The sequence below is a fragment of the Pogona vitticeps genome, chromosome 2 (genome assembly GCF_051106095.1).
Source record: "Pogona vitticeps strain Pit_001003342236 chromosome 2, PviZW2.1, whole genome shotgun sequence".
NCBI classification, from domain to species: Eukaryota; Metazoa; Chordata; class Lepidosauria; order Squamata; family Agamidae; genus Pogona; species Pogona vitticeps.
Window position 1 is genome coordinate 164156232 of NC_135784.1, and position 142786 is coordinate 164299017.

The following is a 142786-nucleotide window of genomic DNA, read 5'->3' on the forward strand; positions in this document are numbered from 1 at the left end:
GCAGACTCCTTCGAGTCAGATACTGTACAGGGAATCCCCATCCATCCTCTCCCTCTGAGGATTTCTCCTCTTATTCACAGATGGTGACCGGAATGGCTAATGTTTTGAAAATGCAAACACAACTTCCACCTCCTCCAACAGATGATCCCATTTTTGGGGACATCGATCGAGAGCCTTCTCAGCCACTTAGCCTACATTTCCCAGCTGTTTACTCTGATTATGGATGCTTGTTCTCAACCGGCCACCCCTCTTTCTGTCTCTAGGAGGACTGAGAATATGTATAGGATTCATGGAGATGAAGTCAATTTCTTGTCTAAGCATCCTGCTCCCAACTCTGTCATTGTCCATGCGAATGCGTCTAAGGCTTCAGGGAGCCACATGTTACTCCCACCAATAAGGAAGGCAGGAAGATGGATGTTTTGGGTAGGAAAATTTACAACTTCCAGTCCTTCCTACTAAAGATATGCAATTACAAGGCAGCAATGTGAGCATACCAGAAGCATCTCTGGAATAAAGTGCTCCAGTGCTTCAAGCTGCTCCTGAGGATATCATGCAAGAGTGTTTAAATGCTCATGCTGAAGCTATGACATTATCCAAGCACCAACGTTTAGCTGCTAGACATGCCACAGATGTTTCTGCTAAAACATTGAATTCTGCCATAACCCTTCGACGCCACGCCTGGCTCAGGGCATCTGGTATTATTGAGGACGTGAAAAAGCAAATCGAAGAACAGGCTTTTGATACAAAAGGTTTATTTAACGAAAAGACTGATGAGTCACTCAAGTCCATACCTGAAAACTGCTAAATCTTACACCATTTACCAACAGCCTCATTTCCAAAAACAACAATGGCAAAGGCAATTTCCCCAGCAGCAGTATCATCAGCAAGATTCTCAAGGTTACAAGGGGTTCTCAAGGTAGATCTTCTCAGCAGTCTTCTACCGCTCCACCCTACAAACAGCAAACATCACATAAGCGTCAATCTTATCGTCCACCCAACAAAAAATCCAAGCAGTACCTTTGACTGCATCAACCCTCTGCTTCAGGATCATCACACACGACTTGCCCCATTTTACCACAATTGGCAAAGGATATCAAAGGAGAATTGGGTTCTGAACATCAAATTCGGCTACCGGCTAGAGTTGGTAGAACTCCCTCCTCTAGGGTATTTGCGAATGACAGCATCCAATCCCACCCTGGAGGAGGAGGTTCTCACTCTACTCCAAAAGAATGCAATACAGTGGGTCCCTCATCAAGACATTCTCAGGGGGTTTTACTCCTGGTATTTCACCGTTCCAAAAAAGGATGGGGGTCTCAGACCCATACTAGACCTCAGGGACCTCAACACTTACCTTCAGCCACGCCGGTTCTGGATGGTCACCCTGGAGTCCATCGTCCACCTGTTGAGAAAGGGAGATTGGTTTGTGGTTATAGACCTGAAGGACACATACTTCCACGTCACAATACACATCATTACAGGAAGTATCTGTGGTTCATAATCAACAACAAGGTCTACCAGTATGCGGCCTTACCATTCGGCTTAGCAACAGCTCCACGCACGTTTACAAAGTGCAGGGCTCCAGTGGCTGCATTTCTATGTCTACAAGGTGTAAATGTATTCCCGTACATCGACGATTGGCTCATAATGTCGCCGTCCAGACGGAAAGCCATTCAGGACATCAAATTCACCCTCCACACTCTGCAGAGTCTAGGCCTCACCATAAATTTTGAGAAATCTACCCTAAAGCCTTCGCGAGTTATGAGTTATATAGGAGCAACACTGGACTCCAGAAGGGCAAGACTCTTTCTTCCTCCAGAGCGCATCTACAAACTATAGACCACTCTTCAAAAGTTTCAACCACATGCCCTGGTGTCAGCACATCATGCACAACATCTGTTGGGTCTCATGGCCTCAACTACAACATCTTTACCACACACCAGGCTAAAAATGTGCTCGCTACAGGCTTGGTTTCTCCATCATTTCGACCCAATGTTAGAGGATCCGAGGAAGAAGATCCTAGTCACCCCAGAGCTGGCAAAACAACTACAGTGGTGGGGTTTCCGACCTCATCTGCTCATGGGCCACCCATTTCGACCTCTGCAACTCTCTGCACAAGTAACAACAAATGTGAGCCCCACAGGCTGGGGAGCTCACTGCAATGGTCATACCATACATGCACTCTGGTCACATCATCAAAGAGGACTCCACACCAACCATCTGGAGACGCTAGCAGTGATCAAATCGTTCAGAGCCTTCCTGCCACTGATACAGGGTCGTGGTGTACAAGTTGTAATAGACAACACCACAACCTTGTACTACATCAACAAACAGGGCGGGACGAGGTCCTTGTCCCTTCTCTACCTTACAGTGCACCTGTGGGAGTGGTGTTGCCACCATCACATTTATACAGTGGCAATCCACATATCCACATCAGAAAACCAACTGGCAGATGAGCTGAGTCACCAGAAGGGACAATCCCATGAGTGGGAACTGCACAACGATGTACTGTATTCCAGATGCTGTGCAGAAGATGGGGCCGACCAACCATTGACATGTTCGCTTCGCACATGAACAGGAAGTGTGAGAGGTACGCATCTCGAGCAGGCAGGGGCCCCATTTCCCAGGGAGATGCCTTCATGATACCATGGCAGGACCACCTTCTGTACCTGTTTCCACCGATCCCTCTGATCCAAAGATCTCTAGTCAGGATCAGACAGCAGAGGTTGTCAGCAGTTCTCATAGCACCATACTGGCCACGTCAACTATGGTTCTCTACTCTGGAGGAGTTGGCCACCGAGGTGTTCAGACTTCCACTTGTGCCACATGTACTAACACAGGATTTGGGGAATGTTCTACACCCGGAGTTGGACTCCCTCCGCCTAGCTGCATGGAGGATCTGCCTGAAATCAAAGAGGTGTTAGACAAATCCAAAAAAACATCTACTATCCTCTTATACAAATACAAGTGGAATAATTTTCTTCGTTTTGCCACTGCCAGAAATCTCCAGACTTCTCCAGTCTCCCTACAGACTTTGCTCCTTTATCTCAAACATCTTTTTGATCTCGGCCTTACTTTGTCAACCCTCAAGGTGTACATTTCTGCAATAGTCTCTTTCCAACCTAGGGACTCAGAATCTTCACGTTTCTTTTCTCATCCTACATTGAAGGCATTCTTGAAAGGACTAATCAACATTCACCCTCCTACAAGGCCTCCAGTACCTCAATGGTCCCTTACATTGGTTCTACAATCACTCATGAAACATCCCTTTGAGCCTATGGCTTCCTGTGATGTTAAGTTTCTTTCCCTAAAGACTCTGTTTCTAGTTGCAGTTACGTCTGCTAGAAGAGCAAGTGAGTTGGCAGCCCTAAGGTCTGATCCTCCTTACCTGCAATTCGATAAGGACAAAGTTATGTCGTTTCCAGATGTTTTGTTCCTGCCTAAAGTTGTTACAGATTTTCACCTCAATCAGCCTATTTCATTACCTACCTTGTTTTCTGATCCTTCGTCTGACGTTGAAAAGATGCTCCATTCCCTGGATGTTAGAAGGCGTTAGCATGCTGTTTCCAGGACAAAGGACTTTCAGAAATCTCCAAGACTCTTCCTTTGCTTTTTTGGACCACACAAGGGTTGTCCAGCGTCATCTTCTACCTTGTCACGGTGGTTTGTCTCCACTATTACGCTTGCCTACCAACTTGCAAGTAAAGATATGCCTGAAGGTCTTAAGGGACATTCCACAAGGTCCATGGCGACGTCTACTGCCTTACTACGTGGTGTGGACATTCCAGACATCTGCAAGGCAGCTACATGGTCCAGAGTGTCCACATTTGTCACCCACTACAGGTTGGACCTTCGGGCAAAGAAGGAGACGAGTTTTGGAAGGGCTGTCTTGACATCTGTCCTGCAGTGACGGCCCTCCTTCCGGTAAGTTAGCTTGTCAGTCACACAAATGTGTGATTCACAGAGACCACGCTGAAGAAAGAAAGGTTACTTACCTGTAACCATGGTTCTTCAATTGGTTCTCTGTGAATTCACACATTCCTACCTGGCCTCCCCACTATCCATCACTGCTTCCTTTATGATGAGCTCTTGCTCTAGCAATGACGGATAAATGGAACTGGAGGCAGGGAGGGAATGGAGCATGCGTGCTAGGGGCAACCTAAACTTTGTATCTTTTTCAGAAAAGCTCTAGAAGGTTCCAAAGTTCCAGCGCAGGCGCTGATTTAACCCAAATGTGTGAATTCACAGAGAACCACTTGAAGAACCATGGTTACAGGTAAGTAAACTTTCTTTTTAAATTCCTCCATTCTAGCAGTGGGTGGGGTCCAAAGCCAACGTGGGTTGAGTGACAAATGTGACTCTTTTATTCAGTACTTGAGAAGTGGGGGAGTAGAAATGTTTGCATTTAAGCATTCTCTTTCCCCCCAGCTCATAAAAAGACCCCACTTTGGAATTGGTGGATATGGCAGGGAGGAGCAAAACATGGAAACATTTATTTTCCAAGTAGTGGCTATATCGGGTAGGGAATGCTGGGTGTTGTGGTCCCCCAAAGTAACTTTTCCAAACTCAGGGCTAAATAAACAATGTCAGAACTGTAGAGAGGCATGAGTGAGGGGCCACGGCCTGGAGAAAATCCAGAGGTCTGGGCTCAGAGGCCTGAGAGGTCCACTGTTAGTCACAGAGTGGCAGTTCACCACAACTGGACAGGTGGCTTTAGAGCTGAAAGAACATCCCGACCCAGTGATAAGAAGAAGAGCAAATCCTTCCCACTGTATCAAAACACCCAAGCACATCTCTGGTTGCTGACTAATCCCTCTGAAGGGCGAAGCCTTTCTCCCTCTTCCCTTTGCTGCTTACCTCCGAGCAAAACACTCTACTGTGGTTAGCTTAACATCCCCTCCTTGGCTCCATTTAGTTGAATTATGGATGTGCATCAGGAGCACTTAAGAAAAATCAATAGGAAAATGGGTGTGGCCGTGGATATGGGGGCAGAGGGAGAGTCTCTGTAGCTCTCCACATGTCCAGGCTGTCAAGAGAAACAAATAGATATTTTCCTCACACTTAAGCCAAACCACTGGGCTAGGTCAGCACTGATTGGCCCAGGCAGCTGATCAGTAAGGAAGATGCAAATGCAAGCAAATTTTCCTTGCGTTGGTCTGGATCCCCCAGACAGAGATGTGCTGCTGAGCTGGAGGAGCCTTTTCTGCTCTGCCTGACTCGCTTGGGCTCCTCAACCTCGGGCTGGAAGGCAAGGAGACCCTGGCAAACCCAGGTGAGTGCCACTTGATTTATTGGTGCCCAAAGCAACGCACAGGAGAGGGGGTGGAGGGGAGGGGGAGAAAGAGAGGGCTGTCCGGGCAAGGCTGGAAGTAAAGGGTGGTGATCTGAATGGGCAGATGGGTCTACTTTTCCAAGAAGTGCCTCAGGGGAGAAACCCATCTGTCACACAGAATGGAAGATGAGAACAGAATCCTCTGACAACGCAAGCCTTGACTTTCCATGTAATCGGCTCCTGCCTATGCCAGTTCCTATGTGAGACTCGTTGAACATATTAGTGCCAGATAATAGGATTGTGGCTCTAAATTTTAACTTTTCCTAGAGCTGAGTATCTTGAGCAATCGACTGAGATTCAGGTGATCTCATTTATCTCTTTCATTCAAGGGCTTGGTGCGCTTTACAGCGTTCTCATTTGCACTTCACAGCAACCCTGTGAGGCAGCCTAGCCTCCAAGGATGGCTTCCTTCAGACTTACCCATAGAGTTTTTCTACCAGACAAACTTTTTTTTTACACCATTTGCTCATACAGACCACATATTTTCTGTGCTCAGCCAAGAGGCCAACAAAAGGCACTTGGTCTGCCCCCAGACAATCTTTCCGGTTTTCCCCCTAGTCTGGCAACATTATCAGGTTCATGGGAGAGTGGCTGATTTCATAACGAGGCTTCAGTCAAGCAGTTTGGTGTTCATGGGTGAGTAACTGACATGAGTCAGTGCCCTGGGCATCCGTTAGGTGACATCATTAGAAGAATCACACCAATTAATGGCTCTTTTGAAGGTCTCTTAGTGACTGCCAAGTTGAGCCCTGATTCCTTAAATAAATGAAGTTGAAGGCTATGTACTAAGGTCAGGGCTGGGTGCGCTCCAGCCCAAATGAAAACAGAAGTGTTCTTTCCAAGGAAACACGCATCCTGCACCCAGATCCTGCAGGCTTTATAATTTGCAGGATGCACTCTATTTTCATAATAATACTGCAGGTGACAAGGGAGGGAGGGAGGCAAGCATGGAATAGGAAGGGATTAATTTAGGAACACACATAAAACTGGCATATCGCACCCTCTGGTCTTTAGATGCCACACCCATTTGGAAATGGTTCTCCCGTACACCCTTTGGAACCTTTTATCCTCAATGATGACAGTAAACATACTTTTGAAAGAGAGAAGTGAGATGCAAAAGAAATTCAGATGAGTACTGTTTTGAAAAAAAAAATGTTCTCATTGTCCCTAAAATAAAATTTTTCAGTACTTAACCTTTTAGATTCTGAAGGAGCAATGATGTTAGCTATTTGTCCTTTCATTACAATTGACTATATTATTTCCAGGACCTTAGAAAAGCCGAAGTGAAATGCATACAAAGAGAGAGGAAGAGAGGGAGGGAGAGGGAGAACCCTGTCAGCCATTATTAGTTGTCATATTTCACACCAAGAAATCTGGGGTATCGTGGCTTGGTATAGGTGGCCATAATCTTCTGGTGTATCTTTTTAGCTCCCTCCTCCCAAACTACAGTTCCTAGAAATCCCTGACCCAAAGGAATGCCTAGTCACCCTGCAATGTACCTGCACCTGTGGATTCTATGCTATATACTGTACTTCCACATCCTTTTTACTTCTATTTTTCAAATCCAGAAATGCTTGTTGAAGACTAGGTAGCATCACACACAAATTTAGGATGTGTATTTCTTCAATTTCATTCGGTTTCATTGTTTACAACCGAGGGCCATCATACTAGAAAAGGAATTTTTTAAAAAAATACTAAAACACTATCAAACTTGCCCTTTCTCCTTCTGGAGCCATGTTGAAAGGACAACATTAAAGCTGCTCCCACAAACTCGAAGGCAGAGTCAAAACAGTGAAACTAAGTAATAAAACAGCAGTGAAGCAGCAAAGACAGGGCCAATTTTTTACACACTTTAACCTGTCATAAAATTGATCATAGTGTTGGCAGCAGTTGTAGCGCTACCATCAAGGTGAGGTCGGTCTCAGGTGGGGGCTGAATGAGGTGGAGGGGGCCTGGTATGATCTGGCTGAGGTACCAGGTGAAACATTTCCATCTCTTGCTTTCGGCAGGATTTCTTTCTCCTTTTCTTACATGGGGAAGGAGGTAGAAGGATAAAGACCTCTTGGCTAGCGCTCACAAACCTGCGGGGGGAGAAAGAGGAAGAAGGAAACACCCTCAGGTAGTGTATGACTCAGCTAATGGAGGGCAGGAAAGGGGATCCGGAGATGGATTCCCCTTCCTCTTTCCTATTAGCCTGAAGTGAGGGTGCTTCAGACCAACTGGGGGGGGGGGAAGGAACCCTTGGCTGATTGTGTCCAGTCTGTGCGCAACAGGTTCACCCTACAGGTTGGTAGCTCCCCTCTTGCCTGCTGTCCTCAAGGGAAGGAACTCCACAATTAGTCTGCTGTCTCCTTTAGATGTGTAAGTAGATCATGACACATTGCAGCAGATTAACACAAACCTACTGTATTCATCATCACTTTTTAAAGAAATAGGTAACAATAATACTGTATCTTATAAATAAAAGTTTTCAGAATTTTTTAGCCAGAAAACCTTTTCAAATTCTGTTAGTACATAGAGCGTACTGTGTTACTATGAGACCAAAGGTTGTATGTGGACAAGCACTGACTGATGGGAGAACAATACGTGCTGTCCATAGGCTCAGATGCCTATTGATTTCCGTGGTGGATATCCATAGGCACTTATGCACAGAACATGGTGCACATTTAAATGCTAGACATGTTCAATTTGCATTACCTGAAGGAAGTGAGAGTGTACTTTCTTTCCCACCTGCCTTACAGAGTGGCATCCCAAGCCACACATGGTATGTGACCTGTATTGCATCCACACTCTCTGTATGTGGTCACTCTGTTCTTCGGCTCCCTTAGGGGTGGAGCCCGTCACCTACATTGCTGCACCAGCAAATAATGAAGGTCTGAGAGGAGATCCAAAGACTCCTATCGCTGCGGCATTATATCCTGTCTGGAGCCTCAGTGGAATCTCCAGCTGAACATAACAGTCACTTTGGCACTATGTGATAGGATGTCACCAATGGGTAGCCTCACAAGGGCTATTAAGTGGCTCAGAACTGGACAGATCTGGCTTGGAAACGGGGCTGAAGACTCATCTGAATCAGCACTGACTACACCCAGTTTGTAGTCTAGCACCAGCTGTTGGGTTGTGATTGGAACTACCGGCTACATGGATGTAGGGCACACATACACCTCCACCCATACTAACAGGCAGACACCCATAAAGTTTGACAGAACCTAAAATGAGTTGTTGTGTTTTTTTTAATAGCTGTGGCTGTGGAGTATACCAATTGCTCTTGATGGCTTGGGATGCTGATGCATATTAGTTCTGATCTGCTATTATTTGTTTGTTTGATTAATATCCTGTCTCTCCTCCAATGAGATCACGGGAGGTATCCCTCCTTCCATTTTATCCTCACAACAACCCTGAGAGGTAGGTCAGGCTTGGAAAGGTCACCTGGTGGATTTCATGGCCCAGTGGGAACTAGAAGGACTTCCCATATCCCAATCCAGCACTCTTAAGCACAAACCCGACTTTGTCTTCATTAAGTGGAGCATTTTTTTAAAAAAGCTAAATGTGATCTCATGAAACCCACAATGATTTCACAGGAACAATCCACAAACAGGAAGCAAAAAGAGTGTAGGAGCCTTACTTACTTGAGTAACGTTTCCCCCCAAATCCGTAACCTTTTCTGTGGACGTTCCTTTGTAGCAGGACCAGTTCCAGAACTCCCTTGCTAAGGAAAAGCTTTTGTTGGTCCCTTTTAGCTTCTATACAAACAAAGGCCAACACACACACACACACACACACACACACACACACACACACACACACACACACACACACACACACACACACACACACACACACACACACACACACACACACACAGAGCCGCCACCTCCCATTTCTGGAAGTGTCAGAAGGCTATAGCCCACGAGTCCGATGATGTAAGCGGCCCATTTTGTTGACAACAGAGGAAAATGCTGGAAAATTATTTCCAGAACGGAATCCAAGAAGTGGCCTTTCCCTTTGGACTGCCATCAGGCTCCCCTCTGCATGTGGCTGGCTAATCAATCCCAGCCTCCAGGAAGCCTATGGACTGGACGGCTGCTCCCCTTGTTAAATCTCACCATCTGGCTTCAGTCATGGAACTTTGGGGGTAGGAATGGGGGGGGAGGGAGGAGAGGCTGCTCTGAGCCTGGGTCTCCCAGAATGCTTTGTTCCACTTGGAGGGTGCCTCTCTCTTTTTCCGACGCCTGAAGAAGAAAGTAGCGAGGAACCCCCTTCGGCTACCTAGGGATCGGTGAGTACCTGCATGACACCCTTTCGACAGACTGTTTTCTGTGTCTGGAGGAAGAGCTCCAGTTCTCAAAAGAAGGAAGGAAGCTCCAGCTATCTCTTGTGCTGTGTGGCATCTGCAGAGTTCTGCAACAAATCACTCAGCACCCAAAACGCTTTGCTCAAGCAAGTTGCGATCTGGTGTGTGCCTGTCGGGACAGTGCCTCCTCCGTCCGTCCCCAGATGCTCTTTTCCTGACCTCCAGTGGAGCTGTCCTGGTTGTGGTTGGTTAGTCCATAGTGAAGGCCCCCTCTCCTATTGTTCCACAATGCCTGGGGCAGTACAGTGTCTTCCAGATGTGTTGAACAGCAATCTCTCTCTCTTCCCCCCCCCCCCCGCTTCCCTCCATTGCCAGCAAGTGTGGTCAGCTGCACACAGGGATGGCAAGGGCTTTGGGAGGGCTGTTCTAGGACAAAGCCTAGATTGTCAAAAAGCCATCCCTATAGATGATCCACGAAATGGCGTTTGTAATCCACACGCCCAACAGTCAGGTGTTAACACTATCCTTACAGTGTGGAACCTAAAGACATCACTACTCACGACCCTCTGTGCTTTGATCACTCCTGACAGATAATGTGTTCCCCCCTGCTCCCCAGGAAAGGAGGCATGACCAGGAAACCACAACCAGAAAGGGAGGCAGCACATCAGCCCTTAGAAACATTACTTTTGAGCATGCAATGCCCAGAATCCTCCAGAAACATGCCCACTGGGAATTATATTATACCTCAGAGTGGTATAGATTTATCAGATGGGCGGGATATAAATCAAATAAATAAATAAATAAATAAATAATATAGTCTCCTCCCCCCACAAAAATATCAAAACTTTATCCGGTACCACTCCATATTTCCCCCCACTACTATGGCAGGACAAAATGACAGACAAAATGAGAGACATTGAAAACGGAGGCAGGTTCTGGCAGAAAGACGGCAAAGTTCCCTTCTGGCAGGGAGTTCCAGTAGCACTGCCATCAGCAAAACTATTTGCATGGCCATATATATGGGATGCTTCGGGAATGAATGTTGGCATTTACAGTGGGTTGGACTAGATCAATGGTTCTCAACCTGGAGTGTGTGTACCCCAGGGGGTACGAACCACAGTGTTTAGGGGTAGGTGGGGGGGGAAAGCCTAATGATGTAATAAGACCTAGGGAAGCAGAGGGAGGTGGAACAGGCCTATACATTGTGGATCAGTGTTCAGGCAAAGCACGTGTGAGAGCTTCCTGACAAGCATCCACAACCTTCCACAGCCCACAGTGGGTGGGTCCATTCCATCTCCTCTCAACTTCATTTCCTTCAGAGATTGGTTTCTCTTTGATAGGCGAGAGGCCGGTTTGGTCAACACTGCGGGACAAAATTGGCTGGACTGCCTTTCCATCTTATGGCTGTGTGTCAGAAGTGCCCCTGCCCCTTTGGCCTTTAGCTTAGGGTAGTGGCTCCCAACCTTGGGCAACCCGGATTTTCTTGGAGTGCATCCTTTACCACTAGCTCTGCTGGCGGGGATTTCTGAGAGTTGCAGTCCAAGAACACTTGGGTCACCCAAGGTTGGGAACCACTGGCTTAAAGGGGAAGTTGGTAAGTCTTGTGTTGGAATTATGGAAGGGACTGCAGAAAGCAGAGCACCAGGTGGGTTTGGAGATGCTTTGGGATCGTGAGGGGGAGGGAGGCAGGGGAATGTAGTGCCAGTGCACTGAGGCGGCTGTTGAAGCATCAGGAACTACTTTGGTCCCCAGTCCCTCTATTTTCTTCAGTGCCAAAGCTGTGGAGCGGGGGAGGGGGGAGAGGGAAACCAGCCACACCACAAAATCAGTCCATACCTTCAGTTCCTGTAGTCTGACTTAAGAGGATGGGGTTGGATGGGATTGAGACCTCCTGCATTTTGGATGTTCTGATTGCTGAGACTGGAGCTCCCAACACAGATCGGGGTGAGTTAGGCGTGGAAAAGAAGAGGGGCTGGCGGGGCAAAGTTGCAGCTTCTGTGGGTTGTGCTGTGCCGGTTACTTCAAGAAAAGACAGAAGGTGGGCGAAAGTTGGGGAAGGAGCCAGGTTGGCAGATGTCCAAGGCTTAATGGAAGCCTAGAGGTGGGGAGTGGAGCGGGCCGTTATAAGTAATGGATACATGTCTGCTGCTTTGTTATTTCGCTGAATGGTGGGGGCTACAATTTATGGAAATCGGATACTAAGTGACTAGGAACCACTGGACTAGATCATCCTTTCCAGTGATGAAATTGTATGATTCTATCTGGATTTGCTTCCACCTCCATGTACTTTTCAGGTGCAAAACTTTACTTTCCTCTGCTTGGATAAAAGGTATTAATGCACTTACTATGAGGTGATGATGGTGGGGGTCTAAACTCCCCCTAGGCAAGCACATAGGTGTTTGTGACAAGACTCAGTTTTGATCCTTTTCTTCTGTGTTCTGTATTGCTATCCTGTATTTTATTCCCCATTTGGGGTGGGGGATCTGTGGCTTTTCAGATGCTCCTAGCAGCTTCAACCAGCACAGCTGGTTGTAGACCAACAACATCCAGAGGACTATCTAAACCAGGGGTGGGCAATTAATTTCTATAGGGGGGCCACATGAAAAATCTGAACTGTGTTCGGGGGCCGAACCAACTTTACTTAAAAACAAAATGAAACAGTGATGTTATGATTGTTTTTATTTTAAACTTGTTAATCTTCACAAATACTAAAGAGTTTTTTTTTGTGATATGTTAAAGATAAGCAACTGATCAACTTTAGACAAAAAGCTATAAATGGTTTTGATGTTCAAAACTGTTCATGGGCCGGACAAGAGCGGCTCATGGGCCGTATGTGGCCCCCGGGCCACACTTTGCCCAGGTCTCGTCTAAACCTACTAAGCACCCATTTGCTCCACAATTAATTATAGGGTATGGTTAATTGTCACCTCCTTCTTCCCAGCCAAAATTAATTATAGGGCATTGTTAAGTATCCTCCTTCCCAACAACCCCCCCCCATTTTCCTTAGGGAATATTGACCCCCTCACTCCACCCTGTGGAGCAAATGGTTGCTTAGTAGGTTTAGGCTATTTAAGTTTAAAGAAATGGCACAGTACTGTACACTGGGTAGGATATTTAGTAGTCTTGATCACATTCCCTCATGTGATAGCCCAGTACAAATATCACTTACTTCGACTGTAGCTGGTAAAAGTTCTCGTCAAAGTTCTTTCACTGACTTACTTAGTTATCACTGCATGAGGGTGCTGTTATGTTATTGTGCAGCAAAACAAACCAACATTCTGCAAGGCAATTCTAAAAATGGGAGTAGCCCCAACAAAAAATGATAGCTTTGATGCTAAACTACTAATCAGCACATAATTTGGTATGTACTTAGTATACAGCCTGCTCTTGATTTGTCCAAATTTCAGAAAGTTTGGGTGAAGGATTTTTGAGTTATTTTTTAAAAGCAAAACTGTTTCACTTCTCCCCATTCAGAAACAAGCAAGTGTAAACATTCCTGGATTTAAAACAGATCAAATAAATTGAAAAGACCAATCTTGCTTCTCTTGAAAGAGAATGATTGATATCACCCGTGTTGTTGTTTTTTACTTGGAAAGATTAAAGGATTGCAGGGGCTGAAGTATTGTTCCTCAAAAAGGGCCTTTCAAAAGACTAAAACAGTGACTTTGTTAGACGGGCTTACCAGCAAGAACATTCCAAAGTAGATACATTGTTGAGTTTTGCCAGGGGAAGGCTCTAGAGCAGTGATGGCAAACCTTTTTGGAACCGTGGACCGGTTGGGGTGGCAGGCTCCATGCGCAGGTGTGGGGGGGACACCCACGCGCATATGGGTCAGCGGGTCATGCTCACGGGCGGGCATGTCACACTCACGGGGGGCATGTTGTGGTCACGGGTGGGCATGTCCACAAGTGCAACACCCCCACCATGTGTGCATGTGGGAGGGGGATGGAGAGCCATTTCCACTGCCCAGCCCTGGGAAGCCCACGGACCGGGACTGGGACCGGCACTGGGCCTGGGGGTTGGGGACCCCTGCTGTACAGCAATGAAAAGAGACAGAGTAAAAAAAAAAACCACCAAGAAATTGATGCTTACTTTAAAAAATGGAGTGACAGTCCTCCAGGAAGGAACATTTCGCCATTTATCTCCATGGAATTAGCATACAAACTGCAAGGGACTTTCAAAGTATTTCTGCATTACAAAAGCACACGGCACAGTTGTATTTATCTCAGCCCCAAGTTCGTCCAGTAAATGATTCTGAAACCAGGTTCCTGACAAAAGTCTTCAAAGGGGAAATCAGTTCCAGGTCTGGGGCAATCTGGGTCATGACCGAATTAGCTGACTCTCAGGAGGAGAACTTTTAAATTCCTTTCTGGACAAACAGGCACTACAAAGAGCTTCAGTGTGTAGTTGTAAAAATATTGTAAAAGATATTTTTAAAAGAATAGAGAACAAATATTTGAAAGTTCACTCATTTAAGATGTGAAATTACTGTATTTTTCTTGATGGCTGGGGATGGTCTTAATGTTAGTACAGCTTTGGTGTCTATATCTTATCACAGTTTCCATTCCACCCATCTTCTCACTATAAAATTGCTTGGTAATTAAAAAAACACCTTCAAATATGTTCTGTGCCATCAAGTCACTTCAGATGTGTGGTGATTATATGAGTTAATGACCTCCAAATTGTCTTATCACTAACTGCTCTGCCCAGATTATGTATTTTTGATTACAGACTCTGTCCATGTTCTGGTCAATGATCTGAGGTTTAGTTAGCTTCCCCACTCCCACTCTCCATATCTCTTCTCCTTGCTCTTCTTCCTCCTAATATAAGACCATGAAGCAAACATTTCAATTCTCTACAAAGTTTTTTAGGGGAGGATCCATGCAAATCAACCTTATTTGTTTTGTGCAAAGGCTACTGGGTTTTCATTTTGCTTCAGAACATATATAATTAGTAAGCATGATCCATTGGAGACTGATGCCAGTGTCTTTCCCCCCTCTTTAGTCACTGTATTCAGCAGATTTGGAGGCAAGAGGAATTGGACACCATGATCCATGTAGCTACAGGGTGTTCTCTAAGACAGGGGTCCCCAACCCCCAGTGACGGACCATGGCCATGGCAGGACCAGGCCGCAGAGACAGATCTCACACCCACCCACCCTGCATGCACTCCCTCACACACCCCACATGCATGCACAGCCTGTCCACCTGTAAGCACACCCCACCCATTTGCACATGCGCACGAGCACACCCTGCGCATCTAAGACTGCACCCCACCCACACATGTGCACAAACGTGCCCTGACTACCCGCGAACACGGGTTGCCCCACCATGCATGGACCCCACCTGACATCACATAATTACTCCTAATCTGCTTTGATCATTCTTACATGCTTCCTTCTCAGCTTTGAAATTTGCATAACCTTCAGGCAAGGAAGCAAGTTGATTCCTATCTCACAGTGGATATCTCCACTGGAAAATATTGAATCCTATAAGAATTGTATGAAAGGGTGATATATTTTGAAGCTCACTGAAAGAGAAATAGGAAATAAATAAATAAATATTTGTCAAACTGTTGCTCTGTCTAAATTGCATCTTGAATTCTCCTCTTGTTAAGAGACTATGCTCTTTGTTCTGGTTTTGGCAGGTCACTGTGTATTATAAAAACAGGAAGCCCCCATGGCTCTGACCAATGCCTTCAAGGCCGTCACCAATACACCTGGACTCCTCATCTGGAGAATTGAGGTGAGATGAATGTAATGTAATCTTTTCAGTGGTGAACTGAAAGTTTATTTTCTTTCCCAAGCTATATAGGGGCTTGTTGTCACTGTCGTTTTAAACACTAATTTTGAGTACAGCCTGCCGCCTGGATTATGATTACTATCTGAAGAGAGTTGCCCTCAAAATAAGTCAGTCAATTGCTGATTGATATGCCAGAATTCGAAAAAGTGAGATTTGTTTCCATCATTATACTTTTTTGTTGGTGCTGATTTCATTTTCCTATATTTCTCCTTGTATAAAACCAATTTGCACACTTTCATTACTACTTAACTGCTGTAAGACACTTACGTGATGCTGCCCTTGAAGACCATTCAGAAACATTAAGTCCTACAGACTACTCATTGGGGTTTTGTCCATCTCTTCATGGTATCCTAGGCACAATGACTGGCATCACTGATACATGCCGCTGGGTGCCATGGGTTAGAGAGGGGATGATTGGAGGAATGTGAGTGAAGCCAGAGGTTTTGAGCGGTGTGTTTCTTTTTCCCAGAAAATGGATCTAATATTGGTGCCTCCGAAAGCTCATGGCAGCTTCTTTGAAGGTGATTGCTACGTTCTCCTCTCAGTAAGTGCTCCCAAAGCTGGCCACATTATGATGTTCGAGATCTTCTGTTTCTTGTTTATCTAACAATGTTGTAAAAGTGAAAAAAATTGTTATTGTTTTTAAGTCCTTAAAACATGTCAATCCTCAGCCTTAATGTTTGGCTAGAATATTCTGCTAACTTTAAGCAATATGTTATATAATGGTGGTGGTGTCAATCTTTGGTCTTCTTTTATTCATTATTATTAATTTTACATAACTAACATCTACGATACATAAAGAACAAAACTAAAGAAAATATACATACACTTAATGTGCCCCCTTCCCCGCTGGGACCAATGGAGATATTCTATTTCATTCCTTTCATGGAACCTCATTCCCCTTCCGCATATACTGTACATTGACTCTTGAGAAGGTACATGACTCTTCCCCTTTGTTAATATAAAATCAGCAAATACTCCCCATATGGCTCTAAACATATTCTTATTTGACGTTCCTTTTCTTACTTCAATATTACATGTTAATTTATAATTAACAGCTGCATATATTCCACATTTCTTTATATTATTCATTTAACTGGAGAGTGCATTTCACTTTCCAATTATTAATTTTGGCACTGTTACTAGATTTGTGATCAGTTCTTTCATTGTCCAGTTCTATGATTCAGTCTCAAATATTTATGAACTTTTGGTCTTCTGAAGGTTTCCTCCTACAGCCAACTTTGCTCAGCATGGCCCATAATAAGATGGGATGGTGACCAAATCGCCAATCCCGCCTCCAAAATTATCCTGCCACCATCCCATATTCAGAACTGCTATTTGCCTAGAGATTGGGAATAAAGAGTTACAAGCAACATCGCTGTCAGAGTGATTTAAAAAAATTGGCAGTGAAGGAATAATCGGGTCATATTTCAGAATTAATGGGGGGGGAGGAATTACATTAGTGTAACAGGTAAAATTTCTCTGGTTACTTTTTAGAGTTATTTTTCAAGGGCACTTGGAAGGTATTTTCACATTCTATGCCATTTTGTTCTTGTGCCCAAAATATTCCACCCCCAAGTACAAAAAGCAATGAAGAAAGTATTGCATAATTTCTGAGCATTTACTTTTTAAAGCTTATGCACTACTAAACAGTGCAAGCATAATATCATGTGGCTTGAGAGTTGGCTTGTACTTGGTTATGAGTGATGACAGGGTAGGTGGGAGGAGATTTTTTATTTTTTTATTTTTTTATTTTTTATTTTTGCTAGAGACCAGTAGCTTGGAGCAGTCAGAATTTTGGAAACTTTCATATTTTAAAAACAGAGACTAAAAGTCTCAATTTTGCTTTTTCTAGGCACAGCAAAATAAAAGTGACTTTTAAAAATGGAACCTATACCGGTAGCTACTATAGGTATCTAGGTAGGTAACTATTTAGGTTGATGACAGTATAATGGTAGTTTATCAGTTTTACCTTTACCATATCTACTCATCTCTATCCACCAATACAGTGGTTCCCAGCCTTGGGTAACCCAGGTATTTTTGGACTCAAACCACCAGAAGCCTTCACCACTAGTTGTGCTGGCCAGGATTTCTGGGAGATGTAGTTCAAGAACATCTGGAGATCCAAGGTTGGGAACCACTGCATCAGTAGATAGGCTGGGTCCAAAGCTTCTTTTACAGACAGCAGTGGCCTAGCTGGAAGCTATAGGGAGGAACTGCAAAGTCTACAGAGCAGCTCTATGTGTTTGAGAATGATGCTCCAAGACGTTAATCAGGCTGAGATGGGTGACTCACAAACTTTCCTGTCCAGGTTTTTGAAAGGAACGCAAGACTTCTTTCACCTTCAGAGGGACTTGACTTACTACATATATTTTCCCCATAACCTTTTGTTCCTCTTGCAGACCCGTAAATCAGGCACCACCACCACATCCTATGACATCCACTACTGGATCGGAAAATACTCTTCACAAGATGAGCAGGGCTGTGCCGCCATCTATACCACCCAACTGGATGACTATCTGGGTGGGACGCCTGTGCAGCACCGAGAAATACAGGGCTATGAGTCTGAACTCTTCAGGGGCTACTTCAAGCAGGGGGTCATGTGAGTAGGAGACGGTGGGCTTGGGGAGTCTCAGAGTCCATCTTTTCCTGGAGGGAACAGGCAGGGGCTTCAGTTCAGATTTTTTGGGGGTGGGAGAGGAGAATTCCATTTCTCAGAGTCGCATTTAGGTGCCCCCCCGTTTTTAAATATTTGTGCACATATTGTTCTTAAATACTGCCTTTTAATGATGTAAGCTGCCTCTTTATACTCATTGTTTCCAGCTTTAAATATTGTCTTTCAGTTTTGTAAGCCACCTTGGGTTCTTTTCAAGGAGAAATGTGGGGTAAAAATATTTTAGGCAGGCAGGCAGGCAGGCAAGCAGGCAGGCAGACAGACAGATACATGCATCCATGCATCCATGCATGCATGCATGCATACATACATACATACAGTGGTGCCTCGCAAGATGATGTTAATTCGTTCCACGAAAAACATCATCTTGTGAAAACATCATCTTGCAAAACGCAGTTCCCCATTGGAATGCATTGAAATCTAATTAATGTGTTCCAATGGGAAAAAATCATCTTGCAAGAATCATCCATAGAAAACATTGTCTTGTGAAACGCGGTTCCCCATTGGAATGCACTGCAATCTATTTAATGCGTTCCAATGGGGAAAATCGTCGTCTTGCAAAAATCATCCATAGAAAACATAGTCTTGCGAAGCGCCACAGCGATCGCAAAAAACAATCGTGTTGCGGATTAATCATCCCGCGAGGCAATCGTCTTGCGAGGCACCACTGTAGATAGATAGATAGATAGATAGATAGATAGATAGATAGATAGATAGATAGATAGATAGATGGATGGACGGACGGACGGACGGACGGACGGACGGACGGACGGACGGACGGACGGACGGACGGACGGACGGAAGGAAGGAAGGAAGGAAGGAAGGAAGGAAGGAAGGAAGGAAGGAAGGAAGGAAGGAAGGAAGGAAGGAAGGAAGGAATTAATTCAGAGAATCATAGAGCTGAAGAGAGGCTGGTTGCACAAGTCTTGCTAAACACAGGAAATGGGATAGCTAGGGGATCCTCAACAGATGGCTGTTCTAGCATTTGCCTGAAGACCCCCATCGAGAAACAGACACCCCCACTCCTGGCACCCAGTCCCATGGTGAAACTGCTCTTACTGCTGAGAACTTTCTCCTAGTGTTCATTCAAAACCTCTCTCGTGCAACTTAAATCCATGATCTATTTTTTTTTTAAAAAAGCTATTGTCTCACGTTTATATCATGCTGAGAAAAGAATAATAGGAAACATGAAATTTGCAATATAAAAGGGAAATGAGTTAGATCTAACCTTGCCTTCTCAGATAACAGGTTTCTGCCATCTTCTGTTGGACAGGCTATGCAAAATGATTTTGGAGGACTGCTATTGGATGTAACAAAAATAAATTGCAAGAAGATTTTAAGGATGTGCTGGTGTGTGCATGTGGGACATGTCAGAATAAAAAAAGGCTTATCCGTATAAACCCGTCTTTCATCTTGGAAAGTGATTTGTATCTTATACCTTCTCTAGGCTTGTTTCATTGCTTAAAACTGCGGGGTTCCCCCTGCCTCCACAAAATGTGTTATCTGGGGTTCCACAGCAAGAAGGCAACTGAAGGCCGAGCATTTTCCCTAAAAGAGAGCTGGTCTGTCTTTGCCATTGCCATTTCTCCCAGTTCATCTCAGTTTAACAGTTCACAGGCAGGCAAGCATTCTCAGGGTCAAATTAAATGATGCACTTAGCATGTCACTGAAAATGGAGCTTGCTTAAGTGGTGAAATATGTATATTTATCAACACCTCAGAGAAAAGGTCATCCTGCATATTAGCTCGCTTTCTTCTGTTTGGCCATCATGGAAGTGAACACAGGCTTCATTTGCAGGTGTGATAGCTTAGGGGTGCATTTACCATATTTTATTTGGCATAGTTTTTGGGACTGCAACCTATTTCTCTAGATGTGATGGGAACTGTGGTCCATGGATGAATGCCACTGAGAAATACATACCAAAAAGGAAGGAAGGGAGGAAGGAAGGAAGGAAGGAAAGAAGGAAAGAAGGAAAGAAGAAAAAAGAATTCCACTGTAGATATGCACACAAAAATATGAATGAATTTCAGTGCAGGAATTTTTAAAAAGTCCCGCTATCCAAGGAAGCTGTGAAAATGCAAAGACCTTCATGCCCGAAGAATGAGAAACTCAGCGAAAGTTGGTTTGAGGAATCCCCACGCCTAACAGCAACATCCCTGTTTTTCTCCTCTTGACCAATTATTCTGTCCATGTGAAGCTTTTGAAAACAAAGCTACTTTATATTTAATAACTATCCATGCATTTGCATTTCTGAATGAAGTGGTGCTTTCAGGCGGTTCAAGGAAATGAATTTCCCATCATGTAACAAGCGGAAGTGTTGCTGTGTTGTCTGATTAGGCAAACTCCCTCCAACCAGCTTAGTCTTCTGTCTTCTGACTTTGGCCAACCCAGATGTGGCAGAGATGTTCACAAAGCAAGACCACATGGTGCAACCCACCCCCTGATATGAATTGTTTCCAGGATCATTTGGAAAAACAGAGGTATCCAAAGGGTTATAAAGTGCACTTCTGGTGTCTTTTCCATTTGGGAGGTATTGTTCGCAAGTACTCACTGGCTGAAATTCAATTACGTAAAGTTATGTCATGTAAGTCTGAGGATGTCATCAACCGTAGCTGTATTTTGGTAATTAAGCCCCTTCCCCAAAGTTCTTGTGTTCCCTTAGCATCCCTTTGGTCCTGGGGAAGCTTTTAATGACAGCGAGATAGGGAGAAGAAATCTTAAATATATATACAAAAAATATGCCACCACAGGTCCGACTAGGGCCACCAGGTCTGAGGGTGGCAATTTTCTGACATTTAAGGTATCCTGCCTCTGTCCTGCTGTCCACAAAGACTTCCCCAGCCCCAAAGGGATTCTATGGGACCTTAAGAACCTGGAGATGGGGGAGGGAGGAACAGGAAACTTTTAATTACCAAAATACCACAGGGACGGGTGGCATCATCAGACTTATGCAGCATAACTTTGTGTTATTGAATTACAGCCATTATGAAGCCGTTATGAAGCCAATAAATGGCCAAACTAGCCGGGGAAGGCGACTGTTTTGAACTACAGTTCCCAGAATCCCGCATCCAGCATGGGGGGAAGGGGGAAGGAGGCTGCTCTGTTTGGAGCACCACCTTGGTCATATGCCTGATGACATATTGTGGGTTGTGTGGTACCTTCTGGCCAGGGCCAGCCGCAGATAGGGTTGCCAGATGTCAGGCAAAAGGAGGACATGTCTTCCTTTTTATCCTAATGTCCTCTGTCAGGCATGCAAAGATAAAATGTCAGGCTTTTGTATATTTTATGTTATAATTTTGGATGGGAGGGGGAGAGGTGGAAGGACCCCCTTCCCCCTGGCTTTCCCCGCCCCCACCTGCCCGCCCACCCCCAGTATTTTGAAAAAAAGCCTCAATTGAATTTATTTTTATTTTTTAACATGACTGTTTCTTAGTCAGTTCACTAAGAGACATTTATTGGCAGCTATTGTAATAAAATTGCATTGATTGTGGGTTTAATCTGGAACTATTCAAATGAAACATTCAATATGTCCTCCTTTGTCCTCCTTTTTGTCTTTCTATGTCCTCCTTTTAGTACCCGTGTATCTGGCAACCCTAGCCGCAGATGATTTCCTGCCCCAGGTGCAGCAGCCCATGACTTATCTTCCTTCCCAAAGTTAATAATACTTCAGTAAATGAAATGGCTATATTTACTGGCCTTTTAGGATACTTGCTTTGCTGAGATAGGGCCCCCAACTTTGCCTAATGGTAAGACAGACCATGATTCCAGATATAGGAAGTGCCACATGGGATACTGGTTGTTGGAAGGCTGACACATAGCCATTATATATCCAGTGTTAAGACTGTTTCAGTGAACCCAGTTCCGCGTTGATGGTGTGACTGCCCGCTGGTACCTTTGCAAAGGCCTATTGTTTGTAGATGTTCCCATTGTCCCTTTTTACCAGGAACAGACAATATTTCCTGGTACCTGTTGCTACTTTGCCATTTCAGGAGGGCGTTAACATTTATTTGCATATTATGGCACACTAAAATTGCAATTCTCCTAGGATTATCCTTCCCCTGAGTTTGCCATTTTAGCAGATCTGGGGGTTAAGTTCCTGCCCTGCAGTACTTCAGGAGCACCACAGAACATCACTATGGCTTATTTAAAAGATTGTTTACTGCTTTTAGAGCCATCTGGGAATGGCTTTTGCCTTTTGGGGGGGTGGGGGTGGGCAAAACCATATTTTTGCAGGGAAGGGAAAATCTAGGATGTGTGTGGACTAGGTATCATAGAATCATAAAATAATGACGTTGGAAGAGGCCTATAAAGCCATGGAGTCAAAATGGCTGCAATATGTAGGAAGATCACACTGATGCTTCATTTCTTAGTGCTACCTCTAGATGGGGCTAGAGATCAAGTCTTTGCAGGATTTAGTGCAAAAGTTCCGCCCCACTGAAAAATTAGAAATCTAATTCTCTGTCGGAGTTTTTCCTCTAGAGGGGGTTTAAGGGGAAGGGTAGGTATGCGAATTGGTAGGAAACTGAAAGCTTCTGACATCAAGGAGAGGCTCTGGTTACAGAAAGGAACCTAAAATGGAAAGCCCAATGGCAACATAGCCCATACCCAGAACAAAGAAAGGCAAAATTAAACCCTGACTTGCTGAAGGGATGAAAAATAAAAGCATGGAAAGGCACTGTAGTCCTGTTCTGTAACTAACACTGTTATCATCAGCTATAGCAATTTTTTGGAATTAAAAATTGTCCCATCCCTGTCCCATAGTTTTCCCACAATGCGAAGGATCCTATGGGAGGCTTGGGACCTTCAAGGGGAGGGAATCAGAAATTTTGCATTTCCAAAGGACTATCCACAAAGCGGGTTTAAGCCAGAACATGTCACTGTACCAACTGGGACAAGAGAACGTTGCAAGGAAAATGACTACTAGTGTCAGTACAAAATCAAGGACATTGAGAGGGAGAAACGCTTCACCTGGAAGAGCCCTGAAAAGTTAGGGTAAAATATGTTATACTCATTAGATATTGGAGTAGGAGTTGCCTAATGTTTCCTGTTTTAACAAAATTACATGTGCTGATGTTGCATGGAACAGAACTCAAGTATCCTGATTGTTGATCGCTCAGCATAAATCTTTTGTTGCCTGAGGAAAGAGGTGGGGGTGGGGAGGGTGGTGGAATCCTTTGCCTCAGATACCAGATTCTCTGAGATGGGTATCCCAGAGGCTCACCTGTCCCGAATCTATTTGGCTGTTAAGATCTGCAAAAGAGCCTCCTTTAAAGAAGGGTGGCTTGAAGAGGCCTCTTGATTGGGTGCAGAGAGGAGGGCTTTGTCCTGGCTCACCTCTCTGGCTCCCAGATCGTGGAAGGCACTTCCTTTGGAGTTGGGACACCTTTTCAACGTGGGCTGCAGCGACATGGCCAAGCACAATGGGATTTGCTCCGCTTATAAAATGGGTGAATCCAAAGTCATTTTTAATTCATTTTCAAGCCGGAACGATTTGAACAGGCTATGTATTTCCCATGTGGTTAGTTCTGATACAATTTTGTAAAGACAGAGGGCGTGTCTGAAGGTGGTTTTCAGTGACATCATAGACAGTTGGGACATGATGTTCAGCACCAGGAGAACACAATCCCCATATTCTTTACTCTCCCATGAATTCTATTTTTTAAACTTTTTAAACCTATATAAGATTAGTGCCAGATCTCCCTATCACCGGATCATTGTCATTAGCATTTATAGTATTGATGCCCCCCTCACTTCCTCGTCAGATTAGCAGAGGTGGGACCACAGGAAGGAAGGAAGGAAGGAAGGAAGGAAGGAAGGAAGGAAGGAAGGAAGGAAGGAAGGAAGGAAGGAAGGAAGGAAAGGGGACTGTGGGCTAGAAGGTGAATCAGTTAACACTAAGTAGTTTTAGAAGAGATAGCCATGTTAGTCTGTGCTCACATATGAGGCAAAAACAAAGGGAAAATATAAAACAGAGAAAACAAAAGCATTGTGTCAACTGAAAGACTAAAGTAAAATCCCATCGTGTTTTACCCTATCCCACTGAGTGTGAACCTTGAACTCCCAAATCAATCCACAGCCCCTGTGTGAGCACTGGCTGAGATCTAAAACATAATACAGGCTGCAAATCAAATTTAGTCAAACTTTTGTTTTTTACATTGCTATATTGATTTTAATGCAGCTCTAAGTCTTTTACTGTTTTTGTCTGATTACTCTTCTATTTTTAAATCTCTGTAATGTTTTACTCACTTTCAGAAAGGTTTAATAGAAATTCCTCAAACAAAACAACCAAATAGAAACCATCAAGGAGTCTTAAGCTAAATGTAGTATTTCCATCAGACCATCTTAAAGAACAAATTTAGACAAGTTTAATCCATATGAATATTAATTGGTTCAGTAATACAATCATATGTATGCTTACTCAGAAGTAAGCCTCACTGATGTTCAATAATACTTTGTTTCAGAAAAGTATGAGTAGGTTCACAGCCTAAATTTGCTGGAATTCGCATTAAAACACAAAATAATTTTGAAGAGGAAAAAAAGTGTATTTTCTTCGATTTTTGAATTTTACATACCTGTACTGTATTAAAATTCTCACCATTTTACAAGTGGAATACCCCCCCTGGGAAGAGTAACATTTCACCTGAGATGGTACCTGCAATCTGAGGTATTTATTTTAAAAACAAATTACATTTTCAAATGTTTTTTTCTTTAACATTGCTCATATTATCTCACCTTTCCTCCTAAGAAATCGAAACACAGGATCTAGTTTTTCCTACTCTACTTTTTATCTTGAGAACAACCTAGTGAGGTACAGATCAGACTGAGAGAACACAACTGGCCCAAGGTCACCCAGTCAAAGAACTAGAATCTGGATCTCCAATTTTTTTAAACAAATGGTCAGCTTGACCACTGATGGATGTTTTCAGCCCCAGTTGAATGGATCAGTGTTGGCTGTATATGTTTCAATTAGTTATTTTCTGGTTCTACTGAGCAGGAAGTAATGATTAATTCTGACAGTCCATTGCTAGGATTTAGTTGTTGAGTTTCTGCACCTCTCCTCATATCCTTTTCCTTCACAGCTACAAGAAGGGGGGTGTTGCATCTGGGCTGAACCATGTGGAAACCAATTTCTACGATGTCAACCGGCTCTTGCATGTCAAAGGCAAAAGGAATGTCATGGCTACAGAGGTAAGCCAGTGGGAAAACCCTACACAGAGCCTGAAGAGACCTTGGATCGGGTCCTGTTCCCAGGGCCAGGCTTAGGGTTACTTGGTGTGAGGGAGGTGCCCTCAGGCAACAGATGCTATGAGAGTCCTGGCAGCTCCCCGGCTTTTTCTTTGGAAAGCCCACACCCTCCGTCCCTTGTTCCCCTAAAGTAGCTTCATATGACACAGGGCGCAATTTCTCCACCAGTGATGGATTAAAATTCAGTTGTAGGTCAGTCTGATTTGTTCCATTCTGTGGAACCTTCCATCTTTCCCTGCGCTTGTGTCATGTCTAAGAAGTACACTCCTACAGTAAGTGGTCAATGAGGTCTGTTTATCACTGCACATGTCTCCTCAATGACGTCTCTTGCATTTAGCTTGCTTTGTTTTGTGATTGACCATTAAGGTAAATGTAGCCTTAATTTCCAAGCCTAATTGCCAAAGCACAGTTCTCTAAAGGAACTTCATTGCAAGAGAGAATTTATGAATTACGGAGAATAAATGTTGCACATAATTTGGCCTTAGCCGCAGAATGCTTTGGGCTGACTCTGATACAGTCCCAACCCACTCATTGCTTCTCTTTTTCTGCCCACATTTGTTCCTACACCCCCAATGTCTGCAGGTGGAGAGGAGCTGGGACAGCTTTAACGTTGGTGACGTGTTCTTGCTGGATCTGGGCAAAATCATTGTGCAATGGAATGGGCCAGAGAGCAACAAAGAGGAGCGCATGAAGGTGTGAGCTCTCTGGGTGGGGGTGGGGACTGGCAAAAGGTGGCGGTGGGGAGTTTTAGTCCATCATTTTTCCAAACACAAGATGCTCCAGAGTCACATCAGCTTGTCCGAATGAAATCATAAATAATATTTATTTATTTGTTTGTTTTAAAACAACTTATTTTTCAAATAAAATCATTCCCCCCATAAATTAAGGTGTGTTGGGGTAGGGCCACACTTTGTTTTAGAGAACTGCATCCCCTTATTTTGTTTGGATGGGGGAATTAATGGGGAGGGGGTTTGGAAACCCTTTTGTGATTCTTCACTCTGAGTGGATTCTGGGGACTTCAAAAGGGCCCAGGAGGTCACCTGATTCCCATTTAGGGGGTTTACAAAGCTCTAAAATATAATGCACGTGTTTCTATTGCCCCATGAGTGATGCAGAGGGGTTGTAGCTCAGTGGTAGCACACATACTATCTCTGCTTTAGCAAGGGGTTAGACTCAGTGGCCCACAGAGTCCCTTCTTAGCTGTATGGTGCTGAATTCTACTGTGTGTGCAGAAGACTGCAGGCTTGATCCATGGCATTATGTAGAATCGAGAAAGACCCCTGCCTCCCTTTTATTATGAGCTGTCACCAATAAGTCCACCTAGTACTAAACTCGGTTAATCTCAGCGGCCTGACTCCGTACAAGGCAGTCTAATGCACCTGATGTCTTCTTCCTTAGGGGATGCTTCTTGCCAAAGACATCCGTGACAGAGAGCGGGGAGGCAGGGCTGAGATCGGGGTGGTGGAGGGGGACGAGGAAGAAGCCAATCCAGATTTGATGAAGGTGCTGGAGAAAGAGCTTGGAGAGAGGCTGCAGGCGATCAGGCCGGCCATTCCTGATGAGGTGGTGGATCAGAAGCAGAAGACCCACATCTCGCTCTACCGGTGCGTAGACTCCATCACGTTTCATGTAGCAGCTGTGATCCAGCCACAGCATGGATGTGATTGAACATGGCAGTGGTGTAGGATGACAGATTCAGCTTAGATTATCAGCCAGATTCTTATTCCATCTTGATGCCAAGGTAAATCCATTGGCATTAATTTCAGTGCCAAATTACCATAGGTTAAGAAGTCAGCATAGGCATTTGCTATCACACACCGAGGCACAAGATCAGTGCGTGGTAGCAAATGCCAGTGTTGAGCTCTTGTGACAACTTGCTGCTGAAATTGCTACTGGCACACCTGACAGGATTCTGGCCAGTGGCTTTCTTTGCTTGAAAGGAATAACATAAAACAAAGTGAAATGAGACAAAATGAAATGAAGTGAAATAAGGTTGCCAACGACTGCTTTAAAAAACCCCACAAACACTGTCCCCTAGCAAAGCTAGGGGAGAAGAAGTTTTTTTTAAAACTAGTGGATTGGATCATTCGTTCAGGAACTGGGTAAATGAAAATGTTTTAGTACAAATCCCAAGAATGCTCCAGTCATCCTGGCCACTGGCTGTGCTGAATGGAGTATTCCAGAAGCTGTAATCCAAAAAAACAAAAACAACCTTAATTTTTCTCTGAGCCTGTTGGAATTTGGTAGTTTAAGGGCATTGCTCTTTATGTTGGTCTGAGAGAGGATTTGGTTTTTCAGGGCTGTTCCCAGAGCCTGGATATGTTCCCTTTTTTTGGACTGTAAACTTCCAGAATTTTTAAGATGGCAGAGAGTAATATTTTAATATTACCAACATGAATTTGACCCAGCTGCGGGAGGCAGTGGAAGACAGGAGGGACTGGCGTGCTCTGGTCCATGGGGTCACGAAGAGTCGGACACGACTTAACGACTAAACAACAACAATAACAACATTTTAATGCTTGGGCTGCTTCATAATAGATGTTACAACTTTTTCTTATGGGTGCTGAAGATTGGGGACTTCAGAAAGAATTAATACAATTTGAGCGGAATTCCAGAGGAATTGTAGATTCCAGTATAATTCCCCATCAAAACACCAATCAACCAATTAACCAACCACTCTCTCTCACTCTGTCCTTCTTCTAGAGTGTCAGATTCTGGAGGGAAAATGCAGATCACAGAAGAAGCCCAGCGGCCCTTGGTACAAGAGATGTTAAGCCATGATGTAAGTCCAAGATGGAGATGATACGGCATCTTCAGAGGACTCTGTGATACTGGAAGTTAAATTGTCCCTTTAGCTCAGGCATGGAGAATGTAAACCTCCAGATATTGTCAGACCGTGACTCCCATTAGCCTAATCAAGCATAGCCAATGGAGAGGGATGATGGGAGTTGTGGTTCAACTTATGGAAAGGCAACATAGTCTCCACCCCTTCCTAAACTGCAGTCTGCAACTCATTTATATTGAGACACACCCTACAAAATAATAGCAATTTAGATTACAGTCTCAGATTCTTATTTTGAGCATATTCTTCTAGAAATATTGACTAAAATCCATGGAAGAGGCTTGCAGGGTATGTGCCTTGTCACAGTGGTTTGGAAATGTGTTGGAGGCTGAAATCCTGTTGCATAGTTATGCAAGTGATGTAATTTTGGAAGTGAATTGATGTAAGATAAGAAATCTCCACAGACATTTTCTGTTGCGAACTGAGTCGTGCTAGTCCTCATGCAATAGGTAAGGCCTACAGAGATTTCTTAACCTAGGGCAGCTTGCCTCTAAAAGGCATGTTGTTTGTGTAGCTGTGCAACACAATTTCAGCCAATGGGATTGAGGCAGATTCAGCATAGATTCAACTTAATATATTGTTTAGAGTTTGAAAATAATTAGTGCCAGAAAAGTTGTTTGAAGTTAATTACTTCCCACCAAACCCCCAATAACTCAAGCCTAACAAAGCTACACTATGATTGTCAGCGAACAAGGGATCATATATTTTGTGAGGAAACTGTCATCGTTCTTTTTTTACAGTTGTGAGGTTATGTGGCTTCACTGTTCTGATCAACCCATAGCATTCTGATCTTTGTAAAGAACATGTCTATGGCCAGAATCCTATTGGCGATATACACCTGTGTAAATGAAATGAAATGCTCACTGGAAGGACAGATCCTGAAGCTGAGGCTCTGATACTTTGGCCATCTCATGAGAAGAGAAGACTCCTTGGAAAAGACCCTGATGTTGGGAAAGTGGGAAGGCAAGAGGAGAAGGGGACGACAGAGGACAGGATGGATGGACAGTGTCATCGAAGCAACCAACATGAATTTGACCCAACTCGGGGAGGCAGTGGAAGACAGGAGGGCCTGGTGTGCTCTGGTCCATGGGGTCACAAAGAGTCAGACACGACTTGATGACTAAACAACAACAATGTAATTGCTCTTGCTGGCAAATTGCCACTCAGGAACAAGGTGCTGGTGTTGTTTGTGGATGCAGGCCACATTGGGCAGTCAGGTCCACACCCAGGGATGCAAGCAGTGGAGCAAATTGCAGCTCATCAACAAGGCACTGCTTGCCAATATGGCCTGCTTCCACAAACAACACCAGCACCTTGTTCCTGAGTGCCAATTTACTTCTAAGACCGATTTCATTTACACAAGTGTACAGAGTCAATAGGATTATCACAGACCAAATATATCCCTTCATGGTAATGGTGTTCCTTGATGGCAGTGGCCTTTTCCAGCAGGATAATGTACCATGCCACACTGCAAAAATTGTTCAGGAATGGCCTGAGGAACATGAAAAACAGTTTAAGGTGTTGCCTTGGCCTCCAAATTCCCCAGATCTCAGTCCAATGGAGCATCTATGGGATGAGCTGAAACACCAAACCCGATCCATGGAGGCCCCACCTCACAGCTTGCAGGTCTTAAAGCAGTGGTCCCCAACCTTGGGCCTCCAGATGTTCTTGGACTTCAACTCCCAGAAATCCTGGCATGCAGAGGTGGTGGTGAAGGCTTCTGGGAGTTGTAGTCCAAGAACATCTGGAGGCCCAAGGTTGGGTACCACTGTCTTAAAGGATCTACTGCTAATGTCTTGGTGCCAGATACCCCAGGAGACATTCAGAGGTCTTGTGGAGTCCATGCTACAGAGCTGTTTTGGCAGTACAAGGATCACCTACGTGATATTACTCGGGTGGTTTTAATCTTATGGCTGATCAGTGCATGCAGTTCCCTTACACAAGCATAACATGGCACAATGACTCCTGCCTACATCTATTTTATTTACTTTTGAATACTGAGAAAGTAAACAGTTATTCTTTAAAAATGTAAATATAATAGTAACCTATTGCTGTGGCAGGTGGGGTTGCAGAGATAAAGATAACTAATTAGTTTTTCAAGCTCTGCTATTTCTATCGTCTCATAAGGCCTTTCTCCACAGACTGGATCTTCCTGTATTGTGCTAGTTTCTACTATAGTTATACAAGGCATATTTCTTTCCATTTCCTCACATGCTGGCCATGACGTTGTGGCAATGACAGGCCATCTGAAACCATACTTGATGGGTGGGTCAAATATGGGTTATGTGTCATTGGCCAGAGTCAGCCTACCGTCAGTCAGCTGCTGACTATTGTCAGGATTGCCTCTCAAACCAGTAACTGTGGGTCATTTCAAAGATCTTTTTCTGGCATCAGCCCTAGCTTTTGTTTCCAATTCCACGTGAAGATGGAATTGAAAATTCTGAGTTTTCAGCCATTTCTCACTGAAGCCCACACAGTGAAGCCAACCAGAAGTCTCTGAAGGCTTCTTTCCTTAACTATCTTCATTCTTTGTGCCTCAGGACTGCTATATATTGGATCATGGTGGGATGAAAATCTACGTATGGAAGGGGAAAGGAGCCACAAAAGTGGAGAAACAGACAGCCATGTCTAAGGCCTTGGTATGATTCAGTTGCATCTTTCCAGTTTCTTCTCTTGAAATTGGCTTTTAAAATATGGATTTACATGTGGTGTAGTAGCAGTTATTTACCATCCCAGCTGTCCCCCTATCAAAATAACTCAGGGACAATAAGCCAAGAGCCCAGAGACTCAGGGCTGGCAAAGCGAGACAGTGGCTTTTGGCAGCAGATTTTGGGGGTCATGATGAATAAGGAGGAAACTGTTGGCTGTTTGATTTACTATGGTAGGATTTTTGTTTCTGATATGGAGACGGCAGACACTTGTGAGATTTTTCTGCCTCAGGACCAAAATAATTTAATTGGTCTAGGCTACTACATATCTTTATTAGAGCTTGGAAAAGTTAGTTTTCTTTCTACAGCTCCCAGACCCTCCAGCCAGTAGTTGTAGGAGTATTTTTAAAAGTAACTTTATTCTGCTCTTGACTTTTCGTGAGGGAGAGGGCACGTCTGTAGATCTGTTTCAGGCAACAACATGCCTGAGCACAGAACCTCGCTTCTCAATGCCTCTCTGGGACCCTGCACTTCCAGATGGATTGCCTCTCTTTCGACTGGTGTATAGATCCAGCATCTGGTCTCAGGCTGTGCAGAGAGCCCTGTAGAAAAAGCAGGAGAAAGACAGCAACCCAGCCTCCATTAAATGCCATTGTGGCACCTACTGTTTGTGCCTAACAGGAATTTATGAAGATGAAAGGCTACCCTCCCACCACCCACCTGGAGACTGTGCACGACGGAGCTGAGTCGGCCATGTTCAAGCAGCTGTTCCACAAATGGACAGTCCAGGACCAGGCAGTTGGGCTTGGAAAAGCCCACAGTGTGGGCAAAATTGGTAAGGATGATCTTGTTTCTAGATGGGATGATGACTGCTTCTTGCTGTTGCCCAATGTTCTGAGGGGCCAGAACATAAACAAGGCTTTGTGTTTCCTTTCCAGCTAAAGTCAACCAGGAGAAATTTGATGTCACCATCTTGCACACTCAACCAGCATTGGCAGCTCAAGAGAGGATGGTGGATAATGGGGAAGGGAAGGCAGAGGTAAGAGCTACAAGCGCCAGCCTGAGCACAGAACCTCGCTTCCTGATGCCTCTCTGGGGCCCTGCACTTCCAGATGGATTGCCTCTCCAGTTTTACCTTTTCCATAAGACCGTCACAGTAGCAATTTTTTTTTATAATATATACAAAGCCTTGAGTGTCATCTTACTTGTTGGTGACTACAGGGCCCTCCTAGCTGCCATTAGCCTAACTGCTCTGATGTCACAAAGTGTTGAACAGTTTAGAATGCCAAGACATAGAAGAAATGTCTCAAACTTTAGAAATCATTAACACTAGCAGATAGCTGATCTGGAGTGGTGCTGGCTTATTATGCCGGGGGAATTCAACATTCACACTGAGACTATTTTGTCAGGAGTGGTTCAGGACTTCATGTTCTCCGTAAGAACTATGAGTCTGTCCCAGGTGATATCTGGCCCCACTCGTGTTGCAGGGCACATTCTGGGTCCAGTTTTCTGTGCCAGTTAGGATGATGGTGATCTGCAAGTGGAGGATCTCTCTGAAGTTCCACTGTTATGGACATATTGCTGGTTGGTGAGATTTAGACCCACTGGTACTCAGAAGTGCTTGAGGGGTGGAGGAGCTACTAAGATCGTCCACTCCAGAAGGTTTATGGATCTTGACAGTTTCCTGTGGGCTCCTGGGTAGTTTCTGTTGCAGAATTTTGAATTTTTCCTCAAAATTCCTTTAGCTATGCAGCAGAAGTGCAGGGATTCACAGAGCAGAATCACTTCAAGTTCCCCAATTTAGTTCATCCCCTTTTTTTATTCACTGGCACTTACTGTCTCAATAACTCACTCTGATACATTAGTAGAAGAATAAAAGGTTTCATTGGTTGTTGTGGGTTTTTCGGGCTCTTTGGCCGTGTTCTGAAGTTTGTTCTTCCTAAGGTTTCGCCAGTCTCTGTGGCCGGCATCTTCAGAGGACAGCAACCTGTGCTCTGGTGTAGTTGGCTTGAGAGTGCAGTATTTATGGCTGTGAAAGGTTTCATTACTCGCAACTGAACAGAGCCAACAGCAAAACTAACAAACATAACTGCTTGCAGCAGCAGGCCTCAGTAGACTCCTTGCTTCCAACAAACTGACTGATTTCAAAAGAAAAGAGAGGATAGAAAACCCAAAAGGAAAGAATTAATTTTGAATTCATTGAATTCAAAAGCAGGGAAGCAATGATTGGTTAGTGCTGAACAGTCTGACAATCACTCAAGCCCAGGAAGGCCCTTTCCAGCCATACCTATTAGAGATAGCATGTGAGGTTGCAATAACTCCAACAGTTTGTTGCCACCTGAGCAGGTGTTTCTGTTGAAACTTTGGTTGATCTCTGGAATCAAGAAATGGCCAGCAGAGAAGACATGATTGCTCCTAAACATCCACTCCCACATAGTGGAGCCAAGCTAGTACCTTGGTTTTCCAGGAAGCTGTTGCTGATTAAATGAATGGGATAGTAACTTGAGCACTTCTGGGGGTAAACTTGGGAAGAAATCCAGCTGAACAGAGGCTAGAATCTAATGGCAGTGGTGGCAGTAAAGAATTCATTCTTCTTTGCTACCACTGCATCTGCACAGTTTTCCAACAGAATTGCCTAGGGTAGTCAGGGACTTTTATGCTCTGGCCCACAAGATAAGACCAACAACCATTTGGAGGCCTGTTGTGAACAGCCTTCGTTGGCCAGATAATTGGGCACACTCAAAACACCTCAGAAGGACTGCACCCCTCCTATGACATTTATCACTTTCTAATTTTGAAGCTGGCCTTTCATATCGTTTGGCCTGACAAAGATGCTATGATTGGCAGATGGTGTCATCAGCCCTGCCTCAACAGATGAGAAATGTTGACATCTGAGCATTCAGCCTGGAGGCAGGGTGTGTAGCACAGCCTCTTCAATTTGAAGAGACACTGGTTCAGCAGGCCGAGGCAAAGAGGCAGTCCCGAAACTAGCAAAACCAGGGAGCTGGACAGGGGACAGATTGTATTTGTCTTCAGTGTGGAAGGGATGGTCACTCTCGAATTGACCTTCTCAGCCACACTAGATGCTATTCCAAGTCCTCCATACAGAGCACGATACCATAGTCTCTCGAGACTGAAGGATGCCTACAGTCATCAGCCCTCTTCATTGAAAATGTCAAGTGCTCTCCCCTGCCCTGCCCTCCTCCATGAGCCCTGGCCCTCTTCACTGCTCCTTTCGAAGACGAGTTTAACTGCCGAGAGAAGACCCAGTTCAGTTGCCTGTTTTGTTCCTCGTAGGTCTGGCGGGTAGAGAACCTGGAGCTGGTGCCTGTGGAGTCGCGATGGCATGGATTCTTCTATGGTGGGGACTGTTATCTCATCCTATACACCTATGAGGTCTACAGGAAACCCCATTACATCTTGTACATTTGGCAGGTAGGTGACGGGGTCCCTGGCTGCATTTTCCAAAAGATTCCTCTTTCATGCCCATTATGCAGCCTCCTTCCTATCCTAGTCTGGTGCCCTCCAGATGAGTGAGCCTACAGCCCATCAACATCCCAAAATATCCAGAACTGCCAGGTGTAAAAAAAAGGAGGATGCAGTGCAGTGGTTCCCTGTACCCTAGTGATCTGTGAGGGTACAGAGACCCTAATTTGCCTACAGGAGGAAAATGGATACACTGATCCCTGGGAAGGGAGGCACTATATTGAAGCCCTTGATTTAGGTTCCTGAACTAAGCACTGAACATCAAGGCAATCTATGTTGTGAAAATTCTTAATGATGCCTGTTAGCCCAGCAAACAGCGAGTCCCTTCAACGTATAGATTCTGTCCCTGGTTATCAGAAGAGCTAGCAGAGCGCCTTTCTCCCTTTGGAAAGAAATCACATTCACAAGTCTTATTCTAAATAAGAATAGTATCTTGTTGCTGGAAGTGGTGACTGGAATGAACCATTGTGCAATTGTTTGAACCTCAAAGGAGACTCAGATCCACCCAAAGGTCTTGCGCATGGTGTTGCCTGAAAGGTGTCTCCCATATTGTTACATAATTGCACTGCACAGTGTTGGACTCTCCCATAACTTTCTCTCCCACTTGGCTTGCATATTGTCATCCTGTGCTGTTGCCAACAGGATATTATCATTAACGTTTATTAGAAAAATACATCAATTAGAAAAGATTATAGGAATCCTAACTCTGGAGGGGAAAGCTGGAAATGGAAGGAGCCATGGCTGCCCTCTCACCTTTCAAGAACAAAGGCAAGGCATGTCTTCTGTCCTCTCTCCCACAAGAGAAGGTCAAGAAAGAAGTGTGAGAAGGAAGGGATAGCAGTGACCCTAAGACTATCAGTCTAGGCTGAAGGAAGGTCAGCAAAGGTCAGGATAGGTAATGGGCTGTCTAGGAATCCTGAGGAGGTCTTACTCTCTCCACTTATTCCTCCCCATGCAAAGAGACACATTAAAGAAAAAGCTGAATTGCACCCAGACACCTCCAGCATAAATAACAAGCATTAGGTAGGACAGTGATACTGTCAAAAATCCTGGAAGCCCAATCATTGGGCTGTGCTTCCCAACCTTGGGTAACCCAAACGTTCTTGGACTACAACTCCCAGAAATCCTGGCCAGTACAACCAATGATAAGAACTTCTGGGAGTTTCAGTCCAAGAACATCTGGGGGCCCAAGGTTGGAAACCATTGACACACAGTGTCCCCCTCCCCCTTCCGAGTTTGTGAGGATGAGTACTATAATAAATTGCTAAAAATAGCTGCATTTTAATACACTTGAAATAAAAAAAAAAATGTTTAAAGCCGCTTTTGCTTCTACGGCATTTTATAAAAGCTTTTGATTACAGTGTACTAGTCCGCTGGATGGAAAAGGCTGGGTACCTCTTCAGTCCGTTCTAGTGTTCCGTAGTGCCAAGGGGAAAATATCTGTTTCACAATGTATCTGTTCCAGAGCATTTTTTTTTTACTTATTCCTCCCCCTGCCAGAACGGCTGTTAGTAATGAAGAGGAACATACATGCAAATACATCAACGGTTAATAAGCAAATATGCCAAACAGATATTCAAGCGCATTGAAGAGACGTATCTTTGTATGTTTTCCTCTCCATGATTAAAAGTCATTTAGGGGGGAATTTCAGTTAGGCAGTTGGTATGGGAGCGCGGGGGGGGGGGGGGCAAAGTCCCAATGCAAATCTCTCCTGCCCCAGAGCTGCTTTTGAAGAAAATTATTTGATGATCTAATGATGTACAACTTGCAATATAATGTTTCATTTTTCAGAGAGGAATGAGGAAGAGGCAGAGAAAAAGAAGTAACTGGTAATTTGGTTCAAGAACATATAGTCCTCCAGGTATCATTGGACTGTAACTCTCTTCAGCCCCAGCCAGCACAGCCTGTGATGGGAGTTGTGGTCCCACAGTATCTGGCAAGCGACACGTTCCCCCTGTGCCTGTGCAAAATCTACCCATGCAGTTTATCCAGAGTAATAGTTGCTGACTTTATAGCTTCTATATCTCTGGAGGCAAAAATGTTGAAACTGAGGCACATCATGAGAAGGCAGGATTCTCTGGCAAAGACAATAAGGTCGGGAAAAGGTGGAAGGCAGCAGGAGAAGAGGAAGACCAAATGTGAGATGGATTGACTCCCTAAGAGAAGCCACAGGCTTGAGTTTACAAGAACTGAGCGGGACTATGGGAGAGAGGACAGGACATTCTGAAGATCATTCATTCAAAGGGTCACCATAAGTCGGAAACAACTTGGCAGTACATAATACCAAACAAACTTTTTCCCTAGGAGCTTAGAATCACTTGGGTTTTATACCTGTCTTTTCACAGACTGGGAAAATATTTTTTTTTTTTAAAAAAAAACAACCTACAATTCCCAGTGGATATAATTGTCTGGCAGAATCTTCACTTTATAATCTTAAAACGAAATTTATCACTGACTTCTTATGATCGTAGTTTAGATAGAGAGATATTGACGTGATCAAACCCACCAGGGGCCTTCATAGTTAAGTGACAAACACTGCTAACAATGATGTACTGGCATCCCCTTGCCCTGTGCAAGGGTGTTGTAATGCACCCATAAATACAACACACAGATTCACATGCTAGACCTTTGGGTGCACTTCCTGTGTTTCAGGGACGCCATGCTACCGTTGATGAGCTTGCAGCCTCAGCATACCATGCGGTGGAAGTGGACCAGCGGCTCAATGGGGAGCCTGTTCAGGTTCGAGTGATGATGGGCAAGGAGCCACGCCATTTCCTGGCTGTGTTCAAAGGCAAGCTTGTCATCTTTGAGGTACGGAGCAAAATTTCGCAGTGCAGCGGGGAAAAAATCATGACTTTCTCGCCCACTAGGCATACTGGTTAAGGCTGAGAGGATGTTGCATCTTAGTGTGTTGTTGCTTGGAATCCTGGCGATATACCGGAAAGACAACTAGCACGTGGCTGTTGTGGGTGGGTAACTCAGTGAGTTATGTTGGGAGTTCAATTCCTCACTGAGTTTCCTGGGAGAAGAGTCAGCATGTGTAGCCTTGGATAAGCTACACAGTGCCAGGGCACCCCCAGAAGAAGGGAATGGTACTATGATTGTCATTATTGTGGACATACGTTCAGCACAAATTCAAGATTTTTTTTCCTGCATCAGTACAATTGTTATAATTCCTCCACTCCAAAGAATTTTAGGAAACAGAGATTGGGTGAGTGTTGTGAGAATATGGTGGCCTCTGTCCTACTTTTCGAAGGATTGTTGAAGGCATCATCTGATGGGTGGTCAAACGACAGTCTTCTATTTCAAGGATTTTAGGAAAGCCAGTTTTAATCAACTCAGGTCCCATGGCAGGAAAAGGAGTCCAAGAAGGGTGGGAGTTTCTTAAAATGGAAATTCTAAAGGCACAACTACAAACAATTCTAATAAGGAAAAAAAAGTGAAAGACGGGGGGAAGAAAGACCAATGTGACTTCATAAAAAGCTCTGAGAGGACCTGAAAATATTAAAAGGACATGTATGAAGTGGAAGGAAGGCCAGGCCACAAGGGAAGACTACAGACAGGTAGAAAAGAATTGCAGGGATTGTGTTAGAAAGGCAAAAGCTGAGAATGAGCTGAGGTTAACAAGACAGTCTAAAACCAAAAAAAAAAGTGTCCTTCAGGTGTATGCCTAGCAAAAAACCTAGAAAAGAAAGTGTCTCAGCTACTCAATGTGGATGGGAAAATGATAACAGATGACAAAGAAAAGGCAGAAGCGCTCAGGTAGAACAAGTAGGGTCCCATGTGTGTCACAGTTAAGAACTGCAAAAATGATTGTAAGATTTTCACCTTAACGATAGATTTATCAGTCTTCAGCTGCACCTAGAAAAGCCTAGAAAGGTAGGCTGAACCAGGAGCATTTCTAGACCAGTTTCATGATATGGGAAAGAAGATGTCGTACTTCATTTGAGGCCTCTCACAGGTATTAATAACAGAAGCTATAATTCTTTTTTGTCCTAAAGGTTGTAACTTGATTAGAAATGGTTGGTCATCCTATAAATAAAACATAAGAGATTGCGAACATTTCCCCTCTCCTGCTACTCTACCACAGAGCTTAGAAAAGTAATTTCTGGGACTACCGTTCCCATAATCTTTCAGCTGGCTCAGGGCTTTTGGGAGGTGTAGTCCAAAAAAATGTTTCCCAGGTTTGCTTACCTGATATACAGTAGATGCTTTTTGCACTACCTCAGTTACATAGTACCACCTCAACTTTGGTCAGACTAGATGATACATTTAGGGTGTATTTAGAAGTTATGCTCCTTTCAAGGGATGGAAAAGATTTGTTTGTCCTAGCACAAGCTTTCCTCATCTCTGTATCCTGGAGATTATTTTGCCTTTTTATTATTATTGGTCCTCATGAGATAAGTACAGGGTTAATATGCAAGAGCAGGGCGACGTATTTGTTAAGAGTGTCAGTCTAGGACTTGTGAGCATCCAGTTCAGTTCTTGACTTGGCCATGGAACTCAATGGGTGTCCCACTTTTTCAGCCTGATCTACCTCGCAGGGTTGCTCCTATATAAAGTGAGGATGCAAGACATATATATTGCCCTGTGTGCACTGAAGAAAAGGTAGGATAGGCATAATAATAAATAAATGTCATTGACACGTCTCTCTGAGCAAATTGCACAGTGTGGGAGAAAGTGAGAGCTAATTGTTAGTAATCAAAATACTTTTTAACCTCTAGCTTGATCTATAGTCATTGTCATTCCATTCTCAGCAACGTTGAACAAACAGTGTTGGATTTGTGCTGCCTTTCTCTGTAGGGCGGGACATCCAGGAAAGGTGGCCAAGAAGAGGAATCCCCAGTGAGGCTCTTCCAGATCCGTGGAATGGATGGCACCAACACTAAGGCCATGGAGGTGCCGGCTTCTGCATCCTCTCTCAACTCCAACGACGTCTTCCTGCTCAAGACCCAGGGAGATCATTACCTGTGGTATGGAAAGGTGAGGCCAGGAAAACTGACTCAAAGGAGGGATGAGGGCAAGCTGAGGTGGGAGGACCGAGAAGCCCCTTCTTCCACTGAATTTTAGGTAGACCTGTATGGTAGCAATTATTCCTTTAACAGAAGAGATAGATATTAATTAAAATGAATAAAATAAAGTAGCTGATAGCTATAGGATATCGTATCTGAAGCTGAACATGGACTTCCTGAACAGGGGAGGAAACACTCAAGAGTCATTTAAGAATTGAAACCCATAGTCTCCAGCTTTTGAAGAAAAGAGTATGTGGTATTTTGTCAACTAAAATCAGTATCTGAGACCTGAAATCTATTAGGACCGCACCATTACATAGAAATGGCGGCACTCTGTAGTCACCTATTTGTGGGCTGTGCCCATAATCTAGTCTGGTAATCTAGTCTGCTGCCTTCAGGGGGGCTGGAGAGGAGGCAGTCCTGTCATCAGTGACCAGGCAAGAGTGACTGACCTGCTTCTGCATCGGGAAAGGAGTGGAAGGGGAAGAACCGTGTCATGTCCTTTACCTCAAATGGCAGAAAATCTTGAGCTGACCGTCATGCATGTCTCATTGCTATGTTTTTTACACCAGGGTTCCAGTGGTGATGAAAGGGAAATGGCTAAGCAGCTGGCCACAACTCTCTGTGATGGGCTTCAAGAGACGGTGGTGGAAGGCCAAGAACCGACAGAGTTTTGGGAGCTGCTTGGAGGCAAAGCCCCGTATGCAAGTGAGAAAAGGTGGCTATATACCCAGGCCTCAACATTACTACCCCACTGTATCTAAGTCCAGCAAGTAGGCAGACGTGTCTCCTCAGGGATGCTTAGCTAAAGCCACAGCTAGTAAAAGGTACCCTTTGGGACTACAGCTTCCAGAAGCCCATTAGCTTGCATAGCCAGTGGAGATGCTGACTGGGGAATTCTGGGAATTGTAGTCTATAAGGTAAGCTATCTTAAGATTTGCCTATTGTCAACTTTGATGCTTTTTCCTTGCTAAGCATTCAAATTTTCCTGAATTTTAAAATTTTGAGATTTTTTTCCCCGCTGACTTTCATCTGTCTGTTTTTTACATGCTGCTTTAAATGTTTTACTCAGGGCGCGTCCAGATGACACATTTCTGGTGCTACAGCTCAATGAGCACAACACAACTATTCCATGTTTTTCTATTTAATGTGTTGTTTCCCCTCACAACAAAACAAAATAGTAAAATAAAATACTTTAAAAAGGCAACCAAAAAAGTAACAAAGGAAAGGGGATGATTCCAATTGACAGGTCACATCTTCTGCACCCTCCGTCCCCTATAAAGTTCTGTGAATGAATGAGACAGGGGATTACATGATGAAAATTACCAGTACCCTTAATGGGCCTGTGTCTGAATGTTCAGGCTTTGTTTTGCATGGTGGTGAGCATACGAGTGCAACAGGTTTACATTTAGAGTTTTGCTGTGGCCAGGTTCCTGGTCCATCTGCTGCATTTTGTTTAGGGGGCTTCCTGTCTACACGTCCTGGCAGCAAGGCCAGAGGGAACTTTCTCTAATAGCCCACATCTCTCTTCCAGGCTACAACAGGAGGTCCCTGATCACCCTCCTCGGCTCTTCGAATGCTCCAACAAAACCGGACGCTTTGTGGTCCTCGAGATAACAGATTTCACCCAAGACGACCTATGTGAAAATGATGTTATGCTTTTGGACACCTGGGACCAGGTGTGGCTGGGCAGGGAAGTCCTGAATTTCAAAAACTCTCACATTTCCTAGTGATAGCAGAATAGGTCCTCCTGTTGTCATTTCACTCTGAGTGTTAAGCAGTTTGGAGGTAGCCTTTTGAAAATTCAGTTGCTTTGTAAAGAGAAAAGAACTGGAGGTGTGTACAGCTTTTAAAGACAGGACTGGGCAATGTTGAGCAGTAGCTATAAGACTGTTGTTACCTGATTTAACTTCCCTACAACCCTATGAGGTAGGTCACTGCTCTACTTCCAGATGCAAGACCCATCAGCCAAAGCCAGCAGCATTACTAGTCAGTGTTACCTGGAAAGCCAGAAGGCCATAGGTTGCTATTGGATGCTTTAAATGATACTTTTCAAGACGGATTGCAAGTTGGAAAGGAAAGGCAGGATATAAATTAAACCCAACAACAAGGGTACATTAATTCGAAAGCAGAAGGTGGCCGAGATCTCAACTCAAAGAAACTGCAGAGGAAGCACAAAACTTTGCTATGCTTTTAGGACTAGCTTGAACGGCTGAGGTAACCACACTGCATGGCTTCACAGAGGACGTCCTATGATGCTTTCAAGTTGGACTTCCCCAGATGTGTTGATTACAACTCCCATCATCCCTACCTAACACGAGCCACCAGGAGAGACAGTCTGGTGTAGCGGTTAGTGTTTGACTGGGGCTTGGAAGATCCCGATTCTTGGTTGCCATGGATGTGACCTTGTTCCAGACTTTCTTTATCAGCCTGACCTACCTCATGGGGCTGATGTGAGAATAAAACAGGGAAGAGCAGAGCCGTAATATATGAGCTTTAAGATCATTGTAGCAAAGGCCACATAGAAGCATTAAAATTAATAGTTACCATTCGACCTAATCGTGGGGCACCAGTCTGGGAAGAGACTGTCATGAGCCAAAAGAGCCAGAAATCAGACCTCCCCCTTCCAAATCAATGAGCCACTGGCCATCTGGAGGCAAACAACAGGCCACAATCCTCATGGTTTTGCTCTGCCTCTGAGTATCCCTGGAGCATCTGGTGGCCCAATGATGGGGAGAGTACTGACATGAAAAAAAAACACTCAATGGGAGCAGGAATTGCTGTCATGGCCTCTGCCTTGGGCAGCCAAATATCTGGGTCTAAACATTTCTTTCCACAGCAGAATTCTGTCACACTGCTCAAACGAATTACTTAAGTGATTGATTGATCGATCCTTTCACCCTTCCTTCCTTCCCAGATTTTCTTATGGATTGGCAAAGAAGCCAATGCAGAAGAGAGGAAAGAGGCCCTGACGACAGCTCAAGAATACCTGCAGACCCACCCCAGTGGGAGAGAGACCGACACTCCCATCCTGATCATCAAGCAAGGTTTTGAGCCTCCCAACTTCACAGGCTGGTTCCTGGCATGGGATCCGAATCGCTGGAGTGTAAGTGAGAGATGTGCCTAAAACACAGCCCTCTAATTTTCCTGAGGATACCTGCCTATTGACAGGGTGTCTGGCACAGTCTAGAACACTGGTTCTTAACCTTGGGTTACTCAGGAGTTTTGGACTGCAACTCCCAGAAGCCTTCACCACCAACTGTACTGACTGGGGTTCCTGGGAGTTGCAGTTCAAAAGCATCCGAGTAACAAAGGTTAAGAACCACTGGTCTAGAATAAGTAAAACATATATGATGTAGATTTGGGTATAAATATATTGTAAGTTCTAACTAAAGTCACCCTACTGAATCACTGGGCCTTCTGTGAATGATGACGAATTATAAGCCCTGCGGATTTCAGTAGGCTTATTTTAGGTTGAACTCACGTTGGATTTCACCCTCAATCATTGCTGAAAAAGATATTCACAAGTCGTTGACTGGTAATGTGTCCATTATTGCTCAGCATTGGAATTAGAATGTGGAGTTTCTTATTGGATTATATGAAGTTTTATCTTAAAATTAGGGATTCGATTCCCTTAGATTTTAAGGAATCATTTCATGTTTTACTATTGGCAGGCAACTATGATAGTTCCAGCTTAACAAGATGATACTCAGTGTGGTGTATTGTATAGTGTTTCCCAATCCAGGGGTTGTAACCCACAAGGGTGTCTACAAAGCGTTTTTTAGGGTGTCACGGTTCACTTTATATATATTGTAGCCTATGTTAAATAATTTCTTCCTTGACCTTTTCGAGCAGGATATTAAAGTTAGTGTGTATGTGCTTGTATGAGAAACAGACTCTTAGGGGGTAGGGGAGAAAAAAAGCCTCTTCTTTCTGAGAAGTATTTTCCACAAGCACTTCTTTGTTGTTGTTGTTTAAAGAGAAATAGCAGCATAAAACTATAATTGATGCCAATTCCACAAAAGTGGGTTTTTAGCTATGATGTGTCACTTCAGGACAGCCTAAAGAAGGGTAAGAAAAGGAAAAAGACGACGTCCCTAGGATTGGAACAGAAAAATAAATGACCTGCCTCTTCTGCAATGGGTGCAAGGAAAACGTCATGCCCGTTTCTGAGGGGGATCCTCTTTACGTGAAGGTCTTGCCCCCTCCCTGGGTACCACAATTTCTTGCCACCCTCCTGGCCCATCTTTGAAGTCCTTTGCCTTCTCTTCTCCCCACCTTTAACCTGCCCCCTTAGCCTGTTCCCTCCCCAGTTTTGAAGTAGTGGTAGTGGAGTTGGAGACAGGAGAAGTAGGAGGGGGATTAGCATCTGCATTAACGGTGCCGCCATGTCCAGGAACTACAAAGACAACCTATTTATGCAAACATGACAGGGGGAGGAGTCACAGGATAGTTGGCTATTATAAAAGGGGTCAATAAGGAACCATTAAGACAGAGGGATGGAGTAGGACTCAGAAGGCCCAGGTTCACATCCTTCCTCAGCCATGGAAACACACTGGGGTGTGGAATTAGTAAATCCACTCCTTCAATGTCTCACTTGCCTATTAGGGTTTCTGTAAGTCAGTTCTGTCTTGATAGTACATAACAATAATGACAGCTGCCAGCAAGAGACTTCCCTGTGAGTGCACACAACTGGCTGCTTCAGGTTCCTCCGAGGCCTGGCAGATGCCCAACCAGGACTGGCTATGTTCTGGAAGGCTGAATCACTTAGCATTTGCTACTCCTATCCTGGGACTCCTTTCCAGAGTCACATCAGCCCTACAAAGGAGACCAAAACTCAGCTGCAAGTAGTGCCGAGGTCATGGGAAGGTACCGCACTCAAGTCATTGAGCACTAGATTTAGGGCCAGGGTGTTCCCGACTACATGCTAGAAAGCATAGCTGATGGCTAATTTTTATTTTTATTAAAAATAGGGGAGGGCCAAATTACAAAAGAGAAAAACTTCTTTTAAACTGGTAAACCAATTCCAAGAAATAAGAAAAATCTACATTGCAATGTTCACAAGTAAAGAACACCCAAACATAAAAAGCTGACTAGTCTTTCCTGCTTGAGAATAAATCGAACCAAATTTCTAAGCTAGTGTGGAATATGATTCTCACCAGTAATATGACATGTTGAAATCTCACTGTATGTGGTCCCCCTTTGCTTTGATCTAGCTGCCCTGTTTCCCTGAAAATAAGGCCTAACCTGAAAATAAGCCCTAGCATAATTTTTCAGGATGCTCCTAATATAAGCCCTACCCCCAAAATAAGCCCCAGTTCAGTGAAACATGGTATTTAACACCTCGCCACCCCTTTCTCAAATGACAACCCTTAGCCAATCCCTGGGATTTTCCACCTGAATGGCCCTGAAGATCATCCGTGCGATTTTTATTGCTCACTGAGCACTCAAGGCTCGGCTACCTTGGGTCTTTTTTAAGGAGGAAGGCAGGATAAAAATATTTTAAACAAATAATTAATAAACAATACATCATTTACTGCCCATTTCTCAAAGGACCAATGGAACCTGGGCTCATTTCCTGTATCTCTAGATAACCAGATGGCTCTGTCATGGGAACCACCATACCATGAGACACCACCTCCAGGATGGATCTGCTCTGGGTTTTTTTTTTAAGCCATTACACAATTTAAACTATTGAAATAAAAGAGAGCTGAGTGGTCCATACAAAATACAAATGCAAGAGGAAGTGATACCTTTATAGACCACTAAGATCATGATACAATACATGAGCTTTCATGGATGAACACTACTTTCTCAGGCTTGTAGACATATTAAAGTCCAAAAGTTTATGGCATGACAGATTTCACCAGGCATGTATTTCATAGGTGCAAATCAGGAGAGTTGCAGGAAACAGTATGGTGGCTGTTTTTAAATTATAGCTGAGGGGCTAGTGGGTTGGATATAACCCCAGTTCTTGAAGCAAAAAAATACAAGTTGTGCGTGCCGATTAAACTAGCTCGTTAGCTTTTCCTGTCCTGGAGAGGTCTCACTTTGTCACGGTGACACATACTTTAGTTACAACACAGCTGGATTACTGTAATGTGCTGTATGTGGGGTTACCTTTGGAAAGTGTTTGGAAACTTCAACAAGTCCAAGTGTAGCTGGCAGTTTGCTGCAGGCTGAGGCGGGTCACAGAGATCACATAACCCCCTTATTACAACAACTCCATTGGATGACAATCCTTTTTCGGGCACAGTTCAAAGTGCTGGTTCTGACCTATAAAGTCCTAAACACCTTTGGCTCAAGCTGTCTCAAGGACGACTTCTCCCTTTATGAGCCTGCTCAGGTGCTAAGCTCCTCAGGAGAGGCCTTTCTCTTTGTTCCACCATCTTTATGGCTACATTTGATAGGGAAACAGGAAAAGGCCTCCTCTGTGGCTGCTCCTGGACTCTGGAACTCCCTCCCACAGGAATCCGGGCTGGCCCCATCTTTGTTGTCCTTCCGCAAGAAGGTGAAGACTTTTCTCTTCCAGCAAGCTTTCCCTTAATGGCTGCCTGCCTGAGTGAGGTTTTTTAATGGATTCTATGATTCACAAGAAAATGAGAGTGGACAAATGAGGAGAGACGGAAGGAATCAGTGGCTGTGTCAGCTGGAAAACTTACTGCTTTGTATGTGTTTTTGGTATTGCTTTACTATGGTGTTTATTTGATCTTTTTTTAGTATTTGTATACTAACAGTTTTTTTGCTTCAAAAACAAATTTTAATAATGTAAGTCACCTTAGGTCTTTCTTAAGAAGAAATGCAGGGTAAGAATACTCTATACACACACATAGATACTACTCACACCTCTGTGTTGTTATCTTTGTCAGAATTTGTTCACAGGATCAAATATTAAAACCCATGAACTGTTGGCTACCAAGTACTGTTCAATGTTAAGTACCACACGGAAGATGGAGCAGTTTGTTTTTTTTCAACTCCAGAGAGAAGGACTTGAGATTATGGACCCCGATTACAAGAGAGATGTTTTAATAGTAGATTTCCTAAACTGCACCTCTATGATTCACAAGAAAATGTGAGGGGAAAAATGAGGAAACACAGAAGGAATCAGTGGCTGTGCCAGCTGGAAAACTCTGGGAAGTGTTGGGCGAAAAAAGTACATTTTCCAAGCTGTGTCGGCCACCGCAGGAGTCAGGATGTGACACGAGATGGAACTTTGGGTCTGACACCATTCCCCCCTGTGTCCCTGGGATGGTTCAAAGGAGGCTCCAGGGTGAAACAACTGGAGGAACAAAACTGCTTCCCGCACCCAAACATTAGAGTCTTGTCACTTCCAGGATAATGTGGCTTTTCCTCTCTTTCTAGGAAAGGAAGACCTACGAGGAGCTGAAGAAGGAACTGAGAGATGCCAACAGCGTTGTCAGAACCACAGCTGTGAGTTGAAGGCTTGCTTCCCACAGGGAGAAAAACCACCCTTGGGTAACAAGCAGGGCTCCAGTCAGGCAGAGGTCTTGGGCAGCCGCTTTTCTGCACTCTGAAAGGGCAGCCAGTTGTAAGCTTTTGTTTCTTTCTGACAGGATGGGGAGAGCTGATTATGGGAACTTCTGATCCATGTGTCAAAATAATTTGCTCAGCGCTGGCTGTTCTCCTTGAGCTGGGCAAGTCAGGCAGGGCGGCCAGTGGTCGCTTCACCAAAAGTACTGTAGATATTTCACAGGCCCTACAAAGCTGGCAGGAGAAGTCCATGTCTAGAGGAAAGAGCCTCCCTCCAAGCCAGTCTTTGCCCATCTAAGACTGCATTTTCTCCACCGACTAGAAGCTCTCCAGGGTCTCAAGCAGAAAGCTTTCCACATCATTTGCTCCCTAAGCTCCTTTTTCAACCAAGCAGTGAGTATGGGATCCTCACTGCCTGGTTGAAATACACACAAAGCATATTTCTTCTGTCCCTGAGCTGTGGTCCCTCTCCTTTTGTGTCTCTGTTCCAGTATCTCTCAACCGTGAACCTTCTAGATATTTTGGACTTCAGCTCCCAGAAACCTTAGCCAGCATGGCCTGCACTCAGGAATTCTGGAATCAAACCTGGAGAGCAAAGAGTTTGTTTGTTTTATATGCTGCCTTTCTCCTGATAGTGGTTGAAAACCATTGCCCCACTGGTTACTTCCCACATGACCTTAGAAATCAATGCAGTGGTATCACTGACCAGTGCTGGTTCACTTCCGCTATCATGTGGGGCAAGGTAAGCAAAGTCTTTACCCTATATGACTGCCCATCGGCCCCAATCCCATAACTATCTGTGCTTCTTTTGGCTTTGTTGCACAGAACAGCCGCTTCCAAACTCGGTTGCTTAAAGACTAACAAGGTTTATTTGACTTAAGCTTCCAAGGCCTGCAGCCTGCTTCTTGGATGCAGAACAATTTATTTGTGCCAAATAAAACTCTTGTTTTCCTTAGGGTGTCCTGATATTCCTTTCTCTCTTTTTGGCAATAGCCTCAGAGCAACGTTAGCAGATGTTACTGCCTCCCACCCACTGAGTCCTGCAGCATAGGTGTGAGCCTCCTTTAAATAGCAGGAGGAGAAGCTGCTGCCCTTCCCTCACTCAAAAACTGGAGAGTGAATAGAGCCAGGAGGCACTGACATTTATTTTCCTAGCACTTACTAGGAGATCCACCTTTAGATTTCTGTGCCTTCTAGGTTTTGGTACCGTGGGGTAATGCCCAGTTGTTCCACCTGTGTTACAGCTCTCAACAGTCTAACATGGTCATCGATACTCCAGAAATGATTTAATACATTAAACCGTTAAAGGCAAAAACAATAACAAAAGAAAAATAAAAAACCAAGAGGACAAACATGTTGTGGCACCTTAAGATTAACTGCTATATTTTAATGTGAGCCTTCACGGACTAATCATGGCTTTCACAAACCATTGATGTCTTCTATGGGCCCAACGTATCTACCCAAACAGAGGAAGCTGCCTATTGTGACTCTGTGAAGGTAGGAGTAAACAATGGCTTCAGAATGATTTCCTCTGTCGCTTTGCCTCATCTCTGCATCTGGAATTACTACCTTATATGGTCAAACCCAGTGCAAAGAAACAGCAAGATTAACATGCCCCACACGTATAAAACAGTGGTTTGGAGCCAATACAGGGACAAGAATCCTGTGAGGATGGATAGATCTCACTCATAAAAGTAACACTTTTGGGATCCAACAGAAAGGCAAGTTGCATATTGCTATTTGCCTCACTGTTGCATATCACTTGCATAGTGTTTCCCTTCACTTCTGGATAAAGGTGAGCATCAAATATTCCAGTTACAAGAAAGAGTGGATTAGAATCTGCTATCGTGACGGCATTTAAAAAGTTGCTTTTTCTGCTTAGGATCTGGACAATGTATCCCTTGCCCCCAAACTGGGGACTGTGGATGGCAGTAGCAATCATCAAACCTACCCTCTAGAAGTCCTTCTGTCCAACCAAGAAGAACTACCTGAAGATGTGGATCCTGCTAAGAAAGAGGTCAGGTCTGCTAAGCCAATCATTTACTGCAGGGCTGAGAAAGGCATAAGTCGTTGTAGTAGTAAAAGTCGTGATGATGTGCCATCAATTCTGACTTATGGTGACCCTTTTCAGGATTTTCTAGGTAGAGAATACATAGAAGTGGTTTATCCTTGTCTGCTTCACTCATGTCTTCAATTCCCTGTCCTTCCTCTGTTACCTCATGTCAGATTTCAGACCGTGTAGTAGACCCTTCGGACAGGGACCAGTTCTCTGTAAAGTGTTATAATGAACACTGAGGGCACTCTGTAAGAAAGACATTACCCATACACAGTCACTTAGTAACTATTTTGATATGGCTCAGCATTCAAGCTGGTAAACCATCATTTATTAATGTATTTAAAATATTTTACCCCACTTTCTCCTAAGAAAGGACCCAAGGCACTAATCTGTAATCTCAAGTAGTATAATCAGAAACAGGTTTACTATCTTATCTATAAAATGTGAAAACCAGGCTACAGCCGGGAATAAACCACTCTGGAAGCAATTTTATAATAATTTCCTCACTTGAATTCCACAGAACTCTTAGCTAGCTTGGGTGGGAAGACACACACACACACACCCATTGTCTAAACTTTCTTCTTCCCTTACTCATCTGAACACCGCATTCCTCTCCAAACAGAATTTCCTGTCAGATGAAGACTTTCTGAGAGTATTTGGAATCCCCAGAGAAGAATTTGCGGCTTTCCCAACTTGGAAACAGCTTCTGATAAAGAAAGAAAAGGGACTTTTCTGAAGAAAAATAATGTCGGCTTTCTAGATGTGGCAGAGGCACCTATGGTTGTTCCCAAGCTATTTGGGGGCCTGCCCAAAATCCAGAAGCAGCTTGGCTTACAGCGGGAGTCTGTGTATTCTGCCTTCCAATGCTACATCCTCTCTGTGGCTACTTGTGCTTTGAATGTTGATTTCATGTATTTTACTCAAAGCTGCTGCTGCTCCCCAGAAAGTTAATTTTTTTACATATTCCTTTTATTTCCTTAATTCACTTTCACACCAGTTTACAGAAGTGAGAAAACTAACCTGTGTTAAGACATTGTTGCTAAGGCTTGAGAAAATATAGTGATAGCAACTGGCAAAGATCTATTTCTGCCTAAGGGAAGAGCAGTTCCCAGAGATCTGAGCCATATGAAGACTGTTTTTTTTTTTAAATAACTGTACTGATGATACAAATATTAAAAAAGGGCTTGCCAAGTTCTACCTGACACGCAGCTATTCTCAAGAAATCCTGAGACTTGTAGTTTTCTATATAAAAGAAGTATTACAGTATTAAGAAATAAAGGGTATTCTAAGGCAGGGGTTGGGGAACGTGTATCCATTTGGAACATGATGGACTACAATTTCCATTATCTTTGATAGCCATACTAAAAAGGCCTAATGGGAGCTGTAGACATAAAATGTATAGAGGTCTAAAAGTTCTCTTTCTACCACAGTTTCAAGGTCATGTGCACAAACCTCAAAATTTTGGAGGCCCAAGTTTTTTATTCAACACTCTTTTGTGTGGTTGTTCTGGGTTTTTCGGGTTCTTTGGCCGTGTTCTGAAGGTTGTTCTTCCTAACGTTTTCGCCAGTCTCTGTGGCCGGCATCTTCAGAGGACAGCAACTCTTTTGTGTGCTGGGCTGTTTTGGTTAGCATTGGGTGCCCCCCCCCGCAACATGTTGGTTAAGGGCAGATGTGAGGTGTACTCTGCTTGGCATGGCTTCTTACTGCACGTACAAGGGTGGATTGAAATAAAATTCCCACAAGCGGCTAGATGCTAGAAGAAATCTAATCATCTGAACATATTCAAACTGCTTGCCTTTTCTCTCTTCCTCAAACTGCATCCCAAAGAAAAAGGATATCACTTTTCAGTATGCCCATCTGTTTTTGTGAAAAACCTTTCAGAAATAAAAAAAAAAGTTCCAAGCAAGTTCAATGCAGAAAAGTCAAGCTGCTTAAAGAATACCTACCTACCTCTGCCGATAGGACAGGCTTTACACCAACCAACCAGATGTGTACACCCATGGTGCAGAGAACAGAATCATAGAATAATGGAGCTGGAAGGGGCCTATAAGACCATCGAGTCCAACCTCCTGCTCAATGGGAAGAATCCAAATCAAAATATATCCAATTAATAGATGGTTGTCTAATTTTCTCTTGAAAGCCTCCAGCACTAGAGCACTCACCCCCTCCCAAGATATTTGGCTCCATTGTTGTACTGTTCTAATAGTTAAGGTTTTTTTTTCTGATATTCAGCCAAAATCTGGCCTCCTGTAACTTGGGCCCATTATTACATGTCCTGCATTCTCTGCTCCTCCTTATACAAGTCATTAATAAGAATGTTGAAGAGCACCAGGCCCAGGACTGAGCCTTTTTGTAGCTCACTTGTTCCCTCACCCCAGTTTGAGGAGGAGCCATCGATAAGCACTCTTGGAGGATGATTCATGTAATGAACTGTGTTATCTACCAGACAATTGTTCTATCTAGCCCACACCTAGTTAAGCTTGCTAATCAGACTGTCATGGGCACTTTGGTAAAAGACTTCACTGAAGTCAAGGTATATTACATCTACAACATTCTCACTTTCTACCAGGCAGGATACCCAATCAAAAATGATATGTGTCTGGCAGGATTTCTTCTTGACAAATCCATGTTGGCTTTATTACTATATTGCTTTCAGGGTACTTGCAAAGTGACTGCTTTATAATCTGCTCCAGAATTTTCACTGGGGTTAATGTCAGGCTGACTGGCCTTTTGTTCCCAGGTTCCTCCCTTTTGCCTTTTTTTTTGAAGATAATACATTAATCCTCCTCCAATATTCTATTACTTCACCCATCATCCATGATTTCAAGAAAATGATAAGAGAGTAATTCTGAAGGTTCTTCAGCCAGTTCGTTCAATACTCTTTGATGCAGTTCATCCAACCCTGGAGATCTGAGCTCAGGAGGGCCATAGACTATCTTTTGGGGAATGGCCAAGTGAAATTAGGAATTTAGCACATCTGCCTTTTGTTGTCTGTTATCGTTTTTCCATCACCAATGAGTAGGTAAGCCACTATTTTTTTCCTGTCTTTTCCTACACATGTACCTAAAATATGCTTTTTTGTTGCTTTTAGGATCTCTTGCTAATCACAGCTCTTTTTCTACTAGTCCATACTCTTCCTTTATGGCCTAGCCTTCCTTCCACCTCCTACATGTGTCTTTTATTATTTTCAAGTCATCTCGGAACTTTTTGTGAGGCCACATTGGTCTTTTTTGCTGTCTTCTATTTTTTCTTGTTGTTTTTATAGTTTTGCATTTAGAATTTCATTTTAAATAACCCCCTGCCACCCCTTGGACTCTTTTTCCTGTTAGGATCTGCTGCTATGGGACCTTTCTTATCACTCTTCCAAGATTATTAAGACTGGCTTTCCTAAAATTCAGCATAGATTTACAGCTGCATTCTGGTTCTGTTTCCTTTAAATTCAAGTACAGTACTCAAGTAGAACCAGAGCTCTCCTTACTGCCACACCAAGTCATCTCTATTGGTTAGATAAAGGTAAAGGTAAAGGTTCCCCTTGACAATTTTTGTCCAGTCATGTTCGACTCTAGGGGGCGGTGCTCATCCCCGTTTCCAAGCCATAGAGCCAGCGTTTTGTCCGAAGACAATCTTCCGTGGTCACATGGCCAGTGCGACTTAGACACGGAACGCTGTTACCTTCCCACCAAGGTGGTCCCTATTTATCTACTTGCATTTGCATGCTTTCGAACCACTAGGTTGGCAAGAGCTGGGACAAGCGATGGGAGCTCACTCCGTTGGATGGATTCGATCTTACGACTGCTTGGTCTTCTGACACTGCAGCACAGGCTTCTGCGATTTAGCCCACAGCGCCACCACGTCCCTCTTGGTTACAATCAAGCCCCAAATATCTAATTCTCTAGTTTCTTCCTCTGCTTTTTGCAGGAGAAACTTATCAGCCACACAAGCCAGGACTACGGAAGGACCATATTTGACAGATTTGGCCTCTCAACAGATATCAGGATAATTGAAATCTCCCATTCCTACTCCATTGTCTCTCTCTGTAATTCCTGCAGTTTTTTTCCCCAAAGTTTCACCCACATATTCTCTTGGGCAGTTGTTTATAAAACTCTTACGTAACTCTTCTATTGAAAGTAGTTCCCAGTTAAGACGGGGGAAAGCCAAATCTCAGGCTCTTCCAGTTAAGTAATAAGCATTTCAGCACATACTCCTAAGTCATATTTTTTTCTGGGCTGGTGTGGTATATGGGCAATCCTTCCTCCCCTTTTCTGACCACCTCCAGTATTAACACCAAATCTGCAAAGAAGCCTCTATTCCTTTGCTAAAGCATCCAGCATCCTGAGCCGTCCTGGTTTAAAACTTTGTGGCATGAACCCAGCTGTCACTCCCAACTAGAGCAAGTCTACTGAATCCATGGTCTTTGCTTCAGTTTTGACTCAGCAACTGCTTCTGTGGTATCCTGGCGCTAGTTTCAGCTAAAGTAGATCCACTGAATCAATGGGGTTTACTTAAGTGTTGGCTCACTATTCAGCAGGTCTACTCTCCAGTTCAGGCAAGCCACAGGATAATGGCTGTATTTTTTCTTGTCAGGATAGCAAACGGACCTGTGCTATTAAGACTGTAAAGTAGATGTGAGAAGTTTGCGGTCCTGCAGCCATTACTGGATATCGACTCCCACTGGCCCAAATCTGCAGAACCAATGATCAGGCGTGATAGAAATTCCCCAGTCCTGCTACAAAGGCAAAGCAGAAAGCAAGTAGTTATGACTCATGACTAGCTCTCTGGGGACAGAGAACATTATGTGCAGTGGCCAATAGCTTCACAGAATAAACATCACAGTACCTTGCGATCCTGCTGCCTCTTCCCATTTCTCTGACATGCTTAGCAGGAGGAAACTTAGAGGGGGAAAAGGATACCATGCAAACCTGAAGAGGACACAGATGTTGCATTGGGGCTTGCCTCAGTACTGAATGTGTGTGTTTGTTTGCCAAGTACTGAAACCCTCCCATTTGGCTGTTTAATGCAGCACAAACCACTTGCCATAGCAGATTCCCAAGGGAGGCCATCGTTTGTTGCTGGAGAACTAAGCTGTGCATCAAATGGGGACAAGATGCCAGCGCTGACAGCATGCCTCACTGCAATTAGACACAAAAGGACCAGAAGCGGCTCTCACAATAGAAATTAAGGACAGAAAAGGGAATGTCTGTTTTTGTTCTTTTATGTCATCAAATCACTTATTTATGGTGACTATGAATTAGTGAAGTCTAAAAGGGCCTGTCATGAACAGATCTGCTCACACCTTGAAAGCTCAAGCTTGTGACTTCCTTAAGTTAATCCAGCCTTCTTCTTCTCCTGACACCTTCCACTTTTCCCAGCACCACTGCATTTGGCAACATACCTGACATTCCTATGAGACTCTCAAAGGGAATGTTACCTTAGCTTTTAAAAAAAAGCATACCACACTATCTCCACTACTGGCTAGTAGCTACAGAAAAAGGCATGGCCATGAAAGCAAGTCAGGACCAGCCTGGCCACAATGCAGGGTGAAGCAATCCCCCTCAGTGGTAAAGTGCTGGAGGGCAGAGTGGTGGGTGCCATACAGCTTGCCCCACATCCACTAAGCTAGCCCAGTGCTCTCAGGTGCAGTGGAAGAGGGATTCCTTTTGCTCCTCTCAAAGTTAGATTCAACTCCCAATTCATTCTGCTTCTGCCTAGAGAATGGGGACGGAATGAAGGAACACCACAAATGTCCTTTGCATCAGGCCACACACTCTGAGGCCTGGTCTGGAGCTAACAGCCTGCCTGGCAGTTCTTGGAGAAAGTGGATGGGGTCTTCCTGCTTGCTTGCAGGGTGCACAGGAGACAGACCTGGTCCCTCCTCTACTCATTATATTCACACGGGTGGCACAACAACTGCTTTACAGAACACAAGCAACCCAAGCAGTGCCAGCTCCAACAAGGCATGAAGGAAGTTCTACAAAGCTAGACATTTTGTGGAAACTTGCTTTGAGAAGAGTTCAGGCACAAAATCATCCCAGTACCCCACATAGCCCTTTTGCTATGAATGTTTGGAGTGCCTGAGCAGAACACAGGGAACCAGAAGCCCACAGAAATAATTGCGAGACACCCAGGTTTACTACTGCTGGCAATGACACCAGGGTTTGGATCCATTTCCTTCATGGTTGCAAGAGCTCCTTCTACCTGTGGCAGGATTGCATTCTCTTGGCAGAACAGGAGAAGGCATTTCCGAAGGCATGGGGTGGCTTCTGCCAACTGCCCCTGCACTTTTCCAATTCTCTCCTACCCCCACTGGGAACCCTCTCTAGAAAAGCAGTGAAAGTGCTTCCAAAGACTCTGGAGTGAAGGGGTAACTGACAAATGTTTGTCCCCAAGACCATCTTTGTGCCAACAGGAGCCTTTTGAGCTGAACTCCACTGTTAGAAAACTCTTGTCCATGCAAAAGACGTTTAGCTGAACTCAAGGAAATCCAGCATTTGACTTCTTATAAATGCAGGAGGGCACAGTAGTTTTAATTTACATGCTAAAATAAACCAATAGGGATGTGCCATTTGGATTTTTTTGGACTTCAACTCCCAAAATTCCACAGGAGAAATGCTGGGAGTTCCAGCCAGAGCCACACCCACAAAGACCTGTATTTCACCCACCTGCAGTGCAGCTTTGTCTCAGAGCCTAGATGGCTCTCTCAAGCCTAGCTCCTTGCTGTTGCAATACTTCCTGGGAATGGTATCTTGCTGCCCTATAGCCTCTCTAGAGTGCATTTCTTCTCAAAGAACTACACTGCCCAAGAAGTACCGAGGCAGCTTCCTTTTCAGAACATTAACAACAGGAAGTACACTCAAGACAACCATCCTTCCTCTGAGACAAAGCCCTGCTGCCAGTGAATGAAATGCAGGTGATAATTGTGGATCCATGATGTGGAGTTCCCAGAATTGTGCCTGAGGAATCTGTGGAGAATGCAGGTAGTAGGAATATAAATGAATAAATAAATAAATAAAAATCCAAACAACACATCATTACTGATCAACCTCATGCTTCTGGTCATTACTATTAAAATCATTTTTAAAGATGGATGCAGCTGCAGTAGTTTTCCAGTGGCCATTAAGAACTTCCATTTCTGCTTGGGAAATTCAGTCAAGTGTACCCCATTTTCTTATGTTCCTGTAAGGACAGAAATCCTAAACCCAGGCCAAAGGATGGGCATAAACTGCTGGTTTATCACCAAAAAAGGTGTTTGGCACTTCAAAGTCCCTCCTCCTCCAGCAGGCACCCAGAGGCCGCACCTAGAGGAGGCAGGCCAAGGAAGTGAAGCCAATGCCCCTAAGTGCCCCTCCAGGAAGAAGAGGGGCTTTGAAGAGCTGGACACCTGTTTGGCTGATAAACTGGCAGTTTGTGCCGATCTCTAATCCGGCCCAAAGACTGATAATTCAAAGAGCATTTACAACATCTGCTAAATGACACTTGCATTAATTAATCATGACACAGTTAGAGATCGCTCAATTTAGGATGTACATTTTGGTGTTCTAGTTGAGTGTTTTAGAGATACAGATTTTACATATGTCAGTTGGGAAGAATTTTGCTTTGCTCATTTACCAGAAGCTAAGATTTCTGAGAATTGTTTTAGAAAGACAATACAATAAATTACAATCAGCTTGAAGCCGTGTGGCCACAGTCTCCATCTTGGCTGCAGCCCTTATTTGCATGATGAGTTCAGCCAGTTTTATTGGTCACATCAGCATCTGCTTGCCACACTTCGGGAGCTAGATATTACAGAACCATTTTGGAGCTTCCAGAAGAGATTTACATGTAGTAGGTCCACGGGCCAAACAACACAGGGTACATATACCAGCCACATCTGTTGAACACTCTGGGATTTAAGAGGAACTGGGAACAGTTCACATTTGCAATTCAGAACTATTTTCTTTGCTGTCCAACGATTCTGTGTCCTCCCCGCATTCAAATCGCACAAAATCCAGTACAGATACACCAGAGGACTGAATGTACTGTCCCAAAGAAATAGAAGGGTCTAGAAGGAAGGGCTGGGCAAGCATCTTGGTTTCTGAATCGTCACCGGGTTCATCGTCCAGAGAGCCGACAGAGAGGGGGACCATGCCCACCACGTGCTGGCCCAGGCGCCAGCCTATTTCCACAGAGTTTGATTTGGGCCCTTCCTCAGAGGTCTTGCAAATCACCAAGGCACCATATTTGCCGAACATCATGTTAGAAAGCAGAGGATTTCCTTGAGAGAGTGACCCGTGAACGTAAGAACCCACAAAGAAGCTCTCTGGCACAGATACCCACGCTGCCCTCTTCATCACTATGTTCTCGCCCATCTTGCCTTGAACATGAAACAAAAAGAGCAGGGACAAAACATTACCACTATGGATTATGTGTAACTGCCGAAGGTCACACAGGACTGGGCTTTCCACAGGAAATGGTTTAACTTGGAAGAGGGAGGATGAGTGTATCAAGAGAGCTTCCTTCAAAAACATGCATCCTCAGAAGCTGAGGCCAACCCTCCCCAACACCATAAAACTGCCTGCCTCCAGAATACTCACCGATAGCCAGAGCCAGTTGGTCGCTAAGCAATGATCCCTCAGGCCCTGCCCTGAGCTGAGAAAGTTCATCTGATTTCAAGAAGCACTACAAAAACACAGTCAGAGAAACACAAGGTACATTTATTTTCTGGAAATAAATCTACTGTAGGTAGCAATTCTTTTCACCTGCATAGGTTGATTTTTAAACACCTCAGGTATTTAGAAACCAATCCAGACAATTAGGAAAACTAGGGGTGAAGAAAGCAGAAAGTGGAAGTCTGGCCTAACCATGTGGCATTAATTGCATTTCAATTTTTCTGTGTCCAGACTTGAAAACTTCAGTCTATAAGGTAATACCACTCGTATCACACAGATGCCACAGGACATGCAAAACTAGCACTTTAAAAATCTGCATCATCCTGACAGAGCACAGCATTCTTGTTTTGAAGATCTATTTTAGCATGAATTATTATACAGTGGTGCCTCGCATGATGACGTTAATTCGTTCCGCGAAAATCGCTGTAAAATGAAAACGTCATTATGCGATTTTAAAACCCATAGAAACGCATTAAAACCCGATTAATGCGTTCCTAGGGGCGTCAAACTCACCGTCCAGTGAAGATCCTCCATTGCGCGGCCATTTTCGCTGCCTGTGCAGTGAGGAATCCGTGCCAGAAAACAGCGGGCGGCCATTTTTTTTACCCGGCGGACATTTTGAAACCGCCGATCAGCTGTGTGAAAATCATCGCTTTGCGATTATCGGTTACCGAAACAGGGGACCGATCATTGCAAAATGAAATTCCCCCATAGAGAACATTGTTTTGCGATCACAAAAACATCGAAAGCAATTTCGTTGTCAAACGGAGCGTTTGTAATGCAAGGCACCACTGTATATCAAAGATATACATATACTGTAGTAAGAATTGGCTTGCCCCTGAAGTACACTGAGCAGGGAACTTCAGCTCAGTGTCACCTTCCGATTATGTGCTGTGCAAGACATGGACTCCCAAAACCAGGTCTCTTCAACATCTGGTGAAAAGCCCGAAGATTACCAAAGTCCTCTCTGGCTTTCCCAGAACAAGTTTAAAAAAAAAACAGCACCAAATTGGCACAGTTGGATATTGGCTAAGAAGAAATTACATTATTGTTTCTGAGGAGAAAAAGGCCAGAAAAAGAAAAGGGAAGAAGCAGAAGGCGTCTCATTTGGAATCAATTACGAGGCAAAGGAGGCCTGAGATCAAACTAACCGCAATTTTGGCCATGCTGAAAAAATGCATTTCCACTTGGGAAAAGTGTTCCCTCATGCTATACCCAACACCATAAGGAAAACTGCACACATTTTGTCTGCAAATTGCCAGTCATTATTGAAGTGCTGGTTGCACCGATGGGCACGTCTCATATTCTCTTAATAGACTTACACTCTTTTTGCTGGATCACAGAAAAAAAGATGTACGGTATATCCTTAGCACATAGTATCTCCATAAGTACAAATCTGAAGTCTTGTTCAATGGTTTATCTCAGACTATGGAACTCCCTTCCACAGAAAGCTAGGTTGGCCTTTTACCTGCTTTCTTTCTGCCTATAAACAAACCCCTTTCTCCTCATGCAAATCACTTGTTACTAGATGTGTTCCAGAAAAAGGCATTTTAACAGATGATTCTACACTTCTCCCCCCTCCCCCGTTCTTGACACATGAGCTTTGTTGTAAAAAAAAATTTCTGTTAGGGTCTTTTTATATTATTATAAGTGTTACTGTTTTAACTTTATAATTTATGCACCACCACTACATCTGTATGCTGCTTGGAATGAAATGTGGAATGAAATAAATTATAACAACACACCAACTCAACTGCATTAATTATCCTGTCTGCAACCCACCCCAAAATATAGTTTGGCTCTCTCACTTTATCTAAGCCTAGACAGCTTTATTCAGCCATTCTTTGATTTGGTTCAAGCACTGCTGACAAAGGACACATTCTGGGAGCTGCCCCACGTTGTTAAGATTACTAAGTCTTTTATGACACTCTTACCTTGGCATATGTGCTTAACTGGTCTCTGGTCCCTTGGCAATGCAGCATTGCTCCAACTGCTACCTGTTGAACCAGGCGTTGAAACTGGACATTTCGGGCCACAAAATCAGTCTCACAGTTCACCTGGCAGAGAAGCACAGCTAGCTTTGAATTGCCTAGTCACCTGCGGCTACATTGTTTCAGAGCGTGGAAAAAGTATCAATTAGAGCAGGGGTCCCCAACCCCCGGTCCACGGCCCAGTGCCGGTCCGTGGGCTTCCTGGAACTGGGTGGCGGAGACGGATCTCCGACCCTCCCCACACACGCATGCATGGGTGGCGTGCTGTGCTCATGGGGGCGTGTTGTGCTTGTGGGGGCATGTCAGCCCCATGCGCATGTGCAACATGCCTCTCCGCTAGCGTGACACGCCTCTCTGCAAGCGTGGGGGTGCCACTGCCCCACCACACACATGGAGCCTGCACCCCACAACCAGTCCACAGCCCCAAAAAGGTTGGGGACTGGTGAATTAGAGGATGAGATCCTGTTTTGTTTCTTGAAGGCAGGAAAGACATCCAATTTTCAATGATGGTGCATTCTCTCATCATTTTCTTGTTCCCAAACATCAGGACAGATCTATTCAGTATTATGGCTCAAGTATTAGCACAGATTGCTTTACTGCTCCACAGGACAGATCTGTCTTCACTACGATGTGGCAAAACTTTTAAGAGCAATCTTTTAGCAGGGCAAACATCTGACATCAGATCCTTGTGTGTCCTTTCTTCTTTCAGAAATAACATGGAATCAAGATGTAATTATCAAGACAGAGGCAGATATACCTATCTTTTCTAGGCATTATGTGGGAAGCATATTTTGCCATATCAAGGAATTTTCTCAAAAACAGGAAAATCCTCACCTCCACCATCACTGCTGAGTTTTCATTCTTTAGCAATCCTATAAGCCCCTCCTGCGCCTTCCGACCTTGCAGTTCAGAAGCTCTGGTCCACCCCTCCTTTTGGGCTTGTTCATGCAGCCAGACCTCAGCCTTGAAAGACAAATCCACACCTCCGAAATGAGACACAATAGGTCAAGGACAACACAAAGGAGACAGCACACCTGCCAAAAGCATACAGTGTTCTGCCACTGCAGACTGTAATGGAGGACAGTTCTGAATAGATCTCAGGATCAAAGAGATCCTTCAAGTGGACATCCAGGGCTCCAGAGAAAAGGATCCCAGTGTAGCTTTCTTATTGACATGCTGATTTTCAAGATCCAGAGATACTTGGGCCATGGATGGTAGAGTAAAATTCTTTTAATACTGTTTTCTGTCCTTGCTTCTTGCAGCATAAATACTAGATCATCAAGTGGCATTTTAAAAACTAGTAAGTAGAACTCTCCCCCAGCCCCAAACAGTTATTAGAGCATGTGGGTAATCAAAGTGTTGTATACTGTGTGAAAGACTCTAAGTATACATACATCACAGAAACAAAACTAATTAAACATGCTTACCTAAACTGAAATATACAAGTCTTACACCCACTGTTTCCTTGCAAGTCTATTCTATGTCAACTATAACAAATTTGCCAATCAAATTAGCTTCAGATTGTGGAAGATACTAGTCACCGTCTAATTCTAATAGCAGGCTGATGCAGTGACCTACTTTTGTTTGATATTACAAAATGACTCTTCTGCCTACCACTCACACAACTGTATCAAGTGGTCTTCAGAATGCCGTTTGGCAAGCGTTCAGTGTATCAGCAGTCAGCAGCTAGCTATTTGCCTAACACAATTCGTATGAACAAATGCATTTCATGATGCACATTATTCATATGAATCACAACTTGTACAGTGGTGCCCTGCATAGCAATGATAATCCGTTCTGAAAAAATCGTCGCTATGCGGGACTAAAAACCCCATAGAAGCGCATTAAAACACGTTTAATGCGTTCCTATGGGGAAAAAACTCACCTTTGAGCGAAAATCCGCCATCCGGCTGGTGCCTTTAAAGGAGGCAACACAGTGGGCAGCCATTTTGGAACCGCCAATCAGTTGTGCTTCCGCTGCTCTCTCTCTCTCTCTCTCTCTCCACCCCTTGCAGGTCCAGCCTGGGCAGAGAGACCGAGGCACCCCGCCGCCATGGCCAGGGTGACTGAGTCTCCCTGCCCAGGCTGGAGTTGCGAGGGGACCATCTTTGCAAAAACAAACAAACAAAAACCCCGCCCATCAGCTGTGCTTCGGGCTGGCTCTCTAGAGCTGATGGGCGGGGATTTGCAAAGATCACCGGGAAGCAAGCTTCGCAAACCCCCGCTGCCACACGCTCTCTCTCTCTCTCTCCCCTTGCAGGTCCAGCCTAGGCAGGGAGACCGAGGCACTGCGCCGCTACGGCCAGGGTGGCGGCGGGGTGCCTCAGTCTCCCTGCCCAGGCTGGAGTTGCGAGGGGGGGGGGGAGAGAGAGAGAGAGCGAGAGAGAGCCCTGAAGTACAGCTGGTCGGCAGGGGTTTGTAAAGCTGGCTTCCCGCAATCTTCGCAAACTCCCGCCCATCAGCTGTGTTTCAGGGCTCTCTCTCTCCACCCCGCAACACAGCTGATCAGCGGGGCCTTTGGGATGATCGTGGGAAGCGCTTCCCCACGATCATCATTGCAATGCGATGTTTAGCCTATTTAAACATCGCAATGCGATCGGTTTTTTGATCGCAAAATCCGCATCGGTATACAGATTCATCATTAAACGGGCACTCGTTAAGCAAGGCACCACTGTATTGTGTTATTTTCCCATTTAACTCTTACACGGTAGGTTTTCTCCCCACTGGATTTCCTTGGCACTTCCACAGCAATTAACTTGCTACTGAATCATCTCCTACTTTGGGGAGAAATACAGGAGCAAGAAAAAGTGCTCTTTTCTTACACTATAAGAAAGTGCCCTTTTCTCCACACTATAAATATGTACTGCATAGGGCAGAACAAATTACCCTCCAGACACACTTACATGAAGATGCTTACTTAGCGTGAATCACAAGTGGGAAGCTATTATCATATGTGGTGGTCATGTGGAGTAGCGAAACAATATTGGAAAAGAGTACATGTAATGTTGGAACAAATATTGCTCTGTAAAGTGCCATTAACCCCAGAACTGTTTTTATTGAGTATGATACCTGAAAATATAGATAAGTCAAAGAATTATATAGTCATATACATAGTTACGGCAGCTAGAATTTTATATGTTAAAAACTGGAAAAGATCAACGGTACCGAAACAAGAAGATCTTATTGAAAAGATACGGGAAATAGCCGAAATGGACATTTTATCAGAAGTTATGAAGGACTATCCCTTGCAAAAGGCAACAGAAAGATGGGATCTATTTAACAAGTGGACAGAATCAACAGGCAGCTTGTGAACAGTACATATTGAAAGGAGAACTGAATCTAGAAGGCAGAAAAGAGTAAATAGAATAATTTAAAATCTTGATATGGCAATAGGTACAGAATGGATGAAAGTATGTTATTGTCTCCCCTCTGCCTCATCAATCCCAATTCCCTTTTCCTTTTTGTTATCCCTTATAAAAAATAAAAATACAAAAAAAAAAAAGATGCTTACTTAGCCCTGCTTACTGAAGAAATAAATCCTACTATGTTCAATGGAACTTACTCCCTTGTTGGAACAGCTATAATTGTGATTTTAAATAATATTTTTGTTTTCATAAGCCTTAAACCCTCCTTCAACACTTTAAATACCTGCGCAGAAAACAAGTGTTTGTTCTCACCTCTTTCAAGTCATCATTAAATTTCTTCAAAGCTTTCTTACAGTTCACAAAAGAGTAGCCAGTTTTCCTCCTAAGTTTCATGAGAAGTTCTTTTGCTACTAGTACAGGAGAGCCAGTATGTAGAAAATGAGCAAAATGCCAGCCAAATATCTACAAAGGAAAAACAGAGTGAAAGGGCTTAAAAGACAAATTGTCACCAATGACAAATCTGGGGTGGGTGGGAGATTTATCAAGCGAGGTCATGCACACACTTAGAGAAATACATACAAATGAAGTATCTGGGAATTAACTCTAAGTAAATATATATGCCATCACTTTGGTGTGACACAACTACCATTGATTTACTGTGGAGCTCTGACATTATAATGTCAGGATAACATCAGAAACATGAGAGAAATGCTTGTGCTCTCCCCAAATCTGGAAAGAAATCTGGAAACCTAAGATGCACCCACCCAAGAACCTTCCTGATTCTCCCAGAAGGGTGTCTGACCTATTGCTGTGATGACAAGCTCTTGTCCCTTTCTTTAGCTGTGAAAGTGGGTGGGGCCTACACTTCACAAGGTGCTGGATTTTGAACATAAAATACAGTATCAGAAAGTCCCACACCAATCCTCAAGGCAGAGGACAGAATACAGGGATGTGGCAAGAACGAATTTCTGCTGGTTAACCATAGTGAACCAAGACCTGTTGAACCCTGAATGTTTGTACTACAGTATATTATTACAAAGGAACAGAATTGAAGATTCCTCAGCAGGACTAGCTATTTCATGTAAACATAGGATCAAGTGAAGCAAAGCAAAGTGGGAAACTTGCTGCCCTCCAGGTTCCACTGGCTCTGCTGGCTGAGAACTACCATCCAAAATTTTGGAGGAAAAAAAATCTGTCTTCTACTCTAACCTGAACTGTCAACAAAGACTTTAATAGCACAGATTCAAGATCTCTCCGTACCCCCCAAAAAACGCCAGACCATATCAGAAGTCTTCACAAAACTGAAACAGCAACTGAAGAGACAAGCGGAAATTAAGATTCCATCAACAAGAGATAATTCAAGACAGCTATTGTACAACTTCAAAAGGCACATACTGCAACACACAAGGGAAACATATGCTCAGCTTTTAACGTGCCGCAGGAATCTGTGGTTATGTGCTACAAAAGACAAACATGGCTGCCCCTTTGGGAATTAGTCAGCAACCTCATCATCGCTGATGTGAGCAGGAACAAATAAGAGGAGCTTGAGACTGCAAGCAGTAGCACAGGAGCACCTTCATAAAATTCACCAACTACAGAGCTTCAGATCTGGGACTGTGATATAAAAACCAAAAGTGCTGTCAGCCGTATCCTTTCATTGCTCCCCAGAAACATAAAATGAATAGCAGTGACTGAAAAGAATGGGGTTTTATAATGGCTTTCTACATTCAGGGAATCTTTTCCACATGATCTCATCTGATGTCAGACGTGAGATGACAAACCAACTGAAACCCATTGCCCAAAGGACTCTTTGAACACTGTGTCTCTGCTGGTGTGAACCAGGCCCTCCCCCACACTGAGCTTCCATCTTCCACTAAGAAAGACCATAATAACAGACAGGATTCAGCTGGATCAAGGGGGTGGTGGCGCAAATTTGTAGGAATTGGCTTGAAAGGCCACCAGAAAGTCATCCCTACATTATAATCAGAAATACAGATGGGACTAAGAGGTGTAATGAAAACCCTTGATCCTAGATAGTCTGGATTCATTAGCCAATAAGACCAGGAACCCAAAATTCACCACATCAACTCTGTATTTAGAGGATTCAACATTCTCTATGATTATGAAAACTATATTCATGCTATGTGGGGAAGACGCCTGTATTTATTAGGAACCACGGGTGGATGTGTTCCTTATCCTGATGCAAGCAACATAGCTTGGGTACTGGGACCTGGTGCAGAGTAGAAACTTCAAGAAGCAATGGACTGTGAAAGGAAAGAACCTAATCCCAACCCAACATTATCCCCAACCCAAACTATAGCCCTATTCCAATCCATATCCCTAACTCCAACCTTACCCCTACCCCTAATTACAATTTTACTCCTAGTGTAACCCCAACTCCAACTTTACCCTACCCCAAACCGGATCCTAACCCTAACCCCAACCTTACCCCAATCCTAACACTAACTCAACCTAACCCCAAAGCAACTTTACCCCAGTCCCTAACCTTCCCGCCCTAGCCCCAGCCATAACACTGCGGGCGCTACCAGAGGCTGTTCTAGGGGGCATATTCGAGGTGACCGGGGTTTCTCGCCAGTCCCACCATCTCACGGCAACTGCACAAAGAATGTCTCCCAGAATCCTCCCAAAGCAGCATAAAAGGCGGCTTCCGAGAATAGACCAGCAGCCTTTCAGGGCAGCCGTACTCAGTTTAGAAGATTAACACGACAACGTATCCAGGAAGACAAAAGCCCCTAAGTTTTACCGGAGCGCCTCTTCTCCAAGAAGAGAGCACCACTTGCCCCACGCCCGCCATCCGCTGCATCTTTAAGGCGCTTGCATTAGACGTCACAACCTTCGACCGGGAACCTATGAGGGACTCCTTCCCTCGCCCTCTTTTCCACGAAGCGGATTGGCCCGAACTGACCCAGGCTTTTCATTGGTTGCAGGAGCAGAGAAAAGACCGCGACGAACACTTACCATAGAGACCATATAATCGGTCTCGCCTTTTAAGGGGGCCGCAACACTCTATGGTTTTTGCGAGGGACATGGAGGACCCGCCCTCCGAAGCGACCCGGAGGACGCTCTGGAGTCGTTCTTGGAGGCTGGTGGGCGCCTCTGACCGTTTTTTATGTTCCAATTACGGGAGGCAAGGAGGGCGGACAGACCCGGGAGAAAATTAAAAGGAAGGTGCCTAAAAAAAGCCAGGTAATGAAAGACATCTACAATAATAAAGTTGGCTGGACAACTCAGTAGTATCTGGTTGCGGAGCTAGAGGTTGGGAGTTCAGTTCTCCCCTGGGGCGCCTGTTAAAAGAGCCAGCCTGTGTGGCCTTTGGGGAAGCTGCACAGTCCCAGGGAGACCCCAGAAGAAGGGAAGAGTAAGACACTTCTGGGTACCCTCTATCTGCAAAACCTTAGAAAGGGTCGCCACAGGTTGATGGCACACAGTTACTATTACATTAAAATATAAATTATCAAGAAAACAACCGAAGACCAAATACCGTATAAGCTTTCTTGCTTAGTGCAGTCTTTCACAAATCATACTATGTCTATATGCATTGTATAGCTGACTGTACGTTAAAGTACAGCTATACTCAGCTTCAGATTTGGTTGTTTATTCCTGGCTTAGACGGTAGTGTGGTTGATGCCACACAAATGTGTGAAGTGCTAAAGGCTGATCTGTAGAGCAGAGATGGGGAATATTAACCTCAAGGTCTTGCCGGATGACAACCCATCACCATTTACTATGAGGGCTAGGGTTCATGGAAGTTGTTATCCTGCCTAATGTGGGCTATTAATTTCTAAATATGAGGCTCTAGATGTTCTTGGGATGTATCTCCCCAAAGCCTTGACCACTGGCTGTGCCAACTAGAGCTTCTGGGAATTGTGATGTGGAAGCATTGATCTGGAAAAATAGGCATTCCATACTTCTGCTGCAAGAACTGAAAGAACACTAAGTATGTGAAGCTATTAAATGAGCTTTTCAAGAGAAGGGGGATATTGCAAATGGTTCATACCACAATGCTTTATGAGGATTCTTTGCACATTTCTAGCCTTAGGCTGTGTCAGACCCATGAAAACCCAGTTACAGTGCACTCCCTAACCAGTGTGTAAAAGTATGGGCCAGGAAAACTCTTAAAACAGCCCTCAGATTAAGAATGAACTCATTCATGGCCTAGGTGCACCATACTCCCTCCTGTCCAATAAGATAATCCTAATGACCAATGCTATAAAATAGGAGAAAGCCTTTGACAATTTTAAAAGGATACTGTAATTAATTCATAATAAAACAACTAGCCACTGACAGTACAGTCACCAATAAGGAAAGAACAAAGTAGTACATAAAGACTTCCCCACAGCCATCCATTTATTTGAGAAGCACAATTCTAATATTCTCTCAGAACCATGGAAGCAGGGTATTTTCACATACAATGCACTGTAGAAAAGGAGCCACAAGAGAATATTGCTTGCAACAGTTTATATAATTAATGTTGAATGAAACTTCATCCAAAGCATTCATGTGCATAGCTTTCTTAAGATGTCATACATACTGAACTGAAAGCTGAGTCCCTAGAAGTTAAGAATGAAATAATACATTGTTTTGAAAGAGAAATACATAGTGGCTAGGCACACACAATTTAATGTTGAGTCTTATTTTTAAATAACACCCTTGCAGAAATATTATATCCCTATTTTTATAAAGACACAAAATGCTTACGAAAAAGCATCTCTCAAAAGGAGAAAAGGCATTATGGTTAAAAGGCAGTTCGGTAAACCTTGGATTCCTTGTCTTTTGTTTCATTTAATGGTCTATTTTTGAGCAAGGACAGCATTAGAGGTAAATCTGGGTGACTAGACAACTGAGTTATCTCAGGCTGGATTGGTCTTTCCAAATCCAAGTGGATTCTATGGGGGGGGGGGAGGGGAGGACAAAATCAGAAGACGTGGGGAATGTTCCTACTGCATATAGTAATGCAAGCATCCAGCTGACCATGTCACCATCACCCTAAGGATGCACCCACCAGTGCCACTTTGGTTCCATACTAGTGATCACAGAGGCTAGGAACCAAACTAAAACAGAGTGATTTGACTCATGTTAAAAAAACACCAGTTATCTCCTGCCGCTGATCCAAAAGTGCTGATAGCATAGAAAAGGATCTGGCTGAATCATGATTATCTGTACATTTTGTAGTCACTGATGATCAGATCAAATCTGACCACTCAAATGGGGACAAAATATGTAATAAATTGTAATGTGGCTGCCCCCTTTGTTTTTTTTTTTAAATAAGTTCCAGTAGAACAGCAAGGAAATTGGAGGAGGCTCATTTGAATAAATGGAACATACGAAGGAGTTAACTCACCAAATATCCCCTAATTCAATAAGCCTACTCTTGTGCTACTTGCTACTCCAACCAATAGAATTTTAGCCATCAACATCCACTGGTAGGCATTGCACAGTAGCCTGCATGAACTGGTGGTTGCCTATTAAGACTTTTGCATTAGTAAATCTTCAAAAAAAAAAAAAAAAAAAAGGACAACCACAAAAGGCACATTTTATATGTTGAACAGTGAAACTCACTGCTCAATGCTATTTTTCTTGGTCACTTTGAAGATGTTAATATTCTCAACCTCATCCCTAAATGCCAAGGTAGAGCTGAAGTGCATTGGAAGCAGCGTCTCAAAAAACAGTGGAGTACTGTGTTCCTGTCTCATTTTGGAAGACAGATAGATAGTAGACTGATCACCACATAGATGCTGGAGAGTCCTGATCAGCAAGGGGTACGTATCCTTGAGATAGACAATGTCTGCACCCAAAATGAAGTCATAATTTTGGGGAAACTCCTTGTGGTCCAGACCCCATGATAGAGCACAAACTCTGGTTCGAGCCATGCACTTCCCAGGCAAGTTCCGGAGGACATTCTCCTCTATTTGCTTCAAGGCCACAGGAAGATCTGTGATGGTCACATCACCCCCTGGAAGAAAAGGAGAGAAGACATTACTTGACCCTTCAACTCACACCGTAGGTATTACTCATGCACAACCACATGTTCCAAAACATTCTGGGCATCTAGCCAAGCTGATGGCATTTTTATTTAACTATTATAACTCATCTGCTTTTAAACAACAGAGTAACAGCACAGAGATAAGAGCCAAACAGTTATACAAGCGATGGGGAACCTATAGCACTCTTAAACTACAATGCCCATCTATGGCCATCGGCTATGCTGGCTGAAATAAATGGGTTTAGAGTCCAAAATCTGAAAGGAGGTGAGTTCCCTACATGATTTATGCCTTGAACTATTTTCCCTGTCCCACCCTCATATTATATTCAAGAAATAAGATGCATGTGTATTTATATGAAGCTTGGTACACAACCATTTAGTCCCAAGGACTGCAAATAACATATTGTTAACACTCCAAACTGTTGATGGAAGCAAATTCTAGGTTTTTGAAGAATTGGCAGCTTTCTTAAGAGGAAAAAATATGACAGGAGAATGGGAAGGACATGGGACAAAGGACTATGAATACAAACAGTCATACTGCATGGAGCATTTTATATTAGGTGCCAAATTTCATGGAGACAGACCTGAATGAACTATTCAGACTCCCAAATATCAGCAGTAATAGATTATCCTTGAACAACCAAAGTGATGCCTTTTTCCAAGCATGCAGACAAATGTAACTCCTATTCTGTCCATTTGAACATCATCTACAGCAGTGCTGGACACTTTGTGGTCTTTCAAATGTTGGGCTTTAACTCCCATCATCTTTCATCACCAATTAGAGCAACTAGAGCTTATGGGAGCTGCAATCCAAGAATATATGGGAGGGGGTACAAAATGCCCATTGTTGTTCAGAATGCTACAAGGTAGCCAGATTGTCACTCTAATACCGTCTTTTATTTCACAAACTCTGCAGTAGTCAGTGTTAAAGGTGGCTACAGCACACATTGCTTTGTCTTTGAAACAAAGCTAGATGTTGATGGAATCTCAGTGGGAGGCTTCCCTCTGCCTGAAGTTGCACAAATTATCATTCCCATCCCTTTTGCACAAGTGGTTCTGCGTACCAAGGAGAGATACAATAATGCCCACCATGCCTGTCCCAGCACCAAGTTCTATGACCTTCTTGCCCCAAAAGTTCAGCTTCTGTGCCTCGAAGTATTCACAGAGAGTTAAAGCCTTAGAAAAAGAGAGAAACACAGGGTAGTGTGATAGATCTAAATTATACAGTCAGCACATCAGCAAATATATACAAGAACTCTCACAGTGCAAGATCATTTTTGACAACATGGCTATTTTGCAATGGCCTGTGATAAATATGTGCACCTATATGGGCAGCAAACAATTGCTTACATTCTTCTGAAAGAAGCAAACTGCTGTTCAAAACCAAAGGGCCTACAAAGACATACATCCTCTCTCTCCTTATCTGCCAGTCTCTACAAAGGACAACCAAAAGACAGCTGTCCTTCTTTTAGAGGAATTAAACAGTGCTTTCAATTTTTATATGTAAAAAAATAAAATGCATGTAACTTTTCTTGCTAGGATTTATTGCCTTCGATATCCTTTGAACATCTTTCATCCTACCCCTACTCTTTCTTATGTTGATCAATACCTCTTCCAGACTTTGAACATGTACATCTTTCTTCTATACAAGCTCTCTGTTGCCAGAGAGACAATATCTTAGGATCTTTACGAACATACTTTGCAAACTGATCTCTGTCATTTGGGTATTCTCAACTCCATCTTCATATGCCACAAACTATTAGGTGTCTCTTTCAGATTCCTTCCTGTCTTTCTCCTTGAAAGACAAGTTAATCAGAAATGATGAGAAGGATTCTATGTCTATGGTCAAGGGGAGCTACTATCAACTAAAGCAGAAAGTAGACACAAATTTCCTGGTTTCTTACATGAGTAATCTGACCTGATCTAAGGCAAGCTTGCATTAAATGGCTCATGTAAAATCTTCACTTGTGTGGAACATACAGAATATGATGTAAAAGAAACTCTAGTTTACTGCTGTGAACATTTTAACACCTAAATTTCTTCCTTTTTTTCTCAACACTGCTTTGTATGCAGTTGCTACAACGATTGTGCATACATTTCAGCTCTAGCAGATGTTTGGACTGTACAGGTACATCCCCCTTCTGACCCCAGGGTTTATAAACACATAGACTTTCCAAGACAGGGAAGCATTTCTGGAACGTCATAAAACGAATTTCTATCCATCACAACCCTGTTACTCTTTAAGATGACACAAAACTTCCATGTTTTCACCATCTGGAAGCACAAAACAGGTGCAATTCCGTCTACCTGCCCTAACAGCCTAAGGATCCCACACTGAACCAACTCTACTGCCTATTTCGGGACTTCATGCCACCCGAGCTCACCGCCTCCCAGACCGGGGCAGCGACACCCAGCCGTGCCCCGTAATACTGAGCAATGCTCAGCTCGTGTCCGCACAGCCTGTAACGGGTCTCCACGGGGAAAGCGTCAGAGAACAGGCCGATCTCCTGCGGAAACACCGACGCCAGCCCCACTTCCACGTCGCCCGCACTTGTGGGCGCCGCCATTTTGCCGGAAAGGTATTTTTCCTGGGGAGGGCGGTGCCTTTGGGGAGCGGAGCCGAATTGGTCGGGGAGGCCTCCTTCTCGCTGATTGGACAGCCGCCGGCGATCCCTGGACGCAGAAGGTTGGCCCGAACCCCTGGCTCTCCAGGTGATTGGTTTGGTGAGACGAGGAGACTGAAACGGGATCTGTTTACTGCGGGCTGCTTAACGCGGGAAAACTGTCAACAGTTTATTTGTGTTATATATGCAGTACTGAACACGGTGGTCGTAGCTGGGCCAGTGAAAAAAGGCCAGCCTATTTTTCTGTTATAGGTCGCTTCCAATGCCATTACTCTAGGATTCTCCCAGTGGAAATGTAATATAAAAGCTAAGCTTACTTCTGTAATTTGCCTTGAAATAAACAGAACAAGCTACACAGAATTTAAGGCTTCAATTTTACGTGTACTTGAAATCAGTGAAGTTTACTCAATAAATGTACCCTGCTCATGTGCTTTTCAAGTGTGTACTATACACATATATAGTAAGAGTTATAACAACAAACATAGTCTAATGATGTAAGCCACCTTGGGTCCTTTTTAAGGAGAAAGGTGGGGTAAAAAATTTTAAATTTAGAATGGTGGGGTTCCTTGTCGGAGACGCTGAGCAAAAGGTGCTGTGATGGCCCCTTTTATTTTTAATGGGCTGGCACAAGCACAGATTCCCATCAGCAGTGCTGGGTAGCTGAGGGTGCTATTTGTGTTCTGGAAGGCTTTCATGGCTAGGATCCAATTGTGGGTTTCCCAGGCTGTTTTTCAGAACATGGCCAAAGAGCCCAAAAAACCCACAAAACCATTTGTCTTTCGATACCCCATGGCAATGGTTTATTATTGTTCCTGATTTGTTTACAATATACTTATATTGCCTTTTTAAAAAAGAAACATTTAAGAAAATTAAGCATAATAAGGATAAGTAAACCATTAAGAACAGTGCAAGCTTGTGCAAGCCTATTCAGCCTTCTCTGCCATAACACTTGCATACCTCATCTCAAAGCAAGGATCCTCCCCCACATTTGTACAAATTTAACAGCTCCATTGTCTTACTTTAAATCTAAAAAGCAACCTTTAAACATTGTGAGCACTGTGTTTTGCATAAAGACACATGCCATCAGTTCTCACTCCGCCACAGCTACACAAAATATCTCACCACAGGCTTGCCCAAAGGTCTTGCAACTTTCACTCCCTCCTTATTCTTTATCATCATTCCTTCTGTTTGGCTAGTTAAACAGTAACACCATTGCATGTTGATCTGAGGTCCATTTCCCTAAATGATCTGAAGGGCATCCATTCCGCCCTGACCCGTCTCCACTGACTTCGTAAGACTGGGGTTTAAGGGCAAAGAAAGGAAGTTATTCCCACATTCCCAGAGAGAGCAAGAAGTCATCTGTTACTGTCTGCTGAGCTTTTAAGAATGAGGCCATCCCTTGACGCACAACATGGTTAAATGTTAGCTTGGCACAACTTGCAAATGGAGAAGACATCATCATTTGTTTGGGTGATCGAGTTAGGACACTTAATGGAACTCAATGGAGAGTTAAAGATTAAAAGGTGTAGCTTAAATAACTTTTGTTTATTCCGATTTGTTTGTAGATTCACAGCATTTTGTTTTTTACAACTGTTTATAAAATGCATTTCCTTCTGTATCATTCAAAGGAAACAGGTTTTTATCTGGATTGGGTTTGTTTGTTTGTTTTTATTCTGAAGCTGAGTGCTCATTTGCAAAAAGAACCCAGAGGCAACTCCTCTTTTTTAAGGTATTTTAAGGGAATGGGAAACCACTTCTGAGTACAGTACTGTATTCTCTACTTGGAAAACCCTGAAAAGGGGCACCATAAGTCATAATTGACTTGACAGCACATGATTATTATGTTTGACTCTAGTTGTGCATAATGAGAACAGACACACTAGACAGATTTTTAAAAATATAATCCTTGTGAGGTAATTCTGGTTCTAAATTTCAATCTATAATAATCATGCTAATAGCCTCCTACTCCAGTGGGTCCCTGGGTACAGAGAAGGCCTTTGTAATTCTACTAGTCAAGGAGAAGCTCCAATGTACTGAGGATTTGCAGGTGCTTTTTAAATCACAAGCCTCTAACCCAAGGGTCTCAAACATGCGCCCTGGGGGCCATTTGCGGCCCGCCGGATGATAGTTTGTGGCCCCCGCCTTGCCTTCCCCCTGAAGCGCCCATGTGTCCTCTGCTGTGAAGAGTCAAAAAAAGCCTTGCCTCGCTCGCCAGCTCTCCCCCAAGACAGCGCCTCTTGCACCCTCTATCCAGAACTGCAGCCTGCCAGCAAGCCTGCCTGTCTGCTGGCTGGCAGGCTGCAGTTCTGGATGAGGGTACAAGAGGCGCTGTCTTGGGGGAGAGCTGGCGAATGAGGCAGGCTGCCGCCCCTTTCCCCTGAGCGCCTGAGCTGCCGCCGAGCGATGCCTGAGAGCGTAGCTTGCTCCCAGCCTGTCCTCGAAGAACGCCTCCAACAGCGCCGCCAGCAGCAGCAGCTGCCGCCGCCACCTCTTCCAAGGAAGCAGCTCTCTGGCTCTCTTTCTCTCTTGGCACCCCCAGCACCAGCCCGGCCAGCAGCTGCCTCAACACCCAGCGGTGCTTCCTCCTCCTTCTCCTCTTCGTCCTGCTTCAGCCGCCTTGGCTCTGGAGGCTGCCTGGACTCACCTCGCAAAGTTTGCTCCTCTGTCATGGTGGGGGTAGCCGCTGCTGCTGAGTGCGCCTTTTTTTGAGGGGGCCCCTCAGAGGAACATTGCTGGACCTCGGTGTGTGTGGATGTGCATGCGTGCGCGCCCCTGCGCACCTGTGGGTGCCCCCCCCATTCTGTTTAATTTTGTGGGTACCGATGGGGGCTTTTCTCCTTTGGCAAGGCGATTCTGTGAGGGTTTTTTTTTTTAAAAAATGTTGTGCCCTCCTTCACCCTCCCGGCTAGGCAGTTGCCAGCACTCCCTTCTCCGCTTCTTCGTCCTGCTGCTGCTGGTGGTAGTGAAGAAGGAGCCGGAGGGGGTTGTGGCCAGTGACGATGGCTTGTGCGCCCCTCTTCCTCCTCCTCCTCCTCCGAGTCTGAGCAGGGCTAAGGAAACTTCTGGGCGGCTTCTTCGGGCTCTTGCTCTGCTTGGTGGAAAATCTGATGTGGCCCAGCCTCACCCAGACTCTGCCTCCAGCGGCCCCCAGGTAAATTGAGTTTGAGACCCCTGCTCTAACCATTCTCTCTCTGGCATGCTGTACATTATTGCTGAATTGCCCTTTTTTGTTGCATAATTTAATCAGTTCTTTCCCTAACAGAGTAGTGGGCTTTGTCTGACAATCCAGGTAAAAGAAGATTGTAAGTCTTAATTACATGTTCATGTTCTTTAGCAGTGAAATAGTGTTGTCATGCACCAAGTCACTATCAAGTAAATAATATTGTGTATTATGTGCCATCAAGTTGGAATTGACTTACAGTGACCCAAACATGGCTTTCAAGACATGTAAGGCATTTCAGAAATAGTTTTACCAGTTCCATCACCACCAGTGAGCTTCCATGGCTAAGTGAGGATTTGAACCCAGGTCTCTTGAGTCCTAATCTGTATCCATACTGGGTATCAAGTACTACTACTTTACAATAAAAGAAAGAAAAGAAAACAGCTTATGCAAATAAACTAATAAGCCACTTGCCTCACCAGCTACAGGGAAAAGGAATAAATTGTGGATTTACTGATTACTGTATTTTATCAGTAATGATGGATAGGGCTGCATGATATGGGAGGTGATTAGAGGCAGAAGCTGAAGGGAGGAAGCTTTTAACTGAAATTACAGGAGACCAGTAGTGACACCTCGTTAGATTAGGTTCTCATTTTGACAGCAACAGTTTCGTCGTGTCTTCATAACATCCTTTCCATAGTTGCACTCTGTAAATAGCATGTAGATGACTGAAAGCCAGTGAGCGCAAACCCCACCAAGAAAATGGATGTTTTCAGTTGCTTGTGGTGGCACCTGAAACCCTACGTACTACTTCATTGTCTGTAGAGCAAGGTCTGCATGTTCTGTTGAAGTTTTATTTGCAACCTTGCACGTTATAGTTTGTGTGACTAGCAGGGACCTTTCTGGGCTGGGGTGATTGTCCAACACTAACCAATCATTCCTTCCAGCCTTTGATTTGAATGAGTGTCCCACCTTTCTACTGAGTGCTCTTTTCCTCTCTTTAGAACTGTTGACGACAATTGTTTCTTTGCTGTTGACCTGTTCAATTGGTTGCTAAGTATGTGTGGAGTAAAGATCACAAAATACACAAGTATGTAATTTCAAGCAACTATAAATAATATTTTAATTCTTTCTTGTACAGATGTCTCAGAGTGAGTTATTTAAGTGCCAGTTCAAGAGAAAGAGGTGGACTCTTTGGAATTTGTGGCTATTTTCCTCTGCGGATCTGTTTACTTCTATTGTGTAGCAAAAGGAATTTTAAAAGAAATTCAGAACTTTGCAACATGTTCATCCATCCACATATTTTCAAAGAGCAAGAAGCCACCAAATTCAGAAAGACAATTATTCTTTAACTACTGTCCTTCCAGTTTCCTGCTGCAGTATCCAAATCTTTCTTCGCTCTTTGTCAATGTGCGTCAAAGCCACAGGTCACCAGAATTTACTGAACCAGATCTTTGGCCGTTAACTATCTCAAGATGATTTCCTCAGGCTAATATATGATACTGTGAAGCGTGGAGAAGGATCACTGACTTGGTACTGGTGGACTTTGAGTAACAGAGGACAATAAATACCTTTAGCGTACAGTAGCTTTGTAAATACTTACAGGTGACCCATTGGAGTTTATAAAAAATGAACTCTGAAAATAATCGGGTCTCAAAAAGTTGTAGTTTTCTGATGTAATTCTGTTTCTTGCGGTTTCAAGTAGAACTAAGATTCTACTGTAGAACAGGGTATCCTCCTCTGCTCACTACCATTTACACTTGTCCAAAAAAACAGTCCCGACAATTGCTTTGTGTTTGAATGAGAAGTGGTTAACTGATGAAAAAAGAAGTCAGCTCCTGGGATTTTTTCCTTACCTGGTGTCACTTTGTGAATGGGGGTGAGCAAAAGAGGGTTTCCTGTAGACCACCTTGGCTGCTGTTGTTGGTGTTGTCAGCATTCAAGCTGCCCTTTGTTATGTAATGCTTGGCATCCTTTTCTCTGCTGGCAATATGGCCATGATATTGTACAGCAATCTCAAGCCATTTCCTGACTTTTTGAACCATGGGTATGGAAACATAATATCCCACATTCATAAACTGGATGTTCTTTTAAGAACTGAAAAGTGTTACAATAATTAAAGGGCATAGAAATAAACAGCCCTGAAAATGAAAGTGCTTAAAAATATTTAGGCTTGAATAATAGTTTACTATAGTCATTCCAAAACAATTACAGTAGCTAGCTCTCCTGACAGCAAGGTCAGTGAACAATCATATTCTTGAGAGCTGAACTGTTTATGTTATAAGGAACTTGTTTATGTTACAATGACACAAAGTAGCATTTGTAAGTCCTATATTACTGTATAATATTTTGAGTTCACAGCGGGTTAGTGTTTCAAGATTTTGGGGTGACAATATTCAGCCAATGTAGCATTTTGGTCCTGATGTTACAACAGCTTTATGTTACAGAGTCTTAGTTCTCCAGGATCTATAAAATTTTAATCAAAATAATAACAATTAAAAGAATTTTATTCATCACATCATCACAACTGCATGCCGCTTTGGGCACCAGACAGTAAACAACAACAACCATGATGGATTTTGCTCCATAGATTCAAATTGGTCTGGATGGATTTGCTCTTAGAGTAATTTTATCTGTGTGTATTTTCATGCTTAAAGGCATATTACTGGAAAATTACTTTAAAATATAATGCTATTTACTTTGTATATTCTTACTTTTAAGAACTTTACTATTTTAAGAGATGTATTCTGTATCTTTTGTTTTTCAATTGGCCTCTTTTAGGTTGTAAGCACCCTTATTTTTTGATTCAAATATGATTTAAGTTCTTGTTTGTGACTTTAATAGCTGAAAGCTTACAATTGACATATATTTTTCTGACTTACCGATTTGCCTACAACTTTTGTTTAGTTTTCATAATTTTTATATTTTTAAGTAGCCATAAGACTTTTGTATTTTTACAACAACTCTGAAGTATTTTGCGCATATGGAACATAGAAGCAATGTAGATAATAAAGTTTGTAGAATAAGACAAGCTGAAATTGCCTGGAATTATTGCAACAATGGAAAGACTTATATCATGATGCTTGAGTGATTTTTGGTATGATTGTCAGTTATTGTTTAGTTTCATTCTGGAGTTAACCCTTTTTGGGGATAATACCAGCTGTGATAAACATCTGTTAAAGTGATCACCCCATCTGAAATAATGTGAATGCACTTGACATCCCAAACCTGGAGCATTTCTTGCAATATTTGTCAATGTACTTGCACTCTTACCCTGTTTCCCCCAAAATAAGACCTAACCTGAAAATAATCTCTAGTAGGATTTTTCAAGATGCTTGTAAAATACAGTACTGTAAGCCCTACCCCCAAAATAAGGCCTAGTTAAGTGAAACCCCGCCCTCCACCATTGTGTAGCAACCAAAAGATGACATGACTGTATTTGAATAAATGTAGATTGTTGTACATGAAAAAAAATCCCCTGAAAATAAGACCTAATCCTTTTTTTGGAGCAAAAATTAATATAAGACCCTGTCTTATTTTCAGGGAAACAGGGTAGTCAGTTCCATGTCTTATGCAGAGATGAATTTGCTTCCACTTTTGACTTTCAGATCTCTATGAACAGGAAAAATAGTGGGTAGGATCTTTTGTTTTGGTTCTGTATCATGTTAAGATTGTGGGCAAACACAGGCATTGTTGCTTCATGTAAATGAAGGTTTTGACTTGATGGATTTAGCAGTGCAATTCTATGCACATTTGTTTGGAAGGAAGTACCACTGAATGCCAAAGTTTATTCCAGGTAAGGAGAAGCAAGATTGCAGACTTAAAGAGAAAAAGTCACTGTGACGGCACAGTCACACAGTGCAACGTTTTCCTTAATGCCTAACGGCACAACCTGGTGCATTTTTATTCAGAAGACAGGACCACTGGGGTTACAGTGTGGGGGTTACAGTACCGCATTTCTAGAGGCCTGGGTTTTTCATCCGCTACTTGGTCATGAAACTCACTGGTTGACCGTGAGTCAGTCATAGCTTTGTTGCAAGACTAAAGCAGAGAGAGCAATGTAGTACATCACTTTGAGGTCAATACAGCAACAATGGGATGTGTGTGCAACTAATAAATAAGTTAAATCGGGAATAAATAAGAAAATAATGAGGCAGCTGTCAGAGAAGTATGTCTAAACCCAGTTAACTGCAAGAAAGCCCTACTGTAGGCCAATTTCAACTCATTTCTGATCTGTGTGTACCTTGGCACTGGAGGATTAAAAAAATAAAATTATAAGATTCCCAATTTGCATTTTACATTTCTAGATCATTCTCCTTCCGAGAAAAGATTGAGAGGCGAATAACATAAAGATGAAAGCAAAGTGATCTTAACAAGGAAAAGCATGTAATTTCAAGGCAATTTCTTGATTTCCAGAGAAGCTTGATTTTGTAGAAGTGCATATTATGCAAGAGCACAGGCAGCTGGTTGCTGTTCTTCACTCCACTGTTAGGTCCAAATCTATTGTTTCAAATCTTCATTCTTTACAAGTTGTGGCTGCGTGTTTTCTTCCTGTTGAGAGCTGAGCAATCTTAATAAGAAATTGTGACTTCTATCATTTCTGCCTTGTAGGCTATGTGTCTCATGGCAGCGGGCGTGTATGACAACAACAATGAGATTTATGACCCGCGAGGGATTTTGCAATTCCACCTGGTGCCTAGCCATTATTGGCAGAGCCAACCAACCCAACAAGGAAGCGGTCTTCTAAGTACACTCAAGTTCTGCTTTCCAAAGAAGAAAAGAGGTTTGAATGAATTTTAAAGGATTCCCTAATTTCATGCAGTGGGACTGCAAGGCAGAATATAATAGACTGAATGGGCATAATTTCCCTATTAAAAATAAGAAGAGAATCTCCATACTTTCCCTCCGCATTCCATGTAGGTAAGAGCGGTGACCCTCATGTGCTCCACACAGCAGAGTTTGACTGATGCTACTACTGCTGGAGTTATTAGTATGTTATTTTACAGTTAAATTTGTGGTCTAAAATAAATGTAATTTAGTACAGATATCAGAATGAACGTTGCTGTGGATAAATGTACTGTCATCCACATTAAAAGAGACAGATTCTCAGAAGCAACTATGAGTTAACTAATGGACAGTTTATATATAACTAAGGAGCAGAAAATCTAAAAATATCTAGGTGACTATGAAAATCTCAGTATAAAATGCGAGGAACTTAAACTGTTCTTCAGAAACAAGTACTGTACTTTGATAGAGTAAAAGTGGTTCTCAGGACCGACTTTGACGCAGAAGAAAAATTTACTGCTGTTGATAGTTGGGCAACCTGGTGTTAACATATATTTTTTAGTATTGTGTACTAGATTTACAGTGACCTTCATGATTTTAAGTATAAAAACTTGAGTACTCCTGTCAAAATACTAGTGTCATCATGCAAAAGCGTGTACAGAGTGTCTAGGCTGGCCCTGTTTTTGCTGTCCTTCTGCAGGCCGGCAGAGACCTTTCTCTTCAGGCAACCTTTTCTGACTTGACTGACTTTTTTAAATGGATTGTTGTACCTTACTGCTTTGAAAATGTTTTGGTGTCACTTACGTTTTTCAGTATGATATTTGTTTGATCCCGTTTAGTACTTGTATACTCACTGTTGTTAGCCTTAATATTGTCTTTTAATGACATAAACTGCCCTGGGTCCTTTTAAAGGAGAAAGGTGGGGTACAAACAAACAAACAAATGTATTTGCCATAAAGCATGGGCAGACGTAGGCTTGATGACCTCAAAAATCTCTGTATGGGTCAAACAGTGAAATGTTGAAATGGCTTCCGCGGGAGCCTAGTTCCACTTCATCCAGTGACAGTAAATGATAAAGGCCCAGCAACAGTGCACTTTGCAAGGAAGAGCTTACATTAACAAAAGTACTACAGCGCTGAAAGGCATGGATTAAGGAACCATTACATGGATGGCATCCAGTTACTTCCTGGATTATAATGGCAGCGATTTAAATTAGGCCATCATCAGGCTGAAACTGAGTGATTCATACACATAATCTAAGATCAAGTTATTTGCACTAGATACTGTCAGAAAGCAATTAGGAAGTAACGTGTTAATTTAATGTGTCAATGCTAAAATGATTAAAGATAAAGGTAAAGGTTCCCCTTGACAATTTTGTCCAGTCATGTTCGACTCTAGGGGGCGGTGCTCATCCCCATTTCCAAGCCATAGAGCCAGCGTTTGTCTGAAGACAATCTTACGTGGTCACGTGGCCAGTGCGACTTAGACACGGAACGCTGTTACCTTCCCACCGAGGTGGTCCCTATTTATCTACTTGCATTTGCATGCTTTCGAACCGCTAGGTTGGCGGGAGGTGGGACAAGCGACGGGCACTCACTCCATCGCGTGGATTCGATCTTACGACTGCTTGGTCTTCTGACCCTGCAGCACAGGCTTCTGCGGTTTAGCCCTTTTTATTTTAAATGGTACGAATGCATCTAGTCTTGAGGATATGACATTACAAAAGTTATGACTTCGTGTTAAAATCCAGAGGCAACAATTACCTTGCCTTCCTGTTTCATATGAAAATAACTATTTTAGCTTTAACAGGTTAAATTAATAGTATATTGTTTCCAAGGTCTGCTTTGGACCCAGTGAAGTTACCTATCCCTAGTCTAAGGCGATTGCTTCCAGGGAGCTTTTCAAATTAGGCTGAGGGCTCCATGAAATGAGGCTGAGGGGTTGCAGACTGATAAAAACATACGTGAACATCTGTGTAGGAACTAATGGCTATTTGTCTGCCATATTTTCTTACAAAGGCATGGCCTTTATTTGTTGCTCACACTCTATATCCATAATCAAGGATTACATTATAAAAAAGACAAATGGAGGAATAGGTACGTTAATTGAACCATTAAGAAAATAAAACAAAAACAGAGTGAGCTTTTGATGATAATTCACCTTCCTCAGGGTTTGCACCAAGTTCTCATGTGTAGCTGCAAAATAATATGTTTATATTAAAGTCCCAGAAGTTTCATGGCCACTGTTGGGGACCAGACATGGCTTCTTAGATCGGAGAAAGCTGTAGTGTGCAGTCTGTAAGAGCCAGTGGTTTGGAATGTATGACCCGTCTTTCCAAACAAAAAGCGACCAGCACTCTGATTTACCCCCTTCCTCTCACCGTTTCCACCTTCACTGGAAACTCAAATAATTTCTGTTTGGTTAGAAAAAATCAGCAGGGTAATAGAAGCACGTCCAGCCTCTTAAATTGAAAATGTATTTAAACCACCAGGAACAGCAAGTTTCAGCCAAATCAATAGTTTCACCTAGTAGATACTTTCCTCAGCATGCAGTATTGCTTGTCTGATTTCAAAAGTCCATGATGTTCAAGACCTCATGTTGGTCTTCAGGTGCCCTGACTGGCCATTCTGCAGTACTGTATCTTATAAAGACCACGCTGTGTGGTCCTCAAAACAATACAAACACTGCTTTCCAAAAGTTGTGTTTTTTTTTAAAAAAGTTGAAACTCCTAACCATGATGTTCTGCATATTATAAATGGGAAATGTTAAAACTGCACTTAATTTTCCATTGTATTTATTATCCATAAGATAATATGTGGATGCACTCGGGCGGGATGATCTGTGGACATCTCTAGATAGATAAGATTTCCACCGCCACCCTCACCTTTGCCTGAAACTCTAAACTCTTGTTGCAAGTTAAAATAAACAATTTTCATGTTTGAGGGACCAACCATCTTACTTGAGGTGTTTCCAAACCAAGGGTTTCTATGGGAGTGGCTTGTGACTGGAGTAAAGGAAAGAATTTGGGGAGAAGCACCCAGGGTTTTTTTAAAATTACCAAATATAAGGCGTTATACACCTTTTCTACATGGTGATGATGTCTTGCCAACCCCACTCATAAAATCCCATGAAAAAGGCAGGCAGTTCCATGTTAAAAGCCATGTCCACCAACCACAAACACTGGCTGAAATCTTGTTGTGTAACTGGACACCACTTAAGGCTGGTGACATCATCTGCTGTGTTGGGTTTCCTAAATCAAGCTTTTCTGATTCTCATCTGAAAGTCACAAGGCTCTTGTGGAGTCCCTTTCATCATGGAGAAGCCATAGGACGGTGTGGGTGTGGAGCCTTTAATTTCAGAAAATCCTTATTGCCAGGAAAGTCAACCCACAGCAGTGATTTTTGGTAACTAATGACTCCCCCCCCCCTTTGTCTCTCAGTTGCTTCCAAAGAAAGAGACGTCTATGTTTTACTTCCCAAAAAATTCCCCACAGTAGATGATATTGACAGCCTTATCTGGCATAAATTATGCAACTGGATTCCAGGCGCTAGTCCAAGGCAGATTTCCCGGGTTCCTAACAGAGATAAAGCACTTACTCTGATTATTTAAGGAGACTGAGTGTATGTGTTTTTGATTTTGACCATGGCGGCTACACACAATTACGTTTTAAAGGCTTGAGAAAAACCCTTATTTATTTCTGATAACTGTAACCACCACCTGCATTACATATTGGTTCAGCAACATTTTTGCACAGTGACATACAGGGAAAACTACTGTGTGAGAAAATGGATGGAGAAAGATTGGATTGCTGTGCAAAAGGGAAAAAAAGAATAAATTGTAGATTCTGTGGATGTATTTTTAGTAATTTGTTACTTCCTTTTTACCCAAAAAAATCTACAACACCTAAAATATGATTAAGTCATGTTTGGGCATGATTAGCCAGGAAAGAGAGGGGCTAGAGATGCATGCATATGGTCTATATAGGCAGAAGAAAAAGAGGTTACTTACCTGTAACCATAGTTCTTTGAGTGGTCCTCTGTGAATGCACACATATGGGTATTGTCTGTGCCTGCGCTGACTCTCTCGGAAGATTCTAGAGCTAAAAGTAACAATTTTATGGTGTGATCCTCCACGATGTATATGCTCCTCCCACCCACCATCTTCCCCAGTTCCTGAATTTTATCCCCCGGGTTTGAAGGAAAGAATTAACTAATTACATAATTAACCCGTGACGGATAGAGGGGAAGGATGGGCGGGTTGTGTGAATTCACAGAGGACCACTCAAAGAACTATGGTTACAGGTAAGTAACCTCTTTTTCTTTTTCGTGGCCTCTGTGAATGCACACATATGGGTGACTAGCAAGCTGCACTTACCGGTTGGTGGGTCGTCACGGTAAGAAGGATGACAGGACAGCTCTGCCAAATGCGCTCTGACGTCGAGGCGGTAGTGTTTGACAAACGTGGACGGTGTGGACCATGTAGCAGCACGACAGATGTCAGGAACCTCAGTGCCATGTTGAAAGGCAGTAGAGGTGGGCAGTGCCCTGGTTGAATGAGCCATCAAATGTTCTGGAGGGGATTTTCCCGACGTGTTGTAAGCCATGGAAATAGTCTGTACAATCCAGCGTGCTATGGATTGAGAGGAGGCCGGGGCCCCTTTGTTTGGGCCGTGAAAGCAAAGAAAGTTTATTGGACTTTCTGAAAGTTTTTATCCTTTCAACATAGAAGGCCAGGGCACGTCTGACATGGAGGTTATGGAGCATATGTTCCAGGGACGAGGAAGGAGATTTGAAAAAGCACGGCAGTATGATGGGTTGGTTGAGGTGGAAGTCGGAGACCACCTTCGGGAGAAAGGAAACATTAAAGTAAAGAGTCACTTTATCAGGGTGAAACTGGAGAGCTGCGAGCTCACTAGCTCGTTTGGCTGACGTGATTGCAACGAGGAATGCCGATTTAAGGGTCAGGAATTTGAGGTGGATAGACTCCATGGGCTCGAATGGAGGCCGAATCAAGACATTAAAAACCAGCTGCAGTGACCACTGGGGGGTGATACGTTGTTGAGGAGAGCGAATGTTGTTGAGCCCCTTGAGGAATTTCTTGACAGTTGGGTGAGAGAACAACTTGGAGGATGGGGAGTCGTCTGGTTGATGAGCCATGATGGCTGATAGGTAGACCTTCAGTGTGGACTGGGAGAGACCAAAACTGAAGAGATGAAGGAGGTAAGTGAGTAGGGTCTTTAAAGAGACAGGTCCAGCAGGTAAGTCATTGTCCTGAGTAAATTTTAGAAAGGACTTCCATTTGTTCTCATATAGGAGAGCAGTGGAAGGTTTGCGAGCCCGAAGGAGAACGTTCATGACGTCGGGAGTATCCTTCAAGCTGCAAGACTGAGAGAGGCGACGTTGGGGTAAAGGACGAGGCCGTGGTCGAGCGAGAGGAGATCTGGGCGGAGAGGAAGACGGAGCATGTCCGATGACATCGATACCAGGTGAGTGAACCATGGCTGGCGGGGCCAGTACGGGGCGCTATCAGGATCGCGTTGGTGCCATCTTGCAGGAGATTGACGATTACCCTCTGGATGAGAGGTAGAGGGGGAAATACGTAGAGAATATTGTGAGACCAGTGCATCAGGAATGCGTCTCCCAGAGAGGCACTGTCCCTTCCTGCTCTGGAGCAGAATCGGGCACATTTCTTGTTGGCATCAGATGCAAAGAGGTCTATTGAAGTCATGTCCTATTGTCGGCATAGCCTCTGAAATATGACATCGTTCAGGGTCCGTTCGTGAGTTCTCGTTGGAAGCTGACTGAGCCGATTGGCCAAGGTGTCGTTGTCGGTGGAAATGTGGACAGCAATAGGGGAAACATGGTTGGAATAGCACCACTCCCAGAGGTCGACAGCTAGGTAGAGCAGAGAAGGGGAGTGGGTGCCTCCTTGCTTGTTGACATAGAAGAGTGCAGTGGTGTTGTCTGTTGCCAACTGCACTACCTGTCCTTGGATCAGGGCAAGAAAGGCATGGAACGCCTTGATGATTGCCAACAGTTCCAGATGGTTTATGTGAAGTGGCAGTTCTTATGTTGACCAGAGCCCATGGACTCTGTGCTGAAGACAGTGGGCACCCCATCCCGTGGGGCTGGTGTCGGTTGTGACCTGTATGGAAGGTCGCAGGGGGGAGAAAGGTCTGCCAATGAGGAGGTTGTCTAGGCAAGTCCACCAGTCGAGTTGGGAGGCTAGCTCCGGTGTTACCGACAGTAGTGAGGACGGGAGGTCTGTCACTGGGTTGAACAGGGAGAGAAACCATGCCTGCAGAGACCTCATTTTGAGCCTGGCGTGTTGGACGACGGCCGTCGTCGATGCCATGAGCCCTAAGAGATGTTGGGTGTGATGCGCTGAAACGGAGTGATGGGTTTGGGAAAGGTGGACAGCCTTTTGAATTTTTGTGATTCTTTCTGCAGGCAGAAAAGCTCTTGCGTGGAGGGAGTCTACCTCCATACCAATGAACTTTGCTGTTTGTTTTGGGATCAGGTGTCATTTTTTGAGGTTGATTTTGAGACCGAGACTTTGAAGAGTATGGAGAGTTGTGTCTCGTGCCTTTATGGCGTCGTGGTACGATGTTGCCACTATCAACCAATCGTCGATGTAGGGATAAATGTTTATTCCCTGCAGGCAGAGGAAGGCGGCTACCGGTGCCATGCACTTGGTGAAAGTCCGGGGGGCGGTAGAGAGCCTGAACAGGAGGGCACAGAATTGGAAGGCGGTGCCGTTGAAATGGAATCTGAGGAATTTTTGGTGGTCCGGATGAATGGAGACATGAAAATAGGCATCCTGCAGGTCGATAATTATGAACCAGTCTCCCTGCGAAAGCAAAGGGATAATAGAGTCCAGTGTGAGCATGGCGTGGGAGTTTACGGGGAGATATGAAATGGTTGAGATGAGTGAGATCGAGGATGGGGCGAGGACCTCCATCTTTCTTAGGAATAGTAAAGTATTTTGAGTAGAAACCGTTGTGAGAGTCCGAAGTAGGGACCGGCAAAATGGCATGTTTTTGGAGAAGTTTAGTAACCTCATCCTGCAGGGCAGAGGAGTAGGGGGTGTACTGAATGAACCCCAAAGGAGGCAAGTCGGAGAATTCTATGAGGTAGCCATACACTATGATAGATAAAACCCATTTGTCTGATGTAATGGCTTGCCAATGATGGAAAAATGGGGCCAGTCTGGTACAGTTCAGTGGGCCACGAGAAATGTCAAAAAAGGGAGGCAAAGGTAGTTGTCAATATTGCTTACCCTTTCACTGTCTTTTACGAAAGGATTGGCGTTGACGAGGAGTGTTTTGAGGCCAGTACAATGCCATCAAAGGTTGAGGGGCAGGTAGGGATCTGTCGGTTTGATGGGAGCGATATTGCTTGTAAAGCTGGAACCTTTGATTTTGATATTGCTTGGGGTAAAAGGGTCGTTGGTAGGAGGTAGAAGGCTGATTAGAATAAGAGTGTGCAGTCTTGCTTGAAGCAATATATGGCGGTATATAAGCAGCACACTTTGCTTTGCTTTTTTAGATAAACAGCATTAGCCACCTGACCAATAAGATGGCCAAGCACACCAGTCAGCAAAGTGCAACATGCAGACTGGTGTAGGGGCTGGATCTTATCTCTTCTTAAATGCCAACCCTCTTCAGTTTTATAGATCAAGTCACTTAATAGTGCTACATTTGAGCTAGCTATTGTAAATCTAGTTTTTAAAATGAAAGTATAGACTGAGAACATTTTTCTGGCAGAGAGGCTCTCTGACTGCTGATTTCTAATAGAGCACAGCAGAGGGATAAAACTGAGACACACCCCAGGGAGTGAGCGACCAGAGAGAGAGCTAACAGGAGTTTGACAGGGAGAGAGGTAGTAAGGCAAGGGGCCACTGGAGGAAGAGAACAAAAAATAAAAAGGGGGGAGATCAAGGGCACAAAGGCAAAGCATCCTTCAAGGCAGACAAGGCAAAGGAAAGGGTATTCATAGAAAAATAGATGAAAATTTAAAAAAACTAAGGGCGTGATCACACAAGCCAAATGAAACCCAGCTCTGTTGGTTCTTTTCATAACTCTCTTTTACTGAATTGCGGCCATGTAGTACAGAGGCTGTCAAAACCCCGTTCCGTGACCCAGTGCCGGTTCGTGGCCTGAGCCAAACCGGGCTGCGGAGACAGACCTCTTGCCCCCCCAATGCACTCCCATTCCCACAGTTGCTTTGCACACAAATGCGCGTGCCAGCGCCGGCGTGAGCGCTCCCCCACCCCTTCACGCATGCACGGATGCAGGCGCTCCTGCACATGCGTGAAGGGGGGAGCGCTTCCCCACTGCTTCACACATGCGCCCGAGAGACAGCGTGCACATGCGCCTAAAAGCACATGGGTTAAACATGCCCAGTTCTTACAGTCTTTCCTCATAAGGTTTGGTTTCCAGTGCCCTGACCATCCTTGCTGCCTTTTTCCAGCTTGTCAGCATCCTTCTTAAAATGTGGTGTCTGGAACTGGACACAGTTCTCAGGATGAGGCTAGCCAAAAGCAAACCAAAGCGTGCTGCTTATATGCTGCCCCATAGTGCTTAAAGTACTCTCTTATGCAGGCTACACAGTGCCAAATAGAGGGCGACTAGTACCTCACAGGATTTCGATTCTATACTTCTGTTAATGCACCCTAATATAGCATTTGTGTTTTTTGCAGCCACTTCACATTTTTGGCTCATATGCAGTTTGTGATCTATAACACAACAATTAGAGATGTCCGACATTGGAACCAGCAACCTCAGAAGGTAGTAAGCACTCCAACACTGGAGGCATTCAAGAAAAAATTGGACAGCCATCTACCAGATCTGCTTTGATTTGGATTCCTGCACTAAGCAGGGGGTTGGTCTCGATAGCCTTACAGGCCCCTTCCAACTCAACGATTCCATGGTTGTATGATAGATTGCAACATTTTGGCTTTTGGAAGGCACTTTTAACCTTTGCTTGACAACCAGATGTTGTGGTTTACAGCGAGGAGGGACCACATCTGGTCTTAATTGCTTTTTCCAGAGCTAGAAGTAATAAATTAAAATAATGCAGCTACTTGTAATTTATCATCGCAATCATCATTGGCAACATGGGCATAACAAAGGGCTTGTCCATACAGTTATGTTCTCTTTGGTCTTTCTGGGGCTGTTCTGGGTCCTTCTGGTGTTTTTTGTTTGTTTGTTTGTTTTGGTAGCGTTTTTCAAAAGATCACCCTGGTATCTGTGTCTACACACAGGGAAAGTATTTGATGCTGGGTGTGCTGGGTTGTCCTGGGCCTGCCTGTTGACATACATCCAGAATTGCTCCTTGACGTCTCACCGCCAACCCAGATTGCCTTTTGGCCTAACGTCTCTGCCCACTCCCTGCCTCTGCTTTGCTCTCGCATCCCTTTCCTCCTGGCTTCCATTTCTGACATTAATGTCAACAATTACCATTATGAGAACCTACTCTATTAAGAAAGGTCCCTACCCAATGTTCATGTTAATGGGTCAGATCTGCAGACTCAATATTAGCTAAACTGAGTCTATTCCGTCTTTTCTCAATAACATCCCAGTCTCTGCTCTCTTTTTTGTAGCTGCTGAGGCTGTTCTGAATGGTGATTGTGGGGGGGAAGGCACCATCCTAGCGCTGCATATTCTCAGCCGTGATGGCAACTTGCCATCCTTTTTATTTTGGTTTTTAGTTCCGGAACATTCCTGTTAAGTGGATTTCTGATAATTCGGATGATGCCTCCATATGTCTGCAAACTACGGCCAGGGATTTGCTTTGCCTGCTGGGGCTATAAGCAATTGCTGTAACTTTCCACATGCATATTGCATCAAGAAATTCTGGATGCAACAACCATTTTCACTGTGGTAAAGAAAGCACACGGCCAACAATACCTCTGGGTGGTTTCTATAAAATACCTGTAACTGAATGTTGATAAAGAGAACAATTCCTGTGAAGAAGAACAGTGTATCTTCTGTAATTTCTTGCATTCCTTTTGCAATTTTTCTTCAAAGGGGGTTCTATATATACACCTAGTTCAGATGGAATTATCATGATTGAATATACCATGATTTATCAAGCTGACAATAAGATTGAAACCCATAGAGTCTGTCTTTCTCTTTCTCCTACCTTCCTCCTCTTGGATGTTTTCACTCCTTGGTCATAGCTTATTAAACCACAGTTACGTTCAAACCAGGAAACAATGGTTTCATGCATGCAAACCAGCATGTTAATTGTTTATTAAAGCAAGGTAATGGAATGTAAACTGGCTCATTACTTTACAGCATCATGAAATGTAGAAGGAATATGTCCTTGGTTTCATGGACAAAGTTATCTTTTGTCCTTATTTTAGCTGCTACAATCATCATCATCATCATCATCATCATCATCATCATCATCATAGAACTACACAACTGGAAGAGACCCTATGGATCATTACGTCTATCCCCTGTCAAGGAGGTACAGTGGGGAATCGAACTCCAGGATAGGGTGGAGGCAGGCTGTTGATATCACTTTGGGCAAACTGCTACTAGGGTTCTATTTTGGCAATTAAGGTTCAGCTTTGGTTACTGTGCCGAAAACGGCGCTCGAGGATCATCTTGTCATTTGACCAAGTTGCATTGACGAGTGCAGTGCAAAAGCCAGTCCACTTGAACAGAATTTTAAACACAGACAACAACAGCATGGAAAGCTCAGCAGCACGAGAGCCTGCCTCTCCTTCCCCTTCATCACCTTTCGAATGTCCCATTTGGTTTTTACCCAAGGTACTTTATTAATCATGTATAATAACAAAGCTTAAGGCAGATTGCAATTTTAGAAAATATTAGTATGGACTATTAATTCATAAAATCACAGAATAATTGAGTTGGAAGGGCCATTGAGTTCAAAGCCCTGCTCAAGGAAGGAATCCAAATCAAAGCAGATCTGAAAGATGGTCGTCCAATTTTCTCTAGAATGCCTCCTGCAGTAACTGGTTCCATTGCCATACTGCTCTAACAGTTAAGATGTTTTTCAGCTTAAATCTGGCTTCCTGGACCTTGAGCCCATTATTACACGTCCTGCATTCTGGGATGATTTAAAACAGATCTTGCCCCTCCTCTTTATGACTGCCTTTCAAGTATTTGGAAAGTGCTATCATAACTTCCCGGCTGTTCTTCAGTTTTCTCCAATTCCTCTGAAATGAAATATCCTGCATCGTGCGTGTCACAAAGGCTGAAATGCTATAACTGGATAGTAATATGTCAGTAACTGCGGACGACTCTGTTCATTCTGTGCCAGGGTTTAAAGAAGGCAGCAGGATGAGGGTCTCTTGGTCTTGGACCTGTGCCATTTGTCAGCCGCTGTGGTACTCGGCTTCTGAGGGTCTGCAGATGACAAAGGCTCAGCTATCCCACCTCATAGCGAGGTCCATTTCCTTTGTTATCTGGATCAAACAGCTTCACCCGCTGAGTTGCCAACAGTGGGGTGTGAGAGTAAGTCTCAGGCAAGGTGTAAGCTTGGTGGCACATACGGCTGGCTTGCCCGTCACGTAGATATGACGGAACATGGAGTCACAGGTTTCTCTCCCCTTTCCTTCTCTGTTCACAATACAGAAATACAATAAAATTGTGGCCATTGACAGTTGGTATATTGAATGGCATCCCTTTGGTTGCAACCAGCAGCAACTTATTCATTCTTTTTATCTGGCTATCAGTTGAGAAAGGGTACTGAATACCATAGGCAGAATTAATATTACAATCAAACTGTAATCTTTTGAAGAGTTGGTTTTCAAATATAATGCCTTGACTGTGGGCTCGATCACATTTGCCAAAAGAACCCCAGTTATACTGTTTTGGCCATTATTTGAATTGTTTAAAAATTTTCCATTCATATGATGCACGGCTAACATCAACTGATTTGCTCTGGCAATTGGTTTATTTCCTCCTCACTAAGGGTTATTTTTAAATGTACATTTAAAGGGATATTGATAAATCACTAGTAGTAGCAGCAACCACCACCGCCACAAAATACTTTGCTCAGAAGGAGGCAGCTTCCCCCCCCCTTTGTGGGTGAAATAGAGACATTTCCTGCTTTGAATTGTAAAGAAAGGAGGGTTGCAATGCCTCCTCGCTCCCTTTTTTAACCCTGCTGTTCATAACACTCTTTTTGCAAGTCTTTTAAAACCTGTTTCCTCCTCCCGACACTGTCAAAAATGGAAAAGAAAAACGAAAGCCAAGAACTGAAAGGGAGAGGTATGCAGAGAAATAAGGAAAAGGGGATGAGTGGGTAAAGGAGGGGAGGGGGGAAAGGAGGAGGAGAGACGACTCATGCCGCACCATCGATATATCACTTTTGTAATTTTTTTTAAAGGATACGGAGGGTCTTATTGCCCCAAGAAACAGTGGAGAAAATGAATTGATATGAGCAGTGCAGCCTGCTCTAGCAGTTCAAATGGGGGAAAAAAAATGAAGCGATGCAGTTCAAATCAATGTAAATCCTCCAGCCAATATATACCATGTGAGCACTGGGAAAAAAAAGTTAGCCGTACAACGAGGGGAATGAAAAGCATTGGTATAACGGGTTCTTTTCTCACAGGTGGTTGAGCCCTATGATGCAGTTGTTTGGGGAAACAAAAAAAAATACAGAAATATTATAATTTAGCATCTTGCCTGACTTGTTGGAAGCAGGATGGAGTGGACAAACTTTGCAAAGTGTTCTACTGGGACCAAAATATTTTCATTTCTTCCCTTGCTTCTCTCTAAATGAAAGAAATCAAGAGCCGCTGGCTTTAGAAGCTCTAGACCGACTACTGTAGTGGTGTGTGGGGTTCTGAAAAATTGGCGATATTTCCTGTATTCAACACTGCTGCAGATCTTCGTGATTTGGTAACAAGGCCACTTTTCTGTCCTTATGTAGATTATAAAATTGTTGACACAACATTAGTTGTGACCAAGGGGATTTTTTAAATGGAACATTATATTTTGTGTTTTACTTCTGTTTTAAAATTGAGTTTTAATATGATAATTGTTGAATGTTTTTTTAAATATTGTAGTAATTTATTATTTGGCTTTTTACTTTGTTCTTTCAATAATGTATGCCACCTTGGATACTTCAGGTGGCATATACATATTTTAATTAATTAATTAATTATCTTCAGTACATGGATTATATACATGTCCATGAATCTTCTTAAGCAATATGTTATAGCTTAATTGGAATCACACTGCAATTAAAGGGGCATTAACATATTAGCCATCAAGAAAGGCAAAGTTAGTAGACCATTAGTGTAGAGTGCAGTAGTTATTGGTTGTTGTTGTTGTTGAGCAATGACCAAGTTTAAGTCTAGATGTCCTTCTTAATGCATTGGAAAAAAAGAGAGCGAGGGATTGCCAATTGGGCAGTATCAAAGGAAGGGGGGATGTGAACTGTGTCAGTTTGCATTGGATTGAAGGTCAGTGTGGACACTGGCACTGAAACAATCCAAGGTCTTTGTGCGATTGCTTAAACTGAATACAACCATAAAAGAGACTGAGAATCAAGCCAAAGTAAAGATGAGTTACTCCAATTTAGCTTGCCACTGTAATTGCACCCTAAAACATGTTTCACTAAATGGTCAAGTCTAGTCATCTCAGAGAATGACATGGCTAGAAGACCTATCCAAGCTTCCACATGTAAGGTCAGATCCAAGAACATCCCGCAAATCACAATTGATTTCTCAAAGGGAGTGCTGCTGTTAACATGTCCAAAACAGGCTGAAGCCTTATTCTAGAACTGATATTCTACATACAATTCCATTAATCTCCTGGCCCGGAACTTCCCTGCCTTGTTTGGCTTCAGCTTTTAATTTATCGGGTTGATTTTGAAGCCCACCCATCTTGGCTGACAGATTTCCATTTTAAAACAAGGTGCATTGGGGAGTGCATGGCTTGCTATCAAGCACAGAAGCGATTGTGCTTAAAAGCAAGGCAAAAGCTTTTCTAAAGGCAAGTGCATCTTTCTCCAAAGCAAATTGAATGAGGAAATGCATGGCCTCAAGTGGAACTTGCCCACCCTGAAGGATGCTTTCCTCTAAGGTGGTATTTACCCCTCTTCCTACTCACTTGGTCAAGCTTCTTCCAGCTTCTTTAATCACCCAAGAAGGGGAAGGATTCAGGCATTTAAGTGGCTGATCTTACATTTCCCAGGATTTTGTTCAAATCATTAGTCTGCACAAACTGAAAAATATCTATTGTCGTAGGATCATCAGCTATCTGTGCTCCTCTCTGAGATGTACTACAATGGTAGTATCTAGGCTGGAACAGATAGTAGTGAATGATTGGCCCATTAACAGGAGAGAATTGACTGGGTCCTTGATTAGGAATGCTTTTAATTATTTGGAGCAGCTCCATGGGACAATTCTGTGGAGATGAAATGATGGCAGAATAGGGAGAATTCTTTGCCTCCCATCCCGACATGGAACGTGTCTTAATTTGGGCTGTCTCTTGTGTTTGCTAAGATTCATCCTGTATTTTCCTCTCAGTGCTGTAGTCTCCTTGTTGTACCATTGCTGGAAGCTTGATGGAAAAGCTGAAGCTCATTTAGCTCCATCAGTAAGGCATGTATCAATAATCTGAGTAATTTTCCTAAGCTAGTCAGCATCACCATTCTACAATATTAATGCTGTACCATGTCAGTGTAGTTTGGCTCTTTTTTGAATTAAGACTGTCCTGTTAGCCTTCTTCCCCATCTGGCTTTCTGCTGAGCCTAGAACAATAATGTGAGGCAATAAAATTCTTGACAATGGAGCAGATTACGTCTTAAATTGGAAGCAGCTGATATTCTGCATATGATAGCATGAGTCACAATCAGCTTCATATATTTAAAAAAAAATCCCCTGTATTTCTGTTCTTCCAGTAACAAGGGCCCTTATATTGTGATATGAGAATCAAAAGGAAAAGCCAGAGATAGTTCTTGGAAAGTGTCTTTAGACACTCATCTGATAAGTTTTTCTCTTTTATTTTCTTCCTCTTGTCTTATAACAATGGTGAGATCGCCATGGAAGTATTGTTACTTTGTTTGTCCAGGGTGACACTGAGGACTCATTATTTCGCAGCTTCTTGCCATTCCTGCAAACTCGCTAAAAGGTTTTTGGCATGGCCAATGCCTTCCTTGATATACAGATGATCAAGTCCATAAATGTGATCATTCCAAAGTGCTTGCTCCATTGGGCTGTGGTCTCACTGGCAATAAGAACCACATTTAAGCCTTGTTTAAATCAACTTGTTGTTGTTGTTCACATGACTCAAGGGTGAAATCAATTTATTTGGGCTACAAAGCGAGTTTCTTTTCAACTGGCTGGCAGGGACTTTTTAAAATATTTCACTTCTAAAATCAAAACAATTCTATGTGGTCATTTTAAGTTGTGCCTACGTGGATTTTGGGGGGGGGGAGGGGCATTGGTGTTTTCCCTTTAATTTCTCTTTTTAAAAAAATACTTTCTTACAATGTTTATCACTATATCATTTCATCAATATGTTTGGCATTACAATCACCTACCCCGTTCTTTCCATTTGGCCAATGAAGGGACTGATTGAACAGGAGAAGACCAGGGGTACAGAGAATAGCAGGCAAAGAGAAGGTGTACCTGAACATGGAGGACCGTTTGCACTCCAGGAGCAGCATCACCCTGCAAAGAAGCTGGAAGCCTTCCCCTGCCATTCTCATTTTTTCATCATGACTTGGCTGGGGTCACCTCTCTAGTGTTTCCCTCATGATTTCTAGTGACTATAATGACACCAGCTGGCACCTGCTAGATACATACTCAATTTATCAATGTTTCACTTTTTTGGAAAAAAATTAAAATCGAAAACTTTTAAGAACAGCGTTTTCCTAAAACAGAAAAGAAATAAATCCATTTCAACAATGTAGATGCCAAAACTGGTTTAAATCACCAGAAATAAACTGATTTCCATTCAGTGCATGTGAACATAGCCACTGGTTTAAACACCATGTGACTTGGAGCCTGGTGCCACTGACCATAAAAACCACTCTTGTATCAGGTTCTGCTAAAAAAAGAGAAATGACTCAAATGTAGGTGTACACACGAGGTATGTGCATGTGCAGAGTAGTGTGCCAGGAGAGCAAGTTTTTCTTCTCCACCAGAGGTACATTTATTTTATGGAGGATGTGGAATTGATTTCACATATGCAAACGGCCCTGATAGGAGGAGAAAAACTTGCTCTCACTTGCCCCCTCATTCACCCACCCATTCACACAATTCCCATCAGTGTGATCCCTAACCAGCTCAATTGCCTGCCCCTCTGCCTCCGTGTTCACCCCTGCCAGCCCGACCACCCCTACCACCAGCCCGCTGCTCGTGACTGACCTTGTTTTGACAGGCGGCGGCAGTGACATAGGTGGTGGAGGTGGCAAAGGTGAAGATGCACACAGTGGCACAAAAGCTTTGAATTCAGGCTAGTCCACATGACTTTAGCATAAATCCAGAAAAAACGATCCCTCTGCCAGTTTATTCTGGCAGTGGGATCAGGCCCTTTACCTGATTGTGAACTCTGCAGTGAAATTGATTCAAATTGTCAGTGTGATCACAGCTTTATTAGCTTACGATGGATTGTAAAAGCAGATGGAATTAATGGCTCAAATGAAGGTAGCAGAAGATTCAAGAAGAATCCACCTGATGGTGGCAAAGAATTTAGCAAGTGATTTGGAACTTCAGGTAGCCCTTGTAGTCAGGCAAAGGCGAGAGTCAGGAGGGCATGTGGTCACTCTCTGGTCCCTTACTGTTTGCATTCTAAGGCAAGAGCAATACGGAGTTCTCCTGGAGTCCAGCTGAGATTCATAAAACAATGAAATGAAACTTTCATTGCAGATCAAAGCCTTCCACCCTGGTTAATCTGTGGAACTGACAGAAAAGAACAACATGAGACTGCACAGCGACTTGTTTTCTGCACCAAAACAAAAAGTAAACTAAACTAAAATGAAATGAAATGAAATAAAATATCATATTCAAATCTACGAGAGTTTGCCTTTGCTTTCTTTTTAATTATTCCCATTTCAAATAAATATACGCATTCAAAGAATGTCAATTCTACAAACATTCATGTACATACAGCACATATTTTGAGTAAAGCTCATTACCTGTGGAGCTTAGTGCACTATTGAGTTTATAACATATGTTGCCAAAATTTTAGGTGGTGTCCTTTTGGTTCAAATTCCTATTTTGGTCCTTTTGGTTTGGAATCTGCAATGTATTTAATGAGGGGGTTCCATGTCACAAAGAAAGTGTTTGGCTTGGCTATCCCTTTTGACAGTTGAAGAGCATGTGTTAATTTTTCTGCCAACGCTGTCTGCCATTTTCTTTTGAACCAATTCTCTATTCTCCACCCTTCCGGCGCCCTCCACCATGCTATTTCTAGCTATGCTGCAGCTAGTAGGAAGGCCATAACTTCTTTGTACAGCAGGTCTTCATTAGGACCCACAGGGCTTGCCTTTTAAGGTACCATAAAGTTAACGATGGAGCTAGTGCTGCCATTGAAATGTTAGAGATCTGGACCATTGTTTTCTTATGCACATCAGTGCTTATTTATCCTTGTGTGGATCCATCATTTTTCTTTCAAGTATCTGAGTTTACACATAGTGGTCATGACTGTGCCAGCTTCTGTAGTCTAGCATTACAATGAAGAGAACAAGTTGAAAGAAAACTGAGGGCACAACTACAGTAGTGTGATATTCAGTTGTGGGCAGGCTGCCTTCCAGACCTTTAAGAGAAAAACAAGGAAATGCTTTTTATTTATTTATTTATTATTAGACTTATTACCCCGCCCCTCTAGACAACGTCTACTCGGGGCGGCTTACATGAATAAAAACAGAAGAATATAAACAATATAAAATAATCTAAAACACAGTTTTAACACCTATTCCTAAGCAGCATATAACCAAGATGGCATAACTCAAGCAAAAAGGATAGGGATCAATTAACTGACTGGAGGGAAGGCCTGCCTGAAGAGCCAAGTTTTTAAATGGCTTTTAAAAACACCCAGCGAGGGAGCTTTTTAACATCCCTGCCCACTCCTGTTTTCACTCACTTTGGCTTTTATTATTATTTTTTTAAATGATGTAGCACATATGCACTACCATAATAATTCTTTTTTTTTCACTTCCTCTGCCCTCCACGGAGCAAAGGAAATGTTTAGCCAATATCCTTATGTGGTTTTCTTATTAAACCATTGATAGAGTTTACTGTATCTGATTGTGATTTTCCAAGCGTAAAGGGAAGGGAAAAGCTTTATCTGTTGAATGTCTGCCTCTCCAGCTGCTGCTACAAAAGACACAAAAGCTATGCACGGAAAGCGGGAGAAAACTGCTGTCCCCGCGTAATTCAAATGTCGGGTGAATAGCTCACTGCGCGTTATCTAGCCTCCTGACCCTCAGAAGCTGCCCAGTCAAGGATGATCGGAACATATTAAGCCGGCGAACTTTTAAAACGGGGAATGACGCTGGCCCTTTAAGGAAAGCGTTTGCTCAAGCTCGCGTCGCTTGGTATTTGCCCTACAGGATGACGTATATTCTCCGCGACTCCTGTTTGCTGTAGATTCCGCGTGGTTTCGTCTCTGTTCTGGGGCGGCTCTCGTTTCTCAGGGCTATGGAAGGGGTGATGTCAGGAATGGCCCCGCCACAGAAGCGCTTCTACCGGCAGCGAGCGCACTCCAACCCGCTGGCGGATCACACGCTGCGTTAGTGAGTGTGAAAGGAACCTGAAAACTCCTTCCTTTCCCGAGATCCTGCAGCTGCTCGTCCGGCTGTACCTGCGGGCTCCTGGGCATATTCCCCCCTGCGTGTCGGGGTTTTTTTTTTGCTACCTGCGGGACCGGTTGCTTGTAGGCTTCAGGTGTTTTGGTGTTGCGCACATCCCGATCCTAAATGCAAGTCGAGATTGGAATGCGTACAGTTTAATTCAGTGGGCACTGCCTTCTGAGTAAGCTTTCTTAAAGGTCGCACTTCACACAAGGATGTGGGATCCCCTTCCACTGAGACAAGATCTACTAGTTAGCATCAGCCAACGATTGGCTGTTCAGACGAGTAGTGCATCTCTGAGGTCATGAATTTTAGTCCTGCTTCCTGAAATTGTTTGACTCGGTTTTTGCCCCCGAGGGCCACAGAGAAAGTGGGCAACCGGTTGTGGGCACCTGGATCCCTCCCTCCTGCCGAGGGACCCTGCGTGTTTTTCTTTCCTCATACATGCATGATATGCTTCCATGTAGACAAGCAGATGCACAATCACTCTCTGCATGCCCAGTTTCAGACACTAACCTTGTGCCTTTCCCTCTTTAGTTCCCAGTGCAGCCAAGGTAATAATACTTCCTGTGCTGTTAATAATGGCACTGGGAATTAATAGACATAAAAATCGCTGGAAACATTAATTCCAGGTGTAAAATAAAAACTGTGTTCTTCACATGTTTTTAACTACTACGATATCAGTTCCTACCAACAAAACCAAATGGTAGAACTTGTAGTGCAAGGCAGATGGAGGGCTCCAGGTTGGTCACCTTGTGTTTAATCTCACACCAGTATTCCCTGTGACAAATGCGTACAGTGGAACCATTGGGGTGGAGTGGTGCAGAGTTGAACGTTTTGATCCCCTGATCCTATTGTGTTTCAGATTGGTGTCCATGGGCTTTTCACCAGCTCTGTGGCAGTCATCTGGAGTGCATCAGAATCGGTGTGTAGGCAGAAGACTGCACTGCAAGCACTCCAATGCCTAGTGGTTCCAGTGTAGTCTATTCATTGTTGACTTGCTCAAAGCAGGTTAGGTTTGTATGACTTGAAGGGATATAGAGTGATTGAAGGCTATGTATGGGTATGAGACAATGGGTTGCTCACATAAGTTATATCTCAGTGCTATGGAACCTGTATCCTTTAGGTGGAAAACGTGTGTGGCTACCATATGGCCTGCCTTTTTATGCAACTGTGTAAACATAACCCAGACAAAGTACTGTACTGTATGACCCTCCAATTATTTTAGGCTACAGTTGACACTAGCCCCAGCCAGCATGGCCAGTGATAGGACTGATTCAAATTGGGGAATTGTAGTTTAAATAACAGGAAGAGGAGAAGTTTTATGCATCCTGTAGTCATTAAATTCTGTATTCATTAGCAGCACAGCCCTTGTTTATGGTTTATACAGCCTTTGGATGCTTACTCAAAAGAAAGTGCCACTAAGTTGAGTCATAAGGGTGTCATTTAAATATGCATAGATGCATAGAAATAAGTCCCATTAATGTCACCAGGACGTATATCTGGTGTATGTCTAAGACTGCTGCCTTAATGTGTACAGTAGTTTCTATGGACGGAAAAGAGCAGATATGGATTAAATGGTTTTCAGTGCATTCCTATGGGAAATGCAGATTCAACATAAGAACTTTTCAACTTGAGAACCACCTTCCAATACGGATTAAGTTCTTAAGTAGAGACCCCACTGTACTTGCTTGGAAGTAAGTCTTATTGGACAAAATTGGGCTGATTTCAATGTAAATGTGCCTAAATGCAGGGAGCATTTATTGCAACACAGTTGTGTCTCTATCATGTGTCTTCATGTATATGTAAGCCCCACTGTGTTTGTTAGGATTTACCAGAGGTTGTAAATATGTTATCAGGAAAAAAATGTGACATCAGTGATATTGTGGTAATTGGCTGCATGTAGTGTTGGCTGAAATTCTGTTGCTCCTAGTAGTAGTAGGAGTACTCACTACAGTAGACCTATTGAATCAATGAGGAATACAGTGAGTCAGCTCCTCCATAAATTCCATTGATTCAAATGAGCTTCTTCTGGTTGTGATTTGCTATGCTGATGTAAGTTGCAACTAGAGTAGGCCTATTTGAACCAATGGAACTTCACCAAATCCTCACTCATTCGGTGGGCTTTTTCTAGTGCAACTTACTGCAATAAAGCAACAGGGTTTCAACCATTGACTTGTTACTTCCAAAATATTGTTTCTAGTGAATGGACTTTGAGTTGGTTGTTGGTTGTTCCAGCGTCATCAGCACTACTGTGTTTCCCCCAAAATAAGACAGGGTCTTATATTAATTTTTGCTCCAAAAACACATTAGGGCTTATTTTCAGGGGATGTTTTATTTTACAGTCATGTCATTTTCTGGTTGCTGCACAATGATGGAGGGTGGGGTTTCACTTAACTAGGGCTTATTTTTGGGGTAGGGCTTATATTAGGAGCATCCTGGAAAATCATACTAGGGCTTATTTTCAGGTTAGGTCTTATTTGGGGGGAAAAAGAGTAAACAGCATTGTCACTGCTGTCAGAATTGAATATGACATTTTGCTAAATACCAAACTCCATACAGTACTCAGGTTATACCTTTATGGGCTAACCAAAAAGACTTGAAGTCTATAGACACCCATGTCTTTTTGTATGATTAATAAATTAAAAGTAGAACTTCACTACGTAGTTTGGAATTCATCTTAATACAAACTTTTTGAGTGGCCTATATAGGCATCACTTGGACTCTGACTTTAATTTTGTGCCAACACAGTTATCATTGCTTTTGTCAGTAGTGCCTTACTCATAAAAGCGAGAAGTAAAATGTTGCCTTTGAAAGAATAACACTAGCAAAGGTAGCATCTTTAAACAATGTTCCAAGTTGTGAGACTAATTCCAAAATTAAGTGTTTATTGAATCACAACCTTTTGAGTTCTGATATTAAATACAACTAAGGAAGTTGTTTCCAATAACAGTAAAATGCATCGACTGTGCTGCAATTTTTTTTCCAGATAATTGTGGTTAGGATGTCATCCTAAATTCTTTTGTCTGGGTCTTAGTTGGGTAGCAGAGGGACATATAACCATTTTGTTTGTGAGTAGTGCAAGTCTGTGGAATATATCTGAAGATTCTCAGTCATCCAGGTGAGGTTATCTGGAAGTTGAGTCATGGCAACTGGACTTCTTTCTTATTAGGTTGAAACATTTCGCTATTCATCCAAGATTGAAGAAGCTACTTGGATGAGCAGCGAAACGTTTCAACCTAATAAGAAAGGAGTCCAGTTGCCATGACTCAACTCCCAGAAAGTCTATGGAATGTCTCTGGAGAGGTGAATCATTGGGCTATTTTTCTGTATCTTGAAATTATGAGAATCATGTTTCCCTGGTTTGATTTTTTTGGTAACCTTTGAAATCGGGAATAAACATTTTTCCATGGAACTGGTTTAGTAGGCAGGAAAATGGTGGCCACTTGGAAGCACTGATCTAAACCCTTTCAGTCCATGGTTAACATGGGACTTGTGCACCTTCCTTTCATTTTCCATCTTAAAGATTAACGTCAGAAGGAGAATGTATTCGCGAAGGCTTCAACTGTGCATTCAATCAGAAGGAGACTCCATGCCTTCACCATGGTCACCAAAGCCCTCCATCCCTCCAAGTTTGCTCTAACATTTTGCCTGATGAACAATTCTGGAGTCATCAAAATCCTGCAGAATTGGGACATTTCACCCAGCCTTTAGAAAGATATTGCTCTAATAAGGATTTAATTTTTTCTTTTCTTTTGACCAACCCAACCGCCTTGTCTTTTTGTGTACAATTTGGTTTGTGAATTGTTCCTCTTTAGCAGTGTTGTCTCACAGAGCCCTCTTGTTTTCTTTCCTGTCAGCCCAGCCAAGCCTGAAGAAATGGACTGGTCTGAGTTGTACCCAGACTTTTTTGCCCCTGTGGTGAAAGGCGATCAGCATGATGACCCAAAGGATGCAGAGGAGAGAACCAAGCCTGCAGCTCAAGTTGAGTTTGCTGATATTGGCTGCGGTTATGGAGGATTGCTGGGTAATTATTTTTCCAGTTACAGGTAGCATGTGGTGAAGCCTAGGCCATGAGACTTTTGTCATGTTTGTACTGTAACCCCTGGAATTCACCAGGAATTCCCCTAGCCAGAATTCTGGGAGCTACAGGCAAGAAATTTGCAATTGCCCACAGGTATAGGCCTCAAAAAGTCTCCTTAGTGACCTGCATTTTGGCTCTGGAAAAGAAAGGAAGTGGCTGAGACAGGCTAAGGGAGCCACAAGGAGTTATGGGACTGGTGGCTTTTTGAGAGCCATCCTGGACAGGGCCTAAATGACAAAGAGCGACCACCATTTTGGGTTATTGTGGAAAAAAAAGGCAGGATATAAACATTTAAAAAAATTAAACTGACTCAAATGATAAAAGAATAACATTTATTGTCTTGAAATCTGACTCTCTCTTTGCCAGGGAAGTGTGAAACTTTAAACAAGATTTTAGAACAAAATGCAGCCGTAGAAGACTGCAACACTAACTCATTGCGAGCTGCTTAGTGTGATACAGGGCTGGATAGCTCAGTGGTTTAGGTCTCTGACTTCAGAGCTAGAGGTTGGGAGTTCGATTCCCCACTGTGCCCTCTACCAGTAGATCCACCTCTGAGTGCTCTCTACCTAGAAAAGCCTGGAAAGGGTCACTATAAGTCGAAACTGATTGAAGGCACATTATTATTACTACTAGTAGTATAATACATTGAATAAGATCTAGCAAAAATTGCTACTGCGAGTATGTAAGTGCAAAATGTATCTGTGTAGTACTGTAAGACAATTAGTTTTATTTGAAAAAAGTATGTACATTAGTGTGTGGATAAACTTGAAAATGTGCCAGTTCTTTCTGAAATCTCAGAAGTTGGGAATTTTGACAGTCATGGGTATGCCATCTCTCTGCATCTGGTACTTTTTCCTTCCCCATCAGAATAAATTATGCCAATATAGGGATATTTTCTTTACTTGCTAGTGCACTCAAGTTGCATAACTATATGCTTTTTTTCATAACTGAGGTTAAATCACAGTGGGAATGTGCTTCGTTAAAATATATATTAATACACTCACCTGGATGTTGTAAAGACAAACCGTGTCATCTTCTTAAAATGAAAACCTGTTGCTGACATCATGATTAGAAAGCTATGGATGAATTCCCACTATGGTGATTTGCACAGGATGATGCCAGATTTCTTGTGAAACATCTGATTAAGACACCAGGTTGTGCCCTTAGCTGCTAGTGATAAACTATTCGTGTGATATGGTGTCACTCCTTGAATTAGCCGTATGAATCTTATCACACACAACATGTCACAAGGATGGGTTGGCAAGAGGTCCCGCCATTTTTGCAGGCTTATTTGGTCAGAATGAGAGAAAGGACCTTCTCAGTGGCTGTTTCCTGGCTTTGGAGTACCCTGTTCTGAGAAGCAAGGTTAGCCCTTTTTCCTTCTTGTCCATCCATCATCAGGCAAAGGACCTTCTTTTCCAGGCAGGCTGTTTACCAATAACTGAATACTTTAGGAATGCTGCATCAGTTGAGTTCAAAGATGTTTGAGATGTTCTAAAATGTTTTTTTTAATGGTGGTTTTTAATATTGTTATATAGTTAGTTTTTTTAGTGCTGTTTCTTATAGGACAAAATCCTGTTGTGCAGTTATATAAGTGCTATCCACAAAGCATTTCTGTTGGTGCATTGTACAGTTTGTTATGCCAGTGACACATGACCAATTGCACGACTGAATTGCACTATTCCTTATTACTGTAACACCTGGCATATTTATGCAAGCATAACTTTACTTTGTGTCTGCATGAACAAGATTTGGTCGTGATGTTTTTAATGGTAATTGTGCAGTATTAACTGACTTGAGTTGCTTTGAATCCCCTGCACAGAGAAAGGAAGCATATTAGATACATACGTATATAAAATGTAAAATCACTCGGGACCTTCTACAGTTCAAGCTATTTCTCTAGAGACATCCTAGAGACTTTACCCGTTCTACTTGTATCAGAATCAAAAGGAAGTCCCAGTAAATTCTGTTTGAGTTATAAGTCCATCCTGTGCAATGAGTTCACTGGATCTTACTCCCAGATATACATGTACAGGACTGCAAACACATAGAAAGCATGCCTTGGGCTGAATATTTGTTCTTTTCCATAAGTGAAACTGGGTGGAGTTGGGGTGGAATCAACACATAGCTATTCCTTTGGACCTCACTGTTCTGACAGAAGAAATTCCACTTTGGGTACCATCCTAAGGCTACTATCTTGGGCACTTTTAACTGGGAGAAAACTCATTACATTAGATTGGACTTACTCTGAAATATGTGTGCATTCAGTCAAGCAAAACCTTGACACCTGAGCGCTCTGCCTGGAGGCAGGCGGTGCATCATGGCCTCTCCCATTTAGAAGAGACACTTGTCTAGTAGGCTGAGGCAAAGAGGCAGTCCTGAAACCAGCAAGGTCAGGGAGCTGGGCAGGGGACAGATTGGATTTGTCTTCATTGTGGAAGGGATTGTCACTCTTGAATTGGCCTTCTCAGCCACACTAGACGTTGTTCTAACTCCTCCCTACAGAGCACGTTACCATAGTCTCTCAAGACTGAAGGATGCCTAATCTATTCAATCAAGCATATAAATAACTCCTGCTACAGTACTTTGTACTATTGAAATCAGTGGGTTTCCTTCCACCCCTCCTTCCTTTTCTCCCTCAACTCCTTGGCCATTTCTATCTACTGTTGAAAGTTACTGTATATTGTAAGCTGCTTGTATAAAGATACCCTTTGTGTCTTTTGCTTTTATTTTATTTTCCTTGGGAAAATGGCTTTGTAAAGTACCAACCAAACTAATGGTTAAAACTAATGGTATAGAACCTCTATAGATGTGTTTGGCTTCCTGTCATTTCTACCCAGCTTCTCCTGTTGAGATTCTTGCAGAGAACACCAAACTCAGTGGACTTTGATCTCTCCTAGCAGTGCTCCTTCTGTTCTTAAGTAGGGCTTCAGTGCAGTCCTGCCCAGCTATGCTGTTAACTATTAAGAACTTCCCAGCTGTATATCTTGGCTGTGGAATGTGTAAAAATGAAACATATTGTTTGTCCATAAAAAAGCACCTCCCCCAAAGGTGTAGACTTCTGTTCTGTTGGCTTTTTAGAGGAAGGATGGAGACAGGTAGACGAAGGCAGTGGTGAACAGTTGTGGGCTTCCAGATTTTGTTGGGTAACAATGCCTTGCAGTTTACTCCGTGAGCTAGCTCTTTTGCCCAGGACTGATGGGAATGGCATTCAGACATCACCATGATTGCACATTACTCCGCTAAGGGAAGCAACTGGGGCCCATCATTAGAGCTTACATTTGCAAAACTCATGCAAAGCTTGAAAAATTACTTTTTGATTACAACTCCCAGAATCATCTGGCCAACTAGGAATTCTGGCAGCTGTAGCCTCAAAATCTAACAGGCTGCCAATTTGTACATGCCATGGAATGCTACTTTGCCCGATGCAGGTCTTTTTGGAAAATATACAAACTATCATCGCGTATATAAATCATTCCGTTTTTAAAATATTTTCCATCCATTGTTTATGGAAAAGGGCAAGAAGATATCCAGGGCTCTGAAAATCTACCCTTTGAGTTTCCAAATTGTGCTGGCTTCTGAAGATTTTCTTTTTAGTGTTACTGGCACACTTTCAAATGTACAGTACCTTTAACACCATAAGGTTTGGAAGATAATTGCTTTAAACATCAGTGGATCAATACATTTTGTTTCACACGCTGTAGTCATTGTTCCAGGACATGGTCTGAGTAGAAGGCACACAAAACAGCCACTTTTCTGAAGTTGGGGTAAGCATTGGTCCACTTGATGCCCTCCTTGGGGGAATTGCTTGGGAATTCCCAGCTATTGTTTGGCTTTGTTTTTCCACTGTAAAGAAAGCTGGGATATAAATGCAACAGTGGCCATTATTATAGAGCGGTGGTTCCCAGCCTTGGGCAACCCAGGTGTTCATGGACTGCAGCTCCCAGAAACTCCAGCCAGCGCAGCCAGTGGTAAAGGCTTCTGGGAATTGCAGTCCAAGATCACTTGGCTTAGGAACCACTGTACAAGAACATTGTGTGTGTAATGCGACCTATAAATATGTTTGCTGTGTGCACAGCTTGGAATAGTTTTTTGACAGGCAATTCCAAAAGTCCTAGCAGTGGGCCATTGTATCTGGAGGATTCTGGGTGCTGGTGCTAATTGAGTCATAAGGGTGTCATTTAAATACAGCCAAGGTGTGCTACAGCTGAGCCCCTTCTTCTGCTTCTCTGCACAGGGTGCTGCTCCCAGTAATGGGACGCCCTCGCCCGGTCCCGAGAGATGCTAATGCTTTTGTTCCCTGTTTCAGTGGCTTTGTCTCCCCTGTTCCCCAATACATTAATTCTTGGCCTGGAGATCCGAGTGAAAGTCTCAGACTATGTGCGCGACCGGATACATTCCCTGAGAACATCTCATCCCGGGCAGTTCCAGAACATTGCCTGCATCCGCAGCAACGCTATGAAACACCTGCCTAACTTTTTCCACAAGGGGCAGGTGAGTTTCTGGAAGACGCTTCAAGAAGTTCTGTGGATGAGGAAGTGATCTCTCTTTTCTGTTCTCAGTTCCAATAACAATTGTGTGGATGTTTTGAAAGGCCCCAGACTTTCACACTTCGTATGTCACTTTTCTTTGTCATTCTCACCATTTCCACTGAGACGGAAATTGTCGCAGGTGTGTGTATTTTTCCATGGATAATTTGCAGTTCGGTAGAGTACGCGCTGTATAGTGTAGCTTTAAATTTCCAAAAAAAAAAAAAAAAAATCATGTAATGCTGCTGCCTACTATCAAATTGGATCCTTCTAATCAAGTTCTGTCTATGCCTGTTCCATTCCTCCCTCTTCTTATAGCCCTGCCCTGCAAATTTGTTGTACTACAATGTCCATCCTGCTCAGCTAGCACAGCCATTGGAGGTTTTGGGAGCTATCACCCCATACTTGGCCTCCTCTCTGCTAACATTCAGAAGGCAGCTTCAAATACTGCTCTTCAGCGAGGCCTTTTCATAACGATCCTGCCTCTGATGTGGCACCTCTGCATTTCGCTCTTAGACAAAGTGCCTTTGTTTTACTGCTATTCTGATGAATGGTTATATGTTTATTTTTTTACAGTTTTACATGTTTTGATACTGGCTATTTTATTTGTTGTGAAATACCAAGAATAGTGCATTGCACTAATGAGGTGGTCTATAAAACTATTTAAATACATTAAATAAATACATAAAGAGTGTATTCTAAATGGCTGGGTTTCTTCAGAGCTATAGGTAGGTACCTTTCACATCCCCTCTCTCCGAGATTCTCCTAAATTAAAAAGGACAGGGAGAGAAACTAGAAACACATTCAGAGCATCTGCCAAGGTGTGGCCTTACTCCTTCGGGTTGGAGGAAGAATATGATGAATGCCTTCTGATACCGTTGGCCATTTGTTGGGTGAACCACTCGTAGGGACTATGTTTTAAGTTGCAGATTGGGAGGGCAGCGTTTTTATGCCACCTAAGTTCTGATGGGGAGTCCTTTCCCTTTCTTTTTCAGCTGTGCAAAATGTTCTTCCTTTTTCCTGATCCTCATTTCAAGAAGACGAAGCATAAGTGGCGGATTATCAGCACTACTTTGCTCGCAGAATATGCTTACGTACTGCGTGAGCAGGTGAGCGAGTGGGTCACCCCCTGGGTTCCTAGAAGATAAAGAATGTCAAAACCGCAGGCTCAGTATGTGGAGCTTGGACTGAAAGAAGGGGGCAGGTTCTCTGGTAGAAGTCATCCGTGGGCCGTGTACTTGCAAAAAATGTCTAGAGGGCACCCCCACCCCCGGTCTAGACATTCCCTTTCCTCTAGAACACTCCCATGTGCAATGAATGAATGGGGGATGTGTCTGCACTTTGGCGTTTTCCTGTCCTGATCCTTTGTTCCAGTCTGCTTCCTGGAGATGGGCCAGAAGTAATGCCCTACGCATTGAATGTCACCCCATGAAGACCACAGCAGTAATTAAGATTTTCTGAAAATCCAAGTGCATCTAAGCGTTCCCCAAGCCTGTGGAAACAAAAGCTTGGGAACTTTGAACACAAGGAGAAGTAAGGATTGCTAATGACTGCCAAAGAGGGATGATTAACTTTTCCCTTGTATCCAGCAGATGGCTTGGGTTGGCGGAGTTCCTTATAGGGAGAGATCTCTGTGTCATCTCAATGCCTGCTTTTTCACCACTTCCTCCAGGGCACTGTGGCTGATTTTGCTTTCACCTGCACGAGAAAAGACAGAGTGCTGTCTGTGCGCGCATGTATGTGAGATCTCGTTTTCATGATGAATCAGACATTGGCCTCACCCAGCGCTGGCATGAATCACTCCCAATTCTTCCAGTATCTTCCCCCAAGGCCATCACAGTAAAGGAAGAGGTTGGGGTGGAGTTCTGTCGACATGCTAATATGTTTCGTAGAATTGATGACGAGAGATCACGGAGATGGCAGTCACTGAACCCCAGGTTGCATTGAAATCAGAGCCTTCAGGACTTGGGGATTACTCATGTAGGGAAATAGTCTGAAACCTACCTTCTTACCTGCTTGGTTTTTTTTTCCTTCTCAGAACCTCTGTGGACCCCTAGATCATATCGAACTACAGTGCCTATCATTCCTGATGTTGAAGCATGTTGGCTGGGGCTGATAGGAGCTGGAGTCCAGCAGTGTCAGAAGGGCCACAGATTCCCACTTCTAAATCAAAACGTTCTTCTTTGCAGGAGATGCTTTCCTTTTTATCCCCAGGATAACCAACTAGGATGTGGTAGACCATGGGAGGAGACTGACTCACGTCCTGTGTTCTGCTCATTGTAGCCTCCCCTTCTCTCACGCAGGGCCTGGTCTACACCATCACAGATGTGGAAGAAGTACACAAGTGGATGGTAAAGCACTTCCAGGAACATCCACTCTTTGAGCAAGTGCCATTGAAAGAACTGGTGAGCAAGTGAGAGAAAGTGTGTGTACATCTGTGCTCGCTCGTGCGTGGATGTGCAATTTCCGATTGGTGTTGCAATACCCAAACCCGTGGCCATTGAAACCGTATGCATGCAGGCTGTTCTTTGATCCCTCCATGGTTTTCCTGATTCTGGCTGCTGCTCGGGTGTGTCTCTCTCGAAAAACAAAAACTTCATTCATGGCCTACCCACACAAAACTTTCTCTTTTTTACAGGAAGAAGTAATAATAATCTCTTCACATTAGATACATTTAGAAATAAGAGGACTAAGGAGCAACCTTTTTAATTATAAGCCCAACAAGTTCAGAAATAACTGTAAGCTTACACATCTAAAAGACATTATATGTATCACAGAGACATATAGTTCAACTACTGGGACACCTGTTGTTCCAAAAAAAGTAATCTTATCATAATCGTAGATCTGCAGTGCTGGAAGGGACCCTATGGATCATGGAGTCCAGTCCCTGTCAAGGAAGCACAAGTGGGGAATCCAGCTCCCAACCTCTGGTTCCACAGCCAGATGCCTCAACCACAGAGCGATCCAGCATAAATAAATGATTCCCACTTTTCTCTGGAAGGGGTTGTTGGAGTGAATCCCTCTCATCACTGCTATATGCCCTGTTTCCCAGGAAATAAGACCTAACCAGAAAATAAACCCTAGTAGGATTTTTCAGGATGCTCCTAATATAAGCCCTACCCCAAAAATAAGCCCTAATTAAGTGAAACCCCGCCCTCCACCCTTGTGCAGTCACCAGAGGTTGACATGACTGTATTTGAATAAACGTAGATTGTTGTACATGAAAAAAAAAATCTCCTGAAAATAAACCCTACTGCATTTTTGGAGCAAAAATTAATATAAAACCCTGTCTTATTTTTGGGGAAACATGGTAACAGATTTTTAAACAGAAGTATGGTGTGCAGCATACAAGTTGCATACATCTCTGAGGGGGATTGGTGCACCCCTAAATCTCTTTGCTCCCCCAACCCACCCCTTTTACAAATCATGCCTCCCAGAGGCCTTTGTATAGTCACTCCCTTTCCCTTCCAAGGTTGCCTTATGTTAGAAAGCCGGGGGGGGGGGAGTTGAAATTAACAGGCCAACCGATTCCTCTTAAAAATACACCTTAAACAGGCCCCAGAGGGTTACAAAATGGGGCATATAATCAAAACCATTCCCTTCAAATTAGCTACTGATATTCTAAATTTTGCTTAGCTAGCCATCTGAAAGTCTTCAGTGGCTGGACTGATCCTGCTCTTCCTTTCACCGTAGGATCCTGCCTTCCCTCCCCTACAATGCCCATCGTTCCCACCCAGCACGATCCGATTGGGGTTTTAGTCCAGTACATCTGAAGGGCTGTGGTTTCAAGAAGGTCGCAGTAGCGCATGAGCCTTGGTGAGCAGAGAACCAGCAAGTCAGTCCTAAACAGAGTAGACACAGTGGCTCAGTGGGATTTACATCAAGTGTTGACAACCCTTCAGCAACTCATTTAGTGGGTTTCCTCTTACTTGGGACTAACAGAAGGGCACTGGCTTGTCGGGTGGGGTGGGGAGGAAGGAGGATGCTGTTTGTGTTTGAGAAAGAGTGTGACGACCTCCACTGAATAACAACAGTGTTTGCTTCCTCAAAAGGCAGATGACCCTGTTGTTGACCTCTTGGGAACCTCAACAGAGGAAGGGAAGAAAGTCCAGAGAAATGGAGGCAAGATCTTCCCAGCTGTTTTCCGGCGCATCAGTGACACAGCACAGACACAGGAAGGAACAGGAACATGACCAGGGAATTTCCTGAGCCCTCCCAAGCTTCACGTTGTCCATCTATGCCTGTGATGAGGAGAGGGCTTATAGCGTGGATTGCATAAAGACTAGGGTGGACTGAATGCCTCTGGTCATGCTGGAATCAAGCCGCTGTGAATGCAGGAGGGGAATCCCCTCTGGGGAATCCCTGGCCTCTTGCCTAAGAGATGGCTTGATTCACTCGCCATTGTTTTTATTTTGCCCATAGATGGATTGTGTCTGCCTTGGCGACAGAAGAGTGAGGATCAACTGCACAAAGCAGAACTAATAATTATATGAACAGAAGGAGAAAAATATTTTGACCCATGTCTGACTTTATTTTTGGATAAAGAATAAATTAACAGATACAACAAGGTGGCTTGGAGTGACTGATGCCAGCCTGCTGTCTGTGGAACAGGGCAAGGTTGTACCTCCCTTTGTGGGCTTGGCCTCCGTGGCTACATCTGCATCCCACCCGGCCATTCCCATTCCTCAGTTTTCAAGTCCTGTTTCCTGTTTGTCCGGTGATGTGCGTCTGCCCCAGGGTGGTGGTGAATTGTACTTCTTGTGCCTTCATGCTGCTGCTCACCAGATCAGTGCCAATTCTAAATCACCAGAGCTTTATCCAAGGCTGAGGTGAATAGGAGCTGCATCACTGTAGAAGCCATGCTGCTGGAGGCAATTTTAAGTGAACCGCTATTAGGCATGTGCTCTTTGGTCACTTGTTCTTTCTTTCTGACTCTAGATCCCAGAATCCTTCAGTCTGAAAGTTCCACCTGCCACACCCACACCCAAATTGAGCTCACCTGGATAAAGGCCAGGCTTGAAGGCTTCATGGCCTAGGACAGGCCAAGCTCCAGCCTAGCTTCCTGTTAGAAAAGGAAGGTATCCCAGGGCTTGCTGGTGGTTCCTTCCAGCCCAGACTTTATCCCAGTGAGCACAACTAAGGTGTGGGTCTCACAGCTAGAACTCTCAGAATGCAGAAGTCAGTGATTTGGAGTCCCCCCCCCCCCAAAAAAAAAACCCTGAATGGTACATCCCTAATTGCTGTTGAGTTTCTGTTTGATAATTGTGCTAATGATTTGGCTTTTGATAATTGGCGTTCAGGGCCAACTTGCCATTTGGCAAATGAAATGGCCCTTTTAGCAAATGGGTTGGCTGATGAAAGGTCTCTAGTCCTTATTGATACAAAGACAACCTTGAAACCTTGAAAGTACAGTGGTGCCCCGCATAGCGACGATAATCCGTTCTGAAAAAAATCGTCACTATGTGGATTCGTAGCTATGCGGGGCAAAAAAGCCCATAGGAATGCATTGAAACACGTTTTCTTTCCTTGTTGCCACTAAAGAAATCTGTTAGCTATTGTAATGTGTGCATTTAATCCTCTGTGCAGATGGGAATATGCTTTAGGACAGATTTCTGAAACGACCAGTGGTCATAACATTTGTAATTACCTGGACTGAAGGAGACCATGCCTGCCTGACAGATTCCAGATTCTGCCTTGTGGCTTTTCCAGTTGCCACCAAATGCCTCTCTTTCTCTCTCTTGCATGAAAAGTGAAAGGCTAAAATATGTACCAGTAACTCCTGTCCATAGGGTGCCACAGTCATACAGTGAAGTAGCCATTTCCACAGCGATGGTCAGTGGTGGCTGGATTGTCAGCAAGTGTCCTCTGAATTGGCTGTCCTTGGACTGAAGGTGCTGCCCACAACTCTAGATATGTTACCGGAGCTAGGGAGAGGATTTCTATGACATGTTGTATTTTTTCCTGCAGCCTCTGTTTGAACTGAGTTTGGATGTCTTTCTGAGTAATCTGGTGAGAAAGGCCAGATTACTCATAAATATGTTTAAACCTGCTTGCGGGTTCAAGTAGAGGTTGCAGAGAAAGTGTGAAATGTCAGAAATCCTCCCCCTATCTTTTTGCATGGCAGGAGTTTTGTTTCAAAGACACTTAGTGTTCACATAAGGTTATACCTGTGCCAGATAATAGATTTTAATAATTGTATTCCAGGAGAAGCTGAATTCTAGGAAATATTAAACTTAATACATTCTTTCATCTTGATGGCCAGAAATCCCGTTGGGATGATGGCAAGTGGAAGGTTGGTCATGCAAGGGGGCTGCACTAATTTGCAGCCTTGCCTCTTTGTGCTCTGTTGTGCCATCACGGTGCATCAGTCACACAACAGGTGGGCTGCAGCAGGTGGAAACGACTTGCACAGCTAAGTTATGGGATACAGCAGAACGGGACACACTTATCAGAAGCACTACAGGAACAACCAAGAGACTATGTAACACAGCTGTTCTTGAAAGCATGGCAGGTGTTCAGCAACCTTGGTTTTATGAGATACAGTGGTGCCTTGCTTAACGAGCGCCTCGGTTAACGACGAATCCGCATAGCAAAAGCGATCGCAACACGATGTTTCTAATGGCAAAAAATCACTTTGCAATGATCGGTAAGCGTTTCGCTTACCGATTTTCGCATAGCAATGTGTTTTTTTAACAGCTGATCGGTGGTTCCAAAATGGCTGCCGGGTAAAGGAAATGGTCGCCCGCTGTATTTTCGCGCCCTTTCCTCGCTTATCGGGCAGCGAAAATGGCGGCCGCATGGAGGATCTTCGCATTAAGGTGAGTTTTTTTGCCCATAGGAACGCATTAAACATGTTTTAATGCATTCCTATGGGCTTTTTTGCCCCGCATAGCAACGAATCCACATAGCGACGATTTTTTTCAGAACAGATTATCGGCGCTATGCGGGGCACCATTGTACTTTCAAGGTTGTCTTTGTATCAATAAGGACTAGAAACCTTTAAAAAAAAAAAAAGAACAGTGAAGTTTCCTCACGCTACTGAACATCTGTAGAACCAGTATAGAGCTGCAAATGATGCCCTTGTTCTTTCAATATGCCTTCAGATGATGAGGGATCTTATCATTTGAAGGAGATGACTCATTGTCAGACGGTAAGGCAAAGCAGTAAGCTATGCGCGTGCACGCCTATATGAGCGCTCCCGGCGGCTAAATTCCTGCATGAGCTAAACCTGAGTCACCCTTTTCCTTGCCCCTCTACTGCAGCCTGTTGCATTTGCCCATGGCACAGGCTGCTTACCCAAGGTTATTGTAAGATCTTTACATCTGGGTGTGAATTCTTGCTTTGTATCAGAATGCCCAGTGTGGCAAGTTTGGTAATTCCTAGGATGCAGAGGGGCTCTGCTGGCTAGGAGTGAGAAAACATCTGGCTCAGGAGGAGGAGCTCCCTCCCCTACAGGCCAGGCATGAGAATGTAGAGATGTCTCAGGCTGATTAATAGAGGAACTAAAAGGAGGTTGTCTGAAATTAATTTGTCAAGGAAAATCCCCTTTCTTATTCCCACAACTGGACCAGACTAGATGTGGGGGAATTTTGTGCTCCTATTGCCCATTGTCCCAGAGAGCGAGCCAAAATGGATGCTACATGCATTCTGGCTCATCCCATATTAGTCTGGTTTTTATCTCAAAGAAGCAACAGCAAAATCTTTTAGAAAACTGAAAGAGGGTAGGGAAGATGACAGCGTTCCCCTGTTGTCATTCTCCAGCTGCCAGTTCAGTCAAGCGGATGCATTAGCCAGCTTTCTGGAGGAATACAAATGGATACAGAGGGCTGTATGCCATGCCTGCTGAATATGACGGTTCTTTCGATAAACAGAGAACCTCATGTAATATCAGTTATACGGGTTTTTTGACTGCCTCCCTATTTGCCAAACAATGGCATTGTCCTGCACTAGATACACCTAAAAGGAAGGAAACAAAATGTAGCTGCCTCTCCCCCACACACACACACACACAATGGACCATACTTCTCTTGTGAACAGGCCGTGGCTCCCCATTTGGCTGATGTGGCTTTTGTGTACTTGTTTACTACTATTCGGGTGACAGGGTTGTAGAAAGCCTACATAGGCAGTCCAGTAATTCCACATAGATTCTGCAACAAAATGTGATTCAGGGGGAGTAAGTGAACTGCTGGGTAGATCAGTGGTTGAGGTCTCTGGCTGCAGAGTTTGGGAGTTCGATTCCCCACTGGGCCTCCTTGACAGGAACTGGACTCGATGATCCAGAGGGTCTCTTCCAGCTCTGCAGTTCTAAAATTATTATTATAGTATTATATAAAAGATCTTCCTCCTTGTATGTGAATATTATAACATTTGCATTCTGCCTCCCCAGCTGAAAATAATTGCCCAACATATTTAAACATGGCCCAACTTTCATTTTTTTTAACCAGTTTTAAAAAACAAACAACTACTAGAAGATAAGAATATGTATTTATTTATTTATTTACAGTATTTGACTTTTATACCCCCATCTGGCTGTCAAGGCCACTCTGGGCGATTTAAACCATTAAACAATGTGTCATTGAACAACAGTTAAAACAGAAAGCATAATGGTATAATATCAAAATTAAACACAGACATGGCAACAACATTTAACTAATATGAAAAAAGACTGATGTTTGATTTAAAGAAAAAAAAAGACCTTTTAAAAAGCAGAGCCATGAGGATGTTGCCAATGTGCACTTTATCCTTCTGGCTGCAGACTGAGCAGGTAGGTATGCAGGTCACAGGGTCACCATCTCCCCCACTCCAGCCATTTAAAAAAAAAGAAATCAATAATCACGACTAAAATAGCATCTCTACAAATAAATCAGCATGTGCTAAATATATGTAAACATGTGATGTATTTCATTTCTTCATTTTCTTGGCAATTTGCAAATTAGCCCGATTAAATCCTGCACCTTCAAATAATCATGGGAGGCTGATGAAGATCCATGTGATTGGTATGTAATCCACTGGCTGAGGGAAGTGAGTAGGTCTTTGATCCTGGGGGAATGCCGAAAACTACAGAATGTGGCAATTGATATAAAAATCCTACTTCCTGACCAGGTCACATATTTTTTAAGCAAGTTTTCTAGCCGTTACTACAGCAGATAAACAAGGAGGTTGGGAAATGGAATGAAGCAATGGTGAACAAGTCACATTTCCATGCGGTTTCCTAATTGATGTCATTCATTCATTCATTTCTAGTGATGATACTCAACTTTGTTGCCCATCGCTAACAATGGATTCTCCCAAATAACATCTGCTGATGAAAGAGAATGCATGTGAAACAAAGAAAGGGGTACGTCCTCTTCCCCACAGCTTCCTTGCATGCTGTCAACATCTGGTGGGGAATGTCACCCAGTATAAGACAGATCATAATTACTAATATTAGTTTAAATAAAGCATTATTTTTAGACCACTAACTAGCAAATGAAGCAGCTCCAGAGCTAATGAAGTGGTTGGGTCAAAGCCAAAAGGACACTCAGTGGTGGATGTCCCTGGAAATGAAATGAAAGTCCAATGCTGCAAAGAAAAATACTGCATAGGAACCTGGAATGTAAGATCTATGAACCTTGGTAAGCTGGATGTGGTCAAACAGGAGATGGCAAGATTAACATTGACATCCTGGGCATCAGTGAACTAAAATGGATGGGAATGGGCAAATTCAATTCAGACGATTATCATATCTATTATTGTGGGCAAGAAGCCCGTAGAAGAAATGGAGTAGCCCTCATAGTCAATAAAAGAGTGGGAAAAGCTGTATTGGGATACAATCTCAAAAATGATAGAATGATTTCAATACGACTCCAAGGCAGACCTTTCAACATCACAATAATCCATGTTTATGCATCAACCACCCATGCTGAAGAGGCTGAAATTGACCAATTCTATGAAGATTTACAACACCTTCTAAAACTGCACCAAAGAAAGATGTTCTCATTATCGGGGACTGGAATGCTAAAGTAGGGAGTCGAGATAAAAGGAACGACAGGTAAGTTTGGCCCTGGAGTTCAAAATGAAGCAGGGCAATGGCTAATAGAGTTTTGTCAAGAGAATAAGCTGGTCATCACAAACACTCTTTTCCAACAACACAAGAGGCAACTCTACACATGGACATCATCAGATGGGCAATGCTGAAATCAAATTGATTATGTTCTCTGCAGCCAAAGATAGAGAAGCTCTATACAGTCAGCAAAAACAAGACCTGGAGCTGATTGTGGCTCTGATCATCAGCTTCTTATAGCAAATCTCAAACTTAAACTGAAGAAAGTAGGAAAACCACTGGGCTAGTCAGGTATAATTTAAACCAAATCCCTTATGAATACACAGTGGAAAGGAAGAACAGATTGAAGAAACTTGATTTGGTGGACAGTGTGCCTGAAGAACTATGGATGGAGGCTCGTAACACTGTACAGGAGGCAGCAACAAAAACCATCCCAAAGAAAAGGAAATGCAAGAAAGCAAAGTGGCTGTCCAACGAGGCCTTACAAATAGCAGAGAAGAGAAGGGAAGCAAAATGCAAGGGAAATAGGGAAAGTTACAGAAAATTGAATGCAGACTTCCAAAGAATAGCAAGGAGAGACAAGAGGGCCTTCTTAAATGAACAATGAAAAGAAATAGAGGGAAAAAAATAGAAAGGAAAAAGTCAGAGATCTGTTCAAGAAAATTGGAGATATTAAAGGAACATTTTGTGCAAAAAATGGATATGATAAAGGACAAAAATGGGAGGGACCTAACAGAAGCAGAAGACATCAAGAAGAGGTGGCAAGAATACACAGAGGAATTATACCAAAAAGATCTGGATGGCCCGGACAACCTAGATACTGTGGTTGCTGACCTTGAGCCAGACATCCTGGAGCGTGAAGTCAAGTGGGCCTTAGAAAGCATGGCTATCAACAAGACCAGTGGAGGTGATGGCATTCCAGTTGAACTATTTAAAGTCTTAAAAGATGTGTTACACTCAATATGCCAACAAGTTTGGAAAACTCAGCAGTGGCCAGAGGATTGGAAAAGATCAGTCTACATCCCAATCCCAAAGAAGGGCAGTGCCAAAGAATGCTCCAACTACTGTACAGTTTCACTCATTTCACAGACTAGCAAGTTTATGTGGATTGAGAACTCCCAAAAGTACAAGCTGGATTTCAAAGGGGAAGACGAACTAAATAAGATTGCCAGACGAACTAAATTAAGATTGCCAGAAGACATAACAATAATCTCAGATAGGCAGATGATACCACTCTGATGGCAGAAAATGAGGAGGAATTAAAGAACCTCGTAATGAGGGTGAAAGAGGAGAGTGCAAAAAATGGTCTGAAGTGCAACATCAAAAAATCTAAGATTATGGCCACATCACCTCCTGGGAAATAGAAGGGGAAGATATGGAGGCAGTGACAGATTTTATTTTCTTGGGCTCTATGATCACTGCAGATGGTGACAGCAGCCACAAAATTAAAAGACACCTGCTTCTTGGGAGGAAAGTGATGACAAACCTAGACAGCATCTTAAAAAGCAGAGACACCAACTTGCCGGCAAAGGTGCACATAGGCAAAGCTGTGGTTTTTCCAGTAGTGTTGTATGGAAGTGAGAGCTGGATCATAAAGAAGGCTGACAGCCAAAAAATTGATGCTTTTGAATTGTGGTGCTGGAGGAGACTCTTGAGAGTTCCCTGGACTGCAAGGAGATCCATTCTAGGAAGGAAATCTACTCTGAGTGCTCACTGGAAGGACAGATCCTGAAGCTGAGGCTCCAATACTTTGGCCATCTCATGAGAAGAGAAGGCTCTGGAAAAGATCCTGATGTTGGGAAATTGTGAAGGCAAAAGGACAAGGGGACGACAGAGGATGAGATGGTTGGACAGTGTCATCGAAGTTACCAACATGAATTTGACCCAGTGGAAGACAGGAGGGCCTGGTGTGCTCTGGTCCATGGGGTCATGAAGAGTGGGACACGACTTAATGACTAAACAACAACAACAACAACAACAATCTAGGAAATATTTAGCACTGATCAAGCATGACAAACATCTAATGGGATATTCAGGTTTTATTCTAAATTTGTTTCTGGCCCTCCTTACCCCCATGAGAAAGGATGGAAACTAATGCATTTATTTTGTATTTGTAATTTTGTAAATCTGGAAACCCCAGATTTCTTAAAGCACCCAGTGTCTGTGAGGAAAAGAAAACAAAAACCTAATACATACATAGTCAACTCTATTTAATACCATTCTCTTTTCCATGATGCAACTACGTTTACTGGGCCAATAAGGCCCAGGTGATTTATGACCTTATCCTGGAAGAGGACGCAGACCTGGCCTGCATAACCGAAACATGGATAGGCGGAGAGGGGGGTCCTCCCCTAGCACTCATCTGTCCGCCCGGTTATGCCGTCCAACATCAGGGTAGACTGGAAGGTTGGGGGGGGGGAGTCGCCATTGTCTATAAATCCATCTTGGAGGTTACTAGGCGCTCCTTGGTGGTAAAGCCGGGTCTGGAGGCCCTCCACGTGTCGATTGGGGCCAGGGATGGTATTGGGATCTTGCTGGGCTACCGTGCTCCCCGCGACCCAGCCATTTCCCTACCGGAGCTGGTGGACTTTGTCTCCGCGGCACTGTTGGGTTCCCCGAAGCTGCTGGTTTTGGGGGACTTCAACGTCCATGCGGGGGCAGAGATTTCCGGACCAGCTCTTGAGTTCTTGGAGACCATGGCCTTCTTGAACATGTCCCAACATGTCACCGGCCCCACCCACGTGGGCGGCCACACACTCGACCTGGTTTTTTCCTCCAGTGGGAGTGGGAGTGGTCCGATGGTGACTGACCTTGAGTCGGTCGCCCTGTCATGGTCAGATCATCACCTAATAAAATGTAACCTCAACATGGCCCTCCCCCCTCGCAGGGAGCAGGGACCTATTGTTATGGTCCGCCCTCGAAGGCTACTGGATCCGATTGGATTCCAGGATGCCATGAGAGGTGCTATGGCTGACCTGGCGGGCGCTCCTGTTGAGGTTCTGGCTGACAGCTGGTTCGCCGCTGCGGTCAGGGCTGTAGACATGATCGCACCTAAACGCCCTCTCCGACACAGAGCCCGCCCGGCACCCTGGTTTAACCAGGACCTCCGGGCGCTGAAGCGGGTCAGGAGACGGCTAGAGCGCAAATGGAGAAAGGACCCGACGGATTATAATTGGATAGCTGTTAAGGTCGCCACTAACCTTTACCTGGCTAAGGTAAAGGCTGCCAGTCGAGCATACTTCGCTAACCGGATAAGCGAAGCGTCCAACCAGCAGGCGGAATTATTCCGTATAGTGCGCGACCTATCCGGAATTGGCCCGGGTGATGGGCCTCCCCCTAGTTTTACACCGGACCAATTTGCAGCATTTTTAAAATCTAAAGTGGAGGCCATCCGCCGGGACCTGTCTCCTTTTTTGAATACAGTTAGTCGAGCTGAGATGTCCAGCGCTCCGTCTTGCCCGGCAATTTTTGACTCCTTTCAGCCTGTCACGCCTGACACTGTCGCCAGGGCGCTTGATTGCTGTCGCGCCACCACCTCCTCCCTGGACCCCTGTCCGGCCTGGCTAATCAAAGCAGCCAGGCCTACAACAACGGAATGGGCCACCGTAATAATTAATGGGTCTTTCCTTGAGGGCAGATTTCCATCTGCCCTCAAGGAGACACTCATTAGGCCCATCAGGAAGAAACCAAGTTTGGCGGCGGACGAGATTGGCAATTACAGGCCCGTCGCCAATGTTTCTTTCCTAAGTAAGGTGGTGGAGAGGGTGGTGGCCGATCAGCTTCAAGCGCACCTGGATGAAACAGATGCCCTGGATCCATTTCAGTCGGGCTTCAGGCCGCGCCATGGCACAGAAACAGCATTGGTCGCCCTGTGTGATGACCTACTGAGGGAGGCTGACAGGGGCAAAGTGTCCCTGCTGGTCCTCCTCGACATCTCAGCGGCCTTTGATACCATTGACCACGGTATCCTCCTGGGGAGGCTCTCCGAGTTGGGAATTGGTGGCCTCGCATTGGCTTGGCTCCGTTCCTTCTTGGAGGACCGCCCCCAGAGAGTGCAGCTTGGGGAGAGCGTCTCGGCCCCGTGGAATCTCAATTGTGGGGTCCCACAGGGGTCGATCATCTCCCCAATGCTGTTTAACATCTATATGAGGCCGCTGGGTGGGGTCATCAGGGGGTGTGGAGCCCGGTGTCATCAGTATGCCGATGATACTCAGCTCTACATCTCCTTTCCACCTACCGCAGGAGAAGCCGTTCTGTCCCTTCAGCGCTGCCTGGGGACCGTACTGCAATGGATGCAGGAGAACGGGCTGAGGCTGAACCCGGACAAGACGGAGGTACTAAGGGTGGGTGCCCCCACAGTCGGGAACTTGGGAAACTCCCTCTCTTTTGGATGGGGTCCGCAGCTTGGGAATCCATCTTGACCCGGCGCTCACTATGGAATTCCAGGTGACGTCGGTGGTCCGAACCGCCTTTTACCATCTCAGGCGGGTGGCCCAGCTGCGGCCCTATCTTGATGTTGGGGCGCTCACCACTTTGGTGCACGCGCTCGTAATCTCAATATTAGACTACTGTAATGCGCTCTATGTGGGGCTACCTTTGAGGCTGCTGCGGAAACTTCAGGTGGTGCAGAACGCGGCGGCCAGACTCCTTAGTGGGGTGAAAAAATTCCAACATATCTCACCCACTCTGGCCGCATTGCACTGGCTGCCCATCCGATTCCGCATCGACTTCAAGGTGTTGATGCTCACGTACAAAGCCCTAAACGGTTTAGGGCCTTGATATTTGGCGGAACGCCTTCTACCACCAAGTTCTACCCGTGTCACTCGCGTGAGCCAGGAGGTGAGGTTGAGGAGCCTAACGCCGAGGGAGGCCCGGAAGGAGAAGACAAGAAATCGGGCCTTCTCGGCGGTGGCTCCTCGCCTCTGGAACAACCTTCCCCCGGACATTCGCGCGGCCCCCTCGCTGGGTATTTTTAAAAAGCAATTAAAAACAATGATGTTTCGGCAGGCCTTCCCCCCCACCCCCCTTAGCTAATCCTGATTTTCCTTTTTTCTTTTTCTTAGTTTATAATTTTATGGTTGAAAGTTTTCTTCTTTGTAAATTCGTTTTTAGTCATTGTTGTACCCCTGTTGTGAGCCGCCTAGAGTGGTCTATTGACTAGATAGGCGGGATATAAATAAAATAAATAAAATAATAAATAATAAATAAATAAATAAATAATACATTTACTTCCCACTTAAGTTGGAAGCCTTTACAGACACTAGGATATATGTAAAAGTCTCACCCATCAAACAGGTGCATAAATGGAAGAGCAGTGTCATGGGGTAGCTATGTTTGGATGTCCATCTAATTATTCATTTTGCTTTCAACTTGAAATTGAAGTGTTAGATAATTTGGCCACTAATGTGATTTGAGTCTTAATATCGTCATCTGTTGCTAATGTAACAGTCCTAGCAGTCAAGATTTACAGTGTGCTTTTGGATGTTAAGGTCAGAATCCTAGTCCTGATCACATAAGGTTTCCATCACTTCTTGTGGCTAGTATTTGACAGGGTGTCGGAGTGCATCTCGGCTGCACAGTCAGGTAGAGGACCAAGAGGCATCTCATCCATTAGCCACAACAAGTTGTGCAAACCTTCCTTAAACACCGATAAGCTTCTGGCCTCAGTATGAAACTACAGAAGGGCAAATCATGTATGCCAGCCAGATCTGGGCATATACATAGAAATGTTCTTTAGGGGGGGAAAATAATAACCTCTCAAGTCTGCCCTTGCTAAATGGAAACTGCTATCTTTAATTCTTACCCCCAGATAGTATCTTATGCCATTAAATTAAAACTGAGTTATATTAACAATCCCTTAAATGCAAAATTTTGGAGAAACAGTGAGACCATCAGTATCTACATAAATGTCCATATCTGAAAGTTATGAATGCCAGTGCTTCAAAACATTTTGGATCAAAGAAGCATATTAAATTGCTGGATGAAATGGTCTAAATGAAATGGACTAAAATCCTGGTGCATAACTTATGCCAAATCCCGGTGATCTTTCAGAAATAATTAAAAAGTCAAATTCCTTCCCCCCACCCAGTAAGGTCCCAGATGGGGTCCCTTTCCTTATGGAGAAGCTGTTGAGGGGTCACAGGCTGTAGATTAGTCTTTAATTTCTGAAAGTTAGTCAAATTATCCCACCAACTGTGATTTTCATTAAAAGATTTCCCCCTCATCCTGCGCCCCCCCATGACTTCCCCACAATTAAGGGTATCCAGTGGGAGCCTATGTACCTTAAGGAGGGAATTGGAAATATTTTATTTCTGAAAAATTGCCAGAGCCAATGAAATCATCAGCCTTACTCAGCATAACTCCACGAACAGGATTTCAGTAAGTGATTGTCCCAAGCTGAGTAGATTTATTAAATCAATGGAACTTTCCTAACTTTTAACTCATCAAGTTCCTATTGACTGAGTATGTCTACCTTATTTGGGAAAAACAATTGAATTTAGACCAAGATTGTAATACATCCAGTTCTTAGTGTATTGTGCTTCTATAATGAAAATGACAGAGAGCTGTTACACAAAATGTGACAGAGGTTACACAAAAAGTAACTTCCATTACTTTATTATAGTCAAGGGACATCACCAATGAATAGTACAGTACAAAATAGAACAAGAATGTGGATCATGCAGTATACCTCCACATCGTATGTAAAATTTATGTCACATATCCAAAGTAAGAAGGAAATCAGGAAGAAAAATCACAGTCTTACCAGAGAACTGTGGGAGGATATGGCAGCCACACAAAATTTGGTCACTTCATTAGTAATGTGGAGGACCTGATCAGAAAGAAACAATGAAATGTAACATTTTTCTGATCTACCTGGGAATTTTTGAAGAATAGATAATAGAAATTCTTTGTGAAGGTCCTGATAGAAGAACAGTAGTAAAAAAAAAATTAAATCAGTTTAGTATGATGCTTCTCCTGTTTGATCCTTTTTAGTATTTGCATACTTAATGTTTTTAATTTTAAGTATTGTCTTTTCTAATTCATCTTGGTCCTTTTTAAGGAGAAAGGTGTGGTAAATATATTTTAAATAAATAAATGTGGGGAAATTTAAACAAGCCAGACAGGTGGAGGACACAAAGATCTTATTGCCTGGAGCCCTTTTTATTTATTATGTAGCTGGAAAACCATATAACAGCATTATATAGAAATAGCATTTTGGTTAAAAGAACAAATAATGGAAGAAAAGGAATCAATTATGGTCAGTTGCATTAATGAAAACTTATCAGACTGGTCAGAACTTCAAAGCACTCTCAATGCTGTGATTATTTGAATGAAGTGTGGCTTGTATTTATTTTACGTGAGCAACAAAACAAGACACAGGTTCAACCCTCCTTGCACTCATGGAGGGAGATGGAAGCATATATTAGCTAAAATTATTTTTAACACAGCGGAACTACAATGGTCAGAATCCAAAATCCAGTCAGGTTTCTCCACAAGTTTTTGCATTTCTCTGTCTGTTTGTTCTGCGGTAAACAGCCAATGGGTACAATCACACTTTTCCCAATAATGCATGAGTATTCACACTGGGAAAACCTGGTTCAAATTCCTACTCAAGCATGACTCTTGCTGGCTGACCTGGAGCCAATCATTTTCTTTTTCTCGGTCTCATCCCAGAAATCTATTGTGAGGCTGAAGTGAGAAGAACCAGGATGTATGTCGTCATTAATTTCTTGGAGGACAGGATGAAAATACAGCCATCTGTCATGAAACACTACATCTGTATGCTATTTTTATGTGATTTTATCATCTACTCCTACGTTGTTTTTTTTTTTTAATTTCAGAAACTTAACTGCCTAGCATAGTTTTGGTTTATGAGTAAAAGACAGGCATTTTAAAAGATTTCAGCTTGATATAAAACATGAGTGGCGGATGTGTATTTCATAACTGATAATTGGGCAATTAGATGAGGAGAGGGAAAAATAGGTTATTCATATCTTCTCTTCTTCACCTTCAACAGTATTGAAATCACAGCCTCATTACCTGCAGTGCAAAATAGAACAATTTAAGCCAGAAAGCCAGAGAGTTCCAGAAAAAACATCTACTTCTGCTTCATTGACTATGCAAAAGCCTTTGACTGTGTGGACCACAGCAAACTATGGCAAGTCCTAAAAGAAATGGGCGTGCCTGACCACCTTATCCATCTCCTGAGAAACCTATATGTGGGACAGGAAGCAACAGTTAGAACTGGATATGGAACAACGGATTGGTTCAAAATTGGGAAAGGAGTACGACAAGGCTGTATATTGTCACCCTGCTTATTTAACTTATATGCAGAATACATCATGCGGAAGGCTGGACTGGAGGAATCCCAAGCTGGAATTAAGATTGCAGGAAGAAATATCAACAACCTCCGATATGCAGATGATACCACTCTGATGGCGGAAAGTGAGGAGGAACTAAAGAACCTTGTAATGAGGGTAAAAGACGAGAGTGCAAAAAACGGTCTGAAACTCAACATCAAAAAAACTAAGATCATGGCCACTGGTCCCATCACCTCCTGGGAAATAGAAAGGGAAGATATGGAGGCAGTGACAAATTTTACTTTCTTGGGCTCCATGATCACTGCAGATGGAGACAGCAGCCCCGAAATTAAAAGACGCCTGCTTCTTGGGAGGAAAGCAATGACAAACCTTGACAGCATCTTAAAAAGCAGAGACATCACCTTGCCAACAAAAGTCCAAATAGTCAAAGCTATGGTTTTTCCTGTAGTGTTGTATGGAAGTGAGAGCTGGACCATAAAGAAAGCTGACCGCCGAAGAATTGATGCCTTTGAATTGTGGTGCTGGAGTAGACTCTTGAGAGTTCCCTGGACTGCAAAGAGAACAAACCTATCAATTCTAAAGGAAATCAACCCCGAGTGCTCATTGGAAGGACAGATCCTGAAGCTGAGGCTCCAGTACTTTGGCCATCTCATGAGAAAAGGAGACTCCCTGGAAAAGACTTTGATGTTGGGAAAGTGTGAAGGCAAGAGGAGAAGGGGACGACCGAGGATGAGATGGTTGGACAGTGTCATCGAAGCAACCAACATGAATTTGACACAACTCCGGGAGGCGGTGGAAGATAGGAGGGCCTGGCGTGCTCTGGTCCATGGGGTCACGAAGAGTCGGACACGACTAAACGACTGAACAAACAAACAAAAGCCATCACCTGAATTTTGTGCATCATGTACCATCACAGTAAAAGCTGGAGAAAGTGGGAGTAGAAGTGACCACTCAGCCTGAAGAATTGTATTTGGTTTTTTGGTGAGGGGATCCAATAGAGCAGTGATCCCCAACCTTGGGCCTCCAGATGTTCTTGGACTTCAACTCCCAGAAATCCTGGCCAGCAGAGGTGGTGGTGAAGGCTTCTGGGAGTTGTAGTCCAAGAACATCTGGAGGCCCAAGGTTGGGGATCAGTGCGATAGAGCATTTGTGCAGTTGGAAAATCTGCTTCAAGAGCCCCTGCTGGAGCAAAGTGGGCAGTACTGTTATAATTAAAATGACTCCTCTTGAGAGATGTATGCTATCGTGTATAAGATGATGGTGCACTATTTGGTGCACCTGCAAAAAAAGGCCAATTCTATTTTAGGCTGGGGAAAAATATCAATGTTACTTTAGGCTCCAGTCTCCAAATCCCATAAAGTACTGATTCCCCTCTGTTCAGCACTAGTTAGGCCCCTTGAATTCCGTGTCCAGTTCTGGAAGCCACACTTAAGAAAGATGCCGACATCCTGAAACAAGTTCAACAGGGAGGACCAAGGATGATCAGGAGACTCAGAGGAGATTCAATAGCACTTTTCAAATACTTGAAACACAGTCATACAGAGGAGGGGGAGGATCTGTTGTTTTCTATGACTCTGTGATGATGAATATCCAGCCTCATACTGGCCAAAATCTTCCAGCATACCTCTTTTGGACACAATTCGCCCCAAGTTAAAAAAAAATCATAGTAGAGATTACCAATTGCACCCTGAGTTACACAACTCTGGAAGCAACATATGATGTCTACAATGATTTCTTCAACTTAAGACAATTCACTTCCAAAAGTTACATCATTAGTGTTATGCCAGGAGAACTAGGTGAGAAGATCTGGAGTCTACCGTCTTAGTGCACTTGTTTACTGCTCTTCAGGTGACAAGGTTATAGAAAGCCTACATTGTCATCTACTAATTCCACATAGAGTCTACAACAAGATATGATCCTGAAGAGTGCTTCCAGTCTCTGGCTGCAGAGCCAAAGGCTGGGAGTTTGATTCCCCACAGTGCCTTTCAGGAGTAGAGCCAGCCTGTGTGGCCTTGGGCAAGCTGTATAATCACAGGACACCCCCAGAAGAAGGGAATGGGAATCGACTTCTGAGTCTTCTCTACCTGGAAAACCCTGGAAAGGGTTGCCCGAAGTCAGAATTGACTTGGCAGTACACAAAGATTACTATGCTGTGGAGTGCTGCCCGTGACCTTTTTCATGTAATGGTGGTCTCACATTTTGAGGGATCCTAGGACAAGATGTTCTCTTATTCCCCTCACTTGACCATTGCTTTTCTTTCTTTCACAGCCTGATATCAATGGGAGAGGAGAAGAGAGGGTGAAGAAAGGGGGTGGGACAAAACAGGTAGAGGTTACTCGTCATGTCTTGCTTGTTCATGATGGCTGCAGCAGGACCTGGAGGTTTCGGACAAGGGCAGTGGGCCCCCTACTGGACTACTATGGCTTTCTGGCACATACTGTCCTTGCCTTCTAATGCTAGCCTTTTTGATGCATTGGCAGAGGAAGATCATATTCATACTTAAGGAGAGACAATTGTTCTCTCCTAAAACCAACAAAAGTGCACTGCCCACATTGGCAAGTGACAAAATGGCTAAAATGATGTCAGAAACATGGCACCTCCATGACCGTTGCATCGTGTGGAGGTGACACTCATGGGCAAACATCTGGATGTTCTGGCAGAGATGGCTCACACAAATTCAGCTGCAAGGTGTTGGATGAGGAGAAACCAAGTGATTTTTTTAAAAAGCGCTATGCAGTGCTGTCGTTCCCCATGAGTGAGGGGTGCAGTTTGACTATGGAATGGAGCTTGAAGTATTTACTATGATTCTAGTCCCAGGACCCCGAAAGTAATTTGTAACCATTGTAGCAACACCTTTTAAAAAAGGAAACTCTTTTCCTATCTCTTGAAAGTTGCTAAAATAGTTATTGTTCATGGAAATCTGGACACAGGAGGCAGGCTTTGAAGCATTTTGTGAGGTAACAGCTCCATAACCATAAATGGAGACATAAAGGTACAGTACATCACAAAAGGCATCCCATGATCCCAGAGATTAGAAAGGAATTCGTTTTATAAATTATGCCTAAACACCTCTCCAAAATAGTTCATTACCATTAACGCTGCATTTTAAAAGAAGGAATGTCTTAACGTTGTTCATTACGCTTTCTGCTACTTTTTGTTGCTCTTCAGTTCTTTTCATGATTAAAAGAATAAGGAAGTAATTTGGGAATATAAATCTCAAAATACCCTCAAATCATATTTAGTTCCCCACAAGCAATAAAAGAAAATGTTACTCTTTTTACACAAACAATCATGCTACCTGAAAAATTTATTTATTTATTTATTTATTTATTTATTTATTTATTTATTTATTTATTTATTTATTTATTTATTTATTTATTTAATATCCTGCCTATCTAATCAATTAAGACTACTCTAGGCGATTGTTGCTTTGCCCCCATTACCCACCAAGGTAATTTCCAAATTGTAATCTCTCTCTTAGTAGTTGACATTTCTGGTGTATTGAAGTTATACAGTATTTTAGTTTTTTGGACAAAGCAAGTTACAAGATACTGGATATTTATGACTAGTTACTTCCACACACTCTCCTCTGGACGTAAGATCTTACCTCTGCAACTTTATCTTTAGATACTTGCGTGTGTATCATTTCACTTACTTCAAAATGTGGATATGCCAGTCGTGCTATATTTGGGACCCCTTCTGCTTACTCTTTTGAGAGTGGATAAGGACTTTTGCCCTGAAATCTTGCCCTGATTGTAGGCAACGCTAGCTCCTTCAATGCAAAACCCTAATAGGGTGTTACATGACCAAATACAACATGAGAAGATTTTTTTTTAAAGGGCAAATGGTGACTTGTTGAAACGTGGTGGAAGTGAAGAATTAGTGTTGCAAGATGTATAAAAGTGGAGGTGATAAGTAGCCAGGGCAGACTGGATAAAATCTTGATCAGCCGGGGAAACTGAAGGACTGGGGAAAGCTGCAGTGCTTTGGGGGGAGGAGAAGTCCATAAACAAGAAAGTGGGAAGCAAATACTGTAATGCCTAAAGGCAAGGCTTCGTCGGCCCTGTTACAAGCTGCCTAACAAATCAATTCCTCTGCCAGCTGAGTTGTGCAGAAATAATATTTTTTTAAAAAGCCTCACCCTGGGTCATAAGAGGATAACTGAAAGGGAAAAAATACTGCAGTTTAGCAATGCAGTTGAGACCGTTTCTTCAGAAAACGTGGATGTGCACATAATAACAATTCTGGGGAAAAAACAAAAGGAAATAAAAATAAAGAAAACAAAAATGTGGCACCTTAAAGATGGTTGTATTTTAATATGAGCTTTCATGGATATGACTCCATTTCCTCAGACATACTGTAAAAGAGGAAAGGCTGTGGAAAGTGTTTTAAAGTTGGTGCAACTCTATCTGTATAACTGTTGAAGTGGAAGTAATTAATCTAGCGATGGCTATTTCCCATGCACACATGTCGTATTCTCCAGGAATGGGAGCCATTGGGGGGGGGGGTTTCCTACCTAAACTATGTAGTCATGTTCCCAGCCTGAACCCAGTGGGAAAAGTGGAAAGCCACAGAAGGTCCTGTCAACTTGTTGTTAAGAAACTGGGTGAAAGAAGAAGACCTCTTTAACAGCACATATTTTTACCCTACCTTTCTCCGTCTTTCCCTTCATCTATTGCTTCTCTTATCAAAATTCCCAGTTGTAAGTCCATCCGAGAAGGAACCTCCCTGCTTCCTTTGCTTCTGTTTGTTTCTCACTTAAATTAACAAATGTTGGAACGGACTGCAAAGGTAATTTAGTCCATCCACCGGCTGTTGCAAGAAATTTGGTTCTGTAATCGATTATCCTTAATGCACGACTCCCAGACTCTAGAGTTTGGGAGTCATACATGGATTGGTGCATGGCTCTCACTACTTTCCAAGGCAATCAGTTCCACAGCTCATACTATGAGGAAGTTCTTAATTAGTCATTTTTTTTATACTGTGAAACAAATTGTCGATTTGGACCAAACCATTTTAATTAGTCATTTTCTTGTACTGTGAAACAAATTGTCGATTTGGACCAAACCATCTTAATTAGTCATTTTCTTATACTGTGAAACAAATTGTCGATTTGGATCAAACCATCTGAGCATGAAGGAAGAAATTTGCTCCATCGTGTGTCCCATGGATGTCAGCAGATTTCAGACTTTAGGGGCTTTCCCGTACAAATCCAGAGATCTGTGGGGGAGGTGTGTGTGGAAGGACCCTTAGAAGGAAAGTTTGGGACCCAGGAATTTGTTTTAAGCACCGAAATGGCCATAGACCATACAGTTTTCTGAACCTATGTTCAGTGCCCATTTCCCCAAGCTTGCACCGTGTTACTGCTGTTCTCAAACAATTAGGAATCGGAACCCCTTGCTAGTCTAGTGCAGATCCCTCCGGGCCCTTCAAATATGTCATCTCTCTCTCCTCCGGACGAGGAAACTTCAACCCTCCCACAGAGAATTTCATTTTTTGGTCCTGTACTCCCCCCCCCATCCCCCGGGGACCCTTTCATTTCGACAGGTCACTTTGCAATGCTGCACTCACAGAAATTTGGAAAGCTCCTTTTAAAAGGAGTAATAGACATAATGTAGAATTAATCCAGCGGACGAAAGATGCTTTGCGCCCTACAAGATCATCCCGTCTCGGCTCCGTTAGGAACGGTTTCAGCACTTTCATACATTCGTTCTTCTTAAAAATCAAATGTCCAGCCTCTGCTAGGCGTTTGTCTTCCTGATGGTACTGAGATGGGAATGTGGGTTATATTCCCATTTATTATAAACGACCGAAGTGATTTGATAAGGAAAAATCAACAAATCGTAGTCCGTTACCAGAATCGATGCACGGTGTTATTGCGTCTTATTATTAATAATATTGTCATTAATTATGAGTATTATCTAATTCTGACTTCGATTTGCCTAAGCGTTTCTCCTGCTTCCTTCCCGGATTGTTTTAACGCGCGATCCTAGCCGTTCCTGCGCAGGTTTCTGAGGGTTTTACTTTTCCCAATAAGGATCGGACTGCGAGCCTTACGCTTGATTTGTATTGTCAAACAGCGAACATGTAAAAGTAGGGATCAAAAGGCGGAGGTTTCGGCAACACGTATGTTGAGAAGCGGGACATACCTTCCCCCCCCCCCCCCATGCCTCCGTGCACGTTTCTGGGCTGAAATTCGTGTTTACGTGCGAAACGGAATCCGCCGCTCTGCACGTTAGATTATCCTTAATTAAGAGGATGCCTGCAATCTTGTGCAGGAGAGAAAGCTTATTCGCCTGCGTCTCGTAACAACGATTCCAGGTACATCCTGAAACCCTGTACGAATTTTAATACAACCCCGTGAGGCTCGGTGAGAATCAAGAAAAAGCGATGCGTCATTCAAATCTTTCTTACTACAAGATTCACACGAGACAAATCACGGCACGGCACAGCCCAGCTTTCAGCGCCTCCTGATTGAACCGCTTGGCCCTTCTATTTGCATAACACAACCGTGACGCAAAAAGGGCGGGGACTACGGCTTGCCATGTGTCGCCAGAGTTCTCCAAGTAAATAAAAGGCGATCCAAGATGCTCCTGCAACAGAACATCGCGATTTCGAGGCAGCTCTTTGAGGATTTCCCCCCCTTTCGAGAACCAAGATGCCTCAGACGCTGAAGATCGCCAGCCGGGCATCCTTGCTGGCCAGATGCTTTCCTGAAATAGGGTCCGAATCACTCCTCCGTTCCCAGGCGAGGATGATCAAGACCCACAAGACCCTGGACGAGATGCCGGGACCCAACGCGCTCAGCTTCTTCACCGACCTTTTCTGCAAAAAAGGGCTGTCGAGACTGCATGAACTCCAAGTAAGTGATGCTTTTGTATTTCAGTACTCACTGTCTGTGTATAGGATATAGCGTGCAAAGTATATTCTTAGAAAGTTTGTCTTCAGACAAATGACCGTCGAGTACAATTTTGCAAGCTTCCCGGTTTCACTGAACGCTTGATCTGGCAGAGTTATGCGAAATTAATAACTGCCCTCTATGCGGAATGGAACGCTGGTGAGGCCTGCAGGCACTTGGTATCTTCAAGGCTAAGGAGAAAGTGAATGTTCAAGTTATAGGCAGTGGCTTAAAAGAGACCAGGAGAGGTCTTTGAATTATTCTGAAGCCTACCTGCTTTGAAAATATCACCTGTAGGAGTTGGGCGTTAGAAGCCGAAGTCCAGAAAGTAAGAAGAGCCAAAAAAAAAAAAAAAAAAAAATCACAGGCATTAAAAGTTTCCCCAAGTCATGCTGTGCATTATTTCGATTACTTGTTCAAGCAGTTTAAACATGTGCCCTGCAAGGTACAGTGGGGTCTCTACTTAAGAACTTAATCCGTATTGGAAGGTGGTTCTCAAGTTGAAAAGTTCTTATGTTGAATCTGCATTTCCCATAGGAATGCATTGAAAACCATTTAATCCGTATCTGCTCTTTTCCGTCCATAGAAACTACAGTGGAACCTCTACTTAAGAACTTAATCCATTTTGGAATGGTGTTCTTAAGTTAAAACGTTCTTAAGTTGAAGCAAAATTTCCCATAGGAATGGACTGAAAACCAATTAATCCGTTCTGGCTGTTTTTTTGTTATGTAGAGGTGCGTTCATACATTGAAGCATTAGTTCCCATAGGAACTAATGCAAAGCTGGTTAATACGTACTCTACCACTAGGGGGAGAATTTTTTTTAACCTAAGATGACCTAAGGTTAAAAAAAGAGCAGGAAAGGTTTTTTTTTTTCCTGTTCTTATCTTGGATTTCTGTTCTCAAGTAGAAGCAAAATTTAGCAAATGGAGCTGTTCTTAAGTTGGATTGTTCTTAAGTAGGGACGTTCTTAAGTAGAGACCCCACTGTACCTATAAAAGGAGGTGTAAGGATTCTCCCTCAGGTACACTCAAAATTTATGATGTACACCGCATGTCTCCAACCTGGCTTGAAAAAAAAGCTATTTGAATTATGTAGACTAAGAATGTTACATTTCTTGGCTTGCTTGTCAACACAGCTCTGTCCCATCTCAGCAGCTGCACAGGTTGACCCCCAGTGTAGTTGCCCAGCAGAACAGAACAGAGGGAACAGGTCCTAAATCACCAGGGTCCATTAAACACTCTGTGTCTGTGATTCCCAATTAAGTACGTAATTTTAACAAGGATACATTTTAAAAATCTGATACAGTTGTTTACAGGCTTTGCACAGTATCTCTTCTTGCTCAGACCTATCCTGAAAGTTAGAACATTCATGCATACTTTTCTTCTTTCCTGAGGTCAATTTTTAATGCTGTCAAATATAAGATTATATAAACATTTTGGCTCCAGGAACTACTGGAAATTACAACACAACAGCCTGCACTATTTTCCTCTTTAAAAAAAAAAAGCCATTGCTAAACATTAGAAGCCCCTGGCCCAAAAGTATGGTGGATCACAACGGCTGTCACCCATATTATCTTGCGGTTTCAGAGTGCAATGTTGTATTAGGAACTACTAGAAGGCAAACTTAGCTCTAAAATGTGCCTCTTCATCTTTACCCAAACATAATTCCAGTTGTGTTAATGAGGCTTACTCCTGAGTAAAACTACAATTTTGTGCAGACTTAAGTGCCCTTCATTTCAATGAGACAATAAAGTAAGTTTCTCACAGTCATAGTAAAGAGACGAAAAGGTGTGCAACTTCAAGTAGTCTGGCCTTCTCCAAACTGAAGTTGTATGGGACCACAATGTCCATCGTTCCTATGGGCACCATGGCTGGGAACAGTGAACTTGATTAGTCAGGGAAAGATCCACATGATGACGCTTGTAAAGAATAAGCTACACATCAAGGTACAGTACTACATATGTTAAAGTTGGGGGCGTGATTGTTTGCTGAAATGTAACTCAGCAAAATAAATAGATTTTTCAAAAATCCCCTGTGACATCAGATTTGATTGTTCAGCTATCAGAAAACTTCTGAAACCAAATGAAGCTGATTATTTACTCATTTGGCCACTCCTGTCTGTCTTGAGGGCTCAGGCAACAAATGAGTCTTCATGCAAAGAAATGGATCTAGTTTGACTCATGACACCCCCAAATTTTGCCCATTGTTTATAAAAGGATGACAGAGTACGATTTCCCACACCACTTCTTATTATGTGAAGTTCTTGCAACACAGATTCTTCTTGCCAACTCCTCTTCCCATCCCCTTTGTCGGCATCCTTCAGTCTCAAGATATTATGGTAACGTGCTCTGAACAGAGGTCTTGGAACAGCATCTAGTGTGGCTGAGAAGGCCAATCCCCACCTCCTGTTCCTCTGAAAAAAGATACCTGCTTCTTAGCAGTTACAACTCTGAAATTCTGTTCTGTGGGTCAGTCAGAACAGGATGGGCACTGTTTTGATTCCAGTGCCATTTATTTTCAAGGAGCTAAAAAGACACCCTGTGAGCTGGGTACCTCAGAGCGTTATGCCAGAGGGTGGGAGTTTGATTCCTCACTTTGCCTCCAGGGAAAGAGCCAGCCTGGGTCACCTTGGGCAAGCTGCACAGTCTCAGGGCTTCACCTCAGAAGAAGGGACCCGTAAACCCCTTCTGTGTACTCTACCCAGAAGACACTGGAAAGGGTTGCCATAAATCAGAGTTGACTTATAATACAGTTATTGTTATTAAATAGATCCCTGAGCACCACTTCTTCTCCACAAGGCTAGCAGCACTTGTGAACTCTAGTTACTTTTGGGTAGTTTGTGACGTGCTTATTCTTTGAAATGTAATAAGTGCCCATTAAATACCGGTGTTCATTTATTGTTATGGACTCTTCTGCTACAACATATCGCCTACAAGCACAGAATTTTCCCACCCTTTGGTTGTGCATGGGGTCCAATCCACACGAGGCACATTCCGGCCAAGCACTTTATAGTTTCACTGACTTCAAGGGAGGAATTGTACATCTGTTTAAATCTGCCACCCTAAGTCAGTGGACTTGGAATACTCCTGTCCTTGGAGCACTTTCTGTATACAGGAGATTCCAGGAAGCCACTGCCTTAGTGATGGCAATTTCTTCACGTATTTTACGGTAATAGTATATAGAGGTTCAATGTGAACATTCCTTTGCTTTGGCGTGGATGTAGTCTTCCCCTTACTCAGCAGAATGTGGCCTCAAAAATGTCATGGTGCATTACTGAATAGCTTTGTATTCCATATGCAGAGCAGATGTGCTTTTTTTCTCCATGGGATTAAGGGTGTCAGACTGCTTCTGCAAGGGATAGATACTCAGAAAGCAACGCAAGGCCTTATTAGCCCTTTGAAAAGCTTTCCTTGTTAAAACCAGGTAACTGCTTAAATCTGGGACGGGTGATCAGGTGTCCTACAGATGTTTTGGACAACAACTGCCACTAGCTGTGATCACCTGCAATGTTGATTAGAGATGATGGTAGTTGTAATCCCAAAGTATCTTTAAGGCACATAACTGTGCCTGGTGTAAAGGCTCAGGATTTGACACAAAGATGATGCTGGAGTGGCAGAGGGGATCGGTAGCTTTGTTCTTCTTTCTTCTTTAGAAATACTTGACTATTGATCTAAACTGATATGCGGGTGGGATGGAACATTGCAAATTATGGTACAAAGGGAGACCTTTCTTGGCTCCATGATAAAGAGGGAAATACTGGTTCCCCTTCCTCCTCTGGAAGTCTTTCTGAGTATTGGATGTTTCGTAACCATTTCTGGCCCTCTTTTCTGTCCTAGATTGAAGGCAAAGCCAAGTATGGTCCAGTGTGGAAGGCCAGCTTTGGGCCCATCCTGACAGTCCATGTTGCAGATCCTAGCCTGATCGAGCAGGTGCTCAGACAGGAGGGCAAGCACCCCATCCGCTCTGATCTCTCTTCCTGGAAGGATTACAGGGTCTGTCGGGGACATGCCTACGGACTGCTCACTGCGTAAGTATTCACTGTTTTTTTCTTTGCATATGCAGGTAGGGGAAAATGTCCAGGCAAAATCTGTCCGTCCAAAATTTAAAAACAAAAAACAAAAAAACAAAAAAAACTCTTTCCTCATGCACCAGCCTCAGGAATCTTTCCAAATTAGAGATTAACAAATCTGCCTGTTTTACTTTGTCCCACCTTCATGTTTTACGGATTTTTGAAGTATAAATTTTAAAAAAAAGAAAAGGATGTTCTTGGCATTTCCTGTGATATAAAAATGAACCACAGGCTCCAGAATTAGTGGACAGTTGACTAATCTATTACCACCACCCACATATAAACACATGTGTAGTTAAACAAGTTGAGTGTTACATCTGTTTCCTGTCCTCTACCCCACTATTTTTAGCATTCTTCTCAGCAGAATGAAGAAACAACCACCCTGCTCTCTGTATTACAACAGCCTTTCTGCAGCCTAGCATCCTCTGGATGTATCGTTCTACGTATCTTCCCCTCATAAGCCAGCACACCATTAGCTAACATGTCTGGGGATGAAAGGGTGTATAACATAACTCATTGGGAGGAGACGGGGGTGGACTGTGGGATGGCTGTGTTACAAGGCACGGGGGTGGCTCACCTGCAGCACAGGCCTGCGGTGGCCCCGGACTGGTGCATCAAGGACCTGGTTGGGGTCTCTGTGGTCAGAACTGCTAGGTCTCTTTTGAGACAGAGGACACTGTTTGGGAGGTAAAAGGCTGTGCCTGGCAGAGTCTGAACAAGGAGCGAAATCAAGTTAAATAGTCATTCTGGGCAGCAGCAGAATACATGAAAAGGGACAGAGAGTAGCAGCCAGGAGGGGAAAGCCTGATTGACAGGGAAGACGGCAATGCTCAGTGGTAACAAGGAAACAAACCTGTCAGCTACCTTCTTTCTGGAACCCTCTCCTTAAGACTTCTCTGCCTCCTCCAAGAAACTCTGAAAGAAGAGGCCAAGATCTCCACAACATTAGGTTGGATTGGAAGAGCACCGTCTGCCCTTGTGCAGCTTTGCTGCCCTACTCCTTAGCCTCAGAGCAACACCAGATCGAATCAGAATGGGGGAGAACGCTGCACACGTACACAAAGCTTGCTTTTGTGTCCCATTTGCCCAAAGAGTCGTCCACCACTCTCACAGTGGTGAAATGTGGAAGGGACAGCTCAGCGTTTCTAGCCTTTCATGGCTGTTAGACTGCGGCGGCTCAAGTGCAAAAAACGATCCTGAGGGATAATCTCTTAGAACCAGGAAGCTGGTTCTGAGCCGCACTTCTTCATTTCACCTGAAAAAGAGCTACGGAGCTTCTCTCTCACTACACGTAGGTCAAGATGGCCATCCTTCTCCAGGTGTATTTCATGTCAGCTCCTGAACTGACTTCTGCTGAGGTTCACTAGGAGCAATTAAAACCTCTGCTGAAGTAATTAGAAGGACCTCGCTCACCTTAATACAGCTTGGCTCATTTGATCTCTATTTTTCCCGCCTCTCAGCAATCACGTTTTGCTTCCTGGAAATGAGTCAGGCTTAGATTGCAGGAGGCTTGGCCTACGAGGCTTGTGGGAAAAAAAAGAAAAAGAAACAGGGAGTGAGGAATCCTTGCAAAAAGCTATCAGCAACATATGACTCAGAGATGCTGAGTGAGAAGTTTCCTCATCAGCTGGGCTGATGCTTCCGCTGTCTAGACACAGGATGTGAGTAAGGAGAAGAGGAAGCATAAAGTGAAAGGAAAAATTCCCGCCACTCTCTCTAAGCATAACTCAATCTTTTCGAAGTGCCTTGTAAGATTTGCTTCTGAATCTCAGGGTGGAAAGACAGATACCCGCCCCACTTCCTGTACAGGGAAAATGCGTGTCCCGCTACCACTGAGAAGCTAAATGAAACGTGTTTCCCTTGTTTGAGAGGAAAGGGTTTGCTTGCTTGCTTCATATTTCAGGTCCTTCTTCAGCCACGTCAACTAACAGAAGATTCTTTCTACCTTACAGGGAAGGTGAAGAATGGCAGCAAATCCGCAGCATCCTGGGGAAACACATGTTGAAGCCCAAGGAAGTGGAGTCCTATACAGGCACTCTGAACAATGTGGTAACGGACCTGATCCACCGGCTGCAGCACCAGCAAAGCCTCCATGAGCAACATGTAGTAAAGAACCTGGCCAATGAGTTCTACAAGTTTGGACTAGAAGGTATTTTTCTTTGTTTGCAGTAATAGTAATATTAATCATCATATGATCATTGTTAATTATTAATTAACATTGCTAATTATGTACAGCCTAGGGCTTGGAACCAACTAGTTTCAGACAACAAATGAACCACATCCAGTTTCTTTTTGTCCGTAACTAAGGCCTAACTAAGTTGCATTACAATTGCAATGTTGTGTAACAAATGACAGTTATACTCCTTTGCAGTCTCCCTCTGACTGGGTTTCAGTTATTCTTATGGCAAAGCCACCTAGTGACTTCAGATACTCTCAGTTATGCTTCTGTTGTCCCTGTTTCTGGACACTTTGCTGACCTTGTGCGTTGCATGCAGAAACTGGCACTCTACACAGGAGTTTTTAGGCTCCTCTTGGTAGTGCCATTTTGCAGCTGTCAGGGCTGCAAAGGTGAAAGCCTGTGGGTGGACTTTGAATAGATCTCTGCCCCTCCTAGTTTCTAATGGTCAATTGCAAATCAGTTGAGAGGAGCTGTTCCACAATCAATAGACTCATGGGGCATACGTAGTTAAAAAAAATGCATCACATGATGTGTGTCATTTGTTACTTAACTTTTTTTGAATTTTGTTTATGACTTCCAGAGAGGCCAGTCACAGGCCTCTGATTTTTCTGTTCGTGTTAGAAGAGGTCATTTTAAAAAAAAGATTTTGATGAGTTGAATAAATCCTATGTAAACTCCACATCCAGATTGTTTCTGAGTTGTTGGAGAGGTTTCAAGGCACAGCAAAGTATATTTCGGACATCTGTGTTTGAAAACCGCATTTGAGCATCATAGACTGACCTGATCACAAGGCTGGTTTGTCATGTTCAAATCAATGCTTTGGAAAAGACTATAGTGACTGGTATTTTCCCTCCATGTTAGAAATGGTCAGAGGAAACATCCTAAGTAGTCTGTCTGCTTTAGAACTGTGGGCGACAGGGGTTGAGACAAAGGGGGTAACAGAGAAGTGACATTTGCCTCAGTGACCTGATTGGGTGAAACTCATTCTGTTCCTGGCTTGGACTATTCTAGGCATCTCTTCCGTCCTCTTTGAATCCCGCATCGGTTGCTTAGAACCCAAAGTCCCAAAGGAAACAGAGACCTTCATTAGCTCCATCAATACGATGTTCGTCATGACTCTGCTCACCATGGCAATGCCCAAGATCTTGCACCGAATTTTCCCAAAACCGTGGCAGAAGTTCTGTGAATCTTGGGACTACATGTTTGAGTTTGGTGAGTATTATTGCATCCCAGAATATGCCACGTTGTCTGTAAGGGTCTCTCAGGCTGTCGGTAAAGAGTCCTTTGTGGCTGAAAAGCTTTTCAGAATGTTTGTGGCTCATTAGCATGGTTTTGTTCTATAAGGATTGCAGCTTTTTTTAAAAAAAGCTAACCTTTTGTGGACTAGAAACTTGTTACTTCCTTCAAAAGCAGAAATAATTGGTTTGTTCCATGGTCTGATTACAAGTATGGAGCCATTATTTAGAACCTTTGCTGCAAGCGTTCCTCTGTCTAGCTAGCAGTGCCCTGAGAATTTGATTGAAGCGCACCATCTAAATCAGTGGTTCTTAACCTTTTTGGAAGAAACGCCCCCTTGAGCCATTAAGGAAGTTATCATCGCCCCCCTCCCTGAGGTGATGATATATTACCTACCTACCTACCTACCTACCTACCTACCTACCTACCTACCTACCTACCTACCTACCTACCTACCTACCTACCTACCTACCTACCTACCTACCTACCTACCTACCTACCTACCTACCTACCTACCTACCTACCTACCTACCTACCTAGTCTCCCTCCCCACCCGGGTGCAAGGCAGCACTTCACAGGGCGAGGATGAGGACCCAAGAGACCCTTCCACCCGATCCACACTCAGTGCTGCCCTGAAGGAAAAAAGTGAGACGTGGCAGGTAGAAAGAGCTGGATCATCTGGCGGCGGCAGCAGCACCAGATCTACTGCCAGCACTGCGGCTACAGTCGCCTTCACAGGTTTGGCTCACTCCAGCACCCCCCTACCGCCCCCCTTCTGTTCTTTCGCCCCCACACCACCCCTTTTTGTTCTACCGCCCCCCTGAAAAATGAAATCGCCCCCTGGGGGGCATTCTTGCCCACGTTAAGAACCACTGATCTAAATAACTAGATTGAATAAATGTACCAAATATGTCAAGGGTGGGCAATCTGTGGCCCTCCAAATGTCATCAATACTGCAACTCTTACCAGCTCTAGTTTTCAGAGTCTTTGGTGAGGGATGATGGGATTTGCAGTCCAGCCTCTGGAGAGCCATAGGTTGCCCATTCTTTATTTACATTCAAAATGCCAGTTTAAAGCAAGAAGCACCCATTCTAGGTGGATAGATCTGTGATGTGTGATTGAACATGTTGTTTCTGACTCCTCTCTTTCCAACTCCTTTCCAGCCAAGGGACACATTGACAAGCGGATGGCTGAAGTTGCAGAAAGAATCGCACGGGGAGAAAAAGTGGAAGGAAAATACTTGACTTACTACCTAGCCCAGGAAAAACTGTCCATGAAATCCATCTATGGAAATGTGACTGAGCTTCTCCTTGCTGGTGTGGACACAGTAAGTGTTTTGGAATCTGTCAGAGCTCAAATGAGCTCCTCTGTGTACGTGCAAAGAGCCTTTCTGATTCTGAAATACAAACGCTACACAATACCTTTATAGACCACTAAAACATCATGATACATTATGGAAGCTTTTATGGATCAAGACCATTTTGTGGCCATGATCCAGGAAAGCTTGCACATTGTATGATGATTTTTTTAGTGGTCTATAAAGGTATTGCCTACTCTTGCATTTGTATTTTATTTTGTACGGATCACACAGCTCCCCTTTATTTCTGATTCTGGGGCATGAGGTCCCTTTGGCTTTCTCTGTTTAGAGAGTTCAAGAGCAAATCTGCTTTTCTTCTCCTAGCTGCTCATCTCATGCTGCTGTATCAGATGTTTGGCTCTCCCACTCTTGATCATGCAGTCATAATCTTTACTTATGTTCTGCTTGTCAAGACATTGGCCTCAATCCAGATGGTCCTTAATTAGAGTATACCTATTGAATCAGTGAGGTTTACATGTATGTCAGCTTCCCATTCAGCCACTGGTTCAACAGGTCTATTCCAGGTGGCAGTACCAGCTTGGCTTAGGCCAAAATGTGCTACTTTTCTGCATAGCCACCATCCGGCTGAGCCAGACTCTCTAGCTCATGGCTAATCTCGCCTTGCTTACACCCCTACAGATATCAAGCACTTTATCCTGGAGCCTGTACGAGTTGGCCCATCATCCAGAGGTACAAAGAGCCCTCCACAAAGAAATCACAGGAGTCATGAAGGACAACCCGATCCCTATGGCAGCTGATGTCGCTCGGATGCCACTGCTGAAGGCAGTGGTGAAGGAGGTATTGAGGTAAGCGGGAAAGAAAGTGCGGTGTTGGGGAGGCACAAGGATGTCTCCACTCACTGTGGTCAAATCTGTGCCTGCTCTGCTGCCCTTTAGAAAAAAGAAGAGAAGCAAATCCTGGGAATGTTAGTTTTTATGGATTGCAACTCCCAGAATCTGTGTTGGATAGAGGATTCTGGGAGTTGCAGTCCACAGAAGTAATATTTCTGGATGTTTCTGACATGTTGGATGCACCTGCCAAGGCATATGGAAATGAAGATGAAGAGGATGCCAATATTGCTTTAGACCAGGAATGGGCCACACTGGGTCCTTTCAGATATTGTTAGCCTGCAACTTCCATCATCCCTTAGCTTTGGCTGTACCGGTGAGGGCTGATGGGAGCTGCACTCTGGTGACATCTGGAGGGCCCCAAGTTGCTCTAGCCATTTTAGTATTTTGCTGAACCTGACATGAAGAAGTGAGATCATCCAGAGGTTGGAACCTTCCGCAGCTGTGTCGGCACAGAAAGCAAACATCCCATGATTTGGCCACCAGCCTGCACCCCTTTGGCTCTCTAAAGTCAGGAGGACCCTACTTCATATGCTCAAATCTGATCATGAAAGCCTGGTGCATCTTTTTTGATATTAGGAGCTGTAAGGGTGTAGCCACTTAGCTATAGAGCTCCCACTGGATCCTCGTGCATTGCACTCAAAGCCTGCAAGCCCAGGTAGCTGAGCAAGTGTTACATTTGATTCCTTTAGGTTCACTTTGGCTTTTTTTTTTATTCTCTCCGCACAGGTTGTACCCAGTGATCCCTGGCAATGCACGTGTCATCTCAGACCGGGACATCCAAGTGGGAGAATACCTCATCCCCAAAAAGGTGAGCATCACACGAAATGAATGCGGATAGGATGGAGACAAGGGTGATGTCTGTGCTTGGACGTAGATGCAGAAAATGGGAAATCCAACAACTGGATGGGCCTCAAAACAATAAGAACACTGGCTGAATTTGGCCGTGGGGCAGTCCTGGAAAAGTGATATTTCCAACAACATT

At 43.6% G+C, this 142786-nt stretch overlaps 5 protein-coding genes and 3 long non-coding RNA genes across 12 annotated transcripts in view; 4 read left to right on the forward strand and 4 right to left on the reverse strand.

Annotated features, from left to right (window-relative positions):
* Positions 1-735: 735 nt before the first annotated feature.
* Positions 736-2900, reverse strand: LOC140704163 (uncharacterized). 2 transcript variants are annotated; one of them, XR_012083292.2, is made up of 3 exons: positions 2667-2900; positions 1352-1399; positions 736-950 (listed from the first exon to the last, which is right to left on the reverse strand). It is a non-coding gene; the product is annotated as an uncharacterized LOC140704163 (long non-coding RNA). The 2 variants fall into 2 exon arrangements; XR_013541237.1 differs by lacking the exon at positions 2667-2900 and having other exon boundaries at positions 1352-1469.
* Positions 2901-5164: 2264 nt separating this feature from the next.
* AVIL (advillin) lies at positions 5165-50169 on the forward strand. Of its 2 annotated transcripts, none has more exons than XM_020784618.3 (20): positions 5165-5269; positions 15270-15367; positions 15894-15968; positions 17827-18026; positions 25178-25286; positions 25926-26036; positions 26742-26947; positions 28047-28125; positions 30726-30824; positions 31515-31668; positions 31772-31872; positions 34131-34268; positions 36972-37130; positions 39123-39302; positions 39904-40049; positions 40866-41010; positions 42249-42437; positions 46694-46762; positions 48705-48839; positions 49501-50169. In XM_020784618.3, exons 2-20 carry the CDS (start codon positions 15302-15304, stop codon positions 49612-49614), a joined length of 2475 nt encoding a protein of 824 aa, XP_020640277.3. In that variant the 5' UTR covers positions 5165-5269; positions 15270-15301; the 3' UTR covers positions 49615-50169. The 2 variants fall into 2 exon arrangements, with proteins under 2 accessions (XP_020640277.3, XP_072847182.2); XM_072991081.2 differs by lacking the exon at positions 5165-5269 and adding an exon at positions 9308-9608.
* A 6211-nt stretch (positions 50170-56380) lies between these two features.
* TSFM (Ts translation elongation factor, mitochondrial) lies at positions 56381-66573 on the reverse strand. The gene is made up of 6 exons (XM_020784596.3): positions 65644-66573; positions 63192-63341; positions 60349-60477; positions 59458-59580; positions 57449-57533; positions 56381-57228 (listed from the first exon to the last, which is right to left on the reverse strand). Exons 1-6 carry the CDS (start codon positions 65701-65703, stop codon positions 56786-56788), a joined length of 990 nt encoding a protein of 329 aa, XP_020640255.3. The 5' UTR covers positions 65704-66573; the 3' UTR covers positions 56381-56785.
* Positions 66574-67127: 554 nt separating this feature from the next.
* EEF1AKMT3 (EEF1A lysine methyltransferase 3) lies at positions 67128-71477 on the reverse strand. Its single transcript, XM_020784598.3, has 3 exons — positions 71268-71477; positions 69948-70059; positions 67128-68853 (listed from the first exon to the last, which is right to left on the reverse strand). The coding sequence occupies exons 1-3, from the start codon at positions 71448-71450 to the stop codon at positions 68456-68458; spliced, it is 693 nt and encodes a 230-aa protein (XP_020640257.3). The 5' UTR covers positions 71451-71477; the 3' UTR covers positions 67128-68455.
* Positions 71465-79681, forward strand: LOC144586418 (uncharacterized). The gene is made up of 2 exons (XR_013541239.1): positions 71465-71595; positions 75809-79681. It is a non-coding gene; the product is annotated as an uncharacterized LOC144586418 (long non-coding RNA).
* A 10447-nt stretch (positions 79682-90128) lies between these two features.
* LOC140704666 (uncharacterized) lies at positions 90129-97952 on the reverse strand. The gene is made up of 2 exons (XR_013541238.1): positions 97846-97952; positions 90129-96337 (listed from the first exon to the last, which is right to left on the reverse strand). It is a non-coding gene; the product is annotated as an uncharacterized LOC140704666 (long non-coding RNA).
* A 52-nt stretch (positions 97953-98004) lies between these two features.
* On the forward strand, positions 98005-111417 carry METTL1 (methyltransferase 1, tRNA methylguanosine). 3 transcript variants are annotated; one of them, XR_012083985.2, is made up of 7 exons: positions 98005-98180; positions 102098-102264; positions 106631-106815; positions 107846-107959; positions 109154-109255; positions 109489-109588; positions 110903-111009. XR_012083985.2 is itself a non-coding variant. In XM_020784565.3 (6 exons), exons 1-6 carry the CDS (start codon positions 98086-98088, stop codon positions 111041-111043), a joined length of 804 nt encoding a protein of 267 aa, XP_020640224.2. In that variant the 5' UTR covers positions 98010-98085; the 3' UTR covers positions 111044-111417. The 3 variants fall into 3 exon arrangements, 2 of the variants coding, with proteins under 2 accessions (XP_072847183.1, XP_020640224.2); XM_020784565.3 differs by lacking the exon at positions 109489-109588 and having other exon boundaries at positions 98010-98180; positions 110903-111417; XM_072991082.2 differs by lacking the exons at positions 107846-107959; positions 109489-109588 and having other exon boundaries at positions 98009-98180; positions 110903-111417.
* An 18943-nt stretch (positions 111418-130360) lies between these two features.
* CYP27B1 (cytochrome P450 family 27 subfamily B member 1) overlaps positions 130361-142786 on the forward strand; it is a 14989-nt gene continuing 2563 nt past the window's right edge. Inside the window, exons 1-7 of the mRNA XM_020784620.3 lie at positions 130361-132075; positions 135949-136139; positions 138134-138330; positions 139372-139572; positions 140760-140923; positions 141593-141759; positions 142531-142612. Coding sequence (XP_020640279.3) covers positions 131872-132075; positions 135949-136139; positions 138134-138330; positions 139372-139572; positions 140760-140923; positions 141593-141759; positions 142531-142612 — 1206 coding nt within the window. The 5' untranslated portion in view covers positions 130361-131871. The remainder of the gene's footprint in view (positions 132076-135948; positions 136140-138133; positions 138331-139371; positions 139573-140759; positions 140924-141592; positions 141760-142530; positions 142613-142786) is intronic.

Bases quoted from the DNA above. Each gene is read 5' to 3' on its own strand.
- AVIL (XM_020784618.3), top strand. From the start codon at position 15,302: ATGGCTCTGACCAATGCCTTCAAGGCCGTCACCAATACACCTGGACTC. The intron at 25,287-25,925 runs GTAAGCCAGTGG...CAATGTCTGCAG, and splicing joins GGAATGTCATGGCTACAGAG to GTGGAGAGGAGCTGGGACAG. The intron at 40,050-40,865 runs GTGGCTATATAC...TCTCTCTTCCAG, and splicing joins CCGTATGCAAGTGAGAAAAG to GCTACAACAGGAGGTCCCTG.
- TSFM (XM_020784596.3), bottom strand. From the start codon at position 65,703: ATGCAGCGGATGGCGGGCGTGGGGCAAGTGGTGCTCTCTTCTTGGAGA. The intron at 57,534-59,457 runs GTAAGAGTGTCA...GTGTTTTTGTAG, and splicing joins AGTTAAGCACATATGCCAAG to TGCTTCTTGAAATCAGATGA. The intron at 57,229-57,448 runs GTGAGTATTCTG...TTCATGTTCAAG, and splicing joins CCAACTGGCTCTGGCTATCG to GCAAGATGGGCGAGAACATA.
- EEF1AKMT3 (XM_020784598.3), bottom strand. From the start codon at position 71,450: ATGGCGGCGCCCACAAGTGCGGGCGACGTGGAAGTGGGGCTGGCGTCG. The intron at 70,060-71,267 runs GTGAGCTCGGGT...TCTTTTTCTAAG, and splicing joins CTGCCCCGGTCTGGGAGGCG to GCTTTAACTCTCTGTGAATA. The intron at 68,854-69,947 runs GTACGCAGAACC...CTTTTCTTCCAG, and splicing joins CATTATTGTATCTCTCCTTG to GGGGTGATGTGACCATCACA.
- METTL1 (XM_020784565.3), top strand. From the start codon at position 98,086: ATGGAAGGGGTGATGTCAGGAATGGCCCCGCCACAGAAGCGCTTCTAC. The intron at 106,816-107,845 runs GTGAGTTTCTGG...TTTCTTTTTCAG, and splicing joins ACTTTTTCCACAAGGGGCAG to CTGTGCAAAATGTTCTTCCT. The intron at 109,256-110,902 runs GTGAGCAAGTGA...CTTCCTCAAAAG, and splicing joins AAGTGCCATTGAAAGAACTG to GCAGATGACCCTGTTGTTGA.